The 143,973-nt window shown below is 40.3% G+C and overlaps 3 protein-coding genes across 3 annotated transcripts; 2 read left to right on the forward strand and 1 right to left on the reverse strand.

Annotated features, from left to right (window-relative positions):
- Nucleotides 1–11,055: 11,055 nt before the first annotated feature.
- myclb (MYCL proto-oncogene, bHLH transcription factor b) lies at nt 11,056–14,912 on the forward strand (the record flags this gene model as incomplete). Its single annotated transcript, XM_079258352.1, has 3 exons — nt 11,056–11,196; nt 11,810–12,512; nt 14,122–14,912. The coding sequence occupies exons 2-3, from the start codon at nt 11,882–11,884 to the stop codon at nt 14,910–14,912; spliced, it is 1,422 nt and encodes a 473-aa protein (XP_079114478.1). The 5' UTR covers nt 11,056–11,196; nt 11,810–11,881.
- A 2,913-nt stretch (nt 14,913–17,825) lies between these two features.
- Nucleotides 17,826–67,401, forward strand: trit1 (tRNA isopentenyltransferase 1; the record flags this gene model as incomplete). Its single annotated transcript, XM_079259159.1, has 11 exons — nt 17,826–17,984; nt 37,262–37,406; nt 40,943–41,037; nt 41,474–41,631; nt 45,848–45,990; nt 46,108–46,219; nt 54,721–54,830; nt 54,977–55,054; nt 64,511–64,620; nt 65,024–65,141; nt 67,083–67,401. The coding sequence occupies 11 exons, from the start codon at nt 17,826–17,828 to the stop codon at nt 67,292–67,294; spliced, it is 1,440 nt and encodes a 479-aa protein (XP_079115285.1). The 3' UTR covers nt 67,295–67,401.
- A 17,007-nt stretch (nt 67,402–84,408) lies between these two features.
- On the reverse strand, nt 84,409–100,748 carry fam49al (family with sequence similarity 49 member A, like; the record flags this gene model as incomplete). Its single annotated transcript, XM_079259177.1, has 10 exons — nt 84,409–86,021; nt 86,121–86,191; nt 88,829–88,955; nt 89,161–89,240; nt 91,116–91,232; nt 91,495–91,572; nt 91,685–91,821; nt 93,870–93,975; nt 94,960–95,081; nt 100,679–100,748. 10 exons carry the CDS (start codon nt 100,746–100,748, stop codon nt 85,958–85,960), a joined length of 972 nt encoding a protein of 323 aa, XP_079115303.1. The 3' UTR covers nt 84,409–85,957.
- Between the last annotated feature and the right edge of the window lie 43,225 nt (nt 100,749–143,973).

Raw genomic sequence — 143,973 nt, forward strand, 5'->3', positions numbered from 1 at the left:
AAAAGCTTAAAAAACACAACTTTAAGCTTTTTATACACTTTTATAAGCCTGATAATTTTTTTTCCAGATCATTACAGCTAATATTTATCTAATAATGCAAAGAAAACATATTTACTTTTTAAAAAAATGTTTTTCTGAATTTAATATCAGCAAAGAGAAAAAAACTGGGATGTTAAACAAACCAGATGTTTCTTGCCAAGTGTTTGTCCCACAAAAGGAACATTGTAAAATGAATTTATATAAGAAGAGCGATATAGAGAGGTTCAGTCTTTAGGAGTCAAGGTCATTATTTTAACAGTATGCAAATAATTTAACAAAGAAACTTTTTTCAAAGCAAAATTACTAATGATCTGGGTGATTCTTCATCTGCTGTTCAGATTTTATAAATGGGATTTAAAAGAAACTGGAGGCATCACCATGAAGTTTGGGTTTCAAGGCAGCATGAAAACCTTCCCTCTACTGTCCACGAGGAAAATGCTTCTGCTTTCATTCAGCCTGAGAGGAAAGTGGGAACAAGAAGTCATTCTTTTTAAAACTGTGGACACTCAGTCGTTTGTGTTAAATATGAAAATGGTTTATCTGCCGAGTTCAAAACCAAAATGTTTTGATTATAACTTTTGCAAATCGCTGCTGTTTTTTTTTTAGATGGTGAAAATTTTCTCCACTAGTGGTTTGTTGTCAGATACCCAGACTCTGTGTGCATAGAGGGCCGCCAACAGCAGGGTTGGACCCTGTATGACCGCTTTAAGCCAGGTACTCTTCTCTGCATGTTCTCCATCTGCAGACCAAGGTCAGATCCTGTTTTTCTGTCTTAAAAGTGGCTTCCAAGGTTAAAGCAACAAACTTTTTCCAATATGCCTTAATGGCTTGTCAGCAAGAGACTGTCCTCTATGACGTCACCCGTAGGTTTCTGAAGAGCTGAATTGAAGCTCGGTGGGCGGTTCCTACCGTCGCCACGTTGGCAGGCTAAAAACCGCGGTTGTTCTACATTCTTCTGACTTAAAGCCGGAGATTGGTACCTGTCAATCAAAAGGACCCGCCCCTAAATTTGCCGAACTCGGAGATTAAATTACTTTTAAACGGGCGAGTTAGAAAAAAATTCACTCCCTCCACAGTTGTCATGAAGGTACAACTGACCTATAAACCGAAAATGGATTTTTGAACCAGGCTGTAAACATGTTTATTTCTGCTGTGAAGTTGGCCTTTTTAACATGGGAGTCTATGGGGACTTGCGCTGTTTTGGAGCCCCTAGTGGATGAAGGGGGAACTGCAGTTTTATACACTTCCACACAGGCTTCACTTTTAACTGCCGAAGGTTGCCGCTTGGATCAAGACAGGGACAGTTTTGTACTTTTTCCAGTTGATGAACGTGGACAATCTGGTCCTCAAGGGCCGCTGCAGGTTCCTCATTTAAATAAAATATGTCTTCTCAAAAGCTTGTGGTCAAGTTTTCCACCAAGCCAGTTAAAAAGTCAATAATTTGGTGACTCACACCCAAAACCTGCAGCCATTAGGGGCTGAATCAAGACAACCTTGTCTTAGAGTTTTAGTAATTCTAGTTTTTATTTATTTATTTACTTTTCTTTAGTTAGGTTCAGCAATAAGATTCACTTATGAACACTTTTTTTTTACATCTTTGCCTGTTGCTGTCTGGTTTGTCAGCCTAAGAAATGATTTATTCAACAACAAAACACCTTCATGTGGGTGCAACAACAGGTATGACCAGCAGAATCAGCAGTGGACAAAGGTAACATGACTTGTCATGGTGAACCACAACCTGAGTTAAATAGGGAAACTTTAGCTCCTGCTGCAATGTTAAGACCAGCTGGCATGTTACCAATGCTTAATATGGTTACAACCAAGTTTAAAAGTAGGGATTCAGAGATTAGCCTTGGAGAAAGAAAACAACTTTTGCTTTACATGGGATCAGCGCAGAATTAGGGCACAGTTGATTTTCTTATTTTGTCGCCCCAAAAAATAAATAAGGAACAAAAATAAGATTTAAACTTTGGACCTTAATAATATTGAGTTGTCTTAAATAAGTTGCCACAATGAGTGCTAATCTTTATTATTTTAGCAAAGCAATGTCCAAATAATCAAAAACATGCAACACAAGTGCAAGACCAAATAAAAAAAATAGGTATTTTGAAATGATAAAAGTCAAGAATACACCAGATGAGACCCTGAACTGCATTTAGTATGAACCAAGAATGAGGAAGAAAACATTTTTGTATGCGTTTACGCATACATAAATGTGCGTTTCTCTGTCCTCCTGTGCTGATCCAGCATGTATGTGTATGCGTCAGTGCTTCAAGGACACTCAGAAATGCTGCCTGCCAGAATGCAGTTATGTAATTGTATCATTTCTTCAAGTTTATTCCTGTGAAATCTCCTCACTCCACCACATCTCTGTGTCTCTCTCTCTCTCTATCTCCCCCTCTGGAACCCTCATTCCCCTGATGGACAATATTTTCCCACTCATCCCGCTCGCAGTAAAACTCATTCTTCCCTTCGTTCCTCTTATATGATAGTTTTTCAAGCATTTTTTCCCCTCATCCGCCGTTTTTTTATTTTATCCTCTTGCATACAATTATTCCCAAGCTTTTTGACACACCCCTATTTTTGTGTGTGTGTGTGTGTGTGTGTGTGTGTGTGTGTTTACACTCATACCCTCCCTCCATATCTCTGTCTCTCCAGGGTACGGTCTGTGCTGAGCTCATGAGGACAAACACAGATGAGAGATAGATTCACCTGTTTAGACGTTACAGTAGCTGGGTTGTTACATGTGAAAGCACTTTTAGTGTTCACCCAAGTCCTCATGAGCCTGAATGGATTTCCTGCCACCTTGATGCTTTTTCTGTAACTGCGAATCATTAGTTCTGCTGCGATTCCACTAAAATCAATGTCTCATTTGATTACACACGGCTGTTGTTTTTGCACAGATGCGATTATATAGGGACAGTCGTGGAAACATGGTGGACACCGAGAGACAAATAAACAAGATATACTGCAATTTACTGTGCGAGGAGGTAAAAAATTGATGGGAGACCGTAGATCATGCTTTGATTTTCCAGTTAAAATGAAAACTGCCCCCCTGCCATTACTGGAAAGCCCATAAAGAAACATTTGAAAGCCTTTGCTTAAAATACGTCACATATTGGGATATTTACAACTATGTAAGCAACAAGTAATAGCAAGTAGTGGCCACCAGCTTCAAAAGTGGATTGTGATGGTTTCTCTTTTGTACATTTTAATAAACTTTTGGAAATTCATGCAAATGAAATGAAATGAAAAATACTTTATTAATCCCCAAAGAGAAATTCAATGTCAAAAATGAAATTAAAATTAAAATTTAATGTCACGAAATTTGACATAATGGCTTTTTATACTGCATATAGAAGACATGCTGCTCTGCTAATGCATAGGAACATGGTGAAATAAAGCAGAATTGGGAAAGTTGAAGGATTTACTGTTTGACAAATACATACAACTGTCATAAAGATTTCCACAGGTTGATCACTGTACGCCTGATTTTGTCCATTTTCCTGTCACAGGTGCAGCTTTCTCTCCAGACATTTTGCATTTTTTTCTCCCAGTTCACTGATAAATGTTATAAAGTATAGAGGGCAAACCTGGCAGCTAATTTTCTGGAGCATTTACTGCAAGTGTGTGAGTGTGTGTGCTGCTAAGAGTTACAGTATCATACTCTTTTCCACTGGCCTTTACTGCTTTCTGTTCCCTCCTTGTTGTTGCTGTTCCTGTCACAAACATGCAACATTTCATCTGCTATTCTCATCTTGTTGTCAAAGAAAACACACGTTTCCAGCGTCTTTTTTGCAGACAGAAATCTGCTCCAGACAGAAATCCCCCCACACCCCACTGTGACTCTCTCACCTGTCTTTATGTCTTGAGCAGAAAATTTCCAGCTGTTAACCGAGTCTGTGAACAGCAACGGTGTGAAACTGTCTGGATCAATTCGCCCATTCACTTGAATTTCTTAAGGTGTTCATGTGTAAAAATGACTTTGCTGTTTCGTTCAGTGATGAGGTTCAAAGGTGGATACATTAAAAAGTAAACATTGATATTTTAAATTAAAACAGAGCAAAAGGTTGTTACTAATACATATAATGATGCTTTTCTGCATTATATTTGTGTGGGAACGGGTAGATGTGTGTGTAGGTTTTCCTCCACTGGACAAACAAGGTTCTTCATTTTAGAAGAATCCCACAAAACAGATGCTGTTTGAATCAATACATGTTTGATTTTGATTTTGGTTTCAACTTGATGTCTGTTGGTGTGAGATGCTGCTGCTCTTGTGCCGAATCCACTGGTTTCCTTTTTTTAGTGCAACACGACATAACTTTCCTTAAAACTCTGCACATTAACATTCATTATGTTCTGTACAAGCCGGGGGCCATCAGTGCCCAGCAGCATGACAGCTGTGTTTTGCTTTAGGGGGGAAGAAAGGAAACGGAAGATAGAGAAAGTGACAAAGCAAGAGATGAGAAACCAGTTGCCACTGGAAAGACTTTTACTGGCTGGAGAGAGCTCAGAGAAGAGACAAGATGCAAAGCAGATGCTGAATTAGCCATGTATAGTGCAAAAATCTGCCAAAGTGCAGCAGTGATGCTGTAAATGCAAAAAAAAAAAAAAAAAAAAAAAAAAAAAATTAAAATAATTATAAAATAAAATAAAATAAAAAAAAAAAAAAAAAATAATAATAATAATAATAATAAAAAATCCATAATACCTAAAGTTGGAAATCATCATGGTCTAAAATGACTCTTTGGCAATTTCTGTGACATGTTATATATCTCCTTCTTTCATCTTAGGGTAATGAGTTTCACCCTACCAACCTACATAAAGACCAATAAAAATGCACAGTCCATGTTCATGATGAAGGATCCAATCATTTTTTTCTTGTAAGTTTAATATTTTATGATGGGACTGGGTTGTGTTTTTGAAAATGCAGGGTTATGAAAGAGTACATTCAAACTGGCCTTTTCCTCTTCCACCAGCTGGTAAGAGCAAAAACTAAACAGGCCTGGAATCAGCTGCTCATGTTTGAGAGACAAGGGAGGACTCAGTTAAAGGCAAACAAACCCCCTCCCCTAAGAAGTTTTGTAAGATATTCCACCACTTCTCTTTTTTCATCAGGCACTTCTTTATGTCTCAAAAGCTCTTTTTGTTTAAAATGCACCTCGAACATGTCACAAAATTCCGGTGAAATGAACACACTTTAGTTTTGAGTCAGTAAATGGTTACTTTTTACTCCAGTAACTGACAAATCCGGTAAACTGATCCCTAGAGGTATCTTCAGCAGCATTTTCAACCTAAAAATAGTGTGCATGGGTTTACAGTCATTTCCATGGTGCTTCTGCAAAGTAGTGTAACAGAAAGTGTTGAATGTTTTAGAAATGTTTTCCCTCAGGGCATCTACGTACCTCGATTTCAGTTTCAATAAAGCTTTTGCACTTATTTGTCGAAGCTCCAGAATTGAATTCCGATGGGTTTTGAGCAGTATTGTAACATTTTCTTTTCCTATCTGAGCAATTTTTCCTCATCAAACTGTCAAAAAAAAAAAAAAAAAAAAAAAAAAAAAATCGCTGAGAAGAAAACACAAATACTGATCATCTTACCCAGCATCTGATGTTTTTGTTTTTTTTTTTGTTTTTTTTTTAAAAAAAAAACGTTTTAGAAAAACTGGACCTTTAAAGGTAGAGTATGTAAGATTTTCAATATTTTCAAAATAAATTAACTAATAAAATAACTTCAATCATAATTAGATAGTTTTTTGAACATGTAGGTTCCAGTCTGTTCATATTTGATGCGTTATTAAATTACAAGTTTAATTAATGACAAAAAAAGAGCACTTTTTTTTTTTTACTGGTAGGCAAACATTTAAGAAGGGTCTTTGTTATTAATTAAACTTGTAATTTAATAACACATCAAATATGGACAGACTGGAACCTACATGTTTAAAAAATCTATCTAATTATGATTTTAGTTATTTTTTTAGTTAATTTATTTTGAAAATATTGAAAATCTTACGTACTCCACCTTTAAAAAAGAGGCGGAAGTGGTTTGGCAGAGAAAAAGAAATAATTGTGTATATGTACTGTATGTGTACACAACATAATGAGCATCTGCACTGAAAGGCAATACTCTTGCTTACCGTGTGTGTCATCAGGAGGTCAGCACAATCCAGTGGGTAGCAGCTGTCGTTTTTCCTCTCCGGTCTCCCAGATTACATGAAGTGAACCCCGTGGTCGCACAGCTGCCGCTGAAGAACTGACGGGTGGCTCCCAGACTAGGTGTTCATTGATTAGTCTGGAAGGTCAGAGTGGAGCAGAGTGGGGGGAGGTTGGAGGAATTACGGGAAGGGTGACCTACAGCTGGGTGGGGGTGATGTTAAATTACAGTCTCCTCGCTCCTTCATTCTTGGCCATCATCCTTTTCTTCAGTCTTCGTGTCTTTTTGGCTTTGAGGGCTGTCCTTCCTTCTTATTTTCTGTCACAGCAAACCTACTTTAGTGCTCTAATATGCAAATATGGCCAAACATGCTATAAATCTGAGGACACGTCTAACACAGGTTTACTCCGGCCCCTTTTTTTTTAAACCATGCCCCTCTACAGCGCTACTTCCCTTGTTGTAATAAAATGGATTCAGTCATCCCATCTCTTTTTGCTGCTGCCGCAGTGGGGATCAATAGGGCTTTATTTGAATCTTCAGACTCTTGACAAATAGTACTGCCCTTAAATGCTCCTGGAATTCAAATAGAGAGAGCTGAAGTTACAGATGATGGAGGGAAGTTTTGTCATAGCTGCTGTCTGTAAAAGCAACAGCTCAACATTGCTGATAAATATGTTTATATACAGTTTCATTGCGTGTTCCCAGCAATCTAGACTGAAAAATTACCCTGTTAAAAGCGAGGTAGCTAGGTTTTCTATTTGCAGATCCCCATTTTCAGAGACTGTTTTGCCCTACTCCTTAAGTACAACCTCTTGAAACATTTTCTGGTCTAAACACTCTGAAGTCATCAATCCTTTGTGTGTGTCCGCTCCGCAACACATTTATATGACGTCAGGAAACATAATCTAATTACTGAGCTATAACTGAATTCAGACTTTTAAATAAATCTAAACATGTTGGCTTGACTGAATTTATCAAAGTCAGATTAAAACACACAGATAATATTGTTGGGATAACTAATGTAAGTCTATACTAATTTGGACTAGCTGAGGTATTAGCATGCTTTACCCTTCTCATGTCAGAATTTGATTCAGAAACGGCTTAAAAAGCTGGTAACAACTCAGAATAACTATAAAAGATTGTGTGCATATAATTAGTTGTATCAGTTTATTGCCAGTTGTTTCGATCTGTGACAAGTCAGTCACCAAAAGAGGCACATTGTTGCAGAATCAGGCTGCTCATTGGTTTAAAGATGCCCCTGCATCCCCAAAACCATCCTGTAGCTTCCCATGCATGGGCATACATTAGTGTGGATAACACTGACTTTCAGTCATTCACTCTTTATTTATACAGCACATTTAAATAGATTAAAATATAATGTGAAAAAAAAAAACGGATGACAATAATTGTAAAATATTATTAGAAAAAGTTCAAACCAGTTTAGATGAGTGTAAGAGGTAAGTTTTAAGTCTTAAATACAGTCAGTGTTTCATCCAGAGACCAGTAGCTGATTTCACTAGAGAAGAACCTGTGAACAAAAGCTTTTCTTCCCATTCTGGACCGAGAGGTTTTTGGAACGGCCACAAACCCAGTGGTTCCTACGCTGAGAGCGATGAGGAGATAGAAGGGAACCAGAAGAGCTAATCTCTTCATAAAACTGAGTGATGCCATTCAAGGCTTTATGTGCAGTAGAGACAACTTTACACCGTGTTCTGAACTTAACAGGGAACCGATGTGAAGAATCTGATCTCTCCTGAAGGTACCAGTCAGAAACTTAGCAGAATTTCAGATCAACAATATTGACAACAGTCAACGCAGTAATGCAGAAGGGATGACTTAAAGCATGAGGCAGTTTTTCAGCCTCACTATGAGAAAGGATGCAATATTTTGGCGATATTGCATCAGTGGAGTAAGGCAGCTTTAGAGATTTGTTTTGTGAGTTAAATGACAAGATCTGGTTGAAAGTTGAGCCGAGTGGCAGCCAATGAAGTGCAATCTGTTGGAAAAAAAAAGTGTTTGAAGTATTTTCTCAGAGGTTTCATGATCCACGGCTGTATCTTCTGTAAATAAGAAATTTTTTGACCATCCATCCATTTTCTTAACCACTCAGTGAAATTAAGGGTTGTAGGGAAGCTGGAGCCTATCCCAGCAATCACTGGAAATTGTAACTGGATCTGGAAATTCATACTTTTTTTTCCACATGTAAATGAAATTTCTCCTCATAACAAGGCTACATGTTATTCTTCTATTTTATTTATTTTTTTATTGTTGTTGTTTTTCTCAGTGTAGATACTACTAGGAAAATCTAATCGAAAAATCGGATATCTGGATTTTTTTTATTCACAATTCCAATATTGATTTTTTAAAAAAAAATCTTTTCTTTTTTTCAAATAAATATAAAAATAATCCATTACAAAATTTTTTTGTCATTTTTGTTGTTTTCATTGATCTTTTTACTTGTCTTTTTGGGCATTACAGCAGCAGAATGATGGTCTGGCTGCTGTGTTGTTTTTTTTTCTAATTGAAATCATCAAAAATGGCGAGCAAAAAAACATTTTATCCTTTTTTGGTTTTTAATTTACAAAAGTCAGCAATATCAAAGAATTGTGAGAATTGCAATTTAAATCGAATCGGCACCGAAAAAAATCAGAATTGAATCAGGACAAAATCATATTGTCATAGCCCTAGTAGATACAGATGTGTGTTCAGTGCTGACAGATTTTGGGCTGCAGAGGAACCCGTTGGAAGCTGTTAAATGTCTTTTAGTTAAAATTCAGTCAATACACTGATTCACCTCTTCCTGCATAATAGACATTATTCCAAGTAAAAAAAAAAAAACCTTTTAGAGCCACAATATGACTGTAGCTCGACTTAAATGTGCATGTAAAGATGCAGAGTATGGAAATATTTAAAATGATTTTTTTCCTACTTGTCTGTTCTCCCTGACCTCCTTTATCAACTTTTGTTTCACAACTCTTTGTTTTTCCACTTCATAACCTCAGTGGCAGCATTTGACAGGCCTTTAGTTGGAAGTAGAGCAGTATTTCCAGGTGCTACTTTGTATTTAAAGCTGCTCCATGCTACAGCTACTGCTGTATATTTAAATGTGCAGTGAATACGTCTCAATATATCCATTCCTCATTCTGGAAGAAGATACCACTTAATTGGCACCTCTTGATTGATAATGTTTCAGGAGTCCTTTGAGACTTTCTCTAACATGTCTAGTGAAGTGGGGGTTTTATAGACCAAAAACAGACCGATGTCAGAGCTTACACCTCCAGTGTTCATGCTAACAAGATTCACTGTCCCATCAGGGAATGACTGTAAATAAACGATTTCCCTGTGACGCCTCACCAAAGAGCATCCAATCAGGAGTCATAATCACATTTAAATATCAAATAAATGTTGACTTTTGAATGTTTATCTGTTTGTACAAGCAAAAAAAAAAAAAAAAAACACTGACCCACGGTGGCCCCATCACTTGTTTTATCCAAGCAGACATTTCTTTGTACATTGGAAGGAGCTGGATGCTGCGCTTGTTCACTTTTGATGATTAATTTAGTGAAAAGGGAGCAGATTAAGAATTTCAAAGTGCGAAACAAGGCAGAGGGGCTGAGAGGAACGAGATGAAAGCCGGCAAGAGTGAGAAGGGATCAGGACCGGGACAGGCTGAGCGAGGGAAAGTGATACAGATGGGGTGAGTGTGGTGGGGAAGCGGGGGCTGAACTGAAAGATTGCTGCTTCTGTTTCACCAGTCTGTTTGTTCTGTGACTTTGTAGTGTCTCTCCTGGGGAAAAAAAAGGATATTACACTCTAAAATCGCCCTATTTCTTGTAGGGTCACAATCTTTTTTGATGGGGGAAGAGGAGGGGGGGAGAATAAAAGAGACAAAACTGAGGAGAATTAGGAGGATGAGTGACAGGAGATGTAAGAATAAGGATGAGATGAGGTCGGAGTTTGATGAGGTTAACAGATGAGGATTTCACGCTGTCTGCTTCACCACCAAGCTGGAGGGAAACCTCCACAGGAGCATTTATGATAAGGATGCTTCCTCCTCCTCATCATCCTCATCATCATCCTCAGCGGTGAGCGTGTTATATATATTTTTTTTCCCTGCACAGTTACATGACTCCAAAAAGGCATCAGTGAGTTGGTTTTAATGTGGCGTCAGCAGTTGTTGGGAGTGTGTGCAGCTGTCAGGAAGACATGCACACACATGCATGCGCGCGCACACCCACACCCACAGGGAGCGTAGCTTCCATAATGACTCTCTCACAGGGAGGGCTCTCCATCATAAGCTTGATATTGATTACAGAGACTACGAGATGAGATGACACCAGATACTGCAGCCATATGTCCACATGAAATTAACGTGAACACCTCCCCCCCCACTACACACACACACACACACACACACACACACACACACACACACACACACACACACACACACACACAGTCCAGTTTCTTTGCATGCTGTAGGATGATTCTTCACAGGTGCTCCAAGCATTTGTGTGCACCTACGCACAGATACTTGCATTATTATGAATGCAAAATGATTACAAAAGCGTCACAGTGTCGTCTTATGAAAGTAGCGTCACGTAAGCGTCCCCCCCCCCTGCAGCGTGGTGGTGTAAGTTTTCAGTGTGCTGCACCTTTAAACAGCAGGCGTGGCTCTTGCTACTACGACCCGCCTTTTATGCATAACAGCCACTTATCCTTCCCCCGGATCATATAGTGCGGGAGTCTGCAAAGAAAGTAACCACAACCAAAGCTCGTCCAGCCCCCCTCGAGCGGTGGGACTGCGACCAAACGGACTCATTAACCTGAGAGATTACTCCCCCCCCCGACCACCCCACAAGGAAAGCCAGCATAAGAAGAAGAAGAAAACAAAAACAACCCACGGACAACAGGGACGCAGGGAAGAGGGGCTGACATTTAAAAGCAGGACCGCCGTGGCGCTGAATTTACGCACGGTGGGATCTATGAAGACGCAGACAGCAGGTAAAAAAAAAAAAACTCCTCTTTTTCTATCCCACAGCGGCTCGTCTCTCACATCTCACATAAAAATAGGAATATTCTACCAGTACACGAGGAAGCAAACGCTTAAAAGGTAAAGGTTTTTTATTCCCAGCCTTTTTTTTTTTTTTTTCCTGCGGCTTAATGAACTGATCGGCGCGTTTCAGTCGCAGCTGACTTCTCTGAGCTTGATAAGGAGCCAAACCGAGGAGGAGCCCCAGATAAACTACTTTACATGCGGCTCCTCTGTCTGGACAGCTCCTGTCTATCCAATTAATCGATTTCAGCCGAACTTAATCGGTTTGTTTCTTCCTCTCCCGACCTGCAGCTCCATGGCTTTCTGTTGGAGCCGTGTTATGTAATGAAACAGCGTTGCGAAACTCCAACTTCTCAGCAGCAACACTAGTTTTTATTATTATTTATTTATTTTAGCCCTACATGCATCATGCATTTTGTGAAATAAAATGTAGTTTTTTCTCTGAGATGCGCGATGAGTGAAGTAATTATTCAGCATCAGCAAATATCTGCATCGTGAATGGGCAGAAAAATCAACTCCTCCTGGTTATGATTCAGCTGTTGACTCTGTATCCCTTCACAGACCGAAGCAACAGGGAGTGATCCACCCCCTCCCCTCCATACACGCGCACCTCCACGCCTGCCTGCAGCCCCCATGCCGGGCATCAGCTCCACCGCGCCTCGTTATGAAAACTGGGACATGGACCACCTGGACCACTACCAGCATTACTTCTACGATGACCACGACCCGGACGAGGATTTCTTCAAGTCTACTGCTCCCAGTGAGGACATATGGAAGAAATTTGAGCTGGTACCGACCCCGCCCATGTCCCCTATCCGGGCGGTGGAAGGGTCAGGCAAGGTCGGGCTCCTGCACCCTTCCCTTGGGGACAAGCTGGAGTGGGTGTCCCAGTTTTTGGGGCAGGAGGATGAGCATCAGCAGCAGCAGCAGCATCAGGACCTGCCCTGCAAGCTGGCGACCAGTGGGGACTCCTTTGGGAACCTAAGCTCCATCATCATCCAGGACTGCATGTGGAGCTGCTTCTCTGCAGGACAGCAGTTGGAGAGGGTTGTAGGGGAGCGCTGCACCTCTTATCCCGGGACGGGGCCAGCTGGTAAAGTCACTTCCGGGCCTCCTTTCACATCCCCAGGGAGGCCGATGGCTGCCCACGCTGACACGGCGGCTGCGGACTGCGTGGACCCAGCGGCGGTGCTCACTTTCCCATTAACTGGTGGATGCAAGAAACAAGTGTCCTCTGGTTCAGAGTCACACACTGACTCATCAGGTCAGTAACAAACAGCTCCCCTCTTTCTTTAAATGTTTCTTGGCTTCAGTTTGAGTAGAAGTGGGGCTACACTTCTTCATGGGAAAACACAATTTCCACCTTTTTGTCAAAGAATGCATCCACTTCAGTAAAAGTAAAGTCTGGAATCATTTTGTTTAGAGGTTTGTTGATAACTCGGCTTTTTTTTTTGTTTTTTTTTTTTTGCTTCTGCTGCTCCCTGTATGGCAGTGATAGTTGGCATGGCTCATGACTGCATTGCGTTACCTTGGTGCATGCAACACATGCTTGAACCCCAGAGAGCGACACACCCACTGTAACATCTGCTGCTTGGCAGGGCTCCAGCGGACCAGCTGCTCCCTCTCCTTGCTCCTCCAGTCTTGACTTATGATAACATTATCATCTCCACTTCAGCTCAGCTTGCTTCTGACACAAATGCAATAAAGAGTTTGGCTATTTTGAACTTAATGTAACATGAATGGGAACCCCCTCCTCTCCTTCTCCATGTCTAGCCCAATTTCCCCCCCCCCCCCCCCTTTTTTTTTTTTTTTTTTTTTGTTATTTTTTACTCAAGACCTACTTTTTCCATCCCCACCTCCCAGAACCCATCTGATTGAGTTTGGTATGTAGGCTGCCATGTGATGCGGAGCTCGGAGCGTGCATAATGGTGTGTGGAATGTCACAAAGGGAACTTGTTGCTGCATTCCTCCGCTCAACAGGCTGCGGCGCCAATTGTGTCAGTGTGGATTTGGTCCGAGCCAGACTGGGCTGTGAATAGAGCGGGATTAGCCATTTAGGATTTTGGTCGGGCATGAGTTTGAAGGAGTATCTCACTGCATTTACAAGGGATAACATCAGCTATTGTAGGAAATGTATGCTTAAGCCTTAAGAAAAAGGCTTTTTTTTCTTCTATTTGTCTTATGACAGACGAATGCTGTTGGAGATTAACAATTAACAGACGGTCACTCTAAAGGTCTTTTTGTTCTTTTTTTTTTTAATTTTTTTTTTATGCTTTTGAGGTGCTGAATTGTTTTAACTCCCAAAAAAAGCGCAGGAAATGCTCAGGACTCTGAGTTTGGTGTGGGAATCGCAACGTTCAGAGCGTTTCCTCGTGTTTCAAGGTGATGCTTCCCCTTCTTGTAAACGGAGCAGCGAACACTTTAAAAAAAAAAAAAAAAAAAAAAAAAAAAAAAAGTCTGCTGGGGTGAATATTAGCTAGCTTGTTTTAACAAGCGGAGGAATTGTCTGTTTTGCACCTGAGTGCTTCTTCGCTCTCCCCCTCCTCACCCTCACCCTCCCTCTGCTCTGCACACATGAATGAAGAGAGGGAATTTCCACTCCATGTGGGAGCTGACCCAAAGCATGGACGCTTCAGGGTGTTTGGGAGAGTGTGTGTGTTCTGCAGCGAGCGATGGGTCGTGGGTGTTTTCAGGAGGTTACATAAAAAGGTCGTTTTTGCAGAAGCGGTTAATTGGCTTAAGGTGGGAAAGGTCAGGGCGAGTGTGATGGGAGCTGATTCACCTGGGCGCCAGTTCATAGGCTGAACCGTCTTCCTGCTTGTTGCCATATTAGGTGAGTTTTTTTAATATATATATTTTCTTTTCCTTTTCAGACGATGAAGATGACAAAGATGAGGATGACGAGGAGATTGACGTGGTTACGGTGGAGCACAAGCAGCAGCAGCAGCAGAGGAAACCTCGTCGGTTGGTCAACGCCCGTAAACCGGTGACCATAACGGTGCGAGCCGACCCCCACGACCCTGGCATGAAGCGTTTCCATATTTCCATCCACCAACAGCAGCACAACTACGCCGCCCCCTCCCCGGACACTCTCCCGGTGGTTTCCGAGCCGCCCCGGAAGAGAGTTCGTCACGAAGCCGCCACCCCCTCAACGCAGCCTCAGCAGAACTGTCAGCACCACCAGCCTCGACCCGGCCACGCCCCTCTGAACTTAGACAGCAGACGCTCCCACTTGACCGTAGTAGGCCTCCGGTCAGAGTCTCCAAACCTCAGCGCCTCCTCTCCTACCTCCTCCGCATCGCCTTCATCTCCGCCTTCCTCCTCGTCCTCAGCGCACCACCCGCACAGCTCGCCCTCGAAGCCCCCGTCGCACCTCTCCAGCCCGCAGTCGTCGGACTGCGAGGACACGGACAAACGCAAGGCACACAACTTCCTGGAGCGCAAGCGGCGGAACGACCTGCGCTCGCGCTTCCTGTCGCTGCGGGACGAGATCCCGGGCCTCGCGGACTGCCCCAAAACTCCCAAAGTGGCCATTCTGACTGGAGCCACGGAGTACCTGCAGCAGCTGCACGCCGGCGAGCGGCAGAAGGCTCAAGAGAGGAAGCAGCTGAAAGCCAGACAGCTGCAGCTGCTGCAGAGGCTGGCGCAGCTCAAACGATGCTGAACTTGCTGCATCAGCTGTCGCCTCAGACTCTGGCAGCCGAGTGGGACGACATGAAGGAGAGGAAACAACAAAACAAAACACTAATATTCACTTTGAGTTGATCACGCTGGAATATTGCGGGTGGATTCAATTTTTCTTTTTTTTTTTTTTTTTTTCTTTTCAGTGTGTTTGCTACGTTTTGTGTTTTTGCACATTTAGCTTCTGAGTGATTGACAAACCGTCGGGACGGCGAGCTGTGGACTGTTATGATGACTGATGTCACCCCCCTCCCCCCCTTTGTGAAAAATATTAAGATTGTCGCGTGCTGCAGAAAAGCCTGCTGTGAACACAGCAGTGTTTATTTGATAAACTTCTACAACAGTGCTGTTGACTGCTTCCCTTTATTGTAATAGAGGGGGGCTTGTTGCGCTTGCACAGCTGTGATGTCTCCCTTGAAGCTTCTTTGTAACCCCCTCCCCTTCCTAACAAAACCCCATCTCTTTTATGGCTCCCTGCTTTTTAGTGCTTGGCGTACAACTTCTACATTTCAAGTTTAGCCTTTTCCTTAAATGCCACCCTCCTCCTCCTCCTCTCTGTTCTCCATCTTTGAGTCCCTTTCCTCGCCACCGGTTGGAGTTTCGCTGCTTTATGCCAGCATTAGACACAGGACAGTGATGGTACAGCCGGAGGGGATGCTAATCGATCTGCATGTCTTGTAAAGATGAGGTTAAGTTAGAGCTTCTGTGCCTGCAGCTTCCTTTCATTTCTTCAGTTTTTCATTACTGCTCTGCGCCTGCAGTAATAAGCTGTTTTTGTAGGGTGATTTGGATGAAGGAAAGTTTAAAAAAAAAACCCAAAAAAAAAACCAACATAGAATTTATTTGTGCAGGCATTAAAGATTTTCCCCTTTTCAGGCAAATAAGCTGCAAAAACACTAAATTATTTCCCAAGATTTCACTCTTTATTATTGTTGTGCCATGGAGACCAGCCAAAAGGTGAATGTGTTCTTCAGTTAATTCGCTTAGGTTTTTTTTTTTTTTTTTTTGCTACATCAGAACTGCCATCATTTGCTTGAAGCTGACTGAGCATCATCTGTATTTCATTCATCTTTACTGTCTTTTTTTTTTTTTTTTTTTTTTTTTTTTTTTTTTGCATTATATGTAATGCCTTTAGAAGCCTTTCAATGTATCCCGACTATCCAGTTGGATGTTCTGTATATAGATTCTCCCCCTTTCACTGTACAGCCCTCCTTCCAAAGCAAAACCAGAGCTGTCTACAACCCTCATCCTAGGTTTTGTTTGGCCCCGCATCCTTACACAAGGGGGCCAAAGCTTGCTGGCTTTTCAAAGATGACTCAAAGCTTCTATTTTTGTTAATAAAATTATGATGAAAAAGAGTTGAAATAAAACACTTTTGAACATTGATTACACTAGCCACTTTGTCACAATGTTTGTTTTGTTTCTTTTGCAAAAGCACACTTGTTTTGTCCCTGGAGTTTCTTCATTTGTACAAGTCAGATTTGGCAAAAGTTTTATACGATATATTTTCCTACAGAGTTGTGTTTTGGTGTGAGCTGATGATGTTTATTATTTTTTTATTTTTGTAGCAGGCAGGGCTTTTTTGGTGGTTAGGTGCTGAAAACTGGCAGGTTTAGTTCACTGTCTCTGGTGTAGAGGACATCTCAACACTCCAGTAATCAATCCAATCACTGTAGTCATAGCGCTCTGTAAGATCTGACGTGGAGGGGGTGGGGATTTAAGAGGATCTACCGATTAAAGTTTGTCTGTGTGTGTTTAGCCTTTAGTGACCTTAATGTTAATGCCTTTTTTTCCCACCTTCTGCAAGCCTGGTGTTCCCCATCGTCCTGGAAGCCATGCAAACAAACACTGTAGCCATCTACTACTGTAAATGACCAGTAGCATGCCCTGGATTATCGGCACTCAGGAAAATCCATGAACTCTGTTGCGTCTTTCATAAAGTCAAAAATCCTTTTCCCTGTAAAATAACCTCAGATTAGAAGATTTAATTACAGGAAAAAGGGAAAAAAATTAAGTTGATTGGTTTTCTATTGGTTCTTCTACTAATTAATTCAGCACAAACCACCAGTTAGCCTGATTAATTTTAATTTTAATTTTGCTTCACAGGGGGTGCACATGCAGCAGCGGTTCTCCACTGATTTCTTTCATTTGTTTGATTTTTCTTTTTTTTTTTTTTTTGTATTCGTCACTGGTCTCTGCTGTGGTTCAGTCGTGGTGGCAATGGACTTTGCTTAGTCTACTTTGGTAATTCCAGAGCCTTGTCTCAGCACTTTTTGTTTTTCTTCACTGTACCTCAAGCTTCTGTGTATGAAGAGTAAAAACAATAAATGCCAATGGTGTGACATCAAATGACTTATTGTGTTTTTGTGAGCTGGATCAGCGTATTATTGGGTTACATGGTTTCTATTGAATGCATTTGTTTGAATGAACGCACATCTCCCTCCCCCATTCGTTATTGTTTCAGTGTAGTCTCCAAGGTAACTCATCCTGGCATTTTGTGCCATGGTAACAAGCATCTTGCCTCCCTTCTGCAGCGCTCTGATAGTTTCCATAGAAACGATACCAACTGTGCAGGAAAATGTCATCAAGCCTGTTGTGAAGCCTTTTTATTGATTTTTCTCAGTTGGTCTTAACTAAAATGGTTACTAAGAGGTAAAATTGTGCGGATCAATCAGCCGAATTATCATAAAAATGAAAAACAAACTAATCAAACAAACAAACAAATCCTTCAAAAACCATGTTAATAATTACACAGAATACTTTACAATCGAGCGCCGATCAATCAATAATCCTACAATAACAGTTTCCCGTTGCCTGGCAACAGAACCCACCTCTCACGTCTACGACACCTGCGCATGCGCGGGTATGTCAGCTGGGCAGTGAAGAGCCAAGCATCATGGCGGCGTCCACTTTTGGAGTACAGCGTGTCTTGCAGAGAGCTATGGTCCCATCTATTGTGGTGATTTTGGGAGCTACCGGCACCGGCAAGTCCAAGCTGGCCATCGAGATCGGAAAACGGCTTCAAGGAGAAATAATCAGCGCGGATTCTATGCAGGTAAGCGCTGCGTTGCACGATGAAGACCTTGACATTGTGCTTCAGATGACACTCAGGTTTTCTGAATAATCATCTGTAAACCAACTGATTATTTATATTTTAATATTTTTTTAGTGCCAATTCAAATGCAAAGAAGCTGCTTTCTCTTAAATGACTGTTGACAACGCTGAAAATACGGAAAATGTTTAATTTATGCGGCGACAGATCGAAGTGAAGCTAGACGAGACGTCAGATGGTGAACACGAGAGTAAATTTATTTGATAATATTGCGTTTCCCGTGTTAGATATTATAAAAATGTGTGTCAAAACTTAAATTCAATGTTAATGTAGCTGAAGTGGGCATATAAGTAGATATTCTGTGATACATTAGCCTCAGTCTGAACAGCCTGGGCGAAAAGCTGTATTAACACCGTACATACACGACGCGGTGGCGTTTAAAGGGACTAAATCAGATTTTAACCTGAATATATGCAGCTAATATAAAATAAACCTACTTTATTCTACGCATATAAGAGTTTTGAAGCGTTTCACTAGCAAAAGACAAGCTCACTGGCTGGCTGGTTGTCTGCTGCAACAATAGTCTCAGACCAGGGCCGGATTAGAAGTGCACAGGCCTCTGGGCCCAGAGTGTTCCAGGGCCCCCCTTCCCCACCGCAACATTGTAAAAAATTGTGAATGATATACTGTGAAACTACATTTCTAACCTCTTTCAACCAGTGGTACCAGTAACAACACACTAGACACTGTGGTGTAACTATCTGGCTATTATGTACATTTTGTTTCATGTCCAAACTGCTGGTATTTGCCCTACGTGGGCCCCACATGGGCCCCTGGGCCTGTGCCCATAATGTCCATTGGATAATCCGGCCTTGCCTCAGACCTTATAGGGTCAAAGCTAAATCGTTTTTTTTTGTTTTGTTTTGTTTTGGTTTTTTTACCCTGCTGACTCATTTAGTTCTAATTACTTTTATGTTATTGCACAAAAACACCTGATAGATCTAATTCCTCATGTGGTTAAAACACAAACAGGAATAATACACCTAAAACAGTGTCATTCATTAGTTATGAATCATTATAGTCGTAATGTAGATGGACAAGCCAGTACGCTTGACAAGCATATGAAGTAAATAGTGTTGTACTCAGAGGGAAATGTTTGAGGATCTTTTAGTGGGGGCTTAACGGGAACAAAAATCTTTTTATTTTTATTGTCTGTATGATACATATCCATATCTTAATATAGATGGTTGTTTTTGTCATAGTCAAGCACAAATTATCATTGACATGAGGAATTAATTTTTCCAACTGTAACCTCCATTTTTTAACCACTTAATTAATCCCAGATGGATTAATTAAGCATGGAGTATGGAGCCCTTTCATTTACATGCATAGGAATGTGGATGGATTATCATTTAGTATGTGTTACTAGGTATAAGTTGAATGGATAAAATATCCTGACTGCTAGATTAAAGTGCGAGCCATTCCCCATGTATCGTTGTGTCCATGAATGGACTGTTTGACTAATGTTGCTATTTTCTTCTGTTTTTTTTTCTTTTTCTTTTAAAAGGTGAAATTCTTAAATTTTAGTTCCCTTGTTAGGATTCTTTTTCTGTCCTGTGTTAAAACAAGACAACTGAAATTTCACTTGCCATCATCGCATTGAATGCTGAAATGGTTCAGATGTGCGGATGTCCTCTTAACTGTACCTTTGTTTTTCCAGTCACATCTTTCATTTCATGTACTGTGGAGCCTCTGCTACGAGTCATCTGTGCAGCAATTATGGCAGAAGCCAAAAGTTTTACTCAGATGACTGCACACACACAATAAAGTTTCCAAAACTGGCTGTGCTAGGTGGCTGATTTCTGCCTTTATTCTCACTCCTATAATGCTTATGACACTAGGAAAGAACATGAACCGGGTTGTCAGATATCATTTTAGATCATTTATATATATGCATGATCTCTGAGCGTGCAAAAGGGCTCCCAAAAGATGTTTTTCACAAATTAAAATGAAAGTTTATGGAAAACTTCAGCAGTGAATGAAAGCTTGTGTGAATATGACTGTGAAGAACCACAAATAATGATCTTAGTTTGCACATAGAAAGAGTGAATGTGGTTACTGTCATACATTGCAAACGCAGTAAATATCTTACTGTATCCTACATTTACAAAGGATAGTGTATTAGTCTGTTATTCTGCTCTCTGTGGACAGTATGTCCTTGTTGTATTCATGTTGTGTGTTGTTAAACTTGAGGCTGGCTCGGTTTACATCCGTGGTTCTCAAACTTTTCCTGGCATCCCTTCAGAGGCTGAACAGAGGACTTTTAGTTATAAGCTTTGGTTAATTAGGTAACGGCCAGGCAGGAAGTGGTTACAGGAAGTTTGCAGGAAATTCATGGAAGCCAATGTCATGTGTGGTGAAGGAGACGTGGTTCCGTGTGTCTGTGGACGCGGCGTCGCTGGAAAAACTCTCACGCTCATCTCACTTGCTCTTTGCTCTCTCGGCCCCCTCCAGCCCTGCCTTTTGGTTCTCAGGCTGTGTTGCCACAGCAACAAGAGGGCGCACACACACACACACACACACACACACACACACACACACACACACACACACAAAGAGAAAGTTTAGGTATCATTTGGAGCGTGGGTCACATTGGAGCATAAAACCAGGAACAAACACAATCTTTCCAGTTAGCCTCATCTCCCAGTGATGATTTGAGTGCAGCATTGCATCCTTCATCGCCTTCCTGCCTCAGCACCACCTTCCCTCCCCCCTTTTCCTTGGTTTACATTGTCCTTGAGCGTGTCTCTCCCTGTGCGGAGAGGGCTCCTCCAGCAGTCACCTGGTAATGGGTAAACTGGGTTATGCTAATAACATTTCAGCCCAGAATATCTCCACGACAAGCAGCTCTTGCGGAGAGAAACATTGGCCTAGTTAGAGCTCGGCAGCCCCAGCCACAGTCTGCACAATCCCCGGCCTTGTTGCTATCCTGCCGTTGGTGTGTTTCACAACGATAGAAAGCGGCAGAGACATGCAGACATGGAGGTGGTGAGAAAGAGACTGCTTATGTGAGAATGAGGCTGTGTATAGGCTAGAGCTGGCCTGTGTTGTCTTTGGGATAGGAAACAGTCTGGTCTTGTTTGGGAGAAAGCAGCATTGTGCTGAGCTGGTGCATATTCAGCACCGTGCTACGCCGGCCCAGCAGCTGATAGTGAATGGGTACGCTGTGGCCACTGGGAAGTGTCTATTGTCCTGTAGAGAATCGGTTCCCACACTCCCTAACACTCCTATTGTGTTATCATCATCCCTCCCCACTCCTCACTCCCTCCCTGCCCCTGGACCATGCCCCCAACCCACAGTTCATTGGACATGCAGAGGGATATTATTCACTCATTAAATGAACATGCTATCCATGGCACACACACAAGTGCCTCGCTGTACTGTCAATGAAGGAGACGCTGCCAAATGGCGTGAATCCGGAGTTCCCAATGTGCCGTCCAGGGACCAGCAGGGGGTCCCTCGGGAAGGAAGTTGAAATGATTGATTTTTCCTTTGTTCATGTTGCCTCACCTCTATGTGTAGCTGAAAAAGTCCTAAACAAGCCAGTTATTTAAAGTTCTTCAATCTCTCTGGAGGATTTGTCAAATCTTTACTTGATCTTTTGCTGCCTTTTCCGATGTTTTTAGTTCTGTTGTTGTACCTGTTCATTTTAGAGGAATGTTTTTATGTGTTAAAACACCGACAACTAAATGCTGAAAGCATACAAACTGCTTCTCTCTCAAGGGATGAGCCATTGTTTTTTTTCTCACACACAATTCAGCAAATCCTCAGGTATGATTGCTGTCAAGCTGCCATCAAGACGCACTGCTTCTTAAGTTGTACCTGCCAAAAATGCTAATAGTAATTAAGTTTGAAAGTATAAAGTAGCATGTTTCCCACAGGAAAGACGATTCCCAATAATTGAGAAGTTATACTCATAATAACTTGACATATATCAACATAATGTTCATTGGATCATTCCAATATTTAAGAAAACTGAGCAAACGAGGGACAGAAGAAATCTGAATGAGCAATAGTAGAAAGAGATGGCAACAAATCCAGCAAATTCATGCATGATCCATCTACTGTTCACTGAAGCCACTTAAGAAATGGTCACTATGTCTGTCAGGAATCCATTCTTTAAGAAAAGGATCAAGGAAAAAAGGTTGAATTATTCTTGACAACTAAAAAAATACCTCGCTAACTTATCTAAGGCTTGGGCTGCGATGAATAAAGGTGCTCGTACCAAACAAAGACTTTTAAGCTACTTTTAAGCTCCTTGCAATTAAACAAGCTGTCATTTATATTTAAATTTAATTTATATTTGTACTTTTTCCATTAAATCACCTAACATATATCCAGTTTTTCAGTAAAATCTCTACAAAAAAGTGGGTTTTTCCAAGACTTCCGCAGAGTATTGTAAATTCACTCAAATTCAGAACAAAGTTGATACCAAAGCAGTCTAAGCTTGGTTAAATTTACCCAACATTGATCCTCTTTTGCATTTAATTTCTAGAGATCCTGTTTTTCATACTGCGTGCACAAATTGAGCCAAAGCATTCCTCCATTTCTTTCTTACATCCTGCTTTGATAAAAGCCTTTAATTCAAACATAGTATACTGAAAGAGCTCTACACCTGCTTAGATCGAGCCGTTTAAAAGATGCCAATTTGTACCCTCACTATTGTAATGCCGAGCCTGATCTACCTCAGGGAATATATTAAAGTGGATGTCTGTGGTGTACAGGTTGGCTCAGTGTCAAACCACTTACAGCTGCTCTTTAAATTATGACTTTCCCCGGCTTCAAAGAGTGTTTGACAATCCTAGGACTCATCTAGCTACTGTAATGCTACGAGCTTCCTGCTTTGATGTGTGAATGCGAAAGTGGGCAATTTTCCTGGCAGAGCGTTTGTAACAAGAAGTTTCCAGTCAGAGTGGATGAATGTGTCTGCAAGTGTATAAAAACAGGCTGCTGTTGCTGTTTGAAATGCAGAAGATGAAGGATTTGATTAGTCAGATCAAGGTCCTGATGAGCTTTTACGAAGCATCCATTATTCACCTGATGGGAAGGAGAGGGGTGGTGATTTGTGAAGGCATCGCATTCTGATAGCACTTTGCAGGATGTTACATGTAATAAGAAGCAGGTGACATGGGCGTTGGTAGGATTGATGCACGTGAGCAGCGCTCAGACTGAAACATTAGAACGATGTCATTTGAGGCAGTGATAATCGTTATGAATGCTTTGTGTTCTGCTGCGCTGCATCAGTGAGGTGTTGTGTGGAGTTATGTCTCCTTCGCCTGTCAGCGTCACTGTTCAGTCTGCTTCTATTCATCATGCCGTTTTTTTTCCCTGTAAACAAATCCAGCTAACATTTACTTCATTACTTACTTGTTAGTTATAAAACAACCGGTTTTAATGTTCAACGAGGAGAAGGCTTTTCACGATGCACTTTTTTTTTGTTTCTTCAAATCTTCTAATTCTGATTGGATATTAATTGTGATTATTTTATATTCGCATGCATTATGATGACATTTTGCAGTTCTTTTTTGTTTTTAACACTCAGTGTACTTAAGAAGATACCTATGTCCATCAACCCGTCCAGCAGTTTGGTAAATTATTATTGCTGTTGTGTTCTTACAGGCTATCGTGCCCTGTCCTGATAGGCATAGTATAAGCCAGAAAGGCATACATACCCACATTTGCCACATTTACATGAGAGTTTTAATTCCTCTTTAAAGGGGTGCTATTATGGTATTTGGAGTTTTCTGAGCTTTCTACAGTGTTACAGTGTTGAATCCTCATCAGACATGTGAACGGCACTGTGTTTTTTATCACCTCGCCGTTCGGTTTCCATGGCAACGAAAAACGCGTCGTTTTAGAGAGTTTTTTTCTACTTGGAAATCCTTGTGACGTCCCGGGGGATAAGGTTCGGTGATTGGTTACCTTCTACTTGTTAACAAGGACATGTACAAATACATCAGGCGGGTGGAAAACGTGGGATAAAGTTATTTCCAACGATGGCTAGTGAGTTTACCAAAGAGAGACATCCTGCTGCATTCGTTGCTGTGGGTTGCTGTTTTCCACTTTGTTTTCAGGGTCTGATTCAGGTTCCAACATGTAGGGCTGTATGCTATGTGTTGACATTGTATTTTGTGTTTTTTATTGAGTTCATATTAGCCTAATCCTTCTGTTTATGACATGTTACAATGACGGCGAAAGCAGTTGCGGTGCGCGCTCCCGATGTAGCGTGGTGGCGGGAGGCGGGGCTTAATGCGGAGGAGTCTCAATCCACTCGTTTTGCCCGCAGGCTGATCTGACAGCCAACAGAGAGGGTCGGTCTGAAGTAAATAAAGCGATTTGTGACAATAACTCGATCAATCCCAGCCCTTCTGGGCTCAGAAATAAAAATAAATTAGCCTGAAATGCACATAATAGTTCCACTTTAATAACGAATAAAAGTTAAATCTGCTTTTAACAGATGAAAAATGACCATGTAAACACCTAATTCTGAATGAAAATGACAATTTATAATTAAACCTTATTCTGAAGTAAGTGGCTGGTTTATTCGCATTTTAAATCTAAATATAATAATTCCTGTATAATGTAAACGTTAATTCCAGTTTTTCTGCACATGCTCGTTATCTTGTCCCATCCCTAAAAGCTGCGCTGTGTTTTGCCTTCCATTTTCGGTTGTCTATCTTCCTTCTCCTTCTCAGCTGCTGAAAAAAAAGAAGCAATATGTTTGTGTCGAACTGGTGCTTCAAAATTATAATCAAAATAAAAGGGGAAACTGGTACTTATTATGTAGCTTTTTATTAATGTTATAATCAAAAAGACAAGAAGCAGGAAGCAAACTTTATTTCTGTTTGATATCAAGACGTTAGAACCCTTCCCAACCGGTCCCTCTAAAGCAGAATTTAAGTAACATCGTTCCATGTAAACCTCAATTCAGAATTACTATTTCCACGTAAGGCTGGATTATCCAATGGCTATTATGGCCACAGGCCCAGGGGCCCACGTCCAGTTGGAGCCCATGTGGGGCCCACGTAGGGCAAACATCAGCAGTTTGGACATGAAACAAAATCTACATAACAGCCAGATAGTTACACCACAGTGTTAAGTGTGTTGCTATTGGTACCACTGACTGAGAGATGTTAGAAATGTTGTTTCACAGTGTATCATTCACAATTTTCACAATATTTTTGTGCAGAAGGGGGCCCCTGGAACCCTTTGGGCCCAGGGGCCTGTGCCCTTTTAATCCAGCCCTAATCTTATTCTGAATTATTTAGTTCTGAATTAAAAAAAAAAAACATAATGTAACGAGCCATTGACTACTTTATAGCAGTCATAACCGTTCTTAAATTATGAAAAAGAAGAACTCTAGACATAAACAAAGGAGGAAAATGATGAACATTGAGAAGGTTGTCCTTTTTTCTTCTTGACATGTGGTTATCACATGAAGAAGACATGTCTTGCTTCAGGCTACAAAGGCCTGAAGGGTCTTTTCTTTCCTGCTTTGTTCTGACAGCAGTGACACAGGATGTGACGATTTGTTTAGCAACTTAACGGATTTTAGTGTGTCAAGCTCCATCTTTTAGCGGTAAATTGGTAAAATTGTGACTCAAAGAAGAAGGACATTTTTCCCCCTTTTTGTTGCCTTATTATGCAGCCTGAAATGAAAACAAAATTTTGCAGTTTGGATGCTGAACATGACTGTTACTAGAAAAAGCAAAAAACATTTAAATAGTGAGGGAATCAATGAAGACAAAAATAATCAAAAGTTGAGCGTATATAAGTATTAACTCATTCCAAGGTCATTAGCTTGTGTCTACAAGTTTAGCTTATGAAACCTCTAAAATTGACACCCATTCTTCAGGAAAGAAGTCTTTGTGCTTTTCAAAACTGGATTGTGAAAAGGATTGTGTTTAAGGTTTAGCAATCTTTAAAGTGCAGCACAGATTCTCATTCAGATTGAGGTCTGAGCTTTGACAAGGTTATTTCAATTAGTGATTCCCTTTAACCTGCTGGAGTGATACTTTAGCACTATGCCCAGGATCATTTTTAAACATAATTCCCTTTTTAATAAAACAGGTTTTCATAAAAAAAACCCCAAAAAAACCAAAAAAAAAAAACCAGCCTGAATTTAACATGATCTATCATTAGTTTCAGTCACAGCAGTTTCCCAAAAACATCCCTTCAGCATGATGCTGCCGCCACCATGCTTTGCTGTGGAAGTTGGCTATGTATTCTTATTAGACCAGATAACATTTCAAATGCTTAAGGAGTCATCCACATCTATATATTTAGTTCACTAAGCAGTTAGCCAACATTAATCTACATTTCTTCCCTTCCCAAGAGCTTCTTGGTTGTCTTTGTTCTCCTTCATAATTTGTATAGCAGACGCTTGACTCCTTTTTAAAAACAGGTCTTCATTTACCAAGATTGACAAGAGGACTTAATTGAGCTGATTATGTGACTTCTGAAGGTAATGGACTGCACCAGATTGTGATTTTGGATTTCAAAGCAGATTATGGGTATTATATATATGTTTGTACAACACTACATTTTTTATATATTTTTATAAATAAAAAATAAAATGTTGATTTGTATTTTAGCATTTCAGACTGTAATATGAAGGTTCATTACATACAAAATGAAAAGCGCGTCATATTTAAATTCCATGGTAAGACGCAACAATATTGAAAACCTCTAAAAGGCATAAATGCCTTTTTAACAAAGTCTTAGATAATTTAATTTTCCTCTTAACACTTGAATGCAGCAGACACTCTTACTGATCACAACAGAGGGGTAACTTAATTTTTCTCAACAAGGTTTGACATGTCATTTACACTGAGATGTATGCAGAACAAATGTGGCCTTGAAAAGTTCAGAATTAGTGTTGCACCGAAACAAAACCTCACGTTGAGTTAACATTGAAGGAAATATTGGGATTACTGGTCAGTTTCTGCCCTCTTGGCAGCGCTTTTTCACCTCATGATTTGTAGGCATGAGCCGTTTTCTCACGCTTACTTAGTCACATCCTCAATGCATTAACCAGTAACGCTTTGTTGCCACAAATTAGATTGTTACACTGCAGGATGTAAAAAGGCAGCTTGAGTTTGTGCAGAGGGGAGGAGATGGGTGGGGTTGATGAGAAGGTGGGGGGTGTGGTATCATGCTAAAGGACAGTCAGAAACCCTGGGGGGCAATTTTACAGGTCATGCACATGCATGCACCATGCCTTTAGTTTGTGTTGTGTGCTGAAGTGTTGGTGGCCAGTGGCCTCTTCTTTTTTTTTTTTTGCTTTATCCACATTTGAAAGAAGGCGGGAGTGCATTCTCTTCAGGACGCCGTAGGCTGTGAATAGGAGGATGATTTGTCAGGCTCATTCATTTTCAGGTGAATGCGAAAAAAAGAGGCCTGAACAGCAGGAAAGCTGTCAAGTGTCATCTTAGCCCTTGTAACCCCACTAAAGTGGTGTGAAAAGGGTCTTCGGTTAGTGAAAACGCCAAGGGCCGACTTTTCTTTTCGCTCATAAATGCGGAACCTGATGCTCGTGTTTCCGTGATTCGATCACTACGAGGGTTCATCCACTTGTTACACACAAACACCAACTGCTTATCTGCGTATTAAACACATCCTACACTGAACAACCACACAGCTAGGCGCTATATTGCCTCAGTTCACTCACTCTTATCCCTTCCTCCTCCTCTCTCTTCCCTTTCTCATCCTACATGTTTATCTCTCTTTCTCTCCCCCTCCCACTGTCTCTCAAACTGTCTGGTGTGGCTCTGACCTGTCTGGGCTTTGACGTATTTGTTTGTATTGTAGCTCGGGCAATGCGGCCTCCCACATCCAATATACGATGCATCTTTATAAATCCTTAAGCTGATGTAGGAGTGAGCCAAAAGAGAAAAAAAAGGGGTAGATGAAATCTTATTTTCATTGTGTGTGTGCATGTGCGTGTGTGTGAATTATAATCTGCGGGTGTGGTGATGCGGTCACCACGCTACAGTAAAGCAGCAAGGGAGTAGAGGACAGCAGGATGGAGGAGGAGGAGGAGAAGGGGGGTTGATGGGGCTACAGCATGAATGATTTATTAGTCTGGCATTACTGGGCCATTCCCCACAGAGAGCCAGCACAGAGAAAGATGGAGAGATAAATTGCTGAAGGATGATGCCTTGAGGGAAGGAGTAGAAGGGGTATAAAGGGAATCAAGGCAGATAGGTATTCATTTGTAAGTGTATTAGAAGAAAAGATTCAGATGGAAGGTTTAAAACACAGTCTGGTCAGAATGAGGATGAATCGCACCATTGAAGCCTGTGTTCACTTGGCTTCTAGTATTCCCACATTTATGACAAGAAATTAAAAAAAGAAATGATCTTTTCTTGTCATTTTTTTCCAAAAATAGATGTATTAAAAAAAAAAAAAAAAAAAGCCAAGACATTTAAACATCGATCATGGCTCGATATTGGCTCAGTGAAATCCAATTTGTCTCATGCGTAGGGGTCAATTTAAATCATGTATTGCTGAATAAACAAGAACGCATTGACTCGAACATTTGATGGAGTACCGATCTGATACAGGTGCTCATTCTGTCTTTGCGAATCACGCTTGTGTTCATACACCTACATCTAATTTAAGCTTGTACTAATTTTAATTACAGATTCAAGATTATGAGATTATAAGGTGCTCTGTCACAAGCTCATAACAATAAACAGACCTTCACCTTGTCTTAATGGCAAAAAGTAGATTTGCACGCTAAGTGAATCAAATATTTGTGAATTAAATTTATTAAAATTGTTGCTAAGATGACTTGACTGTGCTGTCTGGTATGCAGTCCTGTTGGAGGACAGCACCTTGCCCCGCTAGCTTTTCTTCCCTATCTGTCTAGTTTGGCTTTGTGAGTGGGGGGTGTTGACATATGTGACGCAATCGTCAGCCAGTTTGAGACTGGATGGCATCATACAAATATTTCTTTTGATCAAAACCACAGGATCAACTGTGCTACAAAGCTAAACGCCTGGCTAGAGTTACGGTTAGCAACTGCTTAGCAAACTAGGTAGTCTGTCGAGGTTTTTGCCTTTTAGTTTTTATCCATGTTATTGAATGGATTTGTGTAAAATAGGAGTAGGTAAATATATAATGTCCTATATAAAATTATTAAATTATTACACAGACTTGTGCTAACTTGGTTCTGCTAAGTTTAGCAGTAAAATGTTAAACCACGGTCCTTTTAGTTTCTTCTTCTTTTCGCCTACATTTAAAGTGGTTAACGTGGAAGAGCGTGAAGTGGAAAGTTGTGACTTCCGCATTTCTGCTGATTCGCCGTTGAACAGATAGCGTTAATTGATTGAGGTGGTGAGAAAGTACAAAACTGAATCCTGAGTTTCACTTTTCACACAGTATGTAAAAGCTTAAGGCAAGTGGTCTGAGTGTGGAATGACAGAGTTTATCTATGGGTACATTCGCATCAGGCTTTTTGATTTGAATCCAAGTCCGTTTGCCTGGAAAGTCCGCTTGATATGGGAAGCTGTGAATATGCCACTCAAATTCTGATTTAGATCGAAGAAGCGGACTCGGCCCATCTACAAACGCAGGTCTCGGTCCGTTTCAAGCGGACCAAATGCAGATACAATCCTCGCAAAAAACAAGCCACTTCGTAGATTTGACGTAGTATTGCGTTGTGGGTAATAATCACGTTAAGGATCCCTTTGGTCTACTTGCATAAGACAAAATAAAATACCCTAAACAGCGATAGTTTTGTCTCCATGTTTAACTTACAACTGGATGAAACCAATGGAGTTTTTTCTTCTTCATGTGGGTTTTGTTATCTTTTGCTAAATTCTAGTGCAGCGCTACCTTTGGTGAGAATTGGGATATATTATTCTAATGGTTTGGTGTGTTTGAACCCAAATGGACAGACTCTAGTGGACGATCCACATGTGAATGCACCCTATGTAGAAGTAGAGAACCCTTAACAGAAGAGACCTGAAGCCTCAGCTTTCCCCCAACTATGATAGCATCCTTTCAGCTTTTCTATTGAGATTTGTGACACATATTCACACCTACATAAAACTATGGGACAAAACAAAACTTGAAGGTACTAAAACAATTCAAGACCTAGACCTACAACACAACACTGAAATTTCATGCAAGGAAATTTAAATCACAGCACTAAAAAATATCAAACCAACAGATAAAAGGATTCAACTTGGGGTTAAGTGGCAAAAAGGTCCTCTGTAAAGAAAATATGCACTGACGTCATCAATGAACTGTGGGAGTAATTTGCCACTTACTTGCAGACTGTTTACATTAGTTCAGCAGTGGCTCTTATTTGTTTAATCTCCACTTTATTCTGACTTTCTAACTATTTTATTTTCTTGTCATTTTTTCCCATGGTGTGTATTCTACTGAAGCAGAAGCTTCGTAATCACCGCACTAAAAAGGAAGTTAACCAATGGTTTTTTTATCATCCGTTTCCGTCTCGGTACAGTGGAGTGATTACGCTGAATAAACACATGATGGTCAATTTCTGCAGAAACCTTTCCTGGTGATGTGCTTCGGACATAAGGACAGTTCGGGCTTTATGTGTGCAGAAGTAAAGATGGTTGCATTTATAATGTGTCAGCTAGATGAGCCGGAAGGTGAGAACAGGTGAGGTGATACGCCTGAGAATTCACATAGAAAGAGTTGCTGGCTGCAGACACTAAGTACGTGATTACCTCCGCCAAGAAGGTTATGTTTTTACCGGCGTTTATTTGTTTGTCTGTTTGTTTGTGTTCAAGATAATTCAAAAAGTTAAGGACGGATTTTTATGAATTTTTCAAGAGTTGTTGGAAATCCGAAAACAAAGAACTGATTAAATTTTGGTGGTGATCCGGATCACCGTTTGGATCCAGGAATTTTTTAAAGGATTCTTTACCATTGTGCTTGGCGGAGGTTTGTGCTCTCAGAGTGCTTTTCGAGTTTTAAATGCAGCTATCTGGATCACGCTGTCTGCCCACTACGTCAATGGAGCAAGAGGTTGATATTAACTTAATAGAGATGGAAATTTTGTGAAGAAAGGTACCTTAAACCAGCAGTTTTATTTAAAAATGAAAAACATTTTACAATATCTGTGAAGATGACTTCATTTGTCCCTTTCCCAGGAAGTAAATGTGAACATTTGATAGAACTTAATTTATATTTAGATATAATGTTTTTTGGCTGTTGTCTTTTTCTTGTTTTTGAGCTGAAGTGTAGGTAAACTTGGAGTGAGTGTTGGCAGTTTCAGAGTAAACTACTACCACAGCTGTATTGTAATGTATTTATTGCGGAACTAATGCAGAAGGTGGGCTCACATCGACATCTTCTTTATCTATCATTTGCACCCTAGCTGCACATAACCAATCATCTGAGCCAATCAGATCAGTTCTTATTTCACTTTCCACAGAAACATTATTACTGTTTACTCCTTTCTTGCTATGTAACATTTTGATATGGTGTGTTGGAGTGTCGCTGTTCTAAAAGATCAATTTCCTTTTCTCCTTTTTCGCCTCCAGTTGATCTTGTTTTTATGTCTGAATGAATGCTTGTTCTCTGCATCACTTTCATTTCTCCTCGCTCCTCTCTGCCTCTCCTGCCCTCTTTTCTCCCTTTTCCATGCTCCCTCCTCCTTATTTATGTGGCAGAGGAACAGCTGTCTTGTGCAGGGCGTAAGGTTGGCCAGGCCGTCCCACTGCAGGCTCTGCAGAGCTCAAACACTGCGCTCATTGTCTCTTGCACACACACATTCTCCTTATACTCACACACCGGCCACATGGTCACATCCATTCACAGCCATTTAAGAGCAGCCGAATGGAGAGGGCAGCCGAACCCACATTATCTGGGGGTTTTTTAATTGAAGTATATCAACGTGAATGAGGACATTAGGAATTAAAAGCCGAAGTTGGCAAGCTCATTCTCTGAAATATTTCCTTTGGGACCTCTCTGGACAAATCCTTTACACATCTGTGAGACAGAAAATGATGAATTGCTGCCCAGAAGTAGCTTTAAAGTATCTGTCCACCTGGCAGAAATGTCATGCATCCTGGCATTTCCACGAGAATGCTGCATGTTATGAGAAAACTGAGTGGATTTTCTTGTTTAATCCTCAGATGGTGTGAAATATGAGCAGAGTTCGCTGCGAGCGGACAACCTCAGCATTGATCAGTCTTTTCCTGCCAGCAGTTTGTGTCTGTACCAGCTTTCTGTATCACCTATGCAGCAAAGCTCTGGGAAATTTTATTTAGCATCATTTCAAATATTGACTTAAAAACACTCGCGTTCATCTTTCAGCCTCCTGAATTTATGAAGACGTATTCTTCCAGTTTCCTCTGGAAGAAGTGTAAGCACCATTAGCTATGTTGATTTTCATCTTTGATTCCATTATGACTCTGAGCTCAAACATCGCTGTAATTTGTAGCTCATTTCCACCGCCTCGCTGGAAGTCTTAATTTCTTTCTCATTTTCTGTCTCATTTGCAGCTTCCCCCTTGAAGCAGTTGCTTTTTTCCCCCCACTCAAGTAGTCCTTTTCATTTCTCTCCTTTAAACTGCATCTTCACTCTGCCTGCTTTTACTATCGGGTGTTTTTGTAATAATTTAAATGTTTCCTTACAGAGGACAATGTGTTTGTTCATGATGGCATGTGGTTATGTGATGAGTATCTGTTTTCTTCTCCAATGGAATGACAATTGGACAGAGTGGCAGAGACGGTGAAGAAGTTGATGAATGGAAAAGAGAAGATTTATTCTGGCGCAGAAAGGAGGGTGAGCTGGATGTCAAAGTGAGGCAGAAGTTCATATCATATGCCCGTCACATGATGTTGATCACACAATGTAATTGAACTGAATATGGTCGTGTGTTTTTAAATAGCACCTTTGTCTTTTTTTCTGTTTGTGGAGCAAAGTGAGCATGGGGGCTGCTGGGCTTGAAATTAGACACACATGACCCTCACTGAGAGCCATTGTTAACATCTCTTTGTGCTTTACACATCTGTATCAATTGATCCCTTTTAACCATTACAACTCATCATCCCTTCTTCTTTCTGTGTGTATGTGTGTGTGTGTGTGAGAAGCAGTGAAGACAGAGGAGGGGTGGAAGATAATGTGTGCAGATTTGTCAGGGAGCATCCTGTTCTCTCTAACAAGTACATAATGCTCTTCTTTCGCTTTTTCTGTATGTTCATGTCCTTTTATCTAACTTTTGTTCTTCCAAATAAACATCAGTCTTTATCATCCATCCATCCATCCATCCATCCATCCATCCATCCTTTTGCCGACAGTGGTGTCGTGCAGAGAAGCTGTGAATATTTTATCAGCCTGAGTTGTTCTGCTCCGCTCGCCACTTCTGGTGTGCCACAGAGCCGAAGAACATTTGGTTAGTCACACGCAACGCCCCCGTTCCCTTACCACACCATCACCAAGAAAATGATCCGTAAGTTTCTCATCTTTATTTATTTATTCAGCGCACGTTTGTTAGGTCAAAGTCTATTGTATGACTGACATGAAATATAACACTACAGGAAGATGACTTGTGGCAAAGTTGGGAGATGTTCTTGAGGATGTGGGCATGTCTTCAACCACAAAATGTTTCCTAACATTGTCTTCTTATTGCAAATATGGTGTATCTTCTTCTAAATGCAAACATAGTCTCCAGAAAAGTTTGGAAGGTTTCTAAAGTGCGATTAATAACTTGAATGTGTTAATTAATTTTGAAAATAATTTCAAAAGAAATTATTTTCAGTGTCTTCACTCCATTCTGTTGAAAACATAAACAAATCTCACAGTCTATGCTAGCAAGTCACTGAAAACAGTTTGGTGGAAGAAAGAAATAATACAATAAGTGTGCAGCTTTTGGTGAGGGTGTCAGGATTGGGTAAAAAAGAAAAAAGGAACAGCCATCAAGTTCTCAGCCTTTCTAAGACAGGATGTTTTGTAGCTCACCACCTTATGAAGCCATCCACATCCACATCCACTCTGTCTGAGAATCAGTTGTGAAAAAACCTCAGGATTTCAAGGAACTTCTGTCTTTTAAGATCTAATGATCGTAATATTCTCAAGGCTTGTACCTAAAGGCCAGTCACTGCTGAATACTACTGATCTTGGTGTTCTCTGGTAGAAATGCGTGATAAACTATCCTGATTTTTGTGTAGAGACTCTTTGTTGCTATGTGTATGTATGTGTGTGTGTGTGTGTGTGTGTGTTTTCTTTTTCTTTTTTTTTCAATACTGTGAATGGTGGAGAAATGGTGGAGAAAAACTGACAGTGGCACTTAGTAGCCAAAACTAACATGTCATGAAACGCATCAGATGTACTGCTTCTTAGTTTGGACCAGGGGTGTCCAGAGTAAGTTATCAAGGGCTGTTTTCCCTGCAGGCTTGAGTGGATCTCGGCTTGAACTCACTAGGACTAGGACAATCAAATAAAAAAAAAATCGATTATCGGGATTTTTTGTTTCAAAATTTAAAACATTTTTGATTTTGTTAAAAAAAAAAATTTTTTCAAATTGACAAAAAATAATCCATTATAAATTTTTTGTCATTTCAATTGTTTTTATTGATATCTTTACTTGTCTTCTTGGGCATTATAGCAGCAGAGTGATGGTCTGGCTGTTATGTTGGTTTTTCCTAATTGAAATCAAGAAAAATGACTTGCAAAAAAAGTTTTTTTTTGTTTTTAGTATAAAAAAAATCAGCAATATCGAAGAATTGCAATTTAAATCGAATCGGCACCCAAAAAATTGGAATGAAATCTAATCAGGACTAAAGCATATAGTCACAACCCTAAAACACACCCAAGTCAAATTAAAAGGACTCGACAGCCTATTGAGCTCTACACAGTCACTGTTGTGTGTTTGAGCATTACGGTTTGGTTTGTCTCCTGACTGTTGCAAATCGTACGTCTTTCTGCTTATGTTTGGTCATTCATGTGTGGTCATTCTTGACAAGGAATGTAGAAAAGTTGAACTATTTTTGAGTTACGTTAATGCTAGTCCCATTGTTACCAGACCCTGTTATAAAAATACACATGCATTGCTTGTGTGCCTCCCAGCATCTGTGTATAGTCTACCATCAAGCATTCAAAGTATGTGTTTGAGGTTGTCACAATGAATCACCCTGAGACTGCCAGGAAAACTTAGTGAAACCATCTTGAATTAGAACTTACGCCTGTTCTTTTGGACTGGATTTAAGTTAAAAGGAAAACAATATTGTTAATGGAACAAGTACAGTGAAGCACCCTGTTGTTCAGCAGTTTAGTCAGAAAAATACAGTATTTAATCACAGCAGTCAGTCACACCGCCAAAATGCTTAAGTGTTATTTTTACTGCATGAATGAGACGATGAATAAAGTCAGTTCTGACTTGAACTTGTGAGATGATCTTTTTTTTTATTTTCCCCCTCACCATGAAAGAAGTCAAAAATAACAAGACAAAGGATCCAGTGTGAAAATTAGATAATTTGGTTTTTTTTTTTTTATCTTCTGTTTCTTCTGTGGTTTAGTCAGCCGGGATATGAAGGAGTGCATGTTTGACAGAGAGTCGGAAATACTCAAAGTTAACATGTCATATTCAGAAGCAACAGCTGGAAATATCAACTGGTTTATATCATATACTCTTGCAAGTGTTGGTATTAAGAAACGGTGGGACTCATTCTTTCATCATTTTTTTGTATGAGTTTACTGCACCCCAATGGCCTCCACCGTCCCCAGATCTCAATCCAATTCATGACCTTTTGGCAGATGGTGAAATGGGAAATTCTCATCCTGGATGTGCATATCCATGACTTAGTACATATCCAGTGATCCTTCATGATATGGAGCAAAATCTCTGAGGGATGTTTCCAACACCTGTTCCCAATCTATGCTGACCCAGTTCTAGCAAGGTGTCATAAAAGAGGGCAGAGTACATCTTGGTGTCTTTGTTGTTTTGGTTTTTGCAAACTGCATTAACATCCGGGGAGTCAACATGATACTCACCGTATCCAAATAATTTGCATTAGATGTCACGGTGAGTTGGCATGTGGCATTGTTAGGTTTTACTCCAACCCAAAAGCTTCACTTTGACTCTTCTGGAAAATCTTATTTACACAGAATTAAATTGTGGAATTGCACCACTGAATGCTTTTTGGCACATTTCCAGTAAATTTAGGGTTCTGCATAACTTTGACATTAAAATTTTATTGTTATTATCAAGTTCCATTTCATCTTTATTACCTTTTTATGCTCCAAGGCAGCTATGCCTGATGGTTTGCTGGCTCCAAAGCAGCCAGGGAGCATGCATCCTCTCCGTTTTCCCTTTTGTTCAGCAGGCCTCACTGCAGAGAGCTTTACATAGCAAGACACTTTTACATCCAGTCATTTCACATGTTGATGCAGTTGTCATCACCTTTCAACGTTCAGTCCTCATGTTATATTTAGAAACTTCTTGAAAGCGACTACACTTGTTCAACAAGGAGAACTCACTCTCTTCTTGCTTTCCACTACTGATTATATGAACTAATCTAATATGTCCCACTGTAATGCGGAATAAAAAAAGGGGAGTGGCTACTGGCTATGCAATAATATCTGTATGAAACTTGGCCCAAAGGGAGCTAACCAGACTCATAACAAATGGGGGGGTTTGTGTCTTTATAATATAATAAACTGCAGACAGAAGTGATTGGTGCACATCGTCTCCTTAAAGAACCTCCTCAGTGTTGGATTTACATAATAATCAGAGACATGGATCGCTGAAAAGCATAACTTTGGTGTTTGAAGAGTCTCTAGAAAGAGAGCAGCCAGTGTTCAGAGAGACTGATGGACCTGCAGCGTGACACCCAGCTGTCACATTCCTTCAGGGAGCCTCCACACTGAGCAACGGAAAATGGAGGGAAGATGGGTGTCATAATTTTGCAGAATTTGTGTGAGCTATTTGACTTGGAATATGGTCAGCAGTCCTCTTTCTTACCACCCAAACGGCTCCGCTTCCACTTACTGGTATTGACAAATACACACAAGCCTTCCTGTTGGCATGGTTTTAAATCTAATGTTATATGTTCACAATGTTCTTGGTTTTTGTGCTTTTCCTGGATGTAGAATTCCTAGCAGGTTCCCATGTTAAAATACACTTTTATTGTTATTCCGTTGGTATGATGACTAAATTTATTCTCTACTAAATCACACATCTGTGACATACATCAGTTTGTTCATGTCTGACGCTTCTGTCTTTGCTTCCCCTGCAGGTGTACCAGGGTCTGGACATCATCACCAATAAAGTGTCGGCTGAGGAGCGCGCCCAGTGCAGACATCACATGATCAGCTTCGTGGACCCGCTGGTGAGCAGCTACACTGTGGTGGACTTCAGAAACAAAGCTCTGGCACTGATATCCTTTCCTGGAAACCTGCGAAGGCAAAAGGAGGGACGTTTGCTTTAACAAGTCTTTTCCACACGCCGCCATCAGCCCGTCACACTCCCTTCCACCAGATTATTTAGCGGTAACTGCGAGGAGAAAATTGAGTGGATTTGACGTTAACTAATTGGTCCTGAGGTATTTGTGTGTGTGGGAAGAGCTGCTGTGTCCCGGTTTTGTCAAGTGCATCTCGCTGCAGATGTTGTAGTGGAAATGAGAGGCGGGAGCTCAGTGGCGATGGTATTTATAGAGTGTGTCTGCGGCGCGTCTTCACACACACACATAGTCACACAGACTCCGGGCAGTCACACCCTCCTGCAGATGCTGGCCATCACACAGATGTGGAGAGAGGAGGCGATAACTAGCCAGGGTATTAATAGATCAGGACGGCATGCGCACGCATTGCACGCGCACCAGTGCGGCGACGGGATGCGGTAGCTCCAAGAATAGGCTCAGCTCAGCGTGAGCCTGCTGCTAGGAAGAGGGAGATGTGGGAATAGACGAACACAGATTTGGAGGGAAAGAAGCAATGTGGAGGATTTTATGTGTGTGTGGTAGTCGGAAGCGGCTCAGTGGCTCAAACACGCTCAAACGACTAGTTACGCTTCAGGGGCTATCGGCCCCTCACTCAGCACCCTTCCTCTGTGACTTCTCCTTCCACATTTCCTTCCCTTGGTTTTTACTTGCTGCCTGTCAGTGATCTTTCTCTCTGCTCTGTAAGCACAAAAGAGCCACTTTGTGTGTGTGTGTGTGTGTGTGTGTGTGTGTGTGTGTGTGTGTGTGTGTGTGTGTGTGTGTGTGTGTGTGTGTGTGTGTGTGTGTGTGTGTGTGTGTGTGTGTGTGTGTGTGTGTGTGTGTGTGTGTGTGTGTGTGTGTGTGTGTGTGTGTGTGTGTGTGTGTGTGTGTGAGAGAGTGAGTAAAAGAAGGTGAGTGACGATGCCTGATGGGCCTTTATCTTGTTTGAGTGATTATTTGATTATCCCACAGTAGAGGAGGGTGGGAGACTTGAAGGAGGGAGGTGGGGGAGAAGAAAGAGGCGCAAGATGAGAGAAGATGCGACAGAGAAAAGAGACAGAAAGAAGGTGTGTCTGTATACGTGTCCAAGAAGGTTTTCTTTCTCCCCACTTTCATTCCTTATTTTATATGAAACAAACTAAATCTGAGTTTAATAATGCGTTAATTACTGTGTAATTTCTCAACGGTCAGGGAGAAGAAAAAATATCTCAAGTTTGGAGAGAAATTTGAATTGTTTTTATTTTGTTTTTTTTTAAGTAGTGAATCATTTTAAAGTTTTATTTTTTAATGAAATTGTTCAAATGACAGAATTACAGGTTTTAACAAAGAACACATATAGCTGTGAAAAAAAGCCAGTTTTAGGACTTATTTTGAGTTGTTTTTACACATTTAAGTAGGTACATACGTCTCAACTGTTGTCAAATGGCACTGCTTATATAAGGCCCATTCATGCTCGATGCAGAAGATGGATACACAGACTGGGTGGACAGTTTGGCCCGTTTCCTGCGTCGCTTACATGTGTAATTTGATCCACTTTCAGGGAGTTTAGCTGGCCTTCACTTTGATGCAGAAAACTGAGCAATACCTCAGGAAATCACGGGGGCAGTATTGAATTGTACAGCTGACACACAACCGCAAACAAGGAGCAAATCAGAGAAGAAGAAAAAGAACATGAAGAAAACTACACCAAAACCACTAAATAAAAAGTACAGTTGTAAATGTTTTTATAGCGATGAATAACCTCCACCAGTCGCTGTTAAAACACAGAAGTGAACTCAGAACTCAACACTGCTCACTACTGGATGAACTGGATGGCAGGATAAAAGACGCGTGGAAGTATGAGAGCGATGACTTATGAAAACATTTGAAACGCTTCTCCCCATTTACATACATAAAGGAGCATAAATGGGCCTATACTAATTTATCCGTTACTTTGGCAGGGGCGTTCAGGTAATACATCTACTTGAGGGCGGTGCCAAGTTCATTAATGTTTGGTTCGATCCAATATCAGTATCAGAATAATTATTATGCGGGTTTTAGGTAAACTTAAGATGTTGATATAGAATCAGTTCATAAAACATTTCCATTAGAATTTGAGCATATAATGAATTACATGTTATTTAGATGAAGTGTTACTGAACACCAGCACTGACAAGTCTGATGCAGAATGAGCTGCCTTCGCCTCTTTAGCACATCACTCGTTGGACATATTAAAGTGTGGAAACATAAAGCATGACAGCAACTTGTAATGTGTGTCACAGCCAAGGTTTTCAGGGTAAAACATTGCATAGCTAAGAAAGAAAACTCACCAAAGCTTTCCAGTGGGCGCGGTAAGCTTTCAGCAGACAAAGTGAAAACCTTAAGGGAAATAAAAAAAAAAATCTGGCCATTCAATCTCTATCTTTCAAGGATAATTTTAGAAATTCTGGGTCCGCTTGCCAAAATGCTTTAATCTTGCATGACCACACAACTCACGCAGAAGGTGAAGGAAGACAGAATCTACAGCTTGCATTCTACTCATATGCTGCAGATTGTTGAGCGAGACTAGCCCAGCGTTAGCAATGTTTTTACTATGCATGTAAACCTGTGGAGCATTTAAAACATTCGTAGGATCTTCAATCTGAACTAAAAGTTCATGCAAATCAGCTTCATCGTGATGTTCTGACGTCAGGGTTAGGGCACATTCACATCAGCCTTTCTGACCAAAATCCTTGTATGTTTGCTCGGAAAGTCCGCTTCATTTGAAGATAATGTGCATGCAGATATTCTGACTTGGATCAAAGAAGCAGACTCGGTCCACCTACAAATGCAGATTTCGGTCTGTTTTAAGTGGACCAAATAGAGGAAGCGGACTACAAAACAAAATGCATTGTGGGTTAGTTGATGGTACCACAGGTATACACAACCAAAACATACACGTGTTTGGGATAATCGACAGGAGAGGAGAGTAGCATGGACATGGAAGAATTTGGTCAAAGTTCTGATAGAAATATAATCAACACAGGCCACTACGATATTATGCAGCTTGTATTTTCTTGCCTCTGGTGGTCCAGTGAATTTTGGAAGTGCAGCATCAATACAATATCGATTCGGAGTATTGTTGCCTCTCTCCCAACTGAACTGGGTACACCGTTGGACCAAGTCTTGCGACTGTCCTCGTATAGTTTGCAAATCGTCTTATAGCCCTTCTATGGGTGATGGGCAGCAGTTGTTGCTCCTCTTAAGGTCTATGCTGATGTCTTCCCTCCTTAGCATAAATCTCTTGTCAAACTGCTGAGTTTGACTTAGTTTTGGTTGCTTATTGTGTGGTTATAATTAATAACCTATAGAGTTGTTTGCAGCAGGTATCCCACTGTGTCTAATTAAATCAGATCCCACTGGATTTCCTTTAATGTTATTAATGCTTGAATAGCATTATATGAGCTCAATAGCACACTGCAAAATGGTTTTATTTGTCAAGCATTTGTGCCCAGCTTCTTCCTTAACACACTCAAATAGATGACATGCACAGCAGAAACAAATTGCCAATCGTTGTCGGAGGAACAAACTACTACATTGAATCTCTTTTGTGGAAAGTTCTGCTGGATACAGGGGTAAGTATCACAGAAGCATTACTCAAATAAACTGTATATACAGTTCCCAGGTTATTGATGTCGTAATTTTAGTTTTTTTGTTTTTTTTTTCATTTATCCTTTATGCGAAAGCAAGATTAGACTTTAATGCTGACTGCTTTTTTAGCTTAAAGACACTGTAATGTCCTTATGGCTTAACTGTAGTCTTCAGGCTTTTAAGAAGTCAATTAAAAAGGCTGTGACTTAATGCTGCATAATCACGTATGTAAATGAAACTCCTAAGGCATTTTCATTAACATACATGTCTTTAGTTCAGCTTGCATGGTATAATCTTCTCGACTTAAAGCAGCTTTTCCGTAAATGTATTGATTTGTAACAGAAGTGGAAACGGCAGTATTTAAAGGCAGCTTAAGAAGGAGAAAAAATACATTAAAAATTAAAACATGTTTTTCAGCAGGAGAGTGAGGACTCAGGGGACGGAGGAGACGGCCATGCTTCACACAGGAAACTAGAGCTGGAGAAACTGGGAGCAGCTGAGTTGCATGAACGACTAGTAAAGGTGGATCCCAAAATGGCCGCCATGTTGCACCCGAATGACAAGCGCAAGATAGCCAGGTGATACAGCTGGTAATGTCTTCGTCTTGTATGATTTTTATTTACAGTGAATGTACGGTGATAATTCCTGACTTTTTGTGGCGAGACTGTACAGTTAGCTTGACTTGCTATATGACACATTTTCTGTTATCTATGTGTTAACTTTCTAATGTTTTCTTTTTGCTAACTAGGCGGACTAATAGTGATAGAAATCGGCCACAATACTGAAAATTTCAGTCTTTAAAATGTGTTGTGATTCAACAAAACTATTGCTCTTGTTGTTAGCTGATGGCTAGCATTAGCAAACTTGTATAGCTAGCATTAGCAAACTTGTAATGTCTTCTGCTAGCAAACTTGTATAGCTAGCATTAGCAAACTTGTGATAGCACTGACGTGTAAGATTTACAAAAAACAGATATACTGTAGGTAATTTGATATATCAGTTTAACTTGGACACAGACAAGTGAAGGTGTACAAAATGTGGTTTATTAAAATATAAAACATGCTGTAATACAGAGTATATGTTATGTCAGACTTCAGAGCTGATTCTAAGTCTGGATTCTTTGACAAGCTGTTCAAAAGATGTTATAAATAAATCATCCTAACTTTCTTTCCCTTTTATCAGTGTGGATGGCATTATTGTTGTTGTTGTTGTTGTTAATGTATGTTAATAGTGCATTTTTATTTAAGATTTGCTAACTTGACTCATTATTTGTATCATATTTCTGCGATGGACTTCCACCGTTTCTCCAGTTGGTCCTTTGATTTAACAGCATTTATTTTTTTGAGTAATTTCTTCAATATCTTAAGCTTTAACAGTGTGATTGCTCTACTTTGTTCAAGCATTATTCTTGTGCACTGACTTCAGCTCAATCATGTTCACTTCAGTTTCACTGTAGTAATGGATGCAAGGAAATTGCATTGTAATATGTGCTTTTGTGATATTGCAACCAACGAGGAAACCAGTTACATGGTTGCTCAGATGTTTAAAGAGCTTGTGTTGTCCATATAGACTTGCACAATCATTTTGATGGACATATTCACAAAAGAAGCTGAAAAGAGCGACCATATAGCATTTCACATGTTCGTACATCCATTTCTAGTTGCCACTACAAGCTTCTCAGCAGGACGCTAACAGGACTTTCTTGGCATGCATAACAAGTTGTTTGATCTCAGACACTGCAAACTAAATGAGATGTAAATCAGTCCGTCAGGGAACATCTCCCAGATAACATTTTCTTCTTGTCACCACTCGTGTATGGGAGCCGATGGACTCTTGGGTTTCACTAGAAATAAAATTCACTGCAATGTTGATTATTTGTTATATGAGTCTTAAAATCGCAAAGACAAACTGCTCTCCAGATCAGAAAATGGAAAGTAGATACACGTGAAGTTACTGTATCAATCTGGGAGATACATGTTTGACTGTATAGCTTTAATTCTAAGTTTGATCTTTGGTGGGGCTAGGGTTTAATTTCGAGATATAAATATATAGAAGTCTGGCTGCACAATGGTGTAGTGGTTAGCACTGTGGCCTCACAGCAAGAAGGTTGCTGGTTTGATCCTTGGCCGGTGGGGAGGTTCAACAGTGCAGTGGAGTTTGCATGTTCTCCTGTGAATGTGTTGGTTCTCCCGGATATTCCAGCTTCCTCCCACTGTCAAAAGATATGCATGTTAACTGGTTACTCTAAACTGTCCCTGTGCGTGTGACTGGTTGTCTGTGTCTCTGTTTGGGCTCTTCAACCAAAGAAGAACCGGTGCTTGTGCTAGAGCCAGCCAGTGCATAGGTGGTTCAGCTTCGGTGCTAGCAAGGAACCGGTTTTGGTTTCAAGCGAAAGAGTCTGGTCAGTGCTGCGTCATTGCAGGCGGGTCACCAAGACCAGAAATCAGGATCTGGAAATGTTTGGGGTTTTTTTGGGTTGTCTGTTGCTGCTGCATCCCAGCTCAGTTTTCTGGTCTCCAGAAATCCTTTGTAAAATTTGTTAAACCAATTTGCAGTCATTATTATTATTATTATTATTGTTATTATTACTGCATTACTCCATCACTATAACTGATTATTTTAATCTAATAGATTATGACAGAATGAAGACATATTGCTTAAACCAAGTTGTTCTGTTATTAGTATTTAGTAGGATTATATATAAATTCATGCTTCTACCCACTCCTTTTGAACCATTAGTCATATGCTTTAGATTTGCCCATTTTAGATTTGTCATTGTTAATAAAAACTTTCTAAACCAAAGAAAATAAAATAAGACCAAAACTTTCAACGCTCATATTTTGGCCAGGTAACTCCGCAGCCAGCTGCTGATGCACACAATGTGAAGAGGTTCCAAATTCTGGCCCAGCAAAGAGTTGGTGTCAGGATAGAACCGGTTTTGAGAACCAGGAGCCGATGCTTAAGCAGTCAAAAGCCAAAGAACCGGTGCTAAGTCTGGCTAAGTCTGGCCCCAAACCAGCTCTGGAACCAGCTCTTTCCAAAAGTCCCCTGTGTTGCCCTGTGATGGTGACCTGTCCAGGGTGCACCCTGCCTCAAGCCCAGTGATTGCTGGGATAGGCCCCAGCTTAACCGTGACCCTTAATTAGACTAAATGGTTAAGAAAGTGACTGACGATATGAATATATATTTTCTACTTGGTTGCAGCATTGTGCAAGTTCATGCTTGATGAACTGGTTTTAAGTTCACTTCATTTCAGTTGTTTTAGGTTACAAGTAAGAATGAAAGACTAAACTTGAGAAACCTGTAACCATAAGTCCTACTTCCCAGTAAAGCAGGCAGCGTGATCTGCTTTTTAAGTGCAGGCAGATAACTTGTACATTTTTTTTTATTGTCAGAATCTTCTACAGACAGTATGTAATATTCTTGTAAGTAAGCGTGAACACACAACGCGTATGATGCGCATGCTGCATCTGCATCTTCGCTCCTTTAAGCTTCATTTGCCATTTCAGAGCAGGACTGCACTGATGTGTCTAAAGAGCTTTGTATGTTTGTAATGCTACTTTGCAATGCACTGTGGGTAATGTAGTGTGAAGCCAGTGTACTACTGGGGAAAATGTAGGCAGACTGTTACAGGACCTCACAGTATCCAAACAAGTTAATGTTAAATGTCTTTATTTAAAAATGCATTGCGTTTCAGTTCAGCATTAACAGAAAAAACGTGTTCAATAAATGTGCATATTCATGCACAACGCCGCTTAGTTTTTCTGACATACTTCAGCTGCCTAAAGGATGATCATAATTTAAAAAAAAAAAAAAAAAAATACAACATACACAAGTTAGCATATTTTTTCTTTAAGCTTTGTGAGCTACGCAACAGACCTGTGTCACTTGTACAAGGCCAGATCTGAGCGTCAACAATTGCTGACAGCAGCCCGGTTGATGGAGAGCAATGTATGAAAAAAGCTTTGTGTCGTGACTCGATCTGTGTATTCAAGGATCCGCTTTTCCTTCCGCAGTCATTGCAGATGAGATAGTTACAGCTCCCACCTGCTTCTGTTTCGTGTATTGACAAAATGCAAACATTTTTTTTTTTTTTTAGATTGATTACATCTTTCCAAACAGCCTGAAGTTTAGGTGCTTTTATGTCTTCATATTTTCCCTTTTAAGTTGAAACACTGGATAGTTTGCATGTGTTTTCATCTCAGATTCAAGTTGGGATTTTTCAGGCTGATGGTTGCAGAATCCAGGTGAGGAAAGTCAGCTTTACACAGAAACACACACTGCTTGATGAGCACGCTCTCTGGTGTTTTGTTCGAGCAGGTTAGGTTACCCTGCTCTTTAAGATGACAGAGGATGACAGGAGTCATCTTTGCCCGTAACCCCGGTCTCCAGCATGTCATGACTAAAGAATGTGGTTTGCATTTAAATGTCCAATTCTGAGGTTTAAGCTCAGTTTAATGCGATTTTATAGAGTATTTTTTTTCTTTGTCACATTTTATACTATGTCCTTTGTTTCTTCCTTTTTCCTTAGGATTCAGTGTTTATCTACATTTTTACAGCTTAAAATACGCTCTAAATATGTCTCGTAAAGGGAGTTGAGGATATTCATTTGCATTGGATTTAGCGGATGAGTGGGTGATTAATTCATCTAGTCTCAGTTTTCCCACTGATTACTGGTCCACAGAGATGAGAATAAAGTTTTACAGCATGAGTGAGTCAACTAGGTTTGTGTGAACATCTGAAAAAATCCAGTATGGTTGACCCAGACATCGTACTTGTTTGCATCCTCTACAGAAGTCTTCAAATCCACAATGAGACCGGCGTCCCTCATAGTCACTGGCTGGAGGAGCAGAGGGCACAGGAGGGAGGTGGTAGTCTGGGGGGTCCGTTAAGATACCCAGACCCCTGCATCTTCTGGCTCCATTCAAACATGGAGGGTAAAGATGAGTCTGTTCTTTGAAGAAGTTTCCATTTGAGAGAAACGCATAAATTGTGTTATTAGTTGTAGGAGTTTACATGCAACACATTCCCAAACCTCTTCCTGGGTTTTGCAGCTCTAGACAAGCGGTTAGATGGTCGTGTAGATGAGATGTTGTCTGCAGGGCTGATAGAAGAGCTCAGAGACTTCCACTTCAGATACAATCAGCAGAAAGTCCAGGATAACAGGTAAAGAGTTTTCTTTTTGTATGTCTGTTAAGTTGTTTCATTTTCAGTCCTGATGGTTGTTTCTGCTTTGGGGTTGAAAAAGGGGGATTTTAAGAGCAACTTTTTACAGCTTTTCTTCTGCTAAAGGACATAATGTCTTATGATGAATCATTTTATCCTCTCATTAAATCCTGGAATCCACTTTACCCACAATGCAACTCAACCACCAACACTTCAGATGGTGATTTGTGTTATTGTACATGAGTTGCTTCAGCAGAGATGAGGAGGAGGAGGCTGCAGAGATCTGCTAAGCTCAGTTGTATTTGTCTCCACACCCCCAGGTTTTTCATTTCCAATCCTCAGCTCCTGGATGACATCACTGGAGGCAATTCATCACACTTGATACAGCTCACTATAGAGCCACAAAAGCCTTTTTTTAGCCTCTCTAACACTGTGGTACGGTTGAATAGTCAAAAAAAATTACCTCCTATAGTCTTTCTAAGCAGTTTTTCCTGACCTCGTTGGAAAACATTGAGGTAAAGGAGGAATTTGGCAAGGCTTTAGGAAAAGAAAACCGTTGTTCCAAGAATCTGAGGAGTCATGTGCTTCTGCAGCAGAAAAAAAATTACAGATAGTATATAATATTCTTCTGAAAGGGCATTTTATACCTAATACTTTCATATTGCATAGTTTTAATTTATGTATGATACCTGTGTTATAAAGTAAACCATATTTTATAACACAGGTTGGTAGTTTAAAAATTGGTATCACAGGTGGTATAAACTCACCCTGCTACCTTTATATTCACCCAGACTGTCACTTTGAATGTTGCTGCTGTCAGAAATTGTGGGCAGAAATATCTCCTTTTCTTTAAATAAAGGATGGCTCAGTATTTCCTGTGGTGAAGAGATAAAGAGGAAGCGTCGTCTCTTCGTACCAAAGCTTTTTACAGAATTCGATCACTGCTTCACATGAATGTGACTTGGATATATTTTATTTTTTCAGTTGTGGGTTGTCCTCAGACCTGTTAGTAGATTAAAGCTTGGTACACACCCCAGGGTCTTTTTTTACAGGCAGCATGAGATTCTTTATAGCTGAAAACTGTTGTCTTACATGGTATAATAGTGAGAGAGGTTCAGTGACAGCCGTTACCAGAGTCTGGCAACCCAAGATGACCAGAGATGGGTTTTTTGGCAGTCACAAAATGTCTACCCATTGTGTGGAACATCTTTTAATGTGACATTAGGGACATAACGTGTGGAATGTAAATATAAAAACTAAAACCAAATATAAAAACTTTAACTTTTTATTTGTATGATGTCATACAATGACTGTTTATTTTATTTTTTATTAAAGTGGAAAATGCCATAGCTAATCATACCTCACCTATGTAAACGTGATGTGTAGCTAGGATCATGGGTTGTCATATTGTGGATTAAAGCAAATTTATAAGTCTGCTGAACCGCACATCCAGCCACTGTTTCCCTTTAGTACACCCATCAGGGAATTTCTGTCTTTCCTTTTCAATAATAGAACTTTATGGCTTTTGTTTCTACAAACCAGTTAAAAGGATCAGAAACTCAATGGGATTGGATACAGCTGTGTGTGAAGACCTTTGTTATGCATTACATGTGGTATTGAATAGTGTTTAATGCATGCAAGTTAAGTTTTCTCATCTTCCTGTCTAAATCATTGATCAGGGGGCCCAGTGTGGACCCAGACTTTTCTCTTCCAATGAAAGCAGAGCAAGAGGAGGGAAGTGTACTCTGCCAAGCGACAGTCCGGTTATTTATTTCTCCCTCCCCATCTGACGGGTCACTCTGCTGTACGCTGCCGTTTCCCAATGGCCGGGAGACCGATTTAGATACAGCCCACACTGCTGAGAGCTCGATCCGTGTGGGAAGGCTGTTTCTTTAGGATGTCAAGTGATTATTAATAATTTCAGAGATAAGCCCCCTCTGTATCCACAGGGGAGTCTGGTGATCTTCGCTTATTACTTAAAGGAATTCTGACTCCTCATTTATTGGAAGTTCTGGTTGACCTAAACCAAATTACAAGCAGCACAATGGTGTCCGTTTGAAAGTTAACATGATCAAATAAATTTTCTGGCTTTCCACACAATCACCAGCTTCTCTCTGACATTTTCTAACCAGCAACCACATGATCAGTAGCACACTAAAGCAGCGTCACCCCTTCAGTGGTATGGATCTGCTGCTTACTAAATGTGATGACATCACTCAGATCTCAGATTTAGGATGTTTTTTTCTGAAAGTGCAAACATCTCCTCCTCAAAATCCTTTTTTTTTTTTTTCTTTTTTTTTTTTGTGCATTGACTAAGCCCTGGGTTGCCAGATTCAGTCAGCCTTTATTGGCATTGTGTCATTTCTAGGTGACTTGTCAGATGGGTTCAGATAGGATAAGAAACGACTGTTTTTACCAGAATTGTTGCAGATGGCTTTGATTTGTCTGTCAAAACTCAAACAGTCCTTCCAGTGCGGTTGCATGATGGAGACAGGAAGACGTCCTTCTGATTTTCTTGTTGTGATTATTGCCACCTTATCTCCTCTCTGAGCCGCCACCTTATCGTGGTGGAAGGGTTTGTGTGTTCTGAAGATCCTAGCAGCTATGTTGTCGGGGCCTTTATGCCCCTGGTAGGGTCACCCACGGCAAACGGGTGTCTAGGGAGGGACCAGACTAAGGGTGATTCTCAATTCTCCCCCTTCCCCCTTCCCCCTTCCACTTAGCCCTATCCCTCCATATTGCGCAATCATATGGGGGGAAGGGGTATCCCAATTCTCCTTTGGACAAAGGCTAAGGGGGAAGGGTGAGGGCTACACACCCCTTAAAGTGAAGATTTTCCAGGACCACACTTCGTTGAAGAAGGGGTAGAAGCGTACAGAAGCCACTTACTAGTTTCTGTACAGCGCGTTCACCGGCAACATGTCTAACAATGCTGAAAAAGAGGTTTACAAATTTAAGTATTTTCAGCATTAAAATACGATTTAATAACAAGACTGACATTACGGCATTTTATTTTACGCTCGTATGTTCTGCTCTGTGAAAGTTTACTACAGTTGGCACAAGAGGCTAGCAATTACTGAACTGCTGGTTTGATAAATGAGTGCATAAAACCACTGTCGCTGTTTTCTTTCAGTGACAATCATCTATATGTTGTAGCATTTCCTTTACTTCTGTGCACAGTGCTAAATTGTGTCATATGTTTAAACCAGGGACACCAGAACACACGAGGGCACTTATCCGCTACAGAGCAGAAAAAGATGAGTTTATTGTTTACGTTCGTGTTCTTGTACCAATTTCTGTGAAAAAGCCTCTATTAAGTTATAATTACATAAAGAAGTTACACGTGCAATTCCCATGTTGTGAATACAATGTCTGCAAAACAACGTTCAAGGGACAGTAGTTCCCGTTTATGCAGTTTACACAGCATTAAAATTTTTATACAGTTACTACCCTCTGTATTTATATCTACATTTAAAAAAAAAAAAAAAATCAAGCTCTGCATATGTATCTCATAGACAACTTGTATCTGACCCTTGTAATGGAACGCATTGGGCTAATGAAAACAAACAAAAAATTTCTACTTTCGATACAGTACATTCATAAAAGAGGTGTTGTTGAAAGGAAAGGTGACTGGCCAACAAGCATACAAAAAATGGGAGAAATACCGATTGCCCAGACAACAGAAAGTAGCACGTCTGACGACAACGGCATCTTGCAAAACAATCACTCGTCGCCTCTGTTTGCGTAGCAGCTAGAGTGCCGCAGCTTGATGACGTCGTCACGGTGTAGTGGTGTCCCACTTCTTAGGGGAACATTTTCACCACTTGACACTTACCCCTCCACTGGGGGGCCGAGGGATAGGGATAGGGCTAGGGCTAGGGGAAGGGGTAAAAGCCTAAGTGCGGCTCAAAGACCCCTATGATGAGAAGGACCATGGACGGAAATGTTCCCTTGCCCAGATGCGGGTCACCGGGGCCCCCCTCTGGAGCCAGGTCTGGGGGCACGAGAGTGAGTGTCTCTGGATGCTCTGGGGCTGTCCTGGTTGACGTGCCTCTGCAGCATTGCGTGGACATCGGGGACAGTGCCTCTGGACTGGCAGAGTGGTGTGGTGGTCCCCCTTTTTAAGAAGGGGAACTGGAGGGTGTGTTCCATTTACAGAGGAATCACGCTCAGCCTCCTTGTATATTCAGGGGTCCCGGAGAGGAGGGTCTGCCGGATAGTCAAATCTCAGATTGAGGAGGCGCTGTGTGGTTTTTGTCCTGTTGCAGAACAGTGGACTAGGTCTATACCCTCTTTGGGGTCTTGGAGGGAGCATGAGAGTTTGCCCAACCAGTCTACACGTGGTTTGTGGACTTGGAGAAAGCTTTCGACTGTGTACCCTGGGGACTCTGGGAGGTACTCCAGGATTATGGGGTACTGGACCCCCTTGTACGAGCTGTCCGGTACAACAGGTGTCAGAGCTTGGTTCGCATTGCCGGTAGGAAGTCGGATTTGTTTCCAGTGAGGGTTGGACTCCGCCAAGGCTGCCCTTTATCACCGATTCTGTTCATAACTTATATGGACAGAATTTTTAGGTGCAGCCGAGGTGTTGAGGGGATCTGGTTTGGTGGCCTCAGGATTGGGTCTCTGCTTTTTGCGGTTGACGTGGTCTTGTTGGCTTCATCTGGTTGTGATCTCCAGCTCTCACTTGAGCGATATGCAGCCGAGTGTGAAGCGACTGGGATGAGAATCAGCACCTCCAAATCTGAGACCATGGTCCTCAGCCGGAATAGGGTGGATTGCCCTCTCCAGGTCGGGAGTCAGGTCCTGCTCCAAGTGGAGGAGTTTAAATATCTCGGGGTCTTGTTCACGAGTGAGGGAATGATGGAGCGAGAGATCGACAGACGGATCGGTGCGGCGTCTGCAGTAATGCGGACTCTGCACAGGTCTGTTGTGGTGAAGAAGGAGCTGAGCCAGAAGGCGTCACTCTGATTTACCAGTCGATCCACGTTCCTACCCTCTCCTATGGTCATGAGCTGTGGGTCGTGACCGAAAGAATGAGATCTTGTATACAGGCGGCTGAAATGAGTTTCCTCCGCAGGGTGGCCGGGCTCTCCCTTAGAGATAGGGTGAGGAGCTCGGTCATCCAGGAGGGGCTCAGAGTAGAGCCGCTGCTTCTGGTCAGGATGCATCCTGGACCTCCCTGGTGAGGTGTTCCAGGCACGTCCCTCTGGGAGGAGACCCCAGGGGAGACCCAGGACATGCTGGAGGGATTGTGGTGGAAAATACTCTGGTCTTGAGAAGTTGTAATACATCTAAGAGTCAACTGTCTTCTTACAATGAACATTTTATTATAAACTAATACAAGCACACGCTGGAGCTTGGAGAGAGAACCCTCTCTGCAGATGCTGAAGTAACACCCGATTATAAACCATGCTTAACTCCTCCTAGTTGCTGGGCAGACCACAGAAACAATCATTATCTCTTATTTAAGACTAAACTGAACTCACTAAGCATCAATCACTCACTATATTACTTTATTACCTTTAACCTCTAACCTTTAGACAACTGGTCAACCAAGCAGTTGACAAAAACAGATGCCCTGCAGGAAACTCTTCCTGTCTCAGACTTTGTCTGCACATTCCAGACAAGGATCATATAACTTAAAGAAAGCTTTGTGCATAGACACAAAACACAGCAGGATCACAGCAAATCAATGCATATATGTCTAATACTTAATACAAACCAAACTCATAATAATTTCTCCCCAACAGGATGATATCTCTCGACTAGCCTGGGAATGCCTCGGGATCCCCCCCCCCCGCAGAGTTGGCAGATGTGGCTGGGGAGAGTGAAGTCTGGGTTTCTCTGCTTAGGCTGCTCCCCCCACAACCTGACCCCAGATAAGCGGTAGAAGATGGATAGATTATTAAAAGATTGAAAATTCCATTAAAATAATAACAGCTTTGTGTTTTCTCAAAACTCGATGACATTTTCAGGCTGGTTAAACAGAAGCCCAGACATCACACCGTCTGACCTTTGAGAACAAAACATCCATTCAGCATCTGACACATTGGAAATGTATATCTCCTTTTCTTACTGTGCTGTAGGATAACATCCTGTTTAACAGGAGAATTTCCCAGTTAGTGAATCTCATTAATTGGCCCTGAAGTCCAACTTGCAGGCAAAAGGCAATGATTGACATTTCTATGCGGAAGTGCACAGAAATTGATTCAGCAAGTGTTATTTTTACTTTTAGCAACAAGCACTTTCTTTGGCAGGGACAAATTGTCCATTATGTGTAGCTGGACATGTTAAATGAAGCTTCAGCAGCTGCAGTACGAGAGGGGAAACTATCAGCTGGAATCAGCTTTTTTTTTATGGATTCCTGAGGCTCTCCATCTTTTTATTTTTAAACTTAAAAGACGTTAAATCCAGATGTCTGACATGCTCACACTGGATTCAGAACGTACATTTATTTCTGCAGTTTTGCATCTACAAGATTACTTTGTCAGGAAAGTCTGTTCAGCTTGAATGAGCTCTGTATGCAACATGAAACATTTAAACACGCGAGAGCATCACTAATATCTGAAACTGATAACTGAACACGGTCGCATATGTGTCTTCTGGCTGCGACTGTTGAGTGTGTGTGTGTGTGTGTGTGTGTGTGTGTGTGTGTGTGTGTGTGTGTGTGTGTGTGTGTGTGTGTGTGTGTGTGTGTGTGTGTGTGTGTGTGTTGGGTGTGGCTGAGAGGGGTTGATGCACTGGTGGAACGATGCCCAGGAAGCTGCTGGTCCCCCCCGTCTTTTGTCCCTCCTTTCTGCCATCACCCCATCCCACCTCATCAGCCAGCCTCCTCCTACTCTTCTCCTTCTTCATCCCTTTTCTACCCTTCCTCCTCCTCATCGTCTCTCCTTCCATCTCTGACACTATTGCCCTCTCAGCAATCTGATCATCCATGCACTTTACTCCCCCCACCTCCCTCTCTCTGTCGGTCTTTCTCTCCTTTACCCTCATGTCTCCATCCCCAACTGGCTGCTGTGGCCAGACATCAAGGTCAGATCTCTTCCTCCCTCCCTGCGTCTTTCTTTTCCTCCCTCCATTGACTCTACATTTCCTGTGTTCTGCCGCTATTCTCAAATTTCTCTCTGCTTGTCTAGCCAGTTTTCTTTCTTTATTCCCCTCCCTGTTCCTCATGCAAGAATTCAGGGCCTTTTTTTTTTTTTTTTTTTTTTTTTGTGTAATACTTATTGTTATAAAATTCCATCATATACATTCTTGTAACCTTTCAATTTTCCATGTTCAGTGCAATGACCCGAACATTTTCAGAGAACAGGTCATCCTGTCAAGTCTGTTAACTGTTAACTTTAATCTGTTTCTTCCAATAAGTGAAATAAGTCACCTGCCTTTTTCGGGTTTAAAACTTACCAATGAAGAAGTACCAGAGGCTCCATTTGTAGGGTTAAATTCTGTAATATTTAAAAAGGAAAAAGACTACCAAACAAAACAAACAGAGGATCCTCTCCCCAGCATTTGTTGGTCAGTGCAGGATGAAGTCTTACTATCAGCTGTACGGTTGGTTCTGATGTGTTTTAGGATGCGCTCACGCCAGCCTTTGATTCAAATCCAACTTTGTTTGCTCATAAATTCTGATTAATTTCTGAAGGTTTTAATGCTCAAATTCTGGCGTGGATCAAAGAAGTGAGCTCTGCTTTTAAACGAAGGCCTGCTTTAGGTGAAGCAAATGCAAATAGCGGACTGTAACATGGAGGAGGTGATGGGAAAACCCAACCACAGCATTGCATGTGTGTCGGACCATAGCCATGAGAAATGGCTCGCGGTCAGACGTGAATGTTTAGCATTATGTTAATTAAAAGCCCCAGTTTGTTTGCATGCATGCAGTGTGAAAGCAAACTCATACTGGAAGAATGTTGCAACCTATGCTTGAACAGAGTGTCACAGACTGTTGGTTGTGAATGCAGCCTTACAGTTTTATCCCTCCTAAACTTCCCTTCTTGCAAGTGTCTGGGTCATCTCTGCTGCAGTCTGCACAGAGGGAACTTGTAGCACTAGAGAAAAATAATGTCAGTCCAGAGCATGAGAAGATATTGGTCATTGAATGTAACATAACGTGCATACCGACTGTTCAGTCATTCATAAATATTTGAAAAGTACATTGGGAACTCAGACAGGCCTTTCTCCTTCAGCTGGGGTGAGACAGTCTGACATCGATGAAGACATTTCAGATTTAATGTCTGGCAGGTCAGCCAGCAGGACTCTGCTTCTAACTCAGATTGTATCCGTCATCAGCCTGAGTTAAAGCAGCTGTGGGTCCTGCTCCACTGAGTTTTAATCATTTTTCTTTTTTTTTGTATATTTGTTCTTTATGCCAGTCTTATTTTGCACCTCAAAGCGTTTTGCCTGATACTCTGCATGCAGGAAGGAAGGAAATGGCAAAAGGAAATGTCACATTGGAGATTTTTACTTTTTATTGATGTAAGATGTTTCCTTCTTCTCCACAGTCAAGACTATCAACATGGGATTTTCCAGTCGATTGGATTTAAGGAGTTCCACGACTATCTGACTGCCCCTGAAAGCAGCACTGAGCAGAAGGACTCGCTAAGAGACAAAGGTCAGAAAAATACCTGCTCAAATCCATTCAGATGGCTTAAGGTTCACCAGTTGGTGGACTGGTTGGCTGATCAACCAGAGGAAAATGTAGATGCTTTTTGTTTAGCTTTTAATCTATTCCCACCTCTTCCTTTAAACACTTTCCAGGTATAGAAGCTTTGAAGATTGCTACAAAGCGTTATGCCCGCAAACAGAATAAATGGGTCCGCAACCGTTTCCTTAAACGTGAGTACCCTTTACTTGGCTTATGCAGTGTGTGTGTGTGTGTTTCTGTGTGTTTGTCCTCCAGAGCCCAGTTCCTTAGCAATCAGCACTCTCTTTAACAAGATGAGATTCAGACACTCCATTAGGTTCACAATAAGCCTCTGAGCTGCTGTTTTGTGCTCCAGGGTATAAAGGGTGTGTGTTTGTTTTTAATTTCCTTAATATTTAAATCCGTCATTTACATTAACAAAAAAAATGTGTTTGTGTTTAATTTAAAAATTTCTTCTTTGTTGGGCATCAACATCATACTTTTTTTCTTTTAACTTCATTTCAGATAATTGTATTAAAAGGTTGGTGACTCAAGCTTCGGCAAGAAGACATTTGGACTGAATAAAATACTGCAAGCATAAATCACATTTATAGCTCAGCATTCAACATTAGTTGAGTCTCATTAGTTTAGTCATTACTAAAAGACACGCTTTCAGGCTAGCTATTTCAGTCTCTGTGCTAAGCTTTGTTAGCCCCTAGTTTCCTGCTTAACGAACATCTCATTTCCCAAAATGTCCCCTTATAATTCCTTAAATTGTTTGTTTTTGTAAAGATAATGTCAGCAGGCAGAAGTGTATCAGGTGCATTTCAAAGGTAGATATCAGTATTGGAAAATAAACAAGCAAAAAGGAGGATTTGACTTTATGCAGCATGTGGGAGCTGCTTTGACGTAAGTAAAGGGATAATTCAAACTCTGTCCTCACCACGCACCTGCAGCTGAGACCTTTTGCTGCCTTTCCTCAGCACCTCGTCCCTTTTTGCTCCCAGATGCATCGAGATAAACCTCCGTGTCTGGTTACCTGCCAGATTATCTGCTGCTGCTGTATGGACAAATGTGTCCTCTGCAGTCCGAAATGTTTTGCAGTTCAATTGCAGCTCCCGAAACATAAATTTTGAAAGTATGTTGAAAGGCAGAGTGTGTTTCTCTTTCCCAAAACAGAAACCTGGCGTCTCCGTCCCACCAGCAGCATGCCCTTCAGTAACCCTGCCTCCTAATCCTGTTAGGCCCAAGTGGCTTAAGGCCACGCTAGGCCCTAAACCTCAATACCCCTCTTTCTGACCGCCTGCCTACCCGCTGCACACACCATATGGTCCTCATCACAAGCGTGTGTGTGTATGTGTGTGTGTGTGTGTGTGTGTGTGTGTGTGTGTGTGTGTGTGTGTGTGTGTGTTGCTGCTGTTTTACAGGCAGTCTGTCTGGAGTTGTCTGTGTTTTGGACTAACATGTTTTTCACTGTGTGGTTGAACTCTCCTTGAATAATTGACTCTGTTCAGAGCAATTTGTTGGATGCAGCGTTTAATTTCACGGTGCAGGTGGCAGTGGATTAAATCAGCTCTGTTAAAAGATTAAAACTTCATATTCCAGGAAATCTTCCTGGAAATGCTGTGTTTGAAGCAGCTTTTTTGTTTTGTTTTATTTTTTTTTGCAAACTGGCACATCATTTTGTCTTTTTTTTTTTTTTTTTTTTTTTTTCCTCTTTTGGTTTTTACTGGTTTATCTGTTTGAGTCAGGCCAAATCATGCTAATTAGTCCTTGGAAAAACAAAACATTTGTTGTAAAGGCTGCATTTTATTCCTCTGTACTCCTGGGATTTGCTAGAGGTGGCTTCTTGTGTTTAGTTTGGTACAGATGGCAGCAAATGAGACAAACCTGCTAAAGACTGAAAACTGAAAACAAAAAAGAAGCCTTCGTTTCTTTTCTCTTGTGTATATTTGGATTTTGGAGGGAATTTACACCCAAAACAACGTTGTTTTTCTTTTACAAAAAGAATCCAAGGCTTTGGTGGTTGTGTTTTGCTTTGGGTATCAATGAAATGCGCAAATAAAATCCAAGAAGGCCAACTGAGATAACAGAAGCACGATTAGAATGATTTTTACAGTGTTTTAAAATATCACAGGAAACTATTTGGAGGATTTCTCTTTTGACAGTCTCCTGATAAAAGTCATTAGAAAGGCCTTCATGTTGGAAGATAATCTGCCAGGAATGTGCACTTGCACATATTTAAGCCATTGTGTGGCCTTGCAGATTGAGTTAATGCAGAAGCTGAGTGTAATGACGATGTTGGTGTCAGTACGTTTCCCTGTAGAGATGTTGGTTGGCATCTATGTTGGAGAAACAGAGGTGTATTCTCCAGTGATGTTTCGGTGTTTTCTCTATCTGATGTTTCTCAGTGTCAGGATCTGTAAGGATTTGCCAAAAGACATTCATTCTCATGTCCATCCCTCGTGGGGGTGTCCTAAACCCACCCCCACCCCACCCTTCGTCTCCGTTTACCTCAGCCTTGCTGCGACTGCTGACTTCTTTTCTGTTTGGTCTGAGCCACGCACGCGCCTACACAGATGCTGGCAGGCCCTCAGCTGAGCAGGCTAATCTCTTGAAGCATTACAGAGCTGCAGGGAATTTACCCTGACCGTATAAACTTGGGCAACAGGGTCGCTGAGGTCCATGCGTACCAACCCAACCATACAGAGACTAGTGGGTCAAAGTGAAAGACAAACTGCAAGTGACAGAGTTGGAGTAAAGAAGCTAGCCAATTACGCTAACGAAGAAACATCCTGAAAGACATAGGATGACCCCAATTTTACAAATACGTTCAGTATCTTAAGTACTTTTTAGTGGGACAAGTGATTCTTGATGGAGTCAGTTTGGTTGCTGTGGAGATTTAAACACCAAGTCTCAGCTCAAATGAAATCAATCTTAAAGTGACTTAACTGAAGTGCATCTGTAGGTTTGCAGTACACACACAATGCAGTGTTTTTATTTTTATTTATAGGACAGTATTTGGTTACCTTTGAAATAAAATGGTAATCTTAGGTTGTATTCATTTTGTTAAGTGCTGCATTTTAAGTGGGGAAATGCCATCATCTTAAGAGGGTTTGTTTAAACTCCCTGTAGACACATACACTCCACCTGTAACCAAGATACACAGGTAGGTTGACTGAAAGCCTCGTGAGTGTTAAGTAACAGCATTGTAGGTATCTTTTATTCAGAGGGGTGAGTGAAGGAGTGGAGGATGGATGGATGGATGGAGAAAGAGAGACAGCACATGGATAGCTGGCTTGATGGAGAGTGAAGGTAATCTGACTCAGCTGGGGCAACAGGTGGAGGGCGAGTTTACACCCTCATCTTCTAGCAAGTGTGAAACACACACACACACACACACACACACACACACACACACACACACACACACACACACACACAGACACGGAGCCACATACAAATGCATTCTCATTCAGTGTGAAAACAAAGTCAGGCCAAACTGGGAAGGAGGGGGATGTTTAAGTGATATCATATTGGGTTTGTTTTTCATTTGTTAATTGACTGGAAACGTCCAACCCTGATAAGAAATGTAAAATGTGAGGCTGAGGTGAAAAAGCTGGTGTGTTGAGAGACGACACCCCCCTTTAAGTACAAAGCAAAAGTAGCAGGTGTGTCACCAGCCGACTGAAGCATCATTGGATGGCGTCCAGACATGAGGCCTACGTAACGCATCACCCCCTCTCTTTGCCAGTGGCACATAAAAACGTCAGAGTGCATGAATCAGAAGAGGCAACATCGTTCATCCTAAAACCATCATTACAGGATGCAGCAGGAAGAGTTACTGATGCTCTGTTGTTTGAATCTGTTTGTAAAGATGGGATCTTTGGTAGTCGAACCCTTCTCGTTTTCTACTCCTCAACCAGGTTCAGAAACACATTACGGATCAAACCTGCTCACCAGCTGTGTCCAGTCTGAACCGCCAAGCAATAAACTCACACAACTTAACCAGCAGCTTCCCAGATATGATGTAATATCCCAAATATTCCCTTATTAAAAACATTATTGTTTGAGCACAACAGCTGTTTTTGCTTTATCTTCCTCCGGGCTTTGTCTCAGATGAAGACGACTCTCAGTCTATTCATTTTGACATACTTGTGTAATCCATTACTTCTTCTGAATTACAACCACAAGCAACATCACCTTTGCTGCCATCCTCTTAGTGATACTACAGTCTTATTTGATTCCCTAAAATACAGACAGAAACATGTTTGCTTTATTTAAAACTTTCCATTTTCAGACTTTTGCTTCAGATTTGTTTTGCTTGCGAACAGAAAAGGAAATCCAACTAGAATGGTGTTAACACGTCCCAGTTAGGGTTGCTTGTACAGAGTCATCAACAACATACAAAAAGCAAACAAGCTTTAGAAAAAATTGTCAAAGATCTGTTCTGACTGCAGTTTCGCTTTCACTATCTTTGTATCATGACTGATAGACAGAAAGTAAAGTCATGATCGTAGCTATTAATTATCCAGAAATCCCCTGGCTAAACCTGATAACCAGAACTGCTGACCATTACTCCCAGAGGTATAGTCATACGTTAAACTAACACTGGTGGGTTCTCAGATAGCGTTCTCCTCAATATTTTAAGGTTGGTCGAAATGCACTCCAATGCTCATTTAAGCTAATGTCAGTCGTCTATCTTTGAGGGTCTCAAACTGTAGTCCTTGAGGATCTCAATCCGGCAGGTTTTCATTGTTTACGTGGTCCGAAACACCTGAATCAAGTCAGATGGATCAAACAGCTTCTTGTCAACGTCTTCACAATGACCCATTAGTTTCAGTTAGACATGTTAGACCAGGGAAACAACAAAACCTGCTGGATTGCAGCCCTCGAGGACTGGAGACTGAGACCCTGGTCTACAGCGGATGTAGGCTTGATCTTATTTATACATCCAGCATATCCAGAGCAGCGTCTGTATTTACATTTGTTTTTTCATGTCTTTTCAATAGAAGTCTATTGTTTGGTCTCAGATCCTTCTATTTGGGTTTTTTTTTTTTAAAAAAAAAAAACAACCTAAAACAGCGTTGTGCTCAAGCAGGGCACAACACGAACCAAAACATTTCAATGACAACCTTGGAAGATGCTCCAAATCATGTGATCCCTGATTTATTCAGACATGAGATGCGTGGCATTAATGGCGTCATCAATCTGTTAAAGCAGTTGCATCTGGTCATTCCGACATGTATCACTTGATTATTAATGTTCCTCATGGCTTCATTCAGTCAAATCCGTGACAGTGATGGAGAGAACCACTGCACACGCATGATTGGACAGTACATCACAGTTCACATACATGTGATATCCCTGTAACTGATTATTAATATGAAAATCTTATTTTTTGTTTTTGTTTTTTTTTTTAATCCAGGCAAATCATTGAGAAAAAACTCTTTTCTATGAAGACGAACAGCTGTGCTTGTATAAAACATGCAGGAAATAGATGAGATCATTGAAAATAAAACTGGTTGAACATTTTGCTGTCTTATTGGCTACAGTTTTATTTGCCTCTGACTCCTCACCACCATATATGTGATTGTGCAGTGTATGAAAGAAAAAATGGCAGTTCAACATGACCCATAAAAGCTATTAAGTTGAATTTTTCCAGCTATGTGTCTGACAGGGTTCTTTTTATACGGCTGCAGGAGTTCAGACATGTGCTGTGTTGGAAAAAAAAACAAAACTACAATGACAAATTATTATAAAGAAAAGACATCAGGGGTGTATTGACTTGTGTGTATTGAATTGTCATGAATGGGACTCCAGGGATTACAGACACTGGACGTAATGATTACAGCCCACAAAAATCCAAATAAACAACTGTGCTGCAATGTTGAATGAATTACCATAACAAAAAAAAACAAAAAAACAAACCTTTGAACCCAAACAACTCTGCTCTGATCAGTCGTGAACAACAGATAAATGAAGGAAGTGAGGAAGACAACAAGTGGAAGGGGAACTATAAGAAAGAGGAAGGAGGTTGTTTGGTGAGTATAGAGACAGCTGTTATGTTCCAGTGTGGAGCGCGACCAGCGAAGACACAGCTGGGCCAGGAGGCGCAAGGCTCAGGCAGGTGGTGGAGTTTTTATAGCAGAGTACATACACACACACACACACACACACACACACACCAGGCTCTCATCCTCACTCGGCAAACACAAGGGCAGTTCAGCAAATGACTCTTGGCCCGTTTGTTGCAACAGGTGGACTACTGTTTCAACACACAATACATGCACACTCAACACTGGCAAGCAGCTGCCCAGCGACAGATTATTCTCCTTGTTGGCAAAGTGATCTCCCCTGTGTGCTTGAAAGGTAATGCTCAGTTTGTGATGTGTGTGTGTGTGTTTGGGATTTGGGCATTACTCATGTTGTGGGAACCCAGATCTGTTTACAGCCACATTATGGAAACGTGTCCTCCTAATAGTTTAAGGTGAGGACATATTTTATAGTTGGGTTTAGACAAGTAGGAGTAAATGTTCTTGTTTGAGTAAGACTGTAAGTAAGGTCCTTTTAAAGGCAAATATGTGTACGTATTTACACACCAACACCCTCTTCTTTGTTCCTTTAGTGTTTCTTATCAACACTCTGTCAGTTCCTGCTGGATTAGCAGAGTTAAATTTCAGTAGATCCCAAACAAGAGGGGGTTTCCATCCAGCATCTGGCAACGCACCATACAGTCTCACTATTATTTACCACCACTCCACTCCTCCCAGTGGGACATTTGTGACTGCAAATGGGAGTAGTGTGAGTGGGGTGGGGTGGTGGGGTTCAGAGAGATAAAGGAACAAAGTAAGGAAATGGTGACAAGAGGGCGCAGGGTGGCGGCTGTCGGGTGTGAGGTATTTATGAAAAGAAACCAAAGGGGAGATCTGCGACTCTGCCACTGGTACAGGTATGTCAGGTGACTCTCTGCGGCACCACCTGCCCGCTATTATGCCGCACGCACAAAAGATCCCACTCATGACTCACAGAGAAACAGAAACGCCGTTACCATGCAAGTGAAATCTGAAGCTTTAATTAAGAGTAACTGCTGTTTAAAAAGAAACAAACACACAGAAGAGTTTGAGGATAAACGGTTTACCCAGATTAAACGGAAAGTCTCACACTGCGAGGCTAAACGATGCAGGTGCAGGGTGAAACGCCGCCATTTGTGCAGTTTGCTTTTACATCCTTTGTCTGCTTTTTGAGTGAGCTCAGCTGGTCATGACTTAAATAGGATAGAAGTACATCACATGTTACAGTGGTTAACTTTACATCAAGCTCAAATTATGCTAATTTTGACCAGAAACTGTTGGAAATTTGCCGAAAAGAATCAGTTGTGGGTGTAAGTTTGTGGCCGTGGTGTCTGGCTCTGTGAGGACTCTTTGTTCTCTTACTCGGACAAAGTCAGTGCTGTTAGTTATACAGATGACCAGTCTTAAGAGTTAGATCTCAGTGTTCCTCTGTAATAATGAAGGATCAGACAGTTCCCAGCAGAGTTACAAATGTCAGTCTTTAGGGTGTCTACTGCCCTTAAATCCACACTTCAGTCTGTATAAAAAGGATTAAGCCATAATTGAGTTGGCAAACAGTACTTTAAAGGTTAATAGGATTCATTTACATAAGAATGTGTTTAAAGGTGGTGTAAGGGGGAGGGAGGTGGTCTGGGGAAAGATTGATCATATGTAAACTGCACACACCCCTCTTTTCAGTGCTTCTTCAGATGCTTTGTTCTCAAAGTTCTCTAAAGAGGTATACTGCAAAGAAAACACCACCAGTTCCACTGGAACAAAAGAGACGTTTTCTGGCCCCATATTGGTTCTACGTAGACCCCTTTTTCACTTTGCTGGGACAAACCACACATCAACCCAGAAAGCTCCAAGCTATAATTATTATTACTACTTTTAGTCCACCTGTTTTAATGTAAAAATGCATGTAGACACCCTTTTAATATTATGAGACTACAGTAATGTCAGTTAAATCATCAGTCAATTATAATATCAGTAGAATGAGCAGCATGAAGCCAGACAAAACAATAGAACAGACTTCATTACTAACAGTACTTTGTGATGAAATAACACATAGACTGACAGTGACCAAACCTTCATTCATCTGCATCGCATTCTCTGAATGTCTGGCTTTTAGGAGAAAAAATAATGACATTGAAAAAAGGAAAAATATTTCCATATAATACGTTTTCCTTTCAGACTTTTTTGTTTTGCTATGTATAGTTTTTCATGGCACTATTGGGTGTGTTTTGGTGCCAGAGGAGCAGTTTGGAGGGCCAGGATTTACCTCTTTTGGCACACCGCTTACTCAAACCCTGGGCTGCCCAGCTCTGATCCTTGGGGACCACATTCCTGCAGGTTTTCTATGTATCCAACACACCTGACTAATCACTTATTCTGCAGAACTTCATTGGCTGTTGGATCCATTCACTGGAAGCCAGGTGTGTTGGAACAGGGATACATGGAAAACCTGCAGGACAGCGGCCCTCAAGGACCAACTTTGGGCACTTTTGCTCACCTATAACCTTAAACACACCAGGCCATGTCACATGTTTTTGTTCTCTTTTTGTGTGTGCATGCCATTTCACACAGCAAACAGTGACAGGATTCTGCTCTGTGCTGTAGCCCTAACCATTTCATCAGTCATTCTAAAGGCATGAAAAGAGACTAAATGCAGATGGATAACGTTCAAATGCGTCTTAAAAGTAACACCAAAGCAGGGATTCTAGTAGGCCAGAAAGTCAGTAGATCCCTCATGCCTCCATCCAGATGACAACAGCACTAACAAGCTGACAGCCGTGTTTAGAGGGTTACGATGCAACCGAGGTGAGAATTAGAATAAATATTTTCCAGATATTCCAGGAGCATCTTATTCCACTGACCAGCATTGGTTTCTATCATACACTTGCATAGCTGATGATTTTCTCAGAATTATTCACGTTCGTTGCATCTTTCTGCATCAAGTGTGCATCAGTGTATCCTTGTTCAGTGCAGGGCAGTGGTTCTTTAGACGGTCACTCAGGCAGACAGACAGACAGACAGACAGAGACCCACAGGGCAGGGCATGGTGCTGAGGCCCAGCCTGGAGACTTGCTGACTGGTGCAGAATAGAAACATGGGGGTGGAACGGCCAGACAGCGAGAGAGCGAGTGAGTAAAAGCCGGAGAGAGACTGATGGCGCACAAGAGAGAAGGATGTGAGGAGAGGAGGAGGGGGGGGGTACATTATCGAGCCAGTGTGAGTCAGCAGGTTGACAGAGCTTCAGGGTGCGGCTGCAGCACATCACTGCTCCTGCACATTTCCTGCCAGTTTGTACCGGTCCTGTCAAAGCAGCTGGAGCCTGTTTGCTGCTTCTTAGGTGCAGAATCACCTGATGGAGGTCAAATGTATAGAATCAGCTAATAGACTGATTATAATGCTGGTATGTCACAGCATTTTATGTCTACAAAGTTTTCCATGTGAAGCAACCCCCGTTCCAACACGCGTCTAATTTTTACAGAAAATGTCACAGATGCATTTAAATAAGAGAAATAAAGCGTGAAAGCAGGGAAATGTCAGTCTCGAGGAGCTTTTGCTTGTTTTAGTAGCAGTCTAAAGTTCATGTGGTAAATGTGTGTGCAGGACCAGGAGACAACGTCCCAGCAGTGTATGGCCTGGATGTGACAGATGTGTCGAGGTGGGAGGAGACGGTGCTCAGCCCTGCACTGCAGATCCTGGACAGCCTCAGTAAGGTGGGGCCTCAGTAGTCCAACATGCCAGCCTCCTGTGGGCGACTTCCATCCATTGCTGGGTGTCCAGTCCCAGAATTTTCCCTTTTTGTTCTTTCATCACTCTACTTCTTCTCATTATTTGCTTTTTCTTGCCCCGTTTCTTTTTATTTGAGGTTAGCGGCTTGTTTTACAGAATGTTTTTTTCCATCCTTGTTTCTCTGTTTCATTGTGAGTTTTACTCCCCCGTTTATAATTGTTCACACTTTCTTTAATTTAAACCATACCTTTGGTTTTAACTTACTCATTTTTTATTTTTACATGAATTATTTTGTCATGTTTCTCTCTAATTTCATTTGTTGCTATAAATTCTCTCCTTTTATTGTTGTAAATGTTTTTTTTTTTTTTTAATTTTGCTTGTTTTCAGGGGGAGGAGCCAGTAATTGCACCAATTAGAGTCCAGGGAGAGGGGCAGAAGAACAAGAGGAGTCATCACACCTGTGATCTTTGTGATAAAGTGATCATCGGTGACCTAGAATGGACAGGTGAGGCCAGCCAGACACAGCAAATGATGACTTTGGCAGTTCTAAGTTATTTATTTGTATCATCCTAAACGTTTTGTGAAATGTAGATGAGCAGAATGATTTGCAAATGCAATAAATTCACCCGTTATTTCCAGTAGAAGACAAGCAGCAGATCAGATGTTTGCTTGTTCACTCATTTTTGAGTTTGATGGCAGCAACACACCAGAAAGCTGAACCGAGTTATGTGTACCACTGTGAAGCACCCCCTCTTCATTTCTTCATTTAACAACTATTTACAGGAAGCAAGGAGACCCGTTTTGGGGGTTTTAGAAAAGGAATGTTGTTTGTTCTTTTCTAATGAAGGACTCTAACTGAGTTTTAGCTTCGTCTTCCTGAAATCTGCAAAGCCTTTCCTGACAGAGATTTTGTCTGGTTGGGAGCAGATGTTGTAAGGGTGCACATCAAGATAGTCTCCTAGACTCGGTCCGATTGCGACTCGGCTCAGTTGAAGGGGGGTGTATCCATGCGGACCGTGATCGCGTTCATGCTGCACTTTGGTCAAACGAGCCAAACCTTTACAATATAATATATCCCCATTCTCACCAAAGGTGGCGCTGCACTAGTATTCAGCAAAAGAGAGGCCGAGACCGCCGTGAAGAAGAAAACACTGTTGCGAGTTAAACATGAGAAATGAAACTCATGAGCATGAAACTATCGGTTTTGAGTTTTTTTTTTATTTTGTCTTTTGCAAGTTTACTGCAGAAATACTCTGCAACAATGGACGCAGTATGAACACCAGACGAGGCAGAGAACTCTTAACACCATGGCTACGTATTTACCCACAATGCAATGCTACGCCAAAAGCCGGAAGTGACTTTTTTTTGTAATCTGCTTCCTGTATTTGGCGTGCTTGAAACGGACCGAGACCCGCGTTTATAGGCGGATTGAGTCTGCTTCTTTGATCTGAGTCTGAAACTGTTTGGCGCATTCACATTTCCCCAAACAAAGTGGAGTTTCTGAGCAAACGGATTTGGATTGGAATCAAAAAGACTGATGTGAATGTGCCCTAAAACTCTTTTGTGATTTTCAGCATTGGCTGAGCCTTCAGATGTGTAAAATAATGTGAACTGTCCCTTGATAGCTGGACAGTCTTCTGTTTCACTCCATAGTTTTTGAAAAGGAATTTCTCATCGAGGATTTCTGTTATTTCCTGTGTCCGTGCGGTGATCAGGAATGATTCCTGTTTTTAATTCACTGTCTAGAAGATCATAAGCATCCCAATGTTACCTTTTGCTTTATCTGACGTGCACAGAGATTCCTTCTGAATCTTGTGATGAAACCACACTGAATAAAGTGGAACGCACAATTTTACATTGAGGAACATTTTTCTAAAATTGATCCACAAGTTTTAAATCCAGTTTGTCAGACTGGTGAACCTCTGCCATGTCTACATCTGAAGCATTCTCTCTTAAAAGCCCCTCATTTATTCATCCATGATAGAAACCTGCTATCGTTTCACCTGATTAGTTGTCCAATTCTGCTGGAGTTTCTTTTTTTTTTTTTTTTTTTTATCTGTGCCAGTTGTTTTTCCAACCTTTTGTTGTCCTTTCTCCATTTTCTTAATGTGTTGCTGCCATTAGATGGAAAAAAAAAACTTTATTATCCATGAAAATGTCTGTTTTTTCATCTGATATACTATTTATGTTCTGTTGGGAATTAAATATAAGTGTATGAAATGTATCATTCATTGCATTCTTTGCGGGGACATACACATGAATGCTGTATTAAACGTTTCTCCATCTGAATGAAGTAATCAAAGACCCTAAAGCCTTCATCGCTTTAGAAGAACAAACAACAAAGCTGATCACGTCTGTGACTCGTGTGACTTCATTATTTGCTCATATCAGAAAGCTTTTCTTGTGACAGATGTATTAAATCTGTGATTAACATTTGTACCTGCAGCTCACCTGAAATCCAAGAAGCATCACTACCATGTGAGGAAGAAGAGGAAGTCTGATCCAGGCTGTGACCCACCCGATGCACCTCCCATCTCTGCAGGAGAGGCTCCCTCTGAGGACTCCTGTGCTGCTGTTGCCCTGGGCTGCAGTGAAACCTCTCAGGACTCGTCCAAAGACACCAGGACAACACAGAAGGAAGTATCTGTGAGACTTTGAAGGCTGCACAGACTCCGCTCTACATTCATGTCCGTACAGGTTTCCACCACCAATTTGCTCAAACAAATGGAAGCTTGTGTGCAATCCTTACAGATCCACTAACATGTGAACCTGCAAAATACGAAATAGAAGTCGATGAAGACATGCAGCGATCCTGGTTCCGTTCAGCTGTATACATGGAACTATAACCATGAATAAGGTGTTTTATGGCTTTTTTTTTTTTTTTTTTTTGCTATTGCCTAAAAACCAAATCAGTTCTCTACATTTACTTTTCTGATTTTCCAGAAAACACAGAATACTGATTATTGTGGTTTTTATTGTTGCAATGAAACGTTTATATTTCTAAAATGCTTTCAAACACTTAAAATGTCGTTTATTTTTAATAAAGCCTAAACCTATTGAAGTTTCCTCATCTCATGGATGATGCTGCATTGCTATCAATTGTGTGAAAAGAAATCCATGAATATGGATTTGGGAGGTTTTTACAGGACATCAGCAGGAGTTTCATCTTTCTGTCATTGGAGCTCTCTTTGGCGTGCTCACACAGCAACCAAGTATTGTGCTTTGTTTGCCTGCTGCCAGCTCACTTTCCCCCCCCCCTTTTTTTCCCCAGTTTTTTTGTCATAAAAAACGCTTTTTCTGGTTCTTTCTTTGTGACTGACTTAGTTACCTCATTTGCACTCTGACAGTGGTATTAACCACCAGCTCAGGCTGTGTGTGAGTGTGTTTTCACAGCACTGATTGCAGCTCTTTGTTTATCCAGCCGCGTGTCGTACCCTTTTCCAACCAAGGTGTGTCTGCTGTTGTTAAACCACTTACACAATATCTGGCTTTGCTCCAAAGGCCGCTTTTGGGCTCTCCAGCTAAAGTTTTCTATCCTACTACTTTTTTACAATTGCTCAGCGTTGTCAGCAAACGCTCCGTTAACTCCGCCTTTAAGTTTTCAGACGCAGCCTTGGAGCATCAGACGTCTTCTTTCAGTCCACGTTTAGTTCACAGGCTCTGAGCGTTTGACCTCATCCGCATGACTAAAAATATTTCCAAGCTATATAATAGGTGGAAGTGTGTCTGTGTGTGTGTATGTGTGTGTCCCACATTCTCTTTCCAAACTGGGTCAGGCCTCAAGCTTACTGGGAGCTTACCATACAGTAATGGGAGTACCAGTGAAAGCAAAGGTCAGTGTGCAACTGCTGTCTGGTTTTTATAACCCTTTGTGTTGTTTTTCTTTCCTCCTGTTAAACTTTTTTGCTCACTTTTTTTTTTCTTTTTTTTTTTCCATGATCATAACCATCGTTATTACAAAACCGGGAACAATGAGAGTGATCTTTTTGGAAAAGTCGTGCTTTTATCAGAAGTCTGAGCCTCTTTTTGCGTGCTTCACATTTTCCTTTGGGACTCTACGTGTGGTATGTTCTTATCTTGAGCTGCTCGGCGAGCCTGCCTCGGCACCTCCAGGCACGGCTGAATCACTCCGCGCTTAAAGAAGCCAACTCGCACTGTTCAGTGACACGAAGGCCCTTGAACTTTGCATACGCCTTCACAGACGTGGAGAAGTAGGACAGCCTCCACGGTCACAAGGCTAATTAGTGACTCGCGCGGCGTGATGCAGCGGATCATATGCGGAGACACACACACACACACACATACACTGAGTGAATTCTTTAGCTGCCGACAGCAGGCATAAAGACTTTAACACATCAAACCAGTCCTTTAATGAAACATCCGTCCCCGCCGCACCCCCCCCAACATTCCACATGCTTTTAAAATTGACTTTGCTGCCTTCTTCAGTGCTTGATGAGATGACTGCTGCCGGTGGAGCCAGCATAAATCTCTCCACTGTGAGCTTTCTGTGTGTTGCTGCGTTGGTCAGTGAGCCGCACAGTAAATTCACTCAGTTTCAGCTCAGCAGTTCTGTCTCTCCCTCTCAGTCCGGTCCTGCTAGGATAGCCGATCAGATGCGGTGAATGTTCAGAGGACACTATCCTTTACATGAGTCCCGGTGCAGAGGATCTGTCGCTTTAGTTATGCAGCGCATACTGCAACATAAGCAAGTTAGCAGTCCGATCTGTTTACAGTAAAGTTTTTAGTTTTAGTGCTGGTTTGTATCCAATAGACTGCTTGGGCTGTTGCGGTAACTGTGGGGTTTTGGACACTGGGACGTCTGATACGTGGCTCAGAGGGGATGTCAGACAGCTGACGCAACCATGACTCAGCGTGTACATACAGCATATGGAACCAAAGTTTGAAAGCAACTCTGCACACACTCCGTCACACTGTTTGAGACTTCAAGGAGTCCTCCACCACCTGGGCCTCCAGATGTTTCCCTTTCCAGTTGTACATGTTGTTCTGTCTTTCCTGTCGTCTCCACCCCAACCAGTCGAGGCAGATGGCTGCCCTCCCTGAGCCGGGTTCTGCTGGAGATTTTCTTCCTGTTGAGGGGGAGTTTTTTCCTTCCCACTGTCGCCTTGTGCATGCTCAGGATGGGGGATTGGATCAAAGTCATGATTCGATGCAATCAGTTGGTTTCTATTATAGGATATGTATGAATTGGCCTGAAATGATGTGTATGTTGATTCGTGTGACAACATTGTTGTGAAGTGGCGCTATACAAATAAAGTTGAATTTCCCAGTATACCAAAGTAAACCTCCTTTGCCATTGTATGCCATCCTCCAGCATCCCACTCGGGGCTCTGAAGCATTGGCTTTGGAGAGCATATAGCTGCGTGGTGCAAGGTGGTCTTCTTTTGGCTCCTGGTCCCGATCCGGCCCTCTGAACCTCAAGATTAACCCGGTGCTGAAATGAAACCCAGTGCTTGTAAAATAGTTTAACATGAATGATGAACCCCTGCTGCTTAAGTGTAAACAATTCATGGCTTTTACACTTCGTGTTGTTGTAGACTTAGATTTTGCATGCTGCATTAAACAAATTGAAGACCACTTTTACACGCGTGTAACATGTAATCACATGAAATGCAGTAAGTCTTCTGCACGGTATGCAGAAGACTTCTGGGATCAGATGTGTTTGCTTCTAAATTTTTCTGTCATGTATTGCTTTGGATTGGGACAGAATGTCTGCAAACCAAGGTGATCTGGACTTTGCAGGTAAGTAACAAATGTTACACTGCAGCTGTGAGCAGCAGCTGAAGATATGCTTCCACAAGGATAACAAAGGAAGCTTTACAAGTCTGATTATGATGCAGTTTTCATGTCTTACAATAAATGACATTAGTTATCTTGGCTGAGACAAAGGTCCTCATGTAACTCATGGTAAGACGATTAACTGAGATCTGAGTTTTGAGTCTTTATCAGCATTTATGTGTAGATGGGTTCAGTCAGTCGTTCGAGCTTCTGATCCTGCTCCTGCTCAAATGACGAGAGGTCAAATCTATCGCCACCTGGGTGAAATCAAACATCCCGGACGTGAAATCAAACATCCCGGACGTGAAACAAACGGCAGCGACAATGGGAGCATCTTGGACTGTGCTCTCGAATCTGGCCCTAAAAGAAAAAAGCCATTGGTTATTTAATTGGAGAGAATTTTAATTGACAGGTAAGGCATCAAGGATGATGAGTCAGAAGGTTTTGCTTGTATAAACAGAAACCTTGACTCTAGCGTACAAAAGGAAAAATCAGCCCTTGGTTCATCCTATTTTGCAAACAAGAAAACATCATGATGATTTCCATCCTTTAATGGAAGATCTAAAGTCTGATCCAAATAAATGTGGGGTCTCCTTTTCCATTCGATCAAACCCTTTCTGATTAGTTGAAAAATTGAATATTGGGATTTTTTGCTTTACAATTTTAAAATAGATTTTTTTTTGTTAAAAATATAGATTTTTTTTTGTTTTTTAAATAAAAATCCATTATATATATATATATATTTTTTGTCATTTTTATTGTTTTTATTAACATTTTGTCTTCTTGGGTTTGTGAGAATCGCAATTTAAATAGAAAAGGCACCCAAAAAAAATCTCAATCGAACCAAATTGGGACAAGAGCATATCGTCACAACCTTAGTTGTAACAACAGTGACAAAAGTTCAATTTTTTTTTTTTTTTTTTAGCTTCATTGTGTTGAGTTGCAAAATTTCATTTGCACAAATGTCACCTGGCATTTGGATGGAGGAGGGCGAGCGATTTTCACCACATCGTCGAAGTTCCATTGGAAATTAATGGAAAAGGAGCGACATTGACAACTGCATGTAGACCCCATAACGAATGCTAATTCAGCATGTGTCTTGCATCCTGTCTCTTCTCTGAACTCTCTGCAGCTCCTGAAAGTCAGTCCAATGATCACTCTTGTCTCTTGCTCTGTCCCTTTCTCCCTCTTTTCCTCACTTTCTTTTCCCATCATACATGAAGCAAAATGCAGCTGTCATGTGATCCCACAATGTGAAGTTGTGAAATGTAGTTTTTCTACTGAGGGTAATAATAGACTGTGTGCAGAAAGTTATTAAGACTTGCTTTAAATCCTAATTTTCTTAGAGGAAGGACACTCAAAGTGAAAGACAAAAGTTCTGTCTCAACATTAATTTCCCTGATTACTCTTAAGAACAGAAGATAAAAAAAAAAAAAAGAAAAAACTAAAGACTCGTCAGTTGGACAGATTGTACATGTGCTTTGTGTTGCCAAATCCTCTTCCTTATTGTGTTTGTGTAAATTTCTGAAGCATAATATTTACACCAGTTTGATCATTAGTGAAGAATCGCATGACAATAAAAAATTTGGCTTTTTTTTTCTGCAAGTCGTTCATCAGACAATGTGGTTCAGAGTTCTTGTTGTCTGTGCAAATTTTGATTTAAAACTATATTTCTTAAGTGTATGCAATTTAAGTGTCTTAACTCCATGCTAAACGAAGTTATGTCTGTATGTAGTGATATTAATACTAAACTATATCCATTTGGACAAATACCTTATGTCTGTAATCTAGTCCAGATTTTTATTTTCAAGCTTTTCTATGTGAATATTCCTTGTTTGTACGCTAACAAAGCAAACCCAGCCTTGCCATTCTCATCTTTCTCTTAAACCCTCAGAGCCTCTCCGACTCAGAGCCCTGCTGTAGTAGTGTGTCATCCAGTGACTGTGGGTCTAGGTAATTTGAAGTCCACTTAATCCTAATCTCTAATCCCATTTGGCTAAACATTCTCTGCCATCTGGCCCTGGCTAGACAAAAAAAAATACTCACGCAACTACACACAAACTTGCTTACAGCTAATCAGACAGAGCAGTAGCTGAAGACGCTGTAGACAACCAGCTGAAGGTCTGCTTCGTGTGCTGCTTGTTTGGAGATCAGGCATTCAGTCAAATATCTGCGAGCGACAAAATACTAGACACCACACGATTGTGTAAAATCAGTGTGTGGCTTGTGAAGGACTTGGTCCAGGATGTGTATCACTTTTGTTGCCACAAGGCAAAAACAATTAAGAGCTGCAAAAGGTCAAGTATCAGGCTGCCAGTTGTGTGTTTATGAGAGACTCCTCCTGAGCTCAGAGTACACACCAGCTTTTAACTCAAGTGTTTTTTCTTTAAAAGATCCATGTGTGTGTGCATGTGTGTGTGTGTTTATATACTTATACATATTCCTGCATGCACACTTCTTCTGGTCTGGGTCAGTGTTTGTCTGTTTATAAAAGAAGAAGACAAAGACTGTTCAAAACCTGGATGTTGCACAACCAAGTGAGGAACACGACACTGTCAGGTGTGACTCAAACGGATAAAGAAGCTTTGTTTTGTTGTGTTGTGTTCAGTGTGTGTGTATGTGTGTGCATGCTTTTGTTTTGTTCAACCAGTTTGATTGAAAAAAACAAACCCAAAGCATGCAGTGCCACACTACTGCTCATGTGTCTGCAGTTCGCCTTGAAAAACCTATAGCTATGTGTGTGTGTGTGTGTGTGTGTATAACTGTATGGATTACATACACACACAAAAAAAGCTAGACGTGCACAAAGAGAGATCATTGTCACAGCCTAAATCGGCCCAGTCCAAAGACGGTGTTTTGTAACATTTTAATGTGGTGTATGCGTCCAGAGCTGAGTGCAGAGCATCATTTATTCATGGTAGTGTGTGTGTGTGTGTGTGTGTGTGTGTGTGTATCTATAGGGATGAACGCAGTTCAGTGAGTTCATGCAACTCATTCTCGCTCTTCATCACGCTGACAAGAGTGAGAAGCAGCAGAAGGAAGAGGAGAGATGTGATGTGAGCAGCCTGTAGGAGACCATCATAGGTGCAGTGTGATCCTGCTTTTCTCTCTCTCTCTCTTTCTGCTGCGTATTTCCTGCCTGGTTATGTAATGCGGGGGCTGCCTGGTACTTTTTTCTTCCTATCCCATCCCATCCCATCCCATCCCAGCCCCCCCCCCCCTATTTTGCCCTCCCCAATCCAGAGCATGACATGCCTTCCTGTTTTTCCAGTGAACTGGTTCCCAGGACAGCAGTTAGCGGGACTTAATGCTGATAACTCCTCGCATGTGGTGTTTCAGACCAACCTCGTCCTTTCTGTGCTGCTTCTGTGTGAATACTTAAAGCCAGAACAGCTCAGACACATTGTTTTTTTTGTCTTCTTATTGAAATTACATGACTTTTCCCCCCCTCTCTTTTCAGTTGTTTTTGCCTTTTCTCTCAGGCAGGAAGCGGGTGTGTTTTAACTAAGCGGCCCTTTTTGCCTCTTTTTGTGCAAGTACGCGTGTTTTTTTTTTCCTACTTTGAAAAGAGAGCAGTTTGTGAGACAAAGAGTGCGTGTTTGTGTGTCTGCATCTGCGACTCCATTGTGAGTGTGTGTTGGTTGCTGGAGCCGGCTTTTTCCCGCCAGTGCAGTGTTTTGTAGGTGGGGTTATGGTGCTTAGCAGCAGCACAGCCCCACAGCTTCCCGCCCAATATGTAAATAAGCGGATAGTGGGCGGGGCTAGGCGCCTCCCCTACTGCAGCATTTAACACCTTCACTGCCAGGGTGGAACTCACAGACAGCCTGTCTGTGTTGTTATGAGTCTATAAAGGCAAATGTTTCTGTAAAACACTCTAAGTGAATTTAGAGGATCATACAACCATGATCTCATCATTATACATTATAATACATGTCTGAAAAACACTGCAGTGTAAAAATCCTCCAATATTTCTTTACTCAACCTGAGAATTGCGATGTGGCTTTTTCTTTTTAAAAAAAAAAGAAGTAACTTTCTGACCTTTTAAAGATGTGTTTGACTCATCTTGACGGCACAGTCACATTTAATGTACATTCCTGGAGCCATTGTTGCCCCTGCAGCTTCCCGAGCCTGAGAAGTCGCATTCACATCTTGATGCAGAATCACGTCACAGGAGTGTTTCACTTTATTGTACCACTTCACATGCCAGCAAATGGATATTGAGCACTTTCTGAGTTGTAATTTAATATTTTTAAATTCACGACAATGTCAAAGCGCTGGGTGTTTTAAACACAAACCGTGGCTGATTCAGCAAAATGAAAGACAAGTGACACAGGAGGAAATAGACATTGTCTTATCAATAGAAAAGACAACAGTCATCATCTGACTGACTTGTAGACGGTGTCAAGGTGGGAAAGGGTGCAAGATGGATGTCGAATTAGCCGTTTTTAAGGAGCGTCTCAGGTGTGTGGCTTTGATTAACATGTTAAAACCTCTTCTTTTTTTTTTTTAACCTTTTTTGAGAACAGATGCCCAAAACTGACCTCATCCAAATGTCTGTCAATCCCTTCTCTAATTTTGTTCTGCTTCATGTAGCTAGTTTTGCTTTTACTGAAAGCTTGCAGGACAACGGCCCTTGAGGATCTGGATTGAGGATCCCTGTTGGCATATTCATGTTAGTTATGAAAGTCTTCATTTATTCTTTAGTAGTAACAGGCATGTGGATATTTACACATCTTTATAAATATTCCATTTTGTATTGCTACAAAAGTATTTAAAAAGACCCTGTGGTTGCGGAGGTGTAAACATTTCATTATGTGAAGGCAGTATATGAGCTTAGGCATAAAAGAATAAACAAAGAGGTCAAAAGGTTTTGTTGTTTTTTTTTTTTTTTGTAAATGAAGAAAACAACTAGATCTTTGTACTAACTGACACAAGTCTGGTGGTTTTATACAAAGATGATCAACATGGAGATGGAGATAAAACAGAACTGCTACAAAAGTAACAGAATGATCCAAGTTATCATAAATAACATGCAGCCAAACCAGAGATTTGACACAGAACAGCGTAAATGCAACAAGAAGAATGAAAATCCCAGAAATGTTCTAATAAATGAAAACTGGTGCAGAAATCTCACACACAGTAACACTGGCTCAAAGAAACAATTTCAGCCACAAAGATGCTGAAATTAAACACAGGAATGACTAAATGTGAAGAAATGACAAAAGGTAGATGCCTGATGATTTAAGGCGGGGGTCCCCGAAGTCGGTCCTTGGGGGCGGCTGTCCCGCAGGTTTTTGATTTATCCCTGTTTCAACACCTGACTCACATTTAATGGATCCAACAGCCAATGAAGTTCTGCACAAAGAGTGATTAGTTGGAGTCAGGTGTGTTGGAGCAGGGATACATGGAAAAGCTGCAGGATTGTGGACCCTGCCACCCCCCCCCCCCCCCCCCCCCCCAAACCCCCACCCCACCAGCCAAATTTAAGGCCTCTGCAAGGTATACACTGTCTGAGATGCATGATAACCACAAGTCAGTTTTGTGTTTGTTGGTCATTTTTGTCTTGATGTTTGTCAAGTTTTCCAGGGGTTTAACATAAAGGTTGCCCAAACTTGAAAAGGGCTTTGCTAACTACAGGTTAGGCTGAATCAACTCAGACAACAACTTTCTTAATGTCCTTTTCCTCTGTTTACTTATGACCATGTAGATGCCAGACAGTTGGATAAGTTGACAATTAGGCTGAAAACCTTTACAATGAAAAAGAAAGCACAAATATAAAGATTACTTTCAGTTATCTATAAATATAGTATACAGAAAATATGTTCAAATAAAGTTATAAGCAATAGTATTAACAAGTCTGCGTGCCCTGCTACATGATGTAGCATCTTTAAGCTAGTACAAGAAAGAAACAATTAACAGTAGCTTAATATTTTCTTTACATTTCTTTACATTTAATAATATTCAAACATAATACTGTGCAGGGTGATGTTGGGCCTCCGTTGCAGTTAAATCCCGACTCACCATTTCTCCTTTGGTGTTCAACTCGAGCTGAGCTTGACTCTTTACTTTATTTCAGTTCTATGCTTTTGGTTCCTATGTTTTAATTTTCTTGTTTCAGATTTTAACTATTTATTTTGATGCTTTTAGTTTTATAGATTTTATTGAGAATTTTGCTCAAAGCTTGTTGTTTTTAAATATGGCGTGAAATAAACCTGACTTGCAGATTCGCTGCCTGTCAGTTTGCTGATAAAGGTGAGAATAAGATCATGTAAATTTGTGGATGAACCCGTTGACATCCAGCAGCTCTGACGCTAAAATCACATATGACTAACGTGTCATCGTGAAAGCAGTTTAAATCGGGCTGAATAAAAACCACGTCTGCTGTATTTCTCACATGTTCCAAAAACACTTTACTCCATCTTGGTCGTCCAAAGTTGCAGCTCCTGTTGAGCTCTGCATATAATCAAAACACATGCGAGTCGACATGCATGTGCAGCCGCACATGGTTCACTCATGTTTTAAATATGTTATGCAACCCAGTGTAACATTAGAAAACACACAGACCAGTAGCAAGTGTGGAACACGTGCACACGCACACCCTCTTCCCCCCCCATTTCAAGGGCCTCATTATGTGAAGTTTTAACATATCCTGCAGGATGGATTGCTAAACCTGGTCTCGCACATCTTGTACTCTCAGATGTTTAAAATGCTTCTACTGAACTCTCACCTTCTGCAGCTGTCAAGTTTGTCAGCTCCATTCCTGGGAAACATCATTGCCATGCAGTTGAACAAGAACACACAGCTGACGAACCCAATTAACACACCAATGTTTGCACCACTATGAAAAGCTGGTGTTCTTTACCACATTCTTACATAACCACGTGCACATGGAACTGTCTTTGTGATAGTTTGTGGTGCAGATCCACATTTAGGCACAGTGACACAAAATGAATCTAGAAAGTGGGGGGAAAAAAAGCTAAAAACAAGTTAAATAGCTTCCAGTTCATATACACTTCCCAGCTACTTTACATGTTCAATTGCTTGTTAACACAAATAGATTACCAATCATATGGCAGCAACTCAGTGCTTTAAGTCGTGGAGAGCAGAACGGAAGTTCAATCTGAGCCGCAGAATGTGGAAGAGAGGGCATCTGAGTGACAGAGAACGGGACATGGTTGTTGGTGCCTGGCAGGTTGATGGACTTTTTACACACAAACATCTCGAGACTTTACAGAAAATGGTCTGGTAAATATAAAATATTTGTTTTTGATGTCAGAGGAGATGATCGAAAAGCAACATTAACCCTTTAAGGTCCCGGTCTACCATGTGGTGGAGGTAAATTTGCAGTGACTTTGATGCATTTCTTTAAAAATTGGGGAAATAAACCTGCTTGAGCATCTCTACTATCTTTGAGTATGTAAAACCCAAACTATCTTTTCAAATTCTATGTTATATTAGTATTAATAATAATGTTATATTATTATTATCGTCTTCTTTTTAAGAAGGCGATAATAATAATATAACGTCTTTTAACATCTCAACAATTTGATAAAAAGATTTATTTAATTTATTCTTGTCCACAACAAACAGAAAAACACAGAGAAACAATTTTCTGGCATTTTTGTTGAACTCAAATAAGTAGTTAAAACCATCGTATCCAGAATACCGCCTCTGAACACACATGTTCAGCCTGGAAGAAGATGGGCTACAGCGGCAGAAGACCACCACATCAGATGCCAGTCCCGCCAGCTTAGAACAGGAAACAGAGTTCACACAGACTCACCAAAAATGGACAGTAGACGTTTTAGAAGAATGCTGCCTGGTGAGGAGTCTGTTGCTGCAACATTCAGGTGGAAGGGTAAGAATTTGTTGTCAACAACACGAAAAAAAAAAAAATGGATCCACCATGCTTTGTGTAATCACTTCAGGCTGATGGTGGCGTAAGAGTTGGAGGATATTTTCTTGGTTCTCATTGTATTCCAGTGAACATGGTTTAAACACCACAACTATCCTGAGTATTTCTGCCATCTATGTCCATATCTCCATGAGCACAGTGTAGCATCTTCTAATGGGAAGAAAGCTCACATCATCTCCAACTGCTTTCTTGAACATGACAATGAGTTCACTGCACCCCAACAAACCTCCGCAGTCACCGGATCACAGTCCAACAGAGCAGCTGTGGAATGTGGTGGAACGTGAGATTGTCATTACGGATGTGCAGCCGACAAATCTCAACTGTGTGATGCTACCATGTTAGCATGGAGCAAAATCTCTCTGAGGAATGTTTCCAACACCTGCGATGAAGAACTACGACAGTTCTGAAGGCAAAAGCGGTCCAACATGGTTCTAACAAGGTGAGCCTATAAAGCAGCTGAGTGTGTGCTGTTTGTGTTTTCATCAGCCTTTAGGGATTTACCCACATGCACCTCTTTCTTAAAAACACGCATCAGCAGCTGACGTTAACAGACAGTGGAGTGTTTTCTTGAGCAGACTGAAACACAAGCAAGTCATAGAAAACACCAAACATCTCTAATGACTCAGACATGATGCAACAGGAGGCAGAGGACCAGATCATTTCAGCACAGTTTTTGTGGGCATCTCGCTGTGCTGTACACATGCCCTGCAGGAATTTCTGTTCACCTACTTAAAGATAAATGGAGAAAAGGAAAAAAAATGTGAAGAGATCAAAACTCCAAACACATTTATTATGCATAAACCCCAGATGGTGGCCGCGAGCTGAAATGCACTCGCCTTACAGTAAACCTTGAAAAATATTGCTGTAGTTTAGACTTTCTCTGCAAACATCCAAAGGAAAGAAAGTATTCACATGTTTGCTAAATTAACACTGAATCTTGAACCCTACCAGACAAACACACACACACATAAGGGTCGTTAAAATGCACACACAGTTTTTGCTCGGCATATTTGCGCTGCACAGCGGTTGGTGACCGGCCTTGGCAACAGTCTGGCTGATTTACATTTGGTAACGGACTGAGACTGATATGAAGCATCTCAGGAGTGGTGCTACTTGTGTGTGAGATGAGAATGGGGGAAAATAGAAAGTGTGTGTGTGTTCTGCGTCAGAGTTTTGAAAAAGGCGGCAGGGGGAAGCCAGCGGAGGGAAACCACTGAGTGTGTATCATGCTGTGTGGCTGATCAGGTGATCCCTCCGTGGGGCAGTTAACGGTTAATGCCTGATCCGTTTGGCCGCTGCTGTGGCGGGAAAGGGGAGGCAACAAAGCAAGAAGGAACTTTGCATAACATTTTAGGGAAACTTCAGAGCAATCCTAGATAACTTTTGTCTGTTGAGGGGAAAAACCTGAACCGTCTGTTTAGTTATCATTCAATCACCACTTTAGATAAATGGCACACATTTGGATTGTTTCCAGAAAAAGACCCATATTTGCATATTTAAACACCTCATTTCTTTCCAAACTTTGTCATGAATGAGCTATTTGTTGGTGTTGGACTATTAAAATTGGCTGGAAATGGTGCAGTTTACTGTATCCACAAAGCTACAGAACATCAATTTTATGGATCAGATCTATCTAGTAAATTGTTTCTTCATGTTGTCTGCTGAAAGGCACTAAATAACTGTCAAGATTAAGGCTGCTTTGAATTTGAATGGTTGCCATTAAGGAAGTAAATTGAGCAACTGGTTCCTTATTTATCGCATGGCAGTTAGGGCACGAAGCCAGACCCATACATACTTGTCAGGCTTACATACAGGCACAGATATAAGTTCTCTGATTGTTTTACATGTGATGTTTTACACTTGCAGCATCTCATGAGATGGTACAGAGAGATCCTGCTGCTCTCTTTTCCATATATAACTCCTGACAAGCTCTCCTGCGTCCCCCTGCCCTACTTTACAGTTCTCGGCACAATCAGATGGACTTCACAGCTGAACGGACAGTTAGATCTGAGCTCAGTTTTGCAACAGACTGAAGGAGAAACCCCCTCCAAGCTGATGATTAACTACTGAATCTAACAGATCTTTAATTAAAAATCATTACGGTTTATATGTAGCAGGAACTGATTTGATGAGTTGTTACCATGCATCTGGACTTGATTTACCTTCTTGTGTTTTGATCCAGAGAAAGCAGGTTATTGGGTTATATATGCATGTTATATAGTGGGTTTAGCTCGCTGTCTTTTCCTAGAATGATCTCTTGTTGCCTCCTTGTGGTGAGATGTGGTTCATGCAATGTTTAGAAATGCTCAACAGGAAGAAAAACAGTAAACAAAGCTTCTAAACTCTTTGGGATTACCCAAATTATTCCACCAATTTCTCTTAAAATGTAAATGAACCTATTAATAACATTGACTGCTTCAATTAAAGCAACTTTCAGATGATTGCAGAGGTACTATGGAGACTAATGAAGCTGGCGAAGAATGTAAAGCATCAGGAGAAAACTTTCCACAATCAGATGAATTTACTAAGATAATTAGTACTTTATGTGGTTGTTCTAGTATTAATTGTCTAAATAAAATTAAATAAAATAACAATTTAAACAAATGTCTGTAGTTTTAAAAATTCTGTTAATTTTTCATTTTACTTTTTGTTTTCTTGTAAAAATGTCAAATCATTATGTTTGAGGAAAAAGTTGGCATAAAGCACAAGCTGTGAGGCACGGTGGAGGGAGCATCATGATTAACCAACTTTAGCAGAGGAACATCAAGAAATGCAACAAACTATGAGATTATGTTTGGGGGAGGCTGAAATAAAGTTAACCTGATTGAAATGAAATGGCTCAACCTGAAACTGAGGAAGACATCCCAGAATTATCAGTGGACCGAAACACCTCTGTGGGGACAAATGTTCCTGAATTCATCCACATCTTTGTCCAGATCTACAAGCGACTGCTGAAAATATCTGAAGAACTGATGACTGTGTTCAGTTTAGACAAGAAAAGTTGAGTTAGATTATGTTTGCCCACCATTGTGACTTAAATGAAGATTAAACACATGAAAAGTCACTCATGGCAGGATTAAACAGCCGTAGTTGGTTACTTACGCAAAGATAGTCACATTTTAGATTGTAATTTTGCTTCAAAGATTAATAAAGGAATTTTGAGCAAATTTGCAGATATAACAGGTAGATTTGATGCGACTTTTAATTTTGTTTGTTTATTTATTTAATACAGGGACAGTGCATATTAAAAAACATTTCTGTAAATATGCCAGAGTTGGCCAGAAGGCTATTTTTCATCTGCAGTCCCTAGACAGATGTTAAAAGTCATCCCAGAAGAAGCATAGTAAAATGATATATTTACATGACAATATTATTATAATACATTTAGTAAAAGTAACATTTAGGCTAAAAGTATATTGGCAACAGAATACACCAACAATCAGAACAACAAACAAATACATGAACACACAAGCATACACACAAGGCAAGGCTGCAGCAGGGGGTGGCAACAGCAGATTTAGTCAATCTTGACAGCTCTGATTATCAGTGAACCATTTCTTTAATTGTCTAAAACAAAATATATGTATTTAGATTTGTGATGATTATGGGGGGTTAGGTTCCAATCAGTAGCAGCTCGAACAGAAAAAGAGGTATGATGCACTTTTTCTAAAGGGAATGATACAATCTCCCCTCGCTGCACCTCAAGTTCTGCTGTTCAGATGTTAACAAACTAAGAAAGAAGAGATGATGATAAACCATGAATAATTTTATACATAAGACAGAGTTTTGAGTATTTGACCATGTTTTCTCAGCTCAGTCATCTGTGTTTTCGTAATATAGGACAATGGTGAGCAATGTTGGGTTTCTTATGCAGAGGTTTTGAAGATGTAGCACAAGCCTGTGACCAAATGGGTAAACGGTTAGTGATATGTGAGAAGATCATGGAACACATGTACATTTTTTCTGGCTGTGTGGGCATCTGATGGCGAATGTGTCTGAAGTCACTGAGGTTGAATCTGATTCTATTACAGACCCTTTTTACATGTGGTTTGAATGACAGTTTTGAATCCATTGTAACACCCAGATAAGTTGTATTCTGACAGCCTTTCTCCTGAAACAAAGACATCTGGCTTGGCAGTGGGATTATTTTTAGACTTGGTGAAGAATATTGCAACTGTTTTAGATGTGTTAACAATAAGCAGGAGAACTTAAACCAAGCTGTGATGTTGACCATGGCATTGGTGAGCTTCTCTGACACTTGAGAGATATTGCTGCCATGAACATAGACTACAGTGTCATCAGCAAACGTATGGACAGAAACATCAGGACAGGGGGGTCATTAATGTACAGTGAAAATAACAAGGGTCTTAAAATTGATCCTTGAGGAAGACAAGTAGACAGACTGGGGGCTGCAGATTTAAATGACTGGACTCTGACATGTTGGGAGTGGTCAGTGAGGCAAGAGTCAATCCATTTAATAGCATTCATTCATCCATTTTCCTAACCGCTTAGTCCAATGAAGGGTCTCGGGGAAGCTGGAGCCTATCCCAGCAGTCTTTGGGCAAAAGGCGGGGTACACCCTGGACAGCTCGCCAGTCCGTTGCAGCCACTGAGTAACATCTAAAGAAAAATTGAAACTGCATAGTTTTGACAGTAAGATTTTCTGATCGACAGTGTCAAAAGCCTTTTTGAGATAGAGGGAAAATTTTGGTGATGGGGCGTGTCAGTGATGAACACTGGCATCCATGCCAAAAATGTCTTTACATCTGGATGGTCAGAGGGAGTTAATGGTCTGTAAAACATCTGGTTCTGTGATGTTAGTTAAACAGAAAACTGGTTGACTTGTGTCTATTGAAGATGTGTATGTGTCCATGGGTGTAAATAACTGGCTATGTTAGCCATAGGATTAATGAAACAGTGATTGAAGGCCTGCTACATTATTTACAACATTCATTCATTACCCTAACCACTTAATCCAATGAAGGGTCGCGGGGTAGCCGGAGCCTATCTCAGCAGTCTTTGGGCGAAAGGCAAGGTACACTCTGGACAGCTCACCAGTCCATTGCAGGGCTTTGTTCACAACACGTTTGTTTATTTTAATTTCTATAGTGTTTTTTTTTTCTTTGGAACGATCACCTGTCATTTATTCTGGTTCCACATTATTTATTGTTTCCATTTGATTTGTCAATTATTGTAATAAAGAAATCTGCTTTTTCTTTTTTTTTTAATGGTCTGACCACTTTATTGGTGAAATGGCCTCTGTCATGGGTTGATTTGGTTTTATTTGATGTTTTTTAAATGATGAGCAAACTTTTTATAGGAAATTCTTTTTTTTTTTTTTAATCAACCCATAATTCAGGGGTATCCAGCACCGGTCCTTAAGGGCCACAATCTTGCAGGCTTTCAATGCATCTCTGCCCAAACAAACACACCTGATGCAAATTAATGAGTCATTGTGCTGAAATTCAAAGGCTGTTGGATCCATTTACTTTGAGCCAGGTGTGTTGAAGCAGGAATGTATCAAAATCCTGCAGGACAGTGGCCCTCAAGGACCAACTGTGGAGACCCCTGCCATAATTTATACCATCTTTTTAGGAAAAATATTATTGTTTACAAGAATATTGATGTTTAGTTGGTCAGTTTTTACATTTAAAAAAAAACAAAAAACAGAAGGATGGATGTAAAAAAGCTACATAAATGTGTGTTTTAATGGTTTAAAATGAGAAAATGAAATATTTTGTAAAATTTAAATTTGAATTGTAAAATTCTGTTCATGTTTATTTGGAAATCATAGTTTACATACATAAATCAGTATTTTTTACTGATCTCACTATGAGTAATCATGAGTCGCCTTTTAACCAAAGTCAAAGTGTGACTGTTGTATTGTTATCTCAGATCACATCCACAAGCTCTCTGATGCAGATAAACACACACAAGACATCAGCGGTTGAATGTAATAAATGACAAGTTTATTGTTGCACAAAATATACAAAATAACAAGCAAATGGACAGCCCCTGCCCCTCCCCACCCACTCCGTGTCCCTCCCCTTTCCTTCTGGTTCATTTGCAATAATGAAGCTGAATTTTTGGAAACCTATGACTACGGCAAGTCCGATGGTCCAAGCCAAACGCATGGTAATTCTGAGAGACAACACATATCCAGTTTCAGCATCACTGAACAATTAAAAATGAATAAAAACACCTTATTTACACATTTCTGTCAGAACTTGTACAACATGCCATCTATGTATTTATACAGAGTATGCCTGCGCACAGACTCCTGTATAGAAAATATATTATACGGTCAAATTAAATTAGACTAAGGTCTATAGACATCCAAAGTACAGCACTTCTTTTTAATCTCCTTAAGAATTTTTTAAGCTTTGATTCTTATTTCCCACTTATAGATGGCTGTGTGTTTTTTCCCCCTGGAGGACATGAAGTATTTACACAGGAGCTCTCCCCTAAAAATCCTGACCACTCCCTGACTCTTCTGTCATTTCACGTCCTTTTTAACCCGCACATGTAATCAGAATGAGCAGTGAATCCCTTGCAGCCTGTTTGGATCAGTGGATAAAATGAGAATTGTGTAAACCAATCAGCTTTGGCACTGGGTGAGGAAGTAATGGTGTCTCTCAGATCTTTGCACTTTCGAGCAGATCCGCTGCTCCTACAATGTGAGGTGGAACTACAGAGAGCTGGATGATCTCTAAGAAGCTAGCACTGTGTCACTTAAACCGATTTAGCACCATGGAGAGAAAGATGCAAAGAGTGAAAGGCGTTGTTCAAGTAAAGCCAGACGGTCGACAAAGATTTTGTGCTGGGACGGAAACGGTGTCCAGGTAGGCTTGCTCTACATGGTTGGAATTTTTTTTTTTTTTTTATTGTAACAAGGAAAAAACAGAAATCCTGCGGATGGTTGGATGAGTGGGAAGATGGACGGCGAGGAAGATATCAGAGGCTCTCTAAAAAGGCTGCTCCTGTCAGGTCATCCCATCCCCTCAGCTGCACCGATGTAGAAAAGAAGGTGGGAGCAAACTCAGGAGTGCATCCATCACATTGCCCTTAGAGCCACCTGGATGTGGAGATCGGTGCAGCTGAGGGAGACAGGAGAGGCTGGAAGTGTGTGTGTGTGTGTAAAGCCGGGATCAGGAAGGGCTCAGGGAACCAGTCTAGGGTCAGATTTCAGGGGAAATAAGATGGCATTGTTTTCAAAGTGTGTGCAAAAATACTTGTCAGACTACTGCTGGAACACAAACCCTCTTTTTTTTTCTTTTTCTTTTTGGTTCTGACCTTAAATTTTCCAATATAGCATCCTCTTTTATCCTACCTACTCTTAATCTGCTGCTTGTGTTTTGCTTCTTTTTAATATATATCTATAGCTTCTGGCTTTTTTTTTTTTTCTGTTTTCTTACTTTACAAAATGAGAGACAGAATGATGGACAGCTGACAATATATATAATTAAATTTCCTCTTCTTATTGTCATCAGGTCACTTTTAACCCGAAGATTCATTTCTTTGTTCGTTGTAAACAAACAGGTTTTCCAGCCAGTGGCGTTTCTTCCCTCGTCTTCATCTTCTCCTCCTTTTCTGCCTCTCCTCTCGTCCTTTCATTGCAGGAGGGCTCTGATTTGTTTGGAGGTGCTGTCATCGTTTAGATGCCGTGTCGTATACCTGAAGACGGTGGAGGGAAAAAAAAAAAAAAAAGAAAAGATGAGAGCTTGTTCTTTCCTGGAACATCTTTGCATCGAGGTTTTCTACGTGCGCACACACCTCAGTGCATTCAGAAGTCCCTCCACACTGTTGGACGGTTGCTCTTTCAGCACTTTGATGCAGCCCTTCATCTGCCAGCCACAGAGATGAAACAAGACGTTAGAGCATAATAAACACAAAGTCCAGCAGCCTCACATCCTGCTGCTGACGCCACGGCAGACACACACACTCAAAAACACACATTTATGGCAGAAGACCACGCCTACAGGTGTGTGACGGCCCCTCATTAACTTACAAGAAAGTAATTGTGATTTATCATCACATTTACCGTGTTTTTATTCTGGTGGTTGTTCCTTCTTTCCGATGGAGCTGCAGTCTAGTATTTATTGTCTTAGTGTGGATATTTTATCTATTCATTTTAACCTGGTTCCTTTTAGGGAAATTTTATTTTATTCTATTTCAATATGAGTTAAATTTTATAATTGATAATACTGTTTCTTTTTTTTTTTTTTTCTTTTTTTTTACATTTTTTTTTTAATTTTTTTTTTTTAACCGTTTTATTATCTTTAAGTACTTTCTCATTTTTATAATCATTTCAGCCTATTTTCCTGTGTTCTTCAGAGGGAGCCTTCTGCACCAGGTGTCATGGCTGCGTTGGCGCCTTTAACGTCATTGGTCTTTTGACTGGTGGCCATACTGGTGGCCATACTGGTGCCCGTACTGGTGGCCTTGCTGCTGTGGTCTGGTTGACTCCTGGTGCAGATGGCTCCTGTCGTAGAGTTTCTTTACCGGCCTCCTCTGTGCTCAGCAGCATATTAGTGTAGGTATGATGATAAGGACGAGTGTTGGAAATGGATTTTGGTAGTGTGTGTGTGTGTGTGAAGAGCAGGGCTGATGGATTATTCTTTGTAGTGCTTCCATAATGTGTGAAGTACTTTGTGTTTTATTGGAGGAAAATTTCTTTAGAAATAGTTTGATTTGATCAGACTTTTTAAGCTGTTTAGTTACTTGTTTCTTTTAAGTGATCTTTCTCTCGGTATGCTTGTGTGTGTGTGTGTGTGTCTCCTTTTATAGGTCTGCTACTCATAACTTCTGCTACTCATTCATTTACTTTGAATGTTTTAAAAAAAAAAAAACCAAATCATTTTATGAAGGAGTATATCATATCATTTTTACTCACTGTGGCTGGTTTTAATGGCTTTGTGTTTTTATTTTTGTAAGTTTCTATGTTTTATTGTTCATTATTTATCTACTTTTGCATCTTTTTGTGTTTGTCTTTACTGTAATATTAGATTTCTTGGTTTTATTTTAGCCTCTGTGTCACGTCTTGGTATCTCTCATTAGCCTTTTTTGTCTGTAGTGAAAATCAACATCTCCTTATGATAATTTTACATCTGTTTTTATATGTTTTTATTCTGTCATTGCGTGATCATATTGCCTCTGTGGTTTATTTACATCTTTTCATGGCCATTTGGTTTGTGGGTCAACTTGAGTCTTTATTGAACCATTTTCTATCTTTTCATGTTTTTTTTTAACCATGGTTAACATTTTCTTACATGAATACTAAAAGAGTTTGGAGGAATGTTTGAAAAATTAGATCTGAACTCTTAGCGCTATTGCTGTTCACACAGCAGGGGATGTTCTCACAACAAGAGATCCAGTCCACAGCGATCTGCATAGACAATGGAGTATGCAGGGTGTGATGCAGAAAGGATGCTACGAGGCAAAGCTCCTTTATCACTGCTGTGCTGCTGGAATCAGCATCATATACATGAACAAAACAACTCCATCGAGTGATTGAAAAGCAGCACAGGAGGTCTAAACCATAGAGATATAGTACATTTTTGAGCTGAGGAATAAAGCAGCAGTTATCAGTTTCGGTGTTTGCTGTTGCATTCACACACCGGCTCATCGGCTAGTTGAGAAACTATCGCAGGAAGCGAGTGTAGCGTGTTTGCTTTGCTGTCAGATCATGTCCAGGAAATGTCTGCAAGCATGGACAACTACTCGCAGACTTGTGTGGCTCTTTAATAAGATGTAGCTTCAGGATCAGTTGAGATTTTTTTCCAGTCAAAAACCAACAATGAATGGGGTCAGGCAACACATCCCACTGTCTCTTAGCAACCATAAGCCATGACTGGAATTTTATGTGCACCATCATTTCAGCCAGAAGGTTTAAAGGTGAAGAACACTGAACAACAAAATGAAAGAAAATAGAAGTTTGTGACATCAAAGCCAGTTTATCCAGGTATATAAATATTTATGACACATTTTTCTCATATGACAACATATAGAATCATGTTTGTCATCTAAATGTTTGCTTGAACTGGTAAGACAGCTGTTCCTCATAGCAGCTGCAGGGTAAATTGGGTAAGTTTCGTCTGTTTTTTAAGGTTACAGCATATTTTTTCAATAAACAGAATAAAATAAATGCATTTTCTTAACAGCTATTGATGTTTTAGCTTTCAGAGAAGAAAAAATGGCTATTTGTTAAGCAGAAATGCACGACAAAATTAGTTTTCAGAAGCTGCAAATCATCAACAGATGGTGCAATTTCTCTCTGATCTGCAGGGACACTTATTATGAAACGCAATAGTTTAAAGACCCTCAAACCTTCTGAAATTTAGTTAAAGCCTTTCTGTGTTATTCTGTCTTATTTTCACTCATCTTGAGGATCTTATAAGTTCACGTCACCTCACATCCACCCCTGTTTCTCTATTAAATCAACCATCACTCATGATGCCTTTAAAAAATGTAAAATCACTCACGTCAATTTTGGAGGTTTTGGCGAAAGCTCCGACGGGATGAACGTGGTCGTACAGGATGATGACCCCCACCATCACCCTCATGCAGAACAGCATGGTGTCTGTGTTGGTGAACCGGCAGCGGTACTCCCTGCGCCAGAGGAAAGTGGAAAAGGTTTTTTGTGTTACAGATCAGAGTTAACGTGACCATCAAAATAAAACCTCCATAACTGAGACTGCTGTGTTGCTTCTTACATGGTAGAAAAACCTCATTTCTTTCCTTAGATAAGAACCTGTTATTAGAATTCAGGCTTCTGACTTTCAGAGTGAAAGATGAGGGGAAAATGAGCACTCACGGAGTCTCCAACATGACGCGACACACGCAGGCCATGGTGCTCAGGCAGTCTGTGGTGTCCTCTATGGGCAGGGTCTTATTCTACAGAAGACAGGAGAATTGTTGCTTCCATTTTGACGTCCGGATGTAAGAACATCTTGTGCAGTTTGAAGGGACAAAATGTTCCACCACAAGGTGGAGACATCCGCAGATAAAACCAGTGGGAAGCAGTCAGCAACATGTCCTCTACATTTTACATGAGTCTTGAAAGGATTTCTCAGATGTGCATCCCATCAGGGTGCACTGAGGTGGAAGGGTTAGCAAATGCTGCTGCTGCTTCTGAGCAAAACTGTGTTTTGACAGCAAATAAAAGGAGAAGAGAGGAGTTTTATTTTTTAACACCTGGATTAAAGAAATCTAACGCAGCATGACATGAAACTCAGGTGAAAAAAGAAGCAAAACATGGGAATAAAATGAAGGCGTTTAGGAATTATGCTCGACTATTATTGATATTAAGAATTTAAAAGGAACAGAAAAGGAAGAAATACATGAAAATCAGAGGAGGAATTATAAATCTCAGCAGGAATGCAGGCAGTAACTTAAGGATTGATTTTCACTCCATAACAGCTTTCCAATGTTATCTTTTTAAAAGAAAATAATAACTGATCAGGTCATTTTGTAGCTGAAGAGTTTAATCAACAAGACCCCTTTTAGTTTCTAAACTTTATATGGGAACAACCAACAGATTCCTGCACAAAGACTTCAGGTTGTGCACTAGTTAGTTTAGTTATGTCTTTTAATCAATCCCAAAACTAAACAGTAGCTTGTATAGAAACATGAAAAATAAGCTGATGTGCTCAGCCTGCCGCTACATTCATAAGATATAGTCACTGCCTGTTTTTATCTATCTGTCCATCTGTCTGTTTGCAAGCAACTTTCTGCAAAAACTACTGGGCAGATTTTTATATTTAATTTAATTTAATTTAATTTAATTTAATTTAATTTAATTTAATTTAATTTTAATTTTTTTAATTTTTTTGTTTTTCATTTATTTTATTTTATTTTATTTTATTTTATTTTATTTTATTCATTATCTGTACTGCTTAGTCCGATTAAGGGACGTGGGGTATCTGGAGCCTATCCCAGCAATCTTTGGGCGAGAGGTGGGGTACACCCTGGACAGGTCACCAGTCTCTCTCAGGGCCTTTATTTTATTTTATTTTATTTTATTTTATTTTATTTTATTTTGGAATAATTTTTGATCGAAGTTAGATTCCATTAAATTTTGGGAGTGATCTGTGAGAAACTGTGAATGCAGGGACTTTTTAAGGGATTCTTTCCAATATGAGTGGAAATGAGCTGCTTGGCGGAGGTTCGTGCTCTCTTAGAGCTTTTCTACTTTAATACTGTAATGACAAAAGGAACAATATTTTGCCATTGTCATATTTAGCTAAATGCAAATAAAATTTCCTCAAAGATGTTCAAAGTACAATGACTTGCAAATATGATACATTCATATTTTATTTCCAGGTAAACAGAAACAACATATTGCAAGTTGAAGCAGAGATATTTCACAATGTCATAGAAAACAATTTCTACTGTTTAATTGTAATGGTGGTAGCGCATCTCAAAAATTGGAACATGTTCAGCAAAAGGCTGAAAAATTAAATTTCACAAGTAATAAAAAAACAGCTAGAGGAGCATTTGTTAGCTAATTAGTTTAAATGGCAGCAGGTTGGTAACATTACTGGGAATAATAGAAGCATTTCAGAGAAGAAGAACCTCTCAGATGTAAATTTGGTCAGACGTTCATTAATCTGCAACACACTGTGTCTAATTGTGGCGCACTTTCACAACCTTATTAGGCTTTTCATGTCTTCTTTTCAGCTGCTGTCGGAAGCAAACTGTGACCATGATTTGCTCTCCATGGCGTTAACGAAAGCTGGACCTGAGCTCTGCAACCAAACCTAACCATACCTCTGAAACGAACTTAGTGGTGGCGTTACTCAGAGTCTTCAGCATTGGTGTTGCTTCAGCGTAGAACAGGGACATCCGATTGGCCATCTCATTGTTAACCTCATTCTCTGCCTCCAGCTGTGTGCCCAGACAAAACAGATGTTGCAGTTTTAAAATAAAACCAACATCAATCCTACAATGCACAATTCCAATGATCGTGTCACGACGCTGGTAAAAATAACAGCTTCAATTTGTGTAACTTGAAAGCCAGATGAAATATTAATTATGTGTCTATTTTAGTTGTTTGCGGGGAACAAACACCCCCACCTCAGTCATTAAAGACCAGAGTAATGCCATGCTGTTTTAAATCCTCTCTTTATGTAAACCTCAACAGCCTCACCTGCTGGTTGTTCAGCCTGTTCCTGCTTATAGTCCTCCTGTAGTAACTGAAGTCATTCTGAATGGCTGGATTTGTCATCTGCATGGTGACAAAATGGGATCTGCTTTCAGAAGTTTATTCATGATGATTTTCTTTACAGTCAAAGTCAACGTTTAAGGGCATTAATTTGAGTAAAAATAATCTTTTTCACCTTCAGTTCATCAAAGCTGAGAGTAAAATGAAGGATTTCAGCAAACTGCTTGGCCAGGGCCTGCTCTCGCTCCAGGTGCTGCATGGGAGCATATGGGGGGCTTGTCAGTGCCTCCAGCAGGCTGCGCAGGGCATTCTCTGCAAAAAATAAATAAATACATATATAGATATAGATATAGACACCTTAGAAATCCCTCTATTCAAACATCTGACCTCCTGAAGACTCTTTTATACCACCAGCTTAAAGGTAGAGTATGTAAGATTTTCAATATTTTCAAAATAAATTAAATAAAAAAATAACTACAATCATAATTAGATAGTTTTTTTAAACATGTAGGTTCCAGTCTGTCCATATTTGATGCGTTATTAAATTACAAGTTTAATTAATGACAAAGACCCTTCTTAAATGTTTGCCTACCAGTAAAAAAAAAAAGTGTTTTCTTTCATTTGTCATTAATTAAACTTGTAATTTAATAACGCATCAAATATGGACAGACTGGAACCTACATGTTCAAAAAACTATCTAATTATGATTGTAGTTATTTTATTAGTTAATTTTTTTTTTAAATATTGAAAATCTTACATACTCCACATTTAAAAACATGCATCAATAACAGTATTGATATTAATCTGCTCTGGTTTTGTCTTCTTTTTGTCCGATAACGTGACACTTGTTGCTCTTTTTGCTTTGCAGGATCAGACATCAGACAGAAAAGCTGACTTGTGGATCCTCTTGTCAGATCAGCCAGTTTGGAAGCTCTAAATGTGGCCACAGTAACTTTAACTCTACATCACAAACTAAAAAGAACATAAAACATTGCGGTGCTCAGAGATCACACTGCGGCTGATCGTACAACCTCAGCATCCCAATGGCTACCGTATCACTTACCATACATATCCCCCGTGTCACACATGGTATTGAACTAAGCCTTTTTGCTGCTTTGCAGCCTGTAACAAATCAGACATCGGAGGCTGACCTCAGACCTCCTGAGGCTCCATGCCTTCCTCTGCATTAAAAATGCATAAGGGCCTTCTATAAATACAGCAGTGAAGTGTTTAATCTAAAGGGCCTGGGCAGAGACTCCAACCTCCCTGCTGTTATTAGCACAAAGCACCTCACAGATCCATTTCCACCCTGATGCTTTAAAGTGACCAGATGGGAGGAAAAAGCCGTTGTTTGTTTATATCACATCTTGATTTGTTGCTCTCCCATTTGATCAAATAAATAAATCTAAAAGTAGGATGCCGAAAGTGGATGGATATTGTAGATTGTACTCTCTGAATGATGAGGATTTGACCTCTTTCTCTCCACCTCTGAGGACACTTTGATGTTTCTGATGGACACATTAGCACAGAGACATTATCATCAATAATTACTCAGCCTTCACCGTTACAGTATGGTAAGCTGAGAACACAATGTCCCTGAGATGGAGGTATTATTGGAAAGGCAGAGCAGAGGCGGCAGCTGAACTCCGTTTCACTCTCTCTGTCTCTCTCAGTTCTGGACAAGCATGTGCCGCTGTTTCCGTAGCAACGGCAGCCTAGCTGCTGGGTCAGGATGCTGCAGAGATGGTTGAGAGGACATTGCAGCGGATGAGCGTGTAGGTGTGTTTAGGAATGCTGTTGGACCGAAATGGCACACAAAGCTTCTCCGCATTGCTTCTCATCTTCATCGATCCTAAAGGGATCTTTCTCCACTTTTAAGTAAAGGTGTACAACACCCACTGTTCTGTGCTCAGACAGTATTTGCCACATCACAAGGCTCTGACAGCACTGGCTGTAACCACAATGCACCGCTCATCGTGACACTGTTGAATTGCTGTTAGCGTGATAAGTCACTCCGCACAAAAATGTTACAAATAAAGAAAATATGTTAGATCTTTGGTCAAAAAGCAAGAAAAGCCCATTGTGGTTTGTCATGCTAGAACCACAAAATCTCCCTCCTGCGCTTGCTCTTAACCACCTCATCTGCTGCATTTCTGCTTGCTGTGCAGAGGAAGCGCAGCTGAAGAAAAAGCAAGCTTTTTATAGCTATACTGAACGTCCCGCTGTGTTTCAGCTAACCACTGATACTTTCCATTTAGATTCAGCTCGAAGCTGCAGCTATAACGGACATGGCCACCAGCCTGTGCGCTGTCTCCCTCTCTGAGATCACTTTCTGGACTAAACATAGCTGTCACACTCACCCAGTCGGAGGGAAAACTCGTAGAACCGCTTCAGCTTGGCCACCAGAGGGCAGACTGCGTTCCAGGCCTTCTCCTGAAGAGCGAGGTCACCTGGGTTCTGGATGGCCTGCAGGGCGAGGAACACGCACAGATGTTACATTCAAAGTGACTGAAAAGCACCTTCCATATATCCTTTCCTCCCATCTTTGAAGCCATATTTGACATCAGAGAAACATTTTCTGCCTTTACGTTACTTTCCATCCTACATCAGTGGCCAATGATTTAGATGTCTAAATCTAATGAGATGCAGATGCTGTTTGCCAAAATACCCCAAAGAAACACAAATAGAAACACAGTTCCTTAATGAGGGAGCTCATACTGTCAATGAATGCTGCAAAAAAAAAAAAGCCTGAAACCAACATATGTTGGTTGCACTTCCCTGTTCTATCTGTTGCACACCTCAAGCCAACTCTATTTTGCATGAGACGCATTCCCTCCCCGAAGCATGAACCAAACAAGAGTAGACTGGTTTTGTTAGGGCGCCACTTTCAGTGGTGAATTAACACACAAATGATGCTCCACCGATAGCGAGCATTCAATGCAATTGCATGATGCTTGGGGGATTGTTCATTTTCATAATTACAACTAGAGTTTTTAGTCAACATTTACAGGCAGACTTGTTCTTCTCAGTGGAATAAATGAGGCAGAAAATGTGTAAAAGCATGCAGAAGCACAGCCCGCCTGCTGCTTAAGTTCGACTGACTGCAGGTGCTAAAAGTAAAATATTATCAAGCCATGTGAAACACAGACTGGCTTGGTGTTTGTTCCTTTAAAAATGCTCCCAAGTTTTAGTCATTAACAAGCAGGGTGAGGAAATGATTCAGCACGTCTGAGTGCAGCTATGCTAACAGCTAAGCTCTTGGTTCATGTTGCAGAGGGAACATATGTAGAGCTCGATACGGAAACGATTAATACTGTCACACTTGCCATTGGAGAAAATATTATTCTCCACACTTTATGTCAGAATGTGACTGGCAGGCTTTATTGATCACAGCTGGGGTTATGATTCTGCTGTTCTTCACAAGTTTATTGGTGTTCGAGCACTTATTACTTCTCGTATCTCTTGCCCAGCGCCGTTGTAGGACTGCAACTCGGCCAGGATCCCGTGGGCCTCCTCCAGCACAGCGCTGACCTGGTTCCACACGGCTGTCTCTGCCTCTGTGGGCTGGGCATCTGCGAGGTGGGCAGGAGGAGGAGGGAAGCAAAGAGGAAGACAGGGAGCGGGAAGTGAAAATGTGATGCAAGTTGCGGGAAGAGATGAAAATGTTCATGGAGGGGGGAGGGAGAGGGCAGAGAAAAGAGGGGAAGTGATGCACAGAGTGGAGAGAGAATGAGAGTAGATTTGAGAAGAGAAGGATATTAGTAAGGGAGGAAGAGCTTAAACAATGATATCCTAGAAGGCCTGATGAAAGATTATTGTCTACGAATGAAGATTACCGCATTTCATCTACGTTAGCAGACTCAAAAAATCAGTGCAGCTGTAAATATCTAAAGTCCAATCTGGCCACCAAATTAATGATTCAATTTACTCCCAGAATGATATCAAGAGACTCTCTCTGTCACACAGTGAGGTTTGATTACAGTGTGGCCGCCCAATACAGCAAAGAAGACGAGCCAATTTCACTTCAGGGAACAGTTTGGAGGCAAAGATTGATAGTTTAACGTGGTACTTTTCACTTGGATGATGTGTCTGACCTCTGAACTGGGAATGTTTCTACTGTCCATTTAGCAGAGATTTATGCAGACCTGGTTGGGGTTACTGCCTCATCAGATTCATCAAATAGTCTTTGTCTGCTTGCAGCTCGGTGCACACTTTTGTTATATTTATTTGTTTTGTTGTTATTTTTTTTTTGCCCATGAGGTTTAATTTGGAGAAAATGTTCAAACCAACAGGCTGCAGGAGCTCTGGGAAGGTCCAGTCTTTGTCTTCCTCTTAGTTCCTGTGCACATAGTGAAAACCTAAATGTTTTGGCTGGAGGCCTCCTCCCAGTCCCAGTTCTGCTTTGTTTGCCTTTGTGGTGTTCAGCGTGACGCGCGTTCAGCCGGGATTTAATGTTTGAGCAACTCAATTTAAGGCTCGTCCTCTCGAGTCATGATTTTCACTTGCTTTTCTTGTCTTTGTCTGACTCAGGTGTAAAGTGGAAGTGTGCCCCAGGCAGCTTTTGAAATGCGGCAACACTGATGATTATTTTTTTGCACCCTGAGGTGCTGCCACCCCGCAGAGAAATAATAATCTTCTGGTATTTGCTCCTCTATGTGCACAGCAGTTGCCCTATTAAGCCCAGCAAGCGCAGCTATTTTTGTAGCTTCTCACTAATGATTCCTCTAGTGTTCTTGTAAACAACTAGTTTGTTAGGTACTAAATGAAGTATAACATGATCTCATGTCCTGGTTAAGAATAAGTTGAGAAGGTCAGTGCCACTCTCATATGCATGCAGAATGCAGGTCTGGAACCAAAACAGGGTTAGCTTAGCTTAAAGAAAAGATGCAACAGGTTACATGACTTGGTACAAATATTTGTCTCTCCTACAGTACCTGAAAGGTTTTCAGTGGTGTCCAAAATTGACTTAAATTTGTGATATTTCTTTTTTTTACGGAGCAAAGTTCCTTAACTACATATTGTCTCACCAAACACTGAATTCAAGAGATGCTTCCCTTGATGACTGCAGCCACTGAAAATCAATGAAGTGTGTGAGAGTGTGCCACACGTGAATATGCTACTGCAGGACTGAAAGCTAACCTACTTTATTTTTAAAAAAAAAGCGAATATTACCCTTTAGGCTTTGGGGACGATGCATTCAGAAACTCAGTAATGGTTCAGTAACTACAATATTTTGCAGGAGACAAACCTTTGAACTATTACAGCAGGAAATAATGACATTTCACTGTGGACTGCAGGCCGTGTTTCACAACAGCTTCTCATATAGATAACTTTCTGAGATTAGAGATTAGAACGCTATTTTATTACTTTTGATGAGACATTAGCGTAAACAGCAGAAACCAGAGTAAGCTAGCAGTCTCAGCATCAAGTAAAATCAAATAATCTTTTCTTTTTTGTCCACAGGAAGTTTTTGTTTTATCAATTTTAAAGTGTCATAGTGAGATGTTACGATCTATAAACATCTTATTCTGTAAACGTAAGATGAACTTTGTCCACTCTTGCAGCCCCGAGAGCAGCACCTTTAGCTAGCATTAGCACATACTCTGCTTTAATGCTACTTTGAGTCAGAGTCAATAAATACCCGTGACTCAGGGCTGATTTTACTCTTACAGTACGCTATAAATACAATCATATGCCAAATCTTAGTGGGTGTTTATTGTTGGTATAAAAGGGACTTGAGTGGGTTGATGTGACATTTGCTGCTTTAAGGTCGCAAGTTCACAAGTGACCCTCACCTTCGATGTGACTGAAGTCTGTGTTCTAATAAATGAAGATATTGTATATCAGTCAGAATATAAGTATATAAACCAAACTGTGTGCAAGATAAGTTTTATTCTGCTTAACAGTGAAAAACTTTCTTTGTCCACATGAAATTAGAAAAATTAGTGTCTGATAAAGAGCTTCATCCAACCTTGTAGTGATGTAGCGTCTGTCTGTACATCAGATCTGTCTCAGCTGCAAATTCATTTCTGAATTATTTCTGGTTCAAAAGGGGAAATGAATCTGATCAATTAGTTCTTCTTTGAACAAATTGGAACATATGCACTATAAATCCATGATGGAAGGGAAACTTGGTGAGAAAATATTAAGCAAAATTCCAGTACTTTTGCAAACGCTGTAACTATTATGTTTGTCTTTATAATAGGGATTTTGTTATATCTAGTTTATTACTGTTATTGTGACTAAAAGCATACATGGATTAAATATGTTAATCAGTAAAAAAAAAAAAAAAAAATCAAAACTAATATACTCCCACCAGATTCTTCTTATCTCAACTTTGTATTATGAGTTTATTTCTTGTTTTTGGAAACTTTAAACAATATATGGATTTTATATATGTATATAAACAGGATATCAATACTTGATTCTCTTACTATCATGATTATTGACAACAGTACTATCTCAGCACCCCTGCTTTATAACTTTTGTCAGCACAACGGTCTGTCTGAGACACCCTCCTGTCTTCTTGCATGACTGTTGTAAGTTCATCAGAATTATTTTTAGCAGATATGATCCTATTCTGGGCTTTACTTAATCCTGTTGTGCAGGGGTGTCCAGGTTTTCCATGTATCCCTGCTCCAACACACCTGATTCAAATTAATCAGTCGTTGTGCTGAACTTCATTGGCTGTTGGATCCAGGTGTGTTGGAACAGGGATACATGGAAAACCTGCAGGACAGAGGCCTTTGAGGACCGACTTTGGGCACTCCTGCTGTAGCGTAAGAGATTTTTGAAAACATCCAGACAGCAGAGGAACTGCAGAATCCTGTTGGATGTGGGTAACCAGTTTCAGGTTTGATAATTCAGACTAAAATAAACTCAAAAGTCTTCTCCCCAAAGTACGCATTCCTACAATTTCAAAGCTTTTTTATAAAATGTTTTAGGTAATATAGATTGCTTTTAATTTAGTCTGTGATCTTTTGCAAGGCTTCATTACTTATGCAATCAGTGGTCAACAAAATATTCACATGAAATTGTTTTTGTTTGTTGTTAAGCTCCTCTAAGTAAGGATGATTATTCACTTTCAGGGATCTGCAATTTAAAACTTGGATCTGTGTGACAGAGGTGAGTGTGTCCCTGGCTTGAGAGGGAGAGCTCATAGATGGCTTCGGGGGTGGGTGGGTCAAAATATAAGGAGGGGGGGGTCTACTGCTGCCATTCCCAAGTCTGACTCATTCCACTCGCTTTTGAAGTAGAGTGAATCACATGCATAATAAAAGAGGGGGGAAATTCAACCTATTTGACAGCTGACGTCTCTCGCCAGCAGTGAGCTCTCCCACTCTCACAATAACATACAGCTGGTAGAAGAGGAGGAGGAGGAAGCCAGCTGTTAAAGGGGTGTGGGAGGGGGTTGCAGAGGAGGAGCAGAATATGCAGGGATCCAGTGTAAAATATCTGCATCTTAACAGTTCATTTACCCTTATAATCAGTTTTAAAATCTTTAATCTTTCTCATCTAAAAGGAAAAAACTGTGTAAGAAGATGATGAAAATTGGCTCCAGAAGAAATTACTGAATATTTCAGTTTATTTTAGGTCTTCAGCCATGCAATCAGTTTGGATTTGTAGTGAAATCTGTTAGCAGTAGCATAAGATTTTAATCCTGAAAACAGAATAAAAATGACTTGTTAGGATGGATGCTTTCACACTGCAAAGTTCACCGATTAGGAAAATGGGAGAAAAAGGTGTAAATATTTTGTTTTTCTCTGTCGGTCTCACCCTTACACTCACACTTTAGAGGAAAACACAAACACACATACACACAGAGGAAGGTCACACACAATAGGGGATGAGGAGATGATGAGGTGGATGGATGACGATGGGTTCTTTTTGTCAGACATCGTCATCCCTGAGCAAGAGAAACCCACACAGGACTGACATTTAATGTTTCTTTTTTTCACCTACATTGTTGTTGCTGTGGAGGTATGAGTTTATTACTGTCTCTTTTGCAACAGTGGGGGTGTGCTTTTATGTGCATCTGTCTGCGCCTAATAGGATGGAGTCCTTAGAAAAAAAAAAAGCCAAATGACTTTCAAATGCCAGTCCCGGGAGCAAAAACCAAAAGATAAAGAAGAAAGGTGGCGAGAGGTAGGAAACTGGATAGGCGGCTCAATGATAAGCTAAGATGGATGGAATGACAAAAAAAGATAAAAAGAGGCAACAAAGAGAAAGAGATAACTTAAAATAAAAATAAGAAGCGGATGGTCTCACGTTCAAAGTCAAGGAAAACTATTGGGCCATGCTCAAGTTCGGCGCAAGCCAGCACTTTCAGGAGGTTTCCCATGAGCCCCCTGGAACAGAGAGAGGGGAGAAGTCTGAGGGTGATGAGGGGATGGCTGTCGGGGTTGTGCGCGTTTGGGTGTATGTATGTGTGTGTGTTTTCGTGGTGTGCAGGAGGTGAAGGTGTGGAGGTTGGGTGGCTGGATGAGAGGGGAGGGTTGTTGGAATGGCATGATGGGAGTATGTCCTGGGTGAAGCATGACAACATGGACACTGAGCTTCTTTAATCCCACTCTCATGGACCCCGATTTATTTCCAGGTGTTTTTTGGTGGCACTGGTAGTACCAGACCTCGTTTGAAGCCTCAGATGCAACCCATTGTGTTGCACAGATTCTATCCATATGGAAGATCATTAAAGTGAAAAATGGAAAAACTACATAAGACCTTATTTAATCTAAGTTACATCAGGAAAAACCCCTTTAAAGAGGTGCCTTTTAAAAAAAAAAAAATAGCAGAAAATTTGGGTGTTTGTGCAGTTTCGTTGTGGGGAATTCCTCTGAGGTAATTATTTCACTTTCACTTTAAATTTTTGCTGCAACAGTTGGATTTTCCCCATTAAATATTATTGTTCTGACTCATATTAATGCTTGTTTGTCTCGCTGTAATTGCCAGCGCCAGCTATCGTTGCATATCGATACCGTCATCAGTCAGCGAGTGGGACTAAAGATCATCTGATAATGACAAACCACACCCTCAACAACACTCCATCACAGCATCAACAACTCAGCGGCTCACATCCGCACACGCCCCGCTGACCTCCCACCGCACACCTCTGCTCCACGCTCACAATTCAAGCACACACGCACGTGCACACACCCTGGCGCTCACTTACTTTCAAAGTCCAGGAAAAAATGTGGACAGTTCTCTAAATCCTTGCCAAGGACCTTAATGAGGTTCCCCATGGCTGGCGACCTGGACGGGAGGAAACAACAAAATGCATACAGTACGCAGAACCTGGCAGCCCGCATGAGAACACACAACAGGCACACGGAGAACACAGCAGGTTGTGACCATTTTCATTTTTTTTACCCATCTGATTTACTCTAATTACCCCATCTTCCTCATCTCCCCCATCCTTCTGTTTCAGCAATATGTCCAGAGTGAAGTCAGACGTTCCAGTCATAAGTGACACTGATCACAGTTTGTATCCCATACGTAGCGTATGCTGTATTCCATTACAGCAAGGTCCAAATCCACTACTGAATCATTTACATCACTCATTTGGAGTCACTAGAGCTCAGTAGTGGTTTTAATCCATTTACATTACTAAAGTAACCTAATAAAATACTGCCATGTACGGGCCGCTGCTCTCTAATGCTTTTTTGGTCCAGCGGTCTATAGAGGTTCTACAACAAGCTTTTTATACCTTTTACCCAAAGGCCAGATGCCAGAGCTTTATGAAACCAGTGATGCAAGCTTCATTATATAATCCCATGGCTCGGAAGGTTGAAATACAGAGATCTGCATGTCAATACACTGAATCGGAATAAATTAATAAATTTATGGGACCTTTACGACCCTGATTCTATAAAAAGTTGGAATGCTAAATATAATGTAAATTTAAACAGAATCCAATGGTTTGCACATCTCATGAGCTCATATTACTATCCATTAATAACATGTGAAATGATGAAGCTGTTTTTTTTTTTTTTTTTTATCATTTTATGAAAAATATTCGCTCATTTTGAATTTGATTGCAGCAACACAGCTCAGAAAAAGTTAGACCAGGCCAACAAAAGGCTGGAAAAGTAACGGGTACAGATGGAAAAATATTGGTGAAGCATAACATAACAGGATTCTGGAGAATTTTAGAAAAGCCTTTCTGGTGTAAAGAAGGAAATAAATTCAGCAAGATGCTTTAAAATGCGTCTAGATGTTGTGGAACAATTTCAGAAAAATGTTTTTTAATGTGAAATTGTAAAGGCTTTGATGATCTCATCATTTACAGTGAATTAAGTCATCAGAAAAGAATCAGAAGGAATCTCTGTATGCGCAGGACAAGGCAGAATGTTTGAACTGGATGCTTGTGATCTTTGACCGTAAAGCAGCACTGACTTAACAGACATGAATGTCTACAGGAAATCACTGCATGTACAAATCAAGGCATGACTGTGAACACAGTTTGCTATGCAGTCCATAGATGCAGCAAACTTCTCCTGCAAATGGACCAACTAGAAGGTGATGTCTGCCAATCGCAATAAAGCATGAAGAAGAAGAAGGAGGTGATGCAGATTATTGTTTAGGAGGTAAGGCAAAACCAACACCATTTGTTTAAAAAAAAAAAAAAAAAAAAAAAAAAGGAAAAAGTATGTTCTGCACACTGCAGGAAAATTAGAAATCCGAAGACCAGAGTCCTGCACGGATCCAAATTTACCAACCGAACCCACCTGACCCTTTCATATCTCCATTAAAAATCTGGACCCCAACCGATATTTTATGTATAACTAGAGACCCAATCCTCATTCATTACATTACTTTTCTGTATCCATTCTTCTATCTAAATTGATTTATGTTGCTTTGTTATTTTAATTTGCAATGTGAAAGGAAAAAATGAAAACACAGTAAACATATTAAGCAGAACTTGAGTTTAAGATGTTTTTATTCATATGATATAGACCACCTCATAGTCTGTTATTTTTCTACTTAAGGGCTTTATTCATGTGAATGGGAGAATGCTGCATAAACCAGATATCATCCGCCATCCCTAGGTCCAGCTATGTCTTTTGATCGAACCAGCAGCAGAATTATATCTCACTGGCTGAGCTGAGTGGGGTGGCGAGAACTTTCCTCACAATAAGCGCAAGCTTTTGGAAATACTCCTGCAGAGCTTCACAATAAAGGCAATCTCAACGCCTGATCAATTAAAAAAAAAAAGTCATCATGTCCACAAAATAAAAGGAGAAATTTAAAAAATATCAGCCACCAGCATGCGATGAATAAGTATTCACCTACATGATATTTAACCTTTAAATTGTACCTGCAAAACTGTGTTTTTGTGGGAGTTTCACCCTGTAGCCAACTGTTGCTTTAACTACATGACATTGTCCAGGCGGTTTGATCGGCGTGAGTTAAGTGCCGTTTGAACATAAACCAAACCAGTGGTGTGAAAGTGAAGGTATGAAATCTTTAGGAAATCCCAATCATACCGTGTCCCCTGGACTATCCTGGTGTGAATCCCCCCTGCGTCAAAGCTCATTACAATAATCTGAGGCAAAGTGGAAAGTTGTTCTGGGGCCACATGGATCAGTATTTTAAATTCACTTTGGAAATCATGGACGCCTTGTCTTGCTGACTAAGGTATATACTTGCTAATGGCAAAGTGTCCACGTACATATCATGGCTGCCACAGAGTCCTTGCCTTCATTTGGCAAGCAGGCCAGTTATAGAACGAGATAAAGTGCTGAGCGCACCAGCTGTGATATTGACTTGAACACTGGAGGCACTCATGCAAACAAGAGCATGAACACGAGATCCGAGGTCCGAGGTTTACACAATGGCAGATAGTTTTAATGAATGCGTCTTGGACTTTGTTAGCAACTAGCTGCATGTTCATGGGTTTATCCTACCTGTTCCACTATGAAAAACACTCATGCCTTGATGACCCACTTCGTAACTTTTCGACAATTAAAATTTGCGTTTATGACCCGTTTTGATGGCAGGTAGGATGCAAGGCGAATGCCAAATTAGCCGTCGATAGGGTCGCGTGATGGGCAAAAATGGCAAAAGTTGTGTAGTGGGTCTTTTACAGTTGGAAACAGGTTGGTAACTTGTTATTTATGGAAATGCATGAAAGGTGACTATCAGATTGGCTTTTTCACAATTTCCAATACTGCTTAAGTCCTGTAGCAGTGACCATGGCGGCATCATGGAGGTTTAAGATCTGCTTGCATCCAGACAACGAGTCTTTTCAGGGAAGGTCTTTTAGATTTCAGCAGGACAAAGTTAAACCAAATTCTGCGTTCATCACAGCAGTATGGCTTCACAAGAGAAGAGTCTGGCTGCTGAACTGGCCTACCTGCAGTTCAGACAATAGAAAACATTTGGTACATTAAGAAGGGAAGACTGCAGAAATGAAGGCTCAGGACTGTTGAGCAGCTTTTATCCAGCGTCAGACCAGAATGGGACACTTCCCAGTCATTTAAAAGCATTTGTTAAAATAAGAAGGGACGCTGCACAACGATAAACATCATCCTCTTCCAACTTTTTAGGGATGTATTGCTGCCATTAAATCCAAAATGAGCTAATGTTTCCATTAAATGCTAAAATGTCTCCATTTCAGTGTCTGATATGTTGTTTATATTTGATGGAGAATAAAACCTGGCTTCATAAGATTTGCAAATCCTCATATTATGCTTTAATTGACATTTTAGACAGTGTGCCAATGAATTTTGGAATCAGGGTTGTTAAACTATGTCTTCAAACGTGCTGCACAAAAGTAGACCAAAAACAACATAATAACTGCAATTTAAAAAAAGAAAAAGCAAACAAAACTGATCATAATATTATAAAATGTGTAAAACATGATAAATTTGCAAGGATGGTGACATCTCAAAGTTATTTGTAGTATTGAAAATAACAATGTTAAAAATCTTTATAGGAAAAATGAGTCTTTCATTGTCGGCTGAAAGTATGTTGCTCTGACCTGTGAGGCAATCTGCTTGTTTGTTATGAAAATCTGTTCAGAAAAACTTTAAATCTTGAAATTAAGAAACTACAAAATGTCCACGAGATTTTCAAATGCCATGACCTCAGTCTTACCTTTTAGTTGCGAATGTTTATGTCAAATTTATCAAGTAAACCGGGACAGTTCTCCATGTTTCTGTCCTTTTCAGACCTGTGCAAACTTTACATTATTTAAAATGGAACAAGCTATAAAAACATAAAAATACCAACAATCGGGCTATGAAAATTTGCTTTTGTAGTGCCATTTAGGGTGAAATTTTGTGTTGTGATGTGAATGCGTGATTAATAAGCTACTTTTGAGAGTTTTCATTTGTCAACATTTGCTCCAGTTAATAATATGTGAGTTCATATCACAGTTATAATTTTGTGTGAATCCGTTGGGCTAAACATTTGATTCACACAAGCAGTAAAGAGCCTAATTTTTCCTATAATATATTTACATGCATGAATTTCAGTTTTTATTTTACATGCATCCTACCTAAACTGATATCTGAGTATGTGAAAATGAAACTTAACAGTATTGTTGTATCGATAGTGTTTCATTGTTCCTGCTCACAGGAGCCAAATTGTTGTGGGAGTCTCCAACAAGATTATATTAAATATGACATGGAAACGGCCTAAAAGAGAATAGATATGTTTCTGACATTACGAAGGTGTGAAACTAGACATGAAGGGTTCGACCACATTGTGCATTAACACATGAAAAAAAACAAAAAGCAGCATCTTGCATTGAAAAATGAGTCCCAGCTGTGCTAGTATGAGCGCTTCCTGCTTTAATTATCTCCTCTCTTATTGATAATAGGAGGACTTTGGTGGCAGAAGCTATGCAGTTGCCAAGTTATACTTCCTCTGCTGTCTTTATGTGCTATGTTAGCACACAGCAAGGGCTGATCAGCGTCGCCCTGCGGGAATGATTTATGGCCAGCATTAGCATGTTTACGAGATGCCACCATCCTGCATAAAAAAAGAACAAGGCCCGGTCCTTTTGTTGTTACTCAGCAAGAATGGGTGTTGCAATGCAGCACTGAGGTACAGATAGATGGAGTTACACTATCCAGGCACTGAGACATGCTCCTGACATTCTCCATAGTCTCGGATGAAAAGTCCATCCGCTGCATGATAAAGCTGCATACATATAAATCTGTAAGGAAGCCGAGTATTACACAGCTGTATGCTGAGTCACTGCTGTAGCTGCCAAACATGTATAAACACACCCCATCTCTCCTTGACTTTTAGACCACCTGCTCCAAGATACACTGAGCCGAAGCTATGAATATATGAATAAGAGATTCTCGTTCTTCAGCCTGACAAGGTGATTGCAAAGGAGAAGTCAAGCAGAGATTCAGATCGTAGCCTCCTGCAAAAGAATGAACGATTTCTGATGTGTTGGAAAAAGCCGAGAGATGGCGTGTGTGTTAAAGGCAGCCTCACACCAGCCTCTTCCACACACACACACACACATATTAAAGCGAGTCTGGAACAGCATGCGGTCCATCCTGAGAGCAGAGCTAGGCTGATGGTTGCCAGGATACGGTTGGCCTGGTAATATCGTCTGCCCGTTTCAGCAGAAGATGGAGAAAGGAGGCGCATAGCTTTTGCACACTCTAGGTCAGTTAAACAGCAGTGATCTGATCCACTGGCTGTCGGCACCTGGGACGTGTTTGCTTAAATTAACTGCACTACATTAACGGTAAACAGACACGAGCAACACGTCACGCTTTAAAACAAGGAAATTAAGAGACCAAGCAGCAAGCTTTCATGCCAATCCTCTCTTACCCGCTTTACCTCTGAGTGTAGTGACTCTTCCTCTATCTTAAGCCTTGAGTTTCTTTTCCTCGTCCTCTCCTCTTCTCTGCTTTCCTCCTTTCTGCCTTTTGAAATGGTTGCTGTGAGTAAATCCCAGGTTAGCCTGGCTCAGAATCCCACAGCTCGCCACTTTCTGCTTCTCTTAGAGACTGATGTAAACTTCTGGTCTCGCGCTATCTCCCTCTGTCTCTTTGTTTGTCTGTTCACTTCACACTTCTCTTTTTCTGCCATCTATTTTAAAGCCTGTGGTTTTTCGATTTGCACTGTGTGCTAGAAACTGTTTGTTGTTTTTTAATTTTGATTCCAGGCTGACACGCTTATGGTCAAGGTAGCTACAAGTATACACCAAAAAAAAGCTCTCAAAGCTCAGTTAATTTCTTTCATTTCTGTCTTTTTGTAAGTTGCTTTTGTGCCATGCAGAGAAAACTCCTTCTCTATTTAAATTTCTGACGTCAGAATGGGTTCCTCAAAAATATCCCCTGCAGTCTTTCTTTCTGCCCCGCTTCTCTATTTCACAACTCAGCAGCACTTTCCCGGCTCCTTTGGCCTTGTCTTGTCACAGCACATTTCTGTCATGGTGTCGCTCAGTCTCACTGGTGGCCCTTGGGTGCAAAGAAATCTAAGATGAGGAATGATAAACCTGATAGTGCTATGCAGTCGTTTGCATGCATAATGTACCTTTTGTAAAAGTCAGTGAATCCATAACAGGTGTGCAGTTGGCACACTAAGTCATGGTATTTCTGTGATTCAGGATGTGTGTTTTGGTGGCCACTGGTTGCAGTTTCTAATGCAGACCAAAATGCACCTCTTATGCAACTACACAACACACACAACTCTCATCTGTAGTCCAGCAAGAGAAACCAAACCAAGGAGCTCCTTAAGCCTCAATAAAGACACATCTCAGCACCCACATGGGCTTGAAAGGAAAGCCTGGTCCACACTGGATGCCAAACAGCAGAGCTAAGCCTTCCAGCCTCCTTTCAGCTCTCACTGAAAGATTCCTCCTGTTACAGCCTACAGACTGGATTTAATTAGCACAAAAACAGCCCTGATTGTATTTGCCAAGTCTAGTCTCTATTACCACACCAATATTCCCATTTAAACCCCCCTTCTCCTCCATGTTTCTTGCTGCGCTACCACAATCTGTTTGTACATGATGGAATAGCTGCTTGTAATCCAAACCAATTCAACATCTCTAGTGCTTAAAACAAATGCAACTAAAATCTCTTCGCTCTCATCTCTAATCAAGCCAATCTAACTTTATGTCTGCCATTTGGTAGTCTATCAGCCTCTCCTCTTTCCAACATTCCCATATGGTGTCTTTCTGGGATGGCCTCATTTTTTCACTTTTTTTTTTTCTTTTTCTGAATGTTTTCCCACTTTCCATCCTACCTACCTTCTTCACTTGTCTTGTATCCCTCTGGAACACTTCACTGCATCAACCAGGGCCTGTCAGCTCCTCACAGTGGTTACAGCATCAGCACCCAACACCTGGCAACACAGAAAGAGACAGGGAATCAACATCATAAAGTTGAGTTTATTCTGAATTCACAATGGCAGTGTGAGAGGAATAAAGAACAATATCATTTTATTTAGCTGGTGTCGAAGTAAAATTAGCTACACAACCATTAAAATCTGATGTAACATGAATTAAACCATTTGCAATCAAAAGAAAGAAGTAGTGAATAAAACATCAGACTATCAACTTAAGTAAACACGAGACACTTAAGAATCGGGGTCTCTTAGCTCTCACTAGGAAAAATAGCATCTCTTGAGCTGCTAACGTCTTCGTTTACAAGATAACCACATAATTTCATAATTTAATACTGAGCCACTTCTAAAGATATTCTGTGGCTGAGAATGATTCCTAATAGCGGAAAGAGAGAACAAACCCAACGGCTATTTAGCCTAAAGCTATTTAACCTGTGCCAGAAAGCTACAACAGCTAGCTTAAACAGCTAGCTTCTTTACTGTGCAGGATAAAGAGTGCCTTCGGGGGTAGCACATTACTAATCTATATCCAGACATCTGAAGCATTGCTTCTGTGCAGATATGATGACTGATAAAGAGTCAGTAACAAAACACATTTAACTTCAATTAAAAACTGTGGATGAGTTTTAAAAAAAAAAAAACACACACTCAGCAAGCTAAACACACCAATCTGAGCATCTAAAAGGTGTTTCTTCCATTTTCAAACTTCCATTTAAGCTTTTTAAGGTTATCTAATTTGTTATGCATCTCACACTCTTTTAGCCACAGACTGCTGTAACTATTAACACTGCTGCTGCTGCCCTTGCATCATCAAATGTTATCAGGGAAGAGTGCAGACAGAAGGAAGGTGGGATATTTGCAGAATAGTTGCCAGGGTAACAAAGCCTCTCACTGTCATGGCAACGCACAGTTAGGTCTGTTATCTGTCAGGTGCACTGAATGGCTGTATTGATGGACGACTGTTTACTTGTTTCAGTATTATCAGTTTGCAGGGATCTGACTGTTTACTTTGCGGGGACTTTTCACGATCATCTCATAATTCCTCTGCTTTGCGTTGGGAGTTTTACTATGATTATAGATCTGTTCTCTCAGTGAAAGGCCAAAGTGTGGGTCACTTACTAAAGAGGGGAGGAGATCTTGATCAAAAACACCAAGCAGGCTGATACATGTGAACAGAGCTGAGGTGAATGTCACTATTAGACTGAAACTCATCATTTTCTCTGCACCTATCTTTGTTTTTTTTTTTTAAACAAAACTGAATTTTCCATCAGCACAAACATTTTCTTTTCCCATCTCTTACCACACAAAGATTTTTGCAGCTGCTCTCACGGCTAGTAAAACATTCAACAGATCAAATTGAGTGCAGGTATCTAATTTTACTCAGTCCTCGGGGCCCTTACTACACTGTTGGATTGCTATTTTCAGTTCTGCTAATTAGTTTAGTTTCCATTTGCGATTTGAGTTCCACACCACCTGTTTGCTTTCTCAGCACATTTTATATTAATCACAAACCCTAGTTTACATCGCTGATCTTCTGAAATACATTTATTTACATGTTGGTTTAAGATGCAGCTGTGTGCATGTTTATTGACTCCAACTGGGGCCAATTGGAGACACTTATTTTCAGGTGGCAAAGATTTCTGATAAAAAGAAGGATGTGGCCTAAAGACATTAACTCCTTACATAAAAATGTCTAAAATTACAGAGAAGCTTTACTAAATCGGGTGAAATGCACTAAAAAAGAAACTGCAACTGAATTGGAAAGCCAGGTGGATACATCAATCTTGAGGCATAATTCAACTTTAATATTTAATTATGAAGAATAAATTGGTTGATCTTTAGCTATACTTAAGAATAAATTCATCACAGATTGACATGACTACAGCGAAGGAAGCTGAAACTGAAGCACTGGGTAATAACCACAAGCTGATGCAGCAAGATCAGGCCAAGAAACACGCTACATGAAGACAGATTTCCTTTTAAAAGCTGACATGTACAGTTAAAATGAGAGTGGATTTCAGTGGCGCACATAGATGGACCTGTGACTGAATCACTAATCGACATGGGGCACCACTTCCAGTCTGGCCCCATCTGCAGTCGTGGCATGGGTGTGCTGTCATTAAGAAGAGATAGTTGGAATTTCTTTGGGTTTAGGATGGGCTGAAATGAAATGCCAAGCAAGCTGCTAACTCCTTAAAAAAACTTTCTTCCCTGTAAAAGGAATCAGCAGCATTCATGCATGCCATGATCTCTGTGATGGACACCACATGAACATGTGCTGCACTCCATTTGCCTCCAAAGTCAATGTTCACAGCTTGGAAAAAGATCCCACTTGAACTGACTGTGTCACAGGAACAAGACACTCTGCAGAGGCTAGCAGACACACAAGTCCATAACGACAGACAACAGTGCATTCTGCTCTGAAAAGCAACATAACAACACGTTAAATGATTGTGCTGAACGCTATAATGTGTGTGAACTGACTAAATGAAACACAAAGCGACAGATGTGCTGATTAACAGCTAGTCAGGCACCTATCACTACTTTTTATGCAAGGCATCCATGAGTGATTTTGATGTTGGACCTTTTAAAGACCTTTTGACTTTTTTTTTTTCTCAAACACATCTACAATACAAAACAAGGATGCACATTTGTGTAACATTATACCTTGTTTGAGAAGGAGCAGAAGGAAGCCCAACATGTATTTAAATACTACTCCTTATTTACAGTCTTGAATTTTCACAGTTATATACACAGATTACATACTGAAAGTCATCAGCCAGATGGCAGCAAAATTAATCGTGAATTTTTCTCCTTTTTTATATTTAAAAAAAGCCTAAATAAACTGAATAATGTTTTTACATAATTTTAAATCATCACTTATTCCCCTCTATAAAGTTACTCCGTAAATGGAGAGACATCTGCTTTTTAGGGCGGTGCGTGCGCATGGTTCCCGTAACATAGCTTTACCTCTCAGATTGTACACAGCAACTTTGTCTTTAAACACCTTTTGTATATTATATGTCATCTTTTTACTTTGAACTCTGAACATAAATTGAGCTATTTTAAACTGAACCAAGTCACAAAACTTGAGGCAACATGCTTTCAAAAATAAATGATTTGTATGATCCATATAATCTGCATGATTGATAACCATCATGGCCCTTTTTTATAGAATAACTAGTCTTTGCAAAGTAGTCTTAAATGTGGTCCCCCAGACTTCCACACAATAATTGAAATATGGTAATACTAGAGCATTGTATAATGTAAGTAATGTTTTGGATCTTAGTATATATCTACATTCTGCGAGAATACCAACACTTCTGGCTGTTTTTCCACACGGGTAATCAATGTGAGGTTTCCAACTTAATTTGTCATCAAGGACCACTCCCAAGAAAACATTTACAGACTTCAAAGAAGATCACAGCTACTGGCATGCTCTCCTTCCTCCCTCGAATTCAGACCAACTTAGAAGTACAAGACAGTTCTTTGATCAACATTTGCGAGGCTTTGGGTGCAGTTTCTGTATAAAAGATTAGCTCCAAGTACTCATAAGAGGAGTTAATATTTACTGAACTGTCATTCCAAACTGAATTGGAAAAAATGGCTTTTTGTAATTAATTTGCCTTTAATTTTGCCCACTAATAGCTGCCTGGTAACTGTTCCTACTTAAACATCACCCACTGTATTTAATCAACAATAGAAATTAGCCATCATGAAAGCAATTTGCCCAGTGACTGTGTAAGCAGTGTAATGAGAGGCATGGAAATGGTCCTCTGGATAAATGTGTGGTTTACGGTTCAGAAATGGTGGATTTGCTCCTAAACCTAAAAAACTTTCTCTGATATCTTGTGTCTTTAAAGTTTGCAGCATCTGAACTAGCTCCTTGTCAAACTCCATTCAGTGAGCAGTGAAGTGTCTCATATACAGTGATCTTTAGAAGTAGTCAAAAGTGGTCAATCAGATTCCAGGAAGACTTTAGTATTGGCACTGCACTTATGAGCTGCATCATGAATCAGTGTCTTGTTAATCTAATACTGGAGTGCTCTGCAGTCTCCAGAGAGCAGACGCTGTCAGAGAAGTCCAGCCAACTGGATGGTAGAAGCTTTAGACTTGCAAACAGCTGCTTTTTGCAGCAACACGAGAGTTCATTTGTATTTTGAGATAGTGGGAAAGTCGAAACCATTGAGGTGAAAAACAACTAAGAATAAGTCAAAGGTCAAAAAGTCAATGTACAGAGACATCTGTTCTGTTGTGAGACACTCAGCTCATGTTACTTCTGCTCACCAAACTCCTTTTGTATATATATTTCTTAAGAAAAGAAAACTACATATAGGGATTACTACCCTCCACTCCTGTTTATCACTTGTCTCCGACCTTTCAACCACTTTCTGAACTCCCTCTTTGCACCTCCTGTTCACCCCAAGCTCATTTTTCTGCCACGTTTATTCACTCATCCTCACAAACATGTTTGACCTCTTCTTCTCGATGCCTTTTATAGCCACCCCCTTGCCCTTTGTGTCTTTGTTCTAAGCACACTCACCCTAAAGATAGAGACTAGCGCAAGAAGCTGCAGTGGTGTGACTAGACCTGCATGCGATAGAAGAGGATATGAAAATAAAGTGAAGTAGGTCATCTGAACTCCTTAAAGCTGCTGTTTTGTTTGCAAGAAAATAAAATTAAATGCTCCTTTTTTAAGATTGAAAGAACCTCGTGATGTCAACTGATGTTTACATGAACAGGAGGAGGGAAGGCAAGAAAAGAGATGAGGAAAATGAGCGGACGTGAGACAAAGAGTCAGTTAGAGGAGTAAAATGGGGGGTGGCAGTGTCAGACCCAGCTAAACCATCGCCAAAGATTGACCGCTGATGGAATCATACAACTAATTTGCCTCAGGGGCCCACACGCATACACACACACATGCACGCTTGCACACACGTTTAAGCAAAAATAGACACCGCCGTCCTTTTCTTAAGTGAGGATGAGAGACGAATTAAAGAAGAAAGAGGCTAAAAGGGAAAGGCAGAGTGGCAGAGCAAAATATAAAGATGTAAATCGAAGGAGGACGTTATAATTCTCCTCCACTGCCCCTCCCCCTTCTCCTCTGCCACACACACACACACACACACACACACACACACACATGCAGGAGTCCAGAGTGGTGCATGGTGTCTCATGAAAGGGCGATTGCAAATGAGCATTGTGAGTCTGCGCTGCGAAATCTGACAAAGAAAAGATGAAGTCAGCGCGAGAGATTAGGAGTTATGGCATGTCATATATATATGTATGTATGTATGTATGTATGTATATATATATATATATATATATATATATATATATATATATATATATATATATATATATATATATATATATATATATATACATATGTATGTATGTATGTATGTATATATATATATATATATATATATATATATATATATGTATGTATATATATATATATATATATATATATATATATATATATACATATATATATAAATATATATATATATATATATATATATATATATATATATATATATATATATATATATATATATATATAATTATTATTATTATTATTATGTATATATATTATTATACATATGCTTTTAAATATGCGTGTGTATATACATATATATGTAGGTGGGTATGTGTATATACGTGTATTCATTGATATCTTTCTCTTGTTTTCTCTGGTTTTTTTTTCTGTTCTCTTTCTGTCACTTTTCTATCCTCTCCGGTCTGGTCCAGCAGCATAAATTCTGTAATACGAACAATTATCCAAAAGAAATAGAAAAGTAAAATAAAAATCCAGAAATACAAGGGGATCATTTTTTTTCTAAAAGCTCCCCTAGGCAAATAAATTTGCTCAGCAGAACACAGCATCCGGAACATCAGTCTGCTTGCTTAAACGCCAGACAAGACAATTTAAGGAAAAAAAAAAAAAAAAATTAAAAGCACATATTTGCATTTGTTGCATCATTTTGTTTGTCAAAGTGTCGAACAAAGGCGATTCCTCGTCTTCTTTCCACTGCAGATATTAATATATGCCTTATACACAATGTAGCCATTAATATTTGAATACCATGGTTTGGCTGAGGGGCATTTAAACCTTATAAAAGCTGAGTTGAAATAAAAGGCTGCTTTATATTGCAATTTTAATAGAACTTCAGCTGTCAGGAGATTCCTGGATGTAGAGTAAGCTCCTGCTATCTTTATTCGAGAAGTGAGATGCTGCTAATTAGCTGCTATCAAAGAGAACGAATTAGCTTTTTGGGGTCTGCATGCACTCAGAGGGGGCTCACAATGTGTGTATTACAGTTGTGAAAATGACTAAAACCACCCCCCTTCCTCTCTCTCTGTTTCCCAGAACCCCCACTATAAACAAAGACAGGCAAGACACACGTCTCTACAGACAACTGCTCTTTGTCCTTGATGGCCGGCTTGCGCATTGTGTTACATGAGTCAGGGTGATGTGTGCATATGTGTATCGAGTTTGAATATTATATGAAGTTAAATGTGATAAACACCCACGTCCAATAGCCATAACAATCTATGTTATGGGAAATCTTGGGAAATTAAATGGGAAATCTCCCATTTATGTCTGAAATGGGAGATTTCCAAGTATTTTATTGAGTGCCTGATATACTGCAGTGCTACTGGTGGATGTTGGTTGGTTAAAAACATTCCTGCTCCACTAGACTCACGTTTCCCAGGTCAATATTATGTTGCCACAAGCTAGATCATTTCTTTAAGAGGGAAAAGTGACTATTTTTCTGAAACCAGTTTAATATATCAATATATTTTAACAAAATATGTATTTTTGACTAATCAGCTTGCAGGGATCCATGGCAAAATGGCAGGTAGCACACCCAGTGGCTAACAGCACAGTGACCTCTTTGTTGAGGATCGGGATGTCACTCCCTACACATATTTCCAAGCTTTTTTAGAGTACAACCTGACAAAATGATGAGATAAGGTCAATTTTAAAAAAGTCAGTAATGGAAAATGAAATACTTCCTGTGTTGCTTCTCATGTATTTATCAAAAAAAAAATTTATCACCATAAAGAAGAGTAAAAACAGTAGAACGTAAGCACCAAAATCCTAGTTTTCATGTTTTATCTGCATGCAAATTCCACCCAGTTTCCTTGTGACATAAAATAAAGTGTGCCTGACTTCTGAATCTTTCTCCACGGCTTAATTTTTCACTAATTTCCATAGGTGTGGCATTCCCTGGTGGCCGTTTAAACTGCTTTTAAAGCAACAGTGCTGAAAAGAGACTTTTTTCGGCGAAGCAAATTGTTTTTTGTAACCAGTGACAGAAAAAAAATGGAAGGAAAATGGAAAAGACAAGGTGGATGGAGCTGCAGAGCAGTGATTGCTGTAAACTGACTTATGAGGAGAAGTTCAACAGCCTCAAAGCAGCCAGTATATCAGCTTCTCTGTTGAGTAAAAATGAAGCTGACACACCATTTACCGATGCATAAAGAAAAGAGCTAACATCTAACTAGATTCGCGGCTCACGATGACGTCATTTTATTGTACATCAGACTATATGTGATAAATATTCTATGTGCTGTAGATAAACTATGTGTAGACCAAACATATATATTTCACTACATGTCCGTGGAACTAGGGCAAATGACGTGTGCCAGTCTGCAGGCTGCAGTTCATAACCAGACAGAAAAGAGTTGACCTCTGACCCCAATGCAAGCCAGGGTATATATTCAGCGCTGTGCATCGAGGTTTACCAGGGAGAACCGCGTCCTTGACAGAGCCGATGCTCCATCACGCTGTGCTGCAGTGTGTCTCACATGGCAGAGGATGCAGCGTTACACTAGTGCCGGCTCCACTGGGAGGGGCAAAAAAGCAGGAAACTGGCTTCTCTGTAAGGTGGGGGTCTGAAGCTGAAGAAATGATGATACAGGATGAGGATGGACCCGGAAGATGGCTAATTTGGGGCGTAGTGGCGACTCCAAAGTGTGAACATCTGAGAAATCTTGACTATTTTTCTCAAGGTGGGATTATTACAGCAATGTGTTATACTCATTGTGCATTATACTCCCTTCCCAGGTGTTCCTTATTATGCTGATGTGTGGCAGCCTTCTCCAGCCAATCAGGTCTGGGAGTGGCTTTTAAAAGACCTCAGGATCTGCGCGTCTGGGCCTTTTGGCCACTTGCCATTCACACCATGTTGGTACTGTGCATTGGCTTATTGACATTGTGAGTTATATGTTGGTTATTGTGTTTCTGTTTAATATAACCCTGAGCATTCTTCCAGATATGCCTTGTAGGGGAGAGCTGCCATTTTTTTTTTTTTTTTTTTTTATCACATGGGGTTCTTTTCTCTTGTTTATGTTACTATAGAGTAGGTTAGATGTAAGTTTGTACTTTGTTTTGTTTGGTGGGTAGGTAAGTTGTTCTTTTGTTTTGTAGGCAGGGGTGTTTTTGTTTATGTTGGCCTTGGCTTTCCCTGACGCAAATGGCTGTCTTGGTGTGAATCTGTGACTGTGAAGATCTCTGAGCAGTGAATAAATGTGCCCAACTCTTACCTTTTTCTCTGTGTTTTCATCTGAGGTTGTAACCTTGCTTCTTTAGGTGTTACTCCTTCTTAGGGACGTAACAGGGATATATTTCTGATACACTGCAAAAACTCAGCCTTAAAAACAAGAAAAAAATGTATAAAAATTAGGTAAATGTTGCTTAAAATAAGAAAAATTCTGCCAACAGAACAAGAAACTTTAGCTTGTCAAGACTTCCCAAAACAAGTAAAAATACTCTTAAAACGAGGAATTCTCTGGCATTAAAAACTAAGAATTATCTTACCTTTTAGAAAAATAAGCATATATGTACTCAATTTAAGATTTTTAATATTACTCAGATTTCAGTTTTTGCAGTGTAGATGTTTCTTTTTCTTATTGTTTGAGTTTGTTTTAAAATGGGAATGTACAGTAAAAAGGGCTTACACACTCCAGCTGAACTCACCCGTGTGTGTGTGTCTGAGTGTTTACATGCACAGTAAACAAAGAAGAAGAAGAAAAAAAACAGCATGATGCAGTCTAGCAAGCCTGATCAAACACAACATAAAAGCACAGTTTCCAGCATCCCGGTATGCCCATGGCAGATCTGGCACACACACACACACACACACACACATAAAAAACACACACATACTTGTTTTCTATTTTTGTACAGTTCCATCATTTACCGAATACATTTCCAGGCTCTTCAACCCAACTTCTATCCTAACTTTAACCTAATTCTTACCAAGACCCTTATAATAAAAACCCCTTTTAAACAAGTGAGGTCAACATTTTTAATAGGTCCTTTTTTTTTTTTTTTAACCACATAAATCTACAAACAAAAAGAGCAAACACACTCTGCAACACACAAAAACATATTGTGTTAAATCTGCAATGGGGATTGATGTTTGCGGAGCTCATTAGGTAATACAGCTACACCTGTCAAGCTCTTTGCTTTTCATGTCACTTCTGAGCTTTCTAATGATAACAGCTTCAGAGCAACACAAACTGATGGGAAACAGCCACAGAGGACATTAAATAGGCACTTCCAAATATATCAGACAAGTCCAAACAATTCAAGCAAACACTTCCTTGCAAGCTTATTAACCATGCAGGGTGCATAGATAGAAAGCATCATCATACCCCAAAACTGCTCATTAGATGTTGGGAGTACAGTATGAAATCAGGAAAATTAGTCAGCTATGCTGTTTTTGTTTATGCTCCGTTATTGTTTTGATTATCAGAGGAAAGCTGCTACTGTCAATGCAAACACAAACTCTTTAGGGGTGAAGGGTAAGATGGAAGGAATCTTCCCCAAACACATGCAAGCCTTTAACCAGGAGCCCAGTCCTGATCTCTTCCCACCTGAATCTGCAGCTCCTGAGAGTAACGCACTTTGTTCATCGAATTCTGCTCCCGCTGCAGGGTCCTGCGTGTTTACAATGAGCCTCAGTAACTAAACACATTAGGATAGTTGGAGCTGTTGCTAAGTAGATAATTGTCTCGTCACTTACTGAACGCTAATTGCACCACAGTATTGCTTCCTCTCCTCCCACTCTGCCCTCTTCATCCTCCCGGCAGCTTGGATTGGCATCATCCTCTCCTAATTGGGGATACTGATCTTTTGTATGACCAGAGCACAAGTTTGTGAGCTATCTGTCGATGTTGCTGGACAGCAGTTGATCTCACTGACAGACAGCAGGCCGGTAAATTGTCCTCAGTGAGCAGTGAGGTAATCTGATTACATCCAGAAATTCACCCTCTCCTTGTTCCCTGCCAAATAAAAAGGGTCTGACAATCCAAGTTGGGTCCTGTTAGAGGCAGGAGAGGGGCCGCTGTGGTCTCTCTGTATGCGATGGCACACTTTTCAAAGACCTTCAGCATGCCAACCTTAACAAAGACGATAACAGAGTTTAATAAGTCCTTTCAGTCATTTCCACAAGTGCCACCTAGCATTTAGAGCTTGGCAACATCATCAGTCATCAGATCTTGGCTCTTCTTGTCTCCTCGATTTATTTCAAGACTTATTCTGTGGGTTGCTTTAAATATTGTACTCACGAGTGCTTCGTTTCAGAACATGTTGAACTATGAGCCAAATTTGCCTTTTTAATGAGAGACATTGAGAATTAGCTCATTTTATGACCAGTAGAAATATTCTTATGAGTCTCGTAAATGCTAAAACAACGAAAAGAAGCAGCTGGAATGAAAGTCTTCTTATTGTGTTCAGTCAGATGAATAAATAAAGCACTTAAACACATTGCAGAGACAACATCCAACTACAACGGTGACTATTATGTACAACTTACATCTAAATTCTACAAGAAGACCTAACTTTTACAGTGTAGTAGGGGGGAAGTTGTATGTATCATTCAAAAAGAGACAAAACATTAACATTGATTTAAAAAATTTTCATTTTAGGGGAGTAGTTTCCTTTTGGTTGTGTCCATTACAGAAAATCCACCGGTTTTGTATCTGTAACTAACCTAAAATAGGATTGTTAAAACCTCTGTTATGGAAAATTAACATCGTGTTAGTATGTTCTCAGCTTGTTATTATTAAGGCTGTGTGTTTCACACAAACAAGTTGTCTGTAATGCATCTCCTCATTGCAACATCGGCCTCTTTGCAGCAGTTTGTCGTCTCAAAGTTCCAAACATGCCAAACATCCAACACACCCCAAGATGCTGATCCACTTGTGTGCACTGAGAGTCTGGTCTGCAAACAAGTATGTGCTCAACAACAGACTGACGGGGAAGTGGATACCCCCACGAAGCCTCCCTCTGATAACACCTGTCACATGATCCTTTCCAGACTCTGTACTTGAAGGTGTACAATATGAATCACCTCTGTTGATGTTAGAATGAAAGCCAGAGAAGGTTGTAATTTACCATCTTAGTGCAAGAAAATGTTCCAACAGGAACCAAACTACCACTTTGTAATTGTTCAGGATGTTGGAACAAATTAAACGCGCTTCACGGCATGGGACAGAATCTGCCAGCTCAGGCTCACCACATATTTTACATTCCTCTTCTGCAACAACAAAACAAGTGTTGTGGTCTGAACAGTGTGACATCTCAATGTTTCCCTGGACTGCTGCTTTTTTTTTTTTTATTCCTGTCTTTGCTTTGAGATGGCAAAACGGGAATAGGGATGCTCAAATATAACAATGCAGTAACCGTGACCATGTAGATTCTTGCAACAGTCCAACCATGCTTTTTACAGCGAGTATAGTATGCTAGCAATGTCAGGTATGGATCAGTCTTGCAAAGGTTGGTGAAAACATTCAACCTTTGTCCTTACATTCATTGGTGGCTAAATAATATGTAAAAGAAGAAAAAGAGCAGTTTGCCTTGGAGGGACACATTCGGATGTGCAAATACATCACAGCCAAGCTGTATTCGTAAGAAGGTAAAGAAAACACAACCATTGTGAAACGATCGAGCATTATTGTCAAACTGTAATGTTGTGATTTTCACTTATTTTGCAGTATATCATGGGATTAAATTTGCCGGAAAAATTGGGTGCAGCAACTCTAAAACATCTCTTTTTTTTCATTACATTAGCAGATTGTAATAAATCAATTTTTCCACACATCAGTATAAGATTCTGCTTTCAAGTTTCATTAAAGCAGAAAAACTATTTTAAAAACTTTATTTTAAGGATGATGACTTATTGGTTTAACAGTTGTTGGCTAAACAACTGTGTTTGAAGATACTTACATGTATAGATTTTTAAAGAATGCCTACAGAAGTCATTGTAGATGACTTTAACATCTTAGACTCGCCATTTCTCCCTGCCAGCCTGTAAGCTAACCAGCACCAGGCATCTTTGTACTGATTTTTACATCTTGCCAGGAGTGTGGCTAAAAATAACTGTAAAGATATAATGTTAGCATGTAAAAGTCATGTGTCTAAATCAATACAGGCTGTCTCCCCAGTTCCTGTTTTATCCCCAGTGAGTCCTGCAGCTTCAGAACTACAGTGCAGAAAGCCTTGAGCATCGTGTTTCTGGCCCAACCCTCGATCTGTGCCCTCCGCTGCTCCACTCTGTGGCCTTTTAACAGGATCATTTAAGCTTTGAGGAAATAATCCCTAATTCCTGACAACAATGGATTAAAAACCATAAGATTAGCAGGTGGAGAAGGATCACATTTCAAATTCCTGATTTTTTTTCATTTTTTCTGGCACTGCTAACAATGTTAGCCTGGAGTCCAACCCTGAAAACCCTGAACTGAGGAGAAACATCAGCAGCTCTGTGTGAAAGTTCAAACAACAGAAGCTTGAATGACAGATGTTGCTGCTGGACAGATAAAAAATATCTGTAAATAAAAAAGATTAGCCAAGATAAATAAGTAATTGTTGAGAATTTTTGAGGAAACCTATTTGGCTGCATGGACAAGCATAATGCTGTTTCATTAAAAGGAGTGCAGGCAGCACAGTATTGGTACAGACATATGGGAAGTCTGCCTTTAAAAACATGGAGCAAAGATTAATTTTTCAATTGTTGTGTTTTCTGTATACATCAATTAGACACAAACAAGACATTTAAGTACAATTTGGGGTTAATTTAGATCAAATAGGTCCCATAAGCTGCTCCAAAGAGTGGAAATGTTCTGAGGAAAAACTCATTTAAAGGCATGAACTGTGACAGCTGAGGTTTTTGCGGCGACCTTAGGCTGGATATGATTGCACACCTGATGGACTGTGTTGACAGTGCTTCTTGGGATGTGAAAAACAATGACAACTACCCCCGTGCTTGCCTTTTTTCTCCCTGCTAACCTTACATTGCCCTGTTCTCCATTCCCACTCGGTCAGGGTGCATTCACCGGCATGCTGGAGCTGTGAGCCTGCACACCTCCACACTGTGAATTTCACGTCTTTACTGTGAACCAGAGGCAATCACGGTGACGATACAAATATGGAGTAGATATAACACTTAAATTGATGCACCTTTTGCACAAATGAAAAGGTATCCTCCTCCCAAGCCCCATTTCTGCCTTCCTGCCCTGTCAAACCTGATCACGGTGACACACGGTAACACAACCTAATAAGATGCCTCACCTCAAACCGGTTCAAGAAGTGGGACACAAAATGCTAATCCTCTGCAGGTCCGCAGGAGAGAATGAACGTGCAGGGCCACATGCTGTCAGCATCACTTTGCAGAGAGCAATTAGACTTGTGAGGGAGAAAGAAGTGACAGAGAGCATCAACTTGATCAAGTCTGATGCGAGGAGAGGATTACTGAAAAAAGGAATTTATTAGATAATAAAGTGATGACAGAGAGGTGAGATGAATGGGGGAAAGGACATGAAGACTTCTACTAATGGGGGGAAATAGAAAAAGGAAGGGAAACGTGAGACAAAGAGTGACAGCGAAGGAGTGAGGAGAGTGGAGGAAATGCAGACAGGCATGTTTCTATGGGCGCTCAGGAAAGATTTGGGGTGAGGGAATCTTGCATCATCGTGGCAGACCAATGAGAAGGCTCGGTTAAAATGTTCAAAGGGAGTGTCCTAGCAACAGCGGAGTAAATACCACAGCAGCAACTCTTCAATCTCAGACTGAGGGGGAAAAAAAAAATTCTATATGGACACATACACACATTTTGATGGACAGACTGTCATGCTGATGTAAGCACTCAGATATTCAGGCTAATATGTCAATTTAAACACACATGAACAATATGTTGATGCATTCACACATATTTATACTTTACAATAATCTCATCATCTGGCTAGATTTGCTTAATATATATGCATGTGTGTCTGTATATGTTTATGTGTATGTGTGTGTGATATATGCTTCAACTTAGTGAGCAGATGCACAAAGAACATGTATGTGTCTTGAAACAAATACACTGAACATTGTGTGACTTGCATCGTATGTTTCCAAATGACAGCATAATGTGTGTGTGTGTGTGTGTGTGTGTGTGTTTGTGTGTGTGTAAAGAGAAAGTCAGCGTGGCTGTAAAACCATGTTAATCTAGATTATCAGGGATTATCTGGGGTTAAAGCCACAGTTAGTAGATTACAGGTACAGATAGAGACCTGAACTTTCATTCATCCTGACAGAGTCTGTATCTCCTCCTCTTTTGTGCCGCCAATTCATACACTCTTATACACACTTCGTCCCTGCTTTCTCTTTCTGCACCCCCACCCCCCTTGTGTTCTCTCTGACCCCCCACACAAAGAAGACCTGCAGAGTCACATGGCAGCACAGTATGTTGCTTCACCCTTTCAGTTCCTCTTTCTTCCCCACATTTTTTTTTATCATCTGAAAGAACAAAATTCCTCTAAAACCTTCGCCCCTCATTCATTTGTCCATCCATTCAGTTTTTCCCCCTCCCCACCTCCCCTCTTCCTTCCCTCCTCCCTGTTTTCCACCCCAGTCGCCAAACACCCACCCCTTCTGATGGGCATTACAATCTGGGACTATTGTTTTTAGCTGGCTGTTTGCAGAAACAACTTGCGCTAGCTCACACCTCAAACATCCTCGTCGCTCTGTGGCACTGAGCGCCTTTTGTGCTCATGTCAACCATTCCTGACACAGTGTGTGCACAGTACCGGATCTAGACAGGCAAGGAAGCATGCTTGACATGCAATTTATCAATGTGCATCTATGTGATTTATGATGCATGTTCTGTGATGGTTCTGGGTCGCATATGTCCTGTGACCAAACCGTCATCCATCACCCAAAATGTCCACGTATTCTTACACATCATCATCAGCAGACTCTGTGTTCTCCTCACTCATTTGAACTATGGATCCCATGCCGGAGCAAGGAGATGTGTGTGGTGTGTTTTTTTTTGTGGTTGTGGCAGCAAAAGTGCTGCTTTGGCTCGGCACTGCAGTGAATGAGGACGAGACCCGGCTGAACAGCCGTACAAGGGTTAAATTCAACGCACATCCTCCCTGCCTACCCCTGAGATCCTGACCTACCCTTCCACTTTCATGTCTTCTAACACATTTACTGTACACGCCAGTCACATGCCAACCTCCAGTAAGAGTGTGACCCACATCCACCTTCCTCAACCTCCTTCACCAGCTCATCATCCTCTTTTTCTAACCGTTGGTGCAGGGTGGGACAAGCCGGCACCTTCCTGCTCTCATCACTGTCAAGGAAAAAAAGATATCAGCTTACCAGCTGGGCATGCGGGACAGGAAGATGATGTCTCTGACTCTTCTCTTCCTTCCTTCTCTCTGGACCAGGGCGAAACAGAGATGGATGCGAGGAACAAAAGAGAAGCGCGGAAATCAACAAAGAGGAGACACAGGCAGCCAAATGAAGCAAGAGCAGTGGGGAAGATGGGGTACTAAAAAAAATAAAGGCAAGAAAAAAGTCCTTGTGTTTCTTTTCTCTGTGTTCCTCTGTGAGGATCCTTTATCCCTGTGACCAGAGGGCTGTGGATTCACCTAAACACTGAGCACACGCACTGCCTCACGCCACACAGCCCTCCCTCTTCCTCTCTCTATCTCTGCACTAAAGACAGCAGCTGTTGGTCTATGAGAAATAGAACGCTCTGTCCCCCCCCTCTCCCTCTCTTCTTCTCCTCCTACCTCTCTCGCTCACAAAGACCCCCATCACACCCACATTCAACATGTCCTCACAACACCCCCTCCCCCTTTGACTACCATCTCCCTCTAGCCTGCTGGCGATAAGAGGGGGGGGCACAACTCTGCATGTGTGTGTGTGTGTGTGTGTGTGTGTGTGTGTGTGTGTGTGTGTGCTGCTTTGTGTTTGTATGAGTGTGTGTAGAGTTGTATTGTGTTTGACATTGTTTCGGCAGAGTGACTTTTTCTGTCCACCCAGTGTTGAACTGAAACTGGTGAGTAGAGATGTGCATCAGGGTATTTTTGTAAACTGTGTGGGTGATTACCGAGCATCATTTGGTACTGTGCTGCAGAAGGGACGGAAATTCACATTATTTGTGGTTATAGGGGATGCGAGAGCGAGGTTTTATGTATTTACTTTTACATCAGGCTGTAAAGAGAACTGGAAGCAAATGTGAAACTTTGCACGATGAGCATGTTCTGAGCATGTTCTCCATCTGTTCTTATGTTTTAGGAAGAGTTTTGGCTGTTGAAATCACCCCTTAGGAACCCTATCAGGGTCACAGCCTAGACAAAAGGTCAACTTTCAATGAACCATAGTTAAGTTGTCACTCTTTATGTGCATGTGTGTGTATGCGGGAACAGAATGTCCATTGTCTACTGGTCTTGTACCCAAACCAGTGATTGTGGCAGCCCACCCAAGGGACTGGAACAGAGCAGAAGGGCTGAAGACCAAATGCTGCTGTGCAATACTTCACCACAGTTTATTATGATGCCAAAGTCTCCATAAAGAGACTACAAAGACTTTGTGTACTTTTATAGCTGCATCATGGGAGTGACTTTGTGGGGGGAAGAGTACAATTGACTAACTCTTACCACTGTTGCCATTGTTGATATTTGATCAGGCTAATGGATCAAACTAAACATTAATCATCTTGCAATCAAATTCTGTAAGACTTTAAAGTGTTTACTCAACCTCAACACTCAGCTATGTGAATAAAAAACTAAATTTAGGAAGTAAATTCATGCAAACTAATTTAGAAAAATGGCATTAAACATTCATCAGGCTGACCGAAATAAGTTCAGCTAACCGTAATTCCTTTTGGTTGTTCATGAAGAATTTCACTGTGTAACTTAAGCTACATAACAAGCATGCCTGTGGCAAATTATTCCACAAAGTAGCATAGCTAAATTATTACTAGATAATGTGCTAACAATGACAACTAGCTCTGTGCTAGCTCTGCTGCTTTGCATTTAGCTTAATTATGTGAAGCTAACATGCCAAAAACGACAGCTAGCTCTGTGCTAGCTCTGCTGCTTTACATTTAGCTTAATTATATGAAGCTGGCATGCCAAAAACGATAGCTAGCTTAGTGCTAGCTCTGCTGCTTTACATTTAGCTTAATTATATGAAGCTGACATGCCAAAAATGACAGCTAGCTTTGTGCTTTCTGCTACAGCTAAATGTAAAGCATAGAAACAATTAAATGTCCAACAACATGCAGGCAAACATCTCTTCCTGTTTTTGAGGTTGTGTCTGTAAACTGAGTCCTTTGATGGATACTTTCACTTCACCAAACATTGCCCAACATTGCTTAACAGACATCACATAGTCTGCTTGTAATGGCATGCAAGCATTTGGCTCAGCTTCTTTCTTCCTTCATCTTCCAATAGCGAGCTACTGTCATCTCTTAACTAGTGTTAAACTCAGCTTTCAAAGCTTTCAAAAGAAGCTGAATTGATTGCAGAACACAGTGTCATAGGAATCGACTGGGATAACCCCATAAAAGAAGAGGATACACACAGAAACGTGGTGCTAATGACGATAGAAATTTTCATCTTAGAATTTTGTGAGTCCTTTGGACAAGTTGAGAAAAACCAACATCTGAAGTTATCAAAGCCTATAAAACTGGTGTAAGACCCAAAGATACAACTTTACTGATTTTTGATGCGGTTATCATTACTTCTTGCTTTTTCAGTAAAATGCTAAAACAGATTTTCCAACAATAATTGTGTCATACAATGAATTTAATCTGAGATGTCCCGATAGGGTCGGCTTGTTTTGTGTATTGTGTACTTTTACTTGTTGTTTTTCTCCTCTGCAGAGTGGTGGGTGGAACTAATCGGGACATTTATGAACACCTGTTCAGTCTTCCTTTATATTCCACCATTTGTAACCTGATGTCCTCCTTCTTTCCTTCCTCCTTCACTTCCCCTTTCGTTTTTGTTTTGCAGTTGTATAAGAGATTCTGTTACTTTTTGGTTATAAATCTGCTTCGTACTACTTCTTTTTCATTTTTTTTTCAAGCCAGGGTCAAGAAAAAAAAAGAAGGAAAAGAAAAAAAAAGCCACATTTAACTGTTAAAACAAAACAAAAAAAAAAATTGGTTTACTTTCAGTTTATGAGAGGGTGCTGATAGTTTGACTCTCGTGTATAAATCTGCTGATGACTCCAACGAAGATTGAGGCATTAAATCCTTGTGACTAAATCAACTCTGGCAAACAGTTATGTTGATCACATTTCACAATCCTGTGAAATTTAGTTCTGCATGGCGTTAAGGCTAGACTCATGCAGCTGTGTGTGTGTTTGCGGTTGTGTGTCTGTTTTTTGTGCGTGTGCATTTATAGCAAATTATGCAGCAGATACTGCAAATCTCAACTAAGAACATAAACTAAGACACACCATCCTAGTCTGATGTATGTACATATATACAAAAGAAAAAAAGGCTGCTCTGCAGTGAAGCAATGTGAATAACTCGTATCCAAGGATACTGTGGGAGGATGATGAGTAAGTCCATTTGCATAAGCTTCAGGGGAAAGTTTGCCAGTGTATACAGTTTGTTGGTGTGTAAACCTTAAGTATGATTGCTAAGCATACTTAATTGCAATAGTGTTTTGTTTCCAGTAAGATTCAGAGTGTAACCGCCCATTAAATTCACATATGCTGTGGATTTAAAAGCATTTTGTGTTTCTTTCAGCCCCTTGATCCTGAAGCTCACTGAAAGGACAAGCTGATTTTTATTTCTCAGCCTGTAATGTAGAGAAGTGCAAGAGGTCTATATAGCTAAAATATTAATACCTGAGCATTATCGCCAACCAGCGTAAGGTGGAACACCTTGGATTATTCATACAGTGTCTGTTACTTTTTAGGTCAATTTTCCTTGCATGCATCGCGTTGCAAGAGACTGTCTGCGATGTGCGCCTCTGTCCTCAGATGAGTTTCGTCTCTATAGAGGTTTGCTTTATGAATTATAAGGACGTGTAAAGTGCACTTCTGCTGTTCAGGTGAAACATTGAAAGACATTGGGATATAAGGATATAAGAGTTGGGCAGTTTTTTTTTTTTAATTTTATTTTATTTTATCTTATCTTATTTTATTTATTTATTTTTTTTATTATTATTTATTTTATTTCAGTTTACACTAATCTCATCATTCTACACCAAAAATAACTGGGAAATTTAACAATACAAAAAAACAAACAAAAAAAAAAAAAAAAAAAACAGGCATCAATGACTTACTCTTGAAATTAACAGTTAATTTTAGCCACAAAAAATATGGTGGATAAGACTGTCCTCTAAGTAAAGTCTCTGTCTCCATTTGTTTGCTGCTAAGCATTAGCAGGCTCTGGTCACAGGACCTTAGATGTCTGCCAAGGAGATATGTTACATCTGTCCTCTGATATAACATGGTGTCTTTCCGTGAAGAGCTCTCCAAATCTGTATATTCATTCCCTCATTTTCTATACCACTTAGTCAGCGTGACGGGGAAGCTGGGGCCTACCCCAGAAATCATCAGGTGAAGTCACTTCCCTCATTCCCTCATTCAATTTAGAGTGATAAATTAACTTAACATGCACGTCTTTGGATGGTGGGAGGAAGCCAGAGTACCCAAAGAGAGCTCTCAGGAACATGGGGAGAACATACAAGCCTCACACAGAAAGGCAGCTGTTCAAACTTCCCCCTAAACTGAGGCTCAAACCTGTGACCTTCCTGCTGTGACACCGCAGTGCTAACCACTAAGCCATTGTGAAGCTCCAAGTCAGCATAATGGTCTTCAATTCCACTCTGAAATAAACTGGAAGTCGCTGCAGCTGCTTTAAGATTGGAGTTACATGTGGCAACTTGGTAGGTTTAGTCAGAAGCCTTTGAACAACGTGCAACCGTTCGATGGTGGTAAGACGTGCACAGTGCTCTGCAGTCATCCAATTGTTACACAGAAACAGGAAACAAAGAATCAGAAAAAAAATCTGGTCTCATTATTTCTAAATCTCCCGACTTTACTTTCTGCCTCCCTCTAACTTCCATTCTGCTTGTTGTTCTTTGTTCTTGGGCTGAAATAAATAACAGTACAGGATCCAAAAAACCAAAATATCAGCGACTCCATCTAAATAAGAGTACAATAACTCAAAGCAGGCTGTTGCGCTGTAATAGTGACAAAGAGCTGTCTTATGTCAACTGGTTCCCATTTTGTTTGTCTTGAGCACAAATGAGGATGCAGAACACAGTGGACGAGAGTTTAACATGTTTGTTGCAGCTCAAAAATCAGTCACGCTGAATATAAACACTAAGACGAAGCATTAATAAGAATATTTGTTTGGGTACCTTCAGTCTGAAGTACCATAGTCACACTAAGTGTGTCAAAATGCATAATTATAAGAAGAAATCATCTGCTTGACAATGTTGTTTACAGTAAATAGTTCTTTTTTTATTTTGATCATTCATTTTAGGTTGGTCTAAAATACTGGATCAACGCTTCTGGCCTTGAGCTGCTTATGTTTGTTTAATTTATTCAGTTCAGCTTTATTTATATAGCACCACTTCACAATGAAGTAATCTCAGGGCATTTCATGTGCAGAATGAATTCAAAGTGGTTCAATCAGTGTTCATTCAAAACAAAAAACAAAAAACAACAACAAAAAAAAGAAACCCCAGCCACTAACTCACTAACTCCACTATCAAATAAAAAAACTTACATTTTTGCTTCAAGTCTCTGTAAAGCAGGTGGATTATTTTTAACAAATGAAGGACTGTTATACTGTTCCTTTAGAAGGCAGTTTCACTGAAGGACTTCAACCTTCTTTTGTGTATGAAACTGTCCCTTCATTGAACTCTGGCTATTTTAAAAAAATTTTTTTTTAAGATTTTTAAATTTAAGAGACTTTTTTTTTTTTTTTTTTAAGAGAAAAAAAAGTGGCCATTTATAAAGCCCTTTAAGCTCCCTTTGTGAATGCTCTTATCAAAGGTCTATGTCGCAGTTTATCTTGTGACATTTGTGTGTCAAATAAATAAAATCAATAAAAAGCTTAAAGTTTTTAGCAGCTCTGACAAAACTGATGAGGCAGATTTGGTTTGTTCAGAATTAACCTCAAAGCTGCTTCAAATGATGTAAACTGGTTAAGAGGGAATGGAAGGGGTGAAAGGACTGGTTAAGAGGGGGGGGGGGGGTCGTTTCTAAATGTTTGCCTCAACTTGTGATCCTCACAGTTTTGCACTACAAAAGTGTTTTCAGTGTCAGTAATGTTAATGTGAGCATCTAATATCATAAACAGGTCAGAGTGACTTTATGAATTAGTCTGCAGTCTGAATCACAACATGAAACAGCTGAATATGCTTTGGCTGTATTTCATACTAGGAATAAACTTTTATGATGTTGTCTTTAAGTAATATTTACATTTGTAAAACAAATAAACAACGTACAGTCATAATTATAATATTTAGGCCTGATTAGCTAATTCCTTTACATTTTACAACAATAAAAACAAAAAATAATAAAACTATACTTAGAAATCATTTTTTTAAACAATTAAATAAAAACAAAGTGCTTGACATACCATTAAAAGTAACTTTGTGCCTGTTTTTTGTTTCTACTTTTTATATTTAAACCCATAATTAAATGTGTACAGCTTTGCAGCCACAAGGTCTATAGAGAGACAGTAGCATGAAATGAAGAAGGAAAATGGCACATAATGAAAAAGAAAAAAAGGTTCAGACTAGACTATAAAGCCAACACTTTTAGGGTGCATATGAGCGTGCTTTTGGAATAATGTAGCTGCAGCGAGATCATATCAAGTACCAAGAGCCCAATTCTGATTAATGAGGCAGAACAAAATTAGAGAAGTTTTAGTTCAGATATTTCAGACAAGGTATCCAGAAATAGCTACCATGACACAGCTTTGGCACCATCTGTTAGTCCCCCACTTTGACAGCATTAGGTTTTAATTGGTTAATTGGTTAAAATCAAGTAAACAACTTGGCACAACCATAAGAATTATCTATCTGATAAAGGTCGTGGTTATTATAACAACATTCCTCCCAATGAAGTTGGAAAGAACAAACCCAGAGAAGAGGGAAAAGAAAGCCAGATTAGGAGTGATGGAAAATATCATCACTCTGACGTCGGACTCATGAACACTCATAATACCTGTACTAAGCTGGACACTTCATAACATCAGTCACTCAAATAAGTCATGTCACATCACTTCATCTATTACACTGCCAATCTGCGCAGTTGTTTGGATGCTACTGTTCATATATACATACATACATATACTGCATATATATATATATATATATATATATATATATATATATATATATATATATATATATATATATATATATATACATATATAAGAAAAAGTAAAAAAAATCTTGTGTGTGTATATATATATATATATATATATATATATATATATATATATATATATATATGCCTGACCTTATTTATAAAATAGCTGTATTTAGACTTTTACTGTGTTTTTATGTTACACCTTATCACCAAAGCAAGTTCCTAGTCTGGGAATTGTGTTCAGAGACAATCGTAATAAAGTTTTCTGAATCTGAATCTGAATATATTAACCACACAAAGGAACTTGTGAAAAAGGAATATTTTAAAGAGGGATTTAACCGTACCAGGAGACGTTGGTGCCTGATTACAGTGAGTTTTTTGATGATTTGGGGATTGTTTCAAAAACACTGTGGATCTGAATGGTTGAAAGGACACATACCAGTTCAACAAGTCCTGAGGATGGCGCCCTCATTCATACCAGAGTGCAACTTGTCAAGTTGAGACAAAAGCAAGTTTAACTTTATGTAAATCAGCAGATAATGGATATTAACATTATAAAACTTCTAAAAACATGCATACATTTCCTATTAAGAAAAGCACATGTTACAAATAAGATGCACTGTGCCGCCCTCATCATTTGGAAAATGTTGCTCTCTGCTTTCAAAAGGCCTGAAGCGCAAGCTTTACTGCTTTAGTCATCACACTATCCTCCATCTCCATCCCTCCCTCCACTTCTTCACAGTTTCCACTAATGTGTGCTCCTGTTCCTCTACATCATATGCCTCTTTTCCTCCTGCTTGAGCCACCACTGTCCCCCTACCTGCCTGCCTGTGCTGGTACAGCCCCCTCTCTCTGCCTCTGTCAATGTATTTTGCCCTTATAAGGAGAGAGCACAGGCAGACTGTACTAACCGGTTAAGCTCAGCGGGGGTGTTGCAGGGGCAAGGAGACCACATTGTCAGTAACGTTAGGGGTAAAAGGAGGATGGAGAAGAAAGGATAAGAAGTGGGGCTAACACTCTTCTGTCAATGACTCCCATGTAAGTGACAGAAATAGGCAGAGTATAGGTGGGTGGGTTGAAAGAGGGGAAAGAGAAAGGCTGAAGATAGACGATAAAGAGAGGAAGGTGAGGTTATCTCTCAATCAACATTTAATTTCAATAGCAAGTCGGTCCACTAAAAACACACATTCATGGGTAGATTTTGCTAACAGTGATGTACACGATACGAGTTTACCAGCTGCCCACATATTCATCGATATAGAGGCCTAACATTTAGTGAGTGAGAGTCATGAAGGGAGAGCGTGGGCTTCACTATGGACGTCTGTGGTGCAACGTGACTGATCCAGGCGTCAGATGTTCTCTCTTTTGATGAGAGGAAGTCTCTGTTAGACAGGACCAATCTGATCATACTACCTGAGGATTACATCTATCCCTAATCTAAGCATTTCCTAAAATGTATTTGTGTTTTTAGGCACAAATTAAACACACATAGGTAACCTGATTCAGTTGTATGTTAACACAAATATTCAACAAAGCACATGGTGGCGAGTCAATGCATTTAGACGTGTAGAACTGGTCAAGACAACTTACAGAAGCTCAAACGGAGCATCAGAATCAGAAAGAAAGGGACATTTTTAACATGTTGTTGGTGCCACATAAACTGTACAGAATATTTCACAAACTGCTGATCTACAGGGACTTTCACTTAAAACCATCTCAGGGGATTCCAGAGAGTTTTCTGAAGAGAAAAAGTATAGAGTGGGTAGCAGTTGTCTGGACTACGCGCCTTGTTGATGTCAAGGGGTCGGAGGGAAATAGACAAACTGATTCAGGATGATGGAGGGGCAACACACTCTCAAAAATAGAGGTACAAGATAAGGACATTTCTGTACCTATAGGTACATTTTAAAGAAATGTTCTCTCAAAAGTACAATACTGGTCTTTAAGAGACCAGAAGCACACCTTCAGAGCACGAAAAAGGGTTCAAAGTGACATAAAGTACAAATTTGTACCATTTCGACCATAAGGGTACCTGCAGCATTGAAAGATGTAATGTTGATGGCAGTAATGTTACAAACTAGAGCAGAGTTGAGTGATGACAGTAGTACTACGTAACAGTCATTTACTAGACCAGACAATGAAGTCAGTATTTTGAGTTTTTGAAGATTATTTCTAGATTAAAGATAAGATAATATTGCTAAGTTGCATGGACCAGGCCTAATCCTGTGAAAACATAAAAAACATAACTTGATAAGGTGAGGTTGAACTTGATAAGGTACAAAAATGGACCAGAACTGAAGGGTACAGAAATGTCTCTCAAAAGAGTACACCCCAAGCGACAAGCCTTTGTACCTTTTTAGCTACAAGCTGGTACCTCTATTTTTGAGTGTGTAGTGACTCAAATAAACATCAGTGTATGTAGAATACCATCTTCAAGCACGACCTTGAAGTGATGAGCTGCAGCAGCAGGTATCACTCCTCTCAGCTGAGGACAGGAAACTGAGGCTACAATTTACACAGACTCACAACAACTGGATAGAAGGTGGAACATGGTGTTTTTTTCCATTTTTTTTTTCAGCTTTCATGTAGTTGTAAGTATCATAGATCCATCCTGTTTTTATCAACAGTTCAGGCTGCTGATGGTCTAATGGTGTGGGACACGTTTACTTGGAAAACTTGGCTCCATAATACTACACTGCAAAAACTGAAATCTAAGTAAGATTAAAAATCTTAAATTGATTACACATATGTTTATTTTTTTAAAAGTTAAAATAATTCTTAGATTTTAAGCCAGAGAATTCCTCTTGTATTAAGAGTATTTTTACATTCAATTATTTTCAATTCAATTCAATTCAACTTTATTTATATAGCGTCAAATCACGGCAATGCCATCTCAAGACGCTTTACAGACAGAGGGGAAAACATAATGAAGGCCAATTCATAACAGCCTATATAAGGAAACCAACAGATTGAGTTGAGTCCAACTCAATCTCCCATCCTGAGCAAGCACACTGGCGACAGTGGGAAGGAAAAAACTCCCTTTTAACAGGAAGGAAACCTCCGGCAGAACCCGGCTCAGGACAGGCAGCCATCTGCCTCTGCTGTGTGGGGGGAAGAGGACAGAAAGACAACAGACAACAGGAACTGCTACTCCCGGCCAGGGAGACCTGCTGAGACAGGAGACATACATGTTAATGATGCAACACTGTTATGGGGGGGGGTAAAAGAAAGAGATAAAGAGAAAAAGAAAGAAGCTCAGTGTATCAGGAAATGTCCCTCAGCAGTCTAAACCTATAGCAGCATAACTAAGGGATGCTAACCATCCCTAGCTATAGGACTTATCAAAAAGATAAGTCTTCAGCCTAGTCTTAAAGGTGGGGAGGGTGTCTGCTTCCCTAACACTAACTGGGAGCTTATTCCATAAGAGAGGGGCCTGATAACCAAAGGCTCTGCCTCCTGCTCGGCTCTTTGAGACTCTAGGAACCACAAGTAAGCCTGCAGTCTGCGAACGAAGTACTCTGCTTGGTATATAAGGAACAATGAGGTCTTTGATATATAGTGGTGCCTGGTTGTGGAGGGCTTTATATGTAAGGAGAAGGATTTTAAATTCTATTCTAGATTCAACAGGCAGTCAATGAAGAGAGGCTAAAACTGGAGAAATATGATCTCTCATGCTGGTTCTGGTCAGGACTCTGGCTGCAGAATTCTGGATCAGCTGAAGGGTTTTCAGGGCATATTTAGGACAGCCCAGTAATAGAGAGTTACAGTAATCTAGTCTCGAAGTAACAAAAGCGTGAACCAGTTTTTCTGCATCACTCTGAGACAGAATGTCCCTAATTTTGGCTATATTACGTAAATGAAAGAAGGCTGTTTTAGTAACCTGCTTAATATGTGGACCAAAGGACAGGTCAGGGTCAAATATTACTCCAAGGTTTCTCACTGTAGCACTGGAAGCTAAAGTAATGCCATCCAGGTTCATTACAAAACCGGAAAATTTAGCTCTGAGTTTTTCAGATCCAACGAGAATTACTTCAGTCTTATCTGAGTTTAAGAGGAGAAAATTTCTAGCCATCCAAGTCTTTATGTCTATGAGACAATTTTGTAGCCTATTGGGCTGATTTGTTTCATCTGGTTTAAAGGATAAGTATAGTTGAGTATCATCTGCATAACAATGAAAGTTTATTCCATGCTGTCTAATAATTTTGCCTAAAGGGAGCATATATAGCGTGAAGAGTATTGGTCCAAGTACAGAACCTTGAGGAACTCCATGACTTACTGTAGTTTGGGAGGAGGACTTGTCATTTACATGAACGAACTGAAGTCTATCAGATAAATATGATTTAAACCAGCTTAACGCTGTACCTGTAATTCCAGTCACCTGTTCTAGTCTTCGTAACAGAATGTTATGATCGACTGTATCAAATGCAGCACTAAGATCAAGCAAGATAAGTACGGACACAAGTCCTTTGTCTGAGGCCATAAGAAGGTCATTAGTAACTTTCACCAATGCTGTCTCAGTGCTATGATGAGCTCTAAATCCTGACTGAAACTCCTCGCATAAATTATTTCTGCTCAGGTGGGCATGTAGCTGAGCGGAAACTATTTTCTCCAGAATTTTGGACATAAACGGGAGGTTAGATATAGGTCTATAATTTGCTATCACCTCTGGATCCAGAGATTGCTTTTTAAGTAAAGGCTTGATGACAGCAGTTTTAAATGATTGTGGTACATATCCTGTCACTAATGACATATTGATAAGATTTAGTAGTGATGTATTAATTAAAGGGAAAATGTCCTTAAAGAGGCTCGTTGGGAGAGGGTCTAAGATACAGGTGGATGGTTTAGATGAAGCTATTATTTTAGTTAATTCAGAGGGTTGGACAGGACAGAAACTATTTAGACACAAGTCAGATCCTGGTTCTAAGGATGCTTCGGAGACCACAACAGGCTCAACATTATAGGTAGAAGGAAGAGTATTGTGAATTTGATCTCTAATAGTGTCAATTTTATTCCTGAAAAAATACATGAAATCATCACAGCTAAGTGAGAAAGGAATACATGGCTCCACAGCGCTCCGGCTCCTAGTAAGCCTAGCTACAGTGCTGAAAAGAAACCGAGGGTTGTTTTTGTTTTCCTCTATCAATGATGAATAATAAGCTGTTCTTGCCATACGTAAGGCTTTTTTGTATACGATTAAACTTTCTTTCCAGGTTAAGTGAGACTCCTCTAGTCCTGATGAACGCCATCTGTTTTCCAAACGCCTTGATGCCTGTTTTAGAGCTCGAAGCTGGGAATTAAACCAGGGAGCCTTCATAATCTTACCTAATTTCTTCTTCTTTAGGGGAGCAACATTATCCAAGGTTGTACGCATTGAAGCTGTTATAGTATCAGCATGTTGATCAATCTGAGCAGGAGTAAGGCTTAAAGGGGGACTCTCAGTCATGCTAACACATGGTAGATGTGAAAAAATTGATTCAATTGATTGTTTAAATTTTGTAATATTATTGTCTGATAAACATCTACTATAGTAGAATTTATTTTTGGTCAGTGAGTAATCAAATAAAGTGAATTCAAAGGTTAATAAGAAGTGATCGGACAAGACAGGGTTTTGAGGAAATACTTTGAGCTTATCAGTCTCAATACCATATGTTCGAACAAGATCAAGAGTGTGACCATGAGAGTGAGTGGCTCCATTGACATTTTGTGAAAACCCAATTGAGTTTAGAATAGAGCTAAAGGAAATGTTTAAACTATCATTTTCATCGTCAACATGAATATTAAAATCACCTAGTACAATGACCTTATCAGTAGTCAGCACTAACTCAGACAAGAGATCAGAGAATTCGGTCAGAAACTCGGAGTAAGGTCCAGGTGGGCGATACACTAATGCTAAAAGGAGCGGTTTCTCTGAATTCCATTTTGGATGAGATAAATTTAATGTCAGGAATTCAAAGGTTTTATAGTTAGTTTTGTGCTTAGGATTAATTAAAAATTCTGACTTAAAAATAGCTGCAACACCTCCTCCTCTGCCTGTAGTTCTAGGAATGTGAAAGTTTAAATAGTTAGCTGGCGTAGCTTCATTAATACTAACATAATCCTCTTGCTGTAACCAGGTTTCCGTAAAACAGAATAAATCAATATGGTGATCACCTATCAAGTTATTGACTAATAAAGACTTATTTGGGAGGGATCTAATATTCAGTAGGCCACACTTTATTGTCTTATTTTCAGATTTTATTAGATCCATTGTTTTTATTTTTTATGAGGTTTTCACGATTAACCCCAGAAGTGTTTTTGTGTTGTTTAATTCTTACTGCTGGGAAGTTGTATAAGGTCGGAATGGGGTTTTGGGTGGGCGGCGGCAGGTGGGAAGCTGCAGAAAAGTGTGTAGGACTACAATTCTGCCTCCTGGTCCCAACCCTGAGTTGTCAATTTAGCTGACTAATAAAAGAGTCCATATTGCTAGATAAGAGAGCGGCTCCATCCAACGTGGGATGGATGCCATCTCTCCTAATAAGACCAGGCTTTCCCCAAAAAGCTCTCCAATTATCTATAAAACCCACGTTGTTATCGGGACACCACCTAGACAACCAGCGCGTCCCTGAGTATTTTTACTAGTTTTGGGAAGTCTTTACAAGCCAAAAGTTCTTGTTCTGTTGGCAGATAATTTATCTTATTTTAACCAACATTTACCTAATTTTTGGGGTTTTTTTTCTTGTTTTTTAAGGCTGAGTTTTTGCAGTGTAAGTGAATATGGTTTAAACACCACAAACGGAGGTGAGACATGCTAATCATGTCCATCCCTTTTATGACCACAGCGTTCCATCTACTCATGGTGTCTTCCAGCAGGATAATGCACCATGTTAGGAAGTTCAAATTATCTATAACTGGTTTATTGTACTGGTTTCTTCTCAGTCCATCCTTTGGTATGTTGTGGAACATGAGATTCTCATTATGGATGTGCACCACACAAACCTGGAGCGTCTGTCTGATGTTATCATGTCAACAAGGAGCAAAACTCTGGTTTTAAAGGAAAAGGGGGAGGCTGAGCTGGTACTAGCAAGGTGTTCCCTAATAACATGGTTGGAGCAATAATTATGGAAGTCCCAATGCACATTTTTTCCTTTAGTCTTGACAAGTAAATAATGAATCAGTTTTGTAATGCTAATAAATCCTAATTTATCAGCTTTATAGTATTTAAAATCCCCATATTCTAACAGAGAGCATTATATTATAAGGTTTGATCAGGGTTTACTTGTTCACTCAGAGATTGGAGTATTAAAACCCAAGCATAGCAATATAACACTTTATGGATACTCACTAGCTATAATAACTCCAGGTCATTAAATTACTACATGTCAAATCTTTTACAGAGCTGCAGGAAATTCAAATGCTGACCATCCCGAATAATGTGTGTGATATGGTTTAAATCAGATGATCGATCCTTTAACTGTATGGAGAGGCAGCTGCAGATAAAGAAGCTGGAAAGGTACAAATATCACACATGATCATTTGACAGCTATGACACAACTAAATCAAAACAAGACACGTGATGAATCATACACCCTTTGAAATGAAGAGAAGATAAAAAAAAGGAGTTCTTCTCTTTCACATTCATGTGGGCGCGAATGCTCTGTTGGTTCAGCTGAAGCACTTCTCAGCGTCACACTTCTCTTGTAGCAGGAAGCCCGGTCTGCCTGTGAGCGCTGAGCAGGTGCTAATTGGGTCTGAGGTTTCTGAATGGAGATTCCAGCCATGAATGGAGGCGAATGTGAGAAGTGACGGGGGCCTCATGTGAGCCATGTGTGTTTGTTCGGCTTGTGTGCAGCTCACCAGTGTGTCAGCATTGCCACAGACTGCATAAACACACCTCCTCTCTTTGTGTACCCGTATCAGCGGACCCCTGCATATGGAAGGATGACACCCTTTTGGGAATGATGTGGGAAGAGAGATGCAAATCCGTTTAGTCACAGGTCTCTAAGTGGAGTGAAAGACAGATGCAAAAAGGAGGTTTAAACTAACAGGACACACACTGCTATGTGTATCAGCTTCTGGGAATCAAGGCAGATGAGGGAAAGTTTAAAGGCGTAGGGTTTGTGTATGTGTTATCAGTATGAAGCATCCAGGCTTGCTAATCTCTGGCAACCTGTAGGCAATAGTTCATTTAGTCTGAATTATTACCCACTGGGCCTAAACTCCGAGCCATCAGTCAGGGTCTTCAAGGAAGATAAGAGATTATATGAATAAATAGCATCTTGATTCAGACGATATTTGGAGACGAGCCAGTGCTCAACATTTCTTCTTAACAGTGAACTATCTCCATCTTAGTGTCTGAATCAACATTTCCCTCGAAGGAATTGTCAAACTAAAACAGCGCTGAAGATGAGTCTCGAGAACTCTCCCTGGTGTGTCAGTTATGTAAAGAGGCTGTGATATAACCTAAGAGATGAGATAAAGTTGGGATGACTAAAATGAAGGACATGCAAGAATGAGGCCATGGCTTCAAAACTCTGGTGCTTTTGCAGATCTGCACTCATAAGGCACTGTATTGGGAAAAAATGCTTAATTTCTTGTCAACACAAATAGCTTATCAGTTAAACGCATGCTAGAAAGTCAACACATTTAAGCATGTAGACATGGTCAATGCGACTTGCTGAAGTTAGAAGTGAGCATCAGAATGAGGAAGGAAGAGGATTTAAGTGACTTTCAGCTCGGCATGGTTGTTGGTCTGAGCATTTCAGATACTGCAGATCTGGGATATTCACATAGAACCATCTCTAGGTTTTACAGGGGAAGGTTAAAAAAGATGTCTTTGGACAGACTAATGTTTTTTTTTTTATGCAGAACAGTAAGTAAGCCCATACATGCAGAGTCTCAGGGTGCAGTTCTGTGTTGACACAGTTTATCTTTTCTTCTTTGCACAATTGATTGTACAGATTTTCCAAAGAGATTTAAGGGAACTTCATCTGAAAATAACGCTTTATTCCAGCCTCCTGTTGTCCATTCCTTGCACTTGTTGCAGATTTTCAGTCTGTTCCTGGTGATTTTATGTGAGAGAAGCAGCCACTTTGGTGCCCTTCTTCAGGCTTAAGCATTGTCCAAAGATCTTCATCTAACGGCATGAGAAGGAGTCGCTCAGCCTGCTGCTGTTTAGGTAAGTGTTGCACTGCTAGCAATCCAATTATAAGCCCTTCTTCATCACAAATGAACATCTTTCCCAGAACGTTTGTACGATTTGGTGTTCAGGTTTCTTTGGAAGTAGTTGTTTGCTGTGAAATACTTCCCAAACTTGTCATGTGACTAGCTGACACGTGTTTACTACCACTTTTCCATGTGATGAAGACATATCATAATGTTCGCTGACAATTCAACGTCTGGACTGAAACACAATTAAAAATGAGAATTTTAAGCCAAAGAAAATAAAATTCGAAAGGAAAATAGGAATATAGAAGCAACATGAATCACCAAGATGAAAACAAAAGTTTGTGATACACAAAATGAGATTCACTGCCCAAACTTTTGGCCAGGTCTGCATGTGTCTGTCAGAAAGCATGCTGGTCATTGTGTACTGGTGTATGGGACCTTTCAAGCTTCCTACTGTCTTTATGATCACAATAAATCATCTGATGGAGACATTCAGAAGCAAATTACCATGACATATCTCAAGCCATCTCAGCCTTTCTTGTTTTTCTTGTTGTTTTGTTTTTGTTTTAAACATGAGAGACATTTCCCTGCTCTCAAATGGAACAAGATGCTCCAGATGACCCATAACCCGAGGGGTCTGGCAGCACTCCAACTAAGTTATTAATAACTTACTGAAACTGTGTAGTCAGTCAGCCGCGATAACCACGTTCTTCTTTTCTCTCGATGCCCCCATGTGAGGAAGATTACTAGATAAAATGTTAAGTTTTACTGTTATGATTTATGCAAGCTGAAACCGGAATTGCTTGTAGGATAGATGTGGGTTGTTAATGAATGATTATTTTTGGGGATCAGACAAGCAGGGTTGTGGTGCAGATAGGTGTAAATATTACAAAAAGAAAGAAAAAAGACTCAGACCCTCACATTACTAATTTACACTAATATCCTAGCAGCTGATATTATCTTTGCTTATATGCAAATACTGCACTTCCTTGAGTCCTGGGTGAGAATCTTTAGACAACATTTAGGGTTTCTCTGGTGAGATGTGAAAGAAATATTACAATACTTTCCAAGATGAAAGAAATGCCATCTGAAAACCAATATGTAGCATCTCAGCTCTGTTTGTCAGCAGCTCCAATGTGTTCATGGGGCATCTTCCTTTTTACATGCAAGATGAAACGGTTCGTTTGCAGTATTTTGCTGCATGTGACGGCGTATTGTCAACACTTGTTTTCTTCTTCACTGGAATAAAAAGATATTAAGTAGTAAAGTGTGTCCAACCTGATAATTAACAATTAAGTAGAATAATAATTAAAAGCTACTCGAACACGTGTAAAAGCTATAAAAAGTTAATCTGTCACAAGAATAATTTATAATGTATCTGCTTGGTTTGATGAAGATAACATCACAGTTATAATAACAAAATTAGATGCTTAAATCTGAAGCATTAGCGTGTGAGCAGCATGTTACTGCTGCAGCATAAAAGCATAGTAGAATCAGATAAAAGCAGATACTCTAAACAAAAATCAATGTTCTATTTAGGTTTATTCAATATGGATATGTCAGAGAGTGTGAATGAGTGTTTATACGTCCTTTGTTTTAAGTTTAAAAGAAAGTGTGTTCCTGATGATCTAACCTCAGTTTTTAGAGAAAAAGAGAAAGTATAAATAATAATAATTCATTGGAATGACACCATGTTTGACAAAAATAAAAGTGTTTTTGTTGGCGTAGCTGCTAAGAGCATCCAGACATCTGGAATATCTACATATTATAAATAATGTTCAAAAAACAGGAAGGAACCCTATCAGAAAAAGAATTTGTTGCGATAATAAAGAAAACTTGGATTTGTGTTCATCCCGGCAGAGGATTGTCCAGGTTTCATGCTCCCTGCTGGCTGCTGATGGCGTGGCTGTTGGGGATCATAATGTATGCTTGTGATCCTTGGAGGGGGCATGGTTGCATCTGCATGATCTCATACATCATTTAACCCTTTGATGCTTCGTGTCCACTACAGCGGACACTTATTTAAAGGCTGTTTTCTAGTATATCCATAAGCGAGGATGGAATATTTGCAATTTTGCCACTTGAATGGACATTAGGAGTCTCCTAACACACTGCCACTCACTGAAGAAGGAACAAATAGGGTATGAAATTTCACATATACACATATATGTCATTACCAACTTTACCTCAGTGATAAACAGGATAAGAAAATGAGACTAGTCCATTTTTGTTGAATAGTTCTGTTATGTAAATATGACAATATATTATTTGATAAATATTTCTTTATCTTTCATTCATTCATTTTCCAAACCGCTTAGTCCAATTAATGGTCGTGAGGAAGCTGGAGCCTAGAGGCAGGGTACATTCTGGACATGTGGGTTTGGAAGTCCATCACAGAATATTTCCTTAGAATAAATAAACTAAATAAATACTCAAATAATATTAAAGACAAAGAAAAGTGTCTCTGCACATGACTGTAGAGGTAAAACATTGCATGTGAAAAAAAAATATGGCATTGTATTGAAATAATTCCTGAATCTAAAGGGTTAACACAACTTATTCTATACATTTTGTTGACCTGCACATTTACTCATATCTGAAAGTTCACTTTAATATACTTGTTGCTGGTGTTTTTCTGTTTGTCTTCCTTTAAGTGTCCCTGCTGTTCCTCTGCTCTGTTTTCTTACCAGGGCTATGGGATGTTATCTGGTCATTTTCTTTACTTGTGTAGCAGCTGGTTGTGTGCTTCTACTGGGTTAGTTTTGACTGTATTGCGCAGCTGTTGTCTTCTATCATCTGTATCTTTGTCTTCTTTCTCTTCCATTCATTCCCACCCTTCTTTTGTCCCTCATGTCCTGCATTAATTTGTAATTCCACAAATAAATAAATAAAACAAATCAAGGAAAATCTACAATGTTTAACTTCATTTATACCGCAAAAGCTCCTCATGAAAAAAGCTAATTTTGTTTAGCACAACACAGCAGCTACACCATTGTGTCCTGTTTGCCAGTCATGCTATACAGGACGAGGTGGGAGGGAAAAGAAACAAATAGGTAAGAAGCTAACAAAACTGCTAACCAACCATTTCCTCTTTGCTTCTCAAATGTCACAAAGTAGAAGTATAAAGCCGCATAAAATATAAAAAGATTAATTAGATTAAGCTACAAATGCAACAAAATCATTTTTATACTTAAGGAAATGCACTCCGTTCCTTTCCAACACCAGCCAGGACTCATGTCTGCAGCTTCTGAGACAGGTACATGTAATAGTTTCCATATGTTTAACATCAAACTGCACAGAAACGAAGGACGTAGTCACTGTCAGGTCAGACGACGGAGAAGTCTGGACCTCTTTGGCTGCAGTCCCATTTGCTCTTAGATTCAGTCCTTCTGGAGTTCACTTTGACTAATAAATAATGGGGCTTTGTTTGTTTGTTTAACATTTTTCCTGTCAGGTTTCATTCTTAGTTTCATCGTCCAAATATTGTAATTTCATGTGACTTTTTAATTCAAAACCAGATGTTTAATTCTGTCATCATGCTAACAAATCTATATCCATGGTCGAATCTGTTTAAATAGCAGGCAAAATCAAACTAATAATGTTCCAGAAATGCTCCTTCTGATCATTTATTTTGTATGGAAAGAGAACAAACAGCAACATTACCTAAACAGGAACACTTTCACAAAGTCCAGTGTGTATTGGAAATTTTTCTATTGCAGCTGTTCAGCATGTTTTAGGCCCAGCACAATGTCTTTGTGTCACCAGTATCACTGAAATTCAAGTGCTACTTTATCCCTTTATTCAAGAAAACAGGCCTCTGTGAAAAACAGATATGTCATCAGATGTCACCTTTTATTCCACACAAACAGATTAAAACAGATGCAAAACTGTGAACTACAGGCATTCATTTTGCATGTTGCCTGCAGTATATCAGAAAATTCAGAGGGAACTAAAAACATCTTCAAAACCGAGAAGTTGGATACATGTATGATTAGCCACATGCTAATTGTTAGCATGTTAGTCACATGATAATTAGCCACATGCTAGTTGTTCGCATGTTAGTGGCTGATTATGCTGGATTAACTGTTCATCCCATCATTTTAAACAAATGAGATGATTGTTGACTTCAGGAGGAAGAGGAGGAAGAAAACAACTGTTTACTTCCTAGGAGACGAGGTTGAGGTGTAGGAATACAATTCCCAGATAGCAGACACGTTTGGGTAGAACCCGAGAAACTTTTGGTACATTGTGTGTTGTGTAGGTAAGAAGTGGATCAGATGAAAGCTGCCTGCCTGACTTGGATTTTGGCAAGTCTGGTGTGAGCCACATGTAGTCCAAATGTCAGTTGTTGGTCTGGGTGT

Source organism: Telmatherina bonti (assembly GCF_933228915.1).
Source record: "Telmatherina bonti genome assembly, chromosome: 19".
NCBI lineage: Eukaryota > Metazoa > Chordata > Actinopteri > Atheriniformes > Telmatherinidae > Telmatherina > Telmatherina bonti.